At 39.7% G+C, this 109,169-nt stretch overlaps 1 protein-coding gene across 1 annotated transcript; it reads right to left on the bottom strand.

Annotated features, from left to right (window-relative positions):
* Positions 1-618: 618 nt before the first annotated feature.
* Positions 619-61,203, bottom strand: LOC112321978 (antigen WC1.1-like). Its single transcript, XM_071220796.1, is given in 15 exon segments — positions 619-737; positions 2,442-2,588; positions 11,795-11,938; positions 12,456-12,542; positions 12,792-12,887; positions 13,299-13,436; positions 14,013-14,038; positions 14,297-14,618; positions 14,710-14,751; positions 34,199-34,513; positions 35,986-36,075; positions 50,639-50,956; positions 51,050-51,358; positions 56,391-56,705; positions 61,125-61,203. Coding segments are annotated over 15 exon segments (2,547 nt in total).
* Positions 61,204-109,169: the final 47,966 nt, after the last annotated feature.

Genomic DNA, 109,169 nt, shown 5'->3' with positions numbered 1-109,169 from the left:
TTTAGGATGTTGAGGAAAAACTAGAAAAGAGAAAAGGCAGTAAGAGTAAAATACATTGTTATATACTTGTTATTATCTACATTGTAGATACTTGTTATTAATATTCCATAAAAATTTGAGCTGAATAAGATGAGCTGCCACCATTTCCCTTCTACCTACCAACCTTCACTTGAACCTCCCTTTTAGGTTTTAGAGAGGTGAAATGTTTTGGAATATTCAGTTATGTGTTTCTGAGTTTATGTTCCTAAGAGTGAGCGCCTAGTTCAGGGCTAGGTTTCTGAGTTTTATGCTGGCTGAGGAAGCTGTGACCTTCTCTGATCATAGAGGAAGGTGAGAGTGCAGTCTGAGGGGAGGTGACAACACTGACTGTTCAACAGATTTCACTTGGGGAAAGAAGGATGTTTCTAGACCACATTTTCCATGATGAGATGGGTGAAAATATCTACATACTTAAAGAATAGCATTCATCTATGAAGCTCAGAGTATTTATTATGAGAAATTTCCTTTCATCATAGGTACAGGTAAAAACTCTGCAGTAAGGAAGAAGACAGGACTCTCATGTATTGAAAACAATGTTACAGAGGATTCTTTGAAGAGATACTTGCTTCCAGAATGGCGCTACATGGCGCTAAGCTCAACATCATCATACCCAGGGTCTTCTTGTCTCAGGACCAAAGAGGATCCTTTCTCTTCCACCCTAGCATTGACAGCTTTGCTAGGAGACTGTAGAGAGATGCCTGAAACAGTAAGAGAATTCTGATTTCAGTGGTGACAAAAAGACAAGGCAGAGTCCTCAGAAGGAAGGAGACTAGTACAAAGTGGATACCGAATATCTGGGGGGGCCCAGCACTTGTGTGAAAGGCTAGACGGGGCTGCTTTAGACTGATTCCACTTCTCTGTGTAGTATTGTCTTGCTCTCCACAGTTTGGAAGTGAAGCAGGGTGCAGCCAAGAGGAGGGCCCCAAGAAGGGATTTGTGATGGGGTCCAGGACTCGGGGTGTCCAGGAAATATTAGAAAAATGTATGTAGGATGTCCTCACCCCCACAAGCCTGAGCCAGGGGGGAAAGGGAGAGGGCCACGTGGTTCTGAAATGGGGAAAAGGACCACATGGTTCTGAAGGAGAGTAGAGAGGACCACGAGGTTTTGGAGTGCTTCTTTTTGCCACGTGGCTTAGGCAGCAGGAGAGACTTTGACGGGAAGAAAAGGGGAGAAAGGACTCTTGCTGGTGAGCCATGAGAAGGTGCTGCATGGTTTTGGATTAACTGGAGATTGCAGCAGCCACATAGCTGATGGTGCCAGGAGCCTGAATCACGGACTTCTACTTCTTTTCCTGAGACACGGTACCCCGGACTGGGCACAGGGAGAGGGAAGGACTGTGCATCTGTGGGTATTCTAGAGGACTTCAATATCTTATTGAAGACATTAAGCCATTACTCTAAGTCTGTGTAACTTTTAAATAAACAATTCCTTTCCTTTTCACCAGTCTCTGGCATTGAGAGACGTCTTTCCTCTGGCGGCGGGCATTTTGAACCTAGCAGGTGGGCGTGGGGGGAAGGAACCCCCAGAGACAGAAAGGGGGAATCCTTTCTGTAATAATTTATCGTGAACCACCCCCTGCCCTGCTCTGTAACAGAAGGAGGTGGATGAATAATGACAAGGAGAGGAAAAAAGACATGAATGCTCTCTTCCATACCAGTGACCTGATTCCTCAAGAAATGGAGGCAGGAAATGACCTCTCTAGAGCACCTCAGATGAGCTTACCTCAACACCTCAATAACAGATCACACCTGCCTAAAAGTTTCACGAGAACAGTCTGGGTCTTCTGTTGGATGCTGAAAGGGAACAGCTCAACCAGATCCCCCTGCTACCTAGGCCCACATGCTCACATATAAATGGAAAGCCTAGTCCTAGGGAGTAAAGGTTTTTGTCCATTGAAACATTGAGAGAAAATTGTATCTTAGTTTCCTTTTAGTGCTGAGATGTTATGACTCTAATTTAGGCCACTGCATATTCTGCATTAATAGTGGGCCATGTCAACTTAAAACATTTGGTTACATGGTTCTCCCAAAACAATTTTTTTATAGCTCACAAGTTTAATTTACATTAATATTAAAAAACTTTCCAGATTCCTTCTCACAATCTGAAAGAGCCCCCAAATGCACTGTCAGGACATATATTTCAGCTTGAGGTATAAGATGGGAGCAAAGCCTCTGCAACTCATAGACGTGTGTACGTCAATTGATGGTGGACCTGAACACAGAGGATACAGTATGCTTCTCCTCTCAGAAGAGATGAAATGGCTACAATACACCTGGAATAAAGAAGAGCAAATCTTATCTAAGTATCCAAAAGACGAAAAACGGACTATCGATAGGTCCATACTCATCTTCTCCATCACAAGGAAGTGAGGCTACTGAGGGAGACCAAGCTGTCCACTCACCTCTTCGGGAATACCAGACGTCACTGCCCTCTTTTGGGGAAAAAAAATTCTCCCTCATGCCAGGGGAAGAAAGAATTTCAGGAACAGGTAACTCTTCAACATCATCATAACCGTTTCCTATGGCATTGACATGTTGTCCTGGAGGCTCTGAAAACAGACAAGGATGTAGGTGAAATATCAAAATATGGTTGGACAAGGTGATGCCCTAAGTCCCTTCTAATGAGGAGATTCTAATAGCTAATAAATATAGATACCACATTCCATGATTGTCTCAAAGGTATATATTTGAATTCAATATTCTCAAACATTATTTAAGTCTTCTCAATACTCCAATGTATCAAGGTCAATAATATTCTTCTGACATGGTCACTTATACCATAAAACGTAAACAAAATTTATTTTGCTATGAGAATCAGGTCCTATTTTGAAGCATATGGTATAGAGTTGTAATATATAGTACACACATATCAGTGACCGAGGGAGGATGCATTTGGACCAAGAGAACCCAGGCTGTCCACGTGCCTTCTGAAGCTGTGGAAGAAACAGAACTGGCTGGGCAAGGAAGGCCTGGATACAGGTCCCTCAGAGACGGGAGAGCCCACTAGTCCCAGGCACAGGAGGTCTGGATTTTACTCCCCTCTACAACTCTGTTGACCCCAGAATTTATTTCCCAGGAACTCTTCTGAGCATGCTTCATCCCAAAAGCTGTTCATTGTGATTATCTGGAGAAGATCCAGGAGAATACTCTTTTTGCAGAGGGTTTTTTTTTTTTTTTTTTTTTTTTTGCAGTTTTATTGTGAAACATCAAGTCACCCAGGTGACTCAGCTCCCCTACAGTCTTTATGTGGCACCCTGTGACTTCTGGCTTTTCCCAAAACTAAAATCACCTGTGAAAGGGAAGCGAGTTCAGATCGTTGCTGAGATTCAGGAAAATATGACGGGGCAGCTGATGACGATTAGGAGAACTGGTGAAGTCCCAATGTGCCTACTTTGAAGGGACTGAGATGTCATTGTTTAATGTACAGTGTTTCTTGTATCTTCTTCAATAGATTTCTCTTTTTCTTATTACACGGCTGGATACTTACTGGACAGACCTCACATATTACTACCAAACATATCTATAAAATAATAGAAATTTCCCTGAAGTTCACAAACTATACGTACATTTATTTTTTCAAAAACTTCCCATGTACTACCTGAAATCAAAATTTGGGAACTAGTACACTACTAGAAAGCTCAAAATCCATAGCCTGTGAAGCTCTCCACACTTTGAACTCCCTTTCTTTAGCATCATTAGCCAGTTTCTTACAGTTATTTTAGGTACAAGAAATACTTCATTGTTCAGCATTTCCTAAACCATCAGGTTCTTTTTAAACTCTGTGTTTTACACATGTTTCTCCTCTCTGAAATGGCCCTTTTTACTCACCAGCCCTTACCTTTTTCTACCTCATCTCTCCCAATTTTGAATAAGTAGTTATTTTTAGTCATACCAGTTGAATAAGTTAAACTGGTTTAGTGAAATCACTGAATACTAAATGAGATAGAGTCCTGCTGGAGAATATTTATATACTACTTGCTTTACACTCCTAAAATAACTTATTTAAAAAGTGAATAAATTTCTTATTTCAGAGATTATATTTCTCTGTTTTTACTACCACTTTTAATAGGTGCATGTCTTGAATGAATGTTATCTGACTGTTGTTATCATAATTCCTTTTTCCAGAAATGGCAAATCTAGAGTTGATTCTGTCCCTGTGTGCCACATTATTAAGACACAAGGGACAAACAGAAGCAACATTCACTCTAGCTAACCAACAATAAGCTTTTAGGATTTCTGACTTCATTCAACAATCAAATGAGCACAATGACAAATTCATTAATTGATGATCCCAGTTTTTTTGCACATCCCTTTTCACCTTTTTGTATATCCTGCTAGAAAAGTTCGACTGGATCTCTCTAAGTGGTAATAATTGCCTCGAAACAATCTGAGTTTTAATCCCTCAATAATTGTCCTAACTACATTATATTGAATAAATTTCCCAGTTAAAGAACACACAGCTCCCATTGAGAGGAAATAAGATTGAAAGAGAATTAAAACCTGTTTACTGGGTCAGAATGAGACTCCGACTTGCAGCATAAAGCAAAGAGAAGCCATGTCTTTGAGATCCTGAAGATCCTCTTGCTCTAAAGAGATTTTGAGAGAAAGACTGCACCAACGGTTGTGTGAGGACAACTTTCCTGCACTATCTCCTCTGATCTAGGTGTATATCAACCCATTATTCCCAGGGTCAGCTCTGGGCCAGAGTCAGGTTGATGGATCTGGAAGAGTTGGGGAATGTATTTATTCTGTTTAGATATAAACCCAGGAATATAACTTACAAATCAAAGTCAATATCCAAATTAGCACAAAGGAGATAAAAAGTGAAGATTTGCAGGATAACATTCTTGCACTTCCACCCTCTATCAGTGAAGAAAAGAACCACATGGAAAAAAATGTCTAGCACCTTTCACGAGACGCTGTGAAGATTATGTGATGTGACCAGAGTAAAAAGAGCAGAGGGACTACAGAGAAACAAGCATGTTAAGTACAGAGTTAATTTTGGTTTCTGAATGACTGACTACAAAGGAGGTGGTTATCTGTGGGTGTCCAAAAGTTAAGATTAAAAGCTCATATCCATTGGAAGATGTTAAAGTATATGTAAATAAAATAGGAAACCTACTCACCACCCTGGAATCAGTAAGTGGTGGAAGAAACAAGCAAAAGTAAAAAAAAAAAGTGATTATGTACATTTGTAGATATGAACAACAGGGAAGTTTAGTATTACACTTTACTACCCAGCAATCTCCTCTATTACTAAGGACAAAGCACTGAGTTTATTTATACTTACAAGGAAGTAGTAAAAATTAAACTTGAAAAATTATACAAAATATGATAAAAGGCTAACATGACCAAAATCAAGATATAATACTAGTCAATCACCACAAAAGAACTCCTTTATGCTACCTCTTTGTACTCACATTCCTTCCCACCCCACCTCACCCGTCTCCCTATTACCTGGCAATTGCGAATCTGTTCTCCATCTGTATAGTTTTGTCATTTTGATAATGTTATGTAAGTAGAATCATATAACCTTTGGATGTAATGTTCTGCAACTTTTTTTCACTAAGCATAACATTCTTTAAGCCCATTCGAGTTGTTGTATGTGTCAATAGTCCATTCCTTTTTATTGCAGAAATGTGTTCCATTGTACAGATGTAGCAGTTTGTTTAACAATTGACACATTGGAGGAGAACCAAGATGGCGGCGTAGGTAGACACACTGCGCCTCCTCGCACAACCAGAACTGACAGAGAATCGAACAGCAAGGGGGACCGACACCAAGGAAATAGAAAATAAACATTCATCCAGACTGGTAGGAGGGGCAGAGACGGGCACCGGGGTGGAGAGGACTCGCGTGGCTGTGGCGGGACTGAGACTGGCGGAATGTGGGACAAATGGCGCAGGCAGTCTGAGCACTAGCAGACCCTGCGGCCCCACATCTGCACAGATAAACCCAGAGGGCCAGACTCAGAGTGGCGGAGAACGGGGCAGGCAGAGCAGCGGGTAGCACCCCGCGGCACCACATTCGCCCACAGATAAACCGGACGAATGGCGGGCAGCGAAGCAGACCGCGTAACCCAGGGCTCCAGCTCAGGGAAATAAAGCCTCAAATCTCTGATTGAAAGCGCCCGTGGGGGTTGGGGCGGCAGCGGGAGAGACTCCCAGCCTCACAGGAGAGGTTGTTGGAGAGACCCACAGGGGCCTAGAGTGTGCACAGGCCCACCCACTCAGGAACCAGCACCAGAGTGGCACAGTTTGATTGTGGGTATCTGAGTGAAAGATTGAAATCCGGAGGACAGTGAGGCGGGCGCCATTGCTCCCACTCGGCCCCTCCCCCACATACAGCGTCACAGCATAGCGACCAGCGTTACCCCGCCCCGGTGAACACCTAAGGCTCCGCCCCTTAAAGTAACAGACGTGCCAAGACAAACAAAAAAAAAATGGCCCAAATGACAGAACACTTCAAAGCTCCAGAAAAAATAGAACTAAGTGAGAAAGAGATAGCCAACCTATCGGATGCACAGTTCAAAGCACTGGTTATCAATATGCTCACAGACTTGGTTGAATCTATTCGAAAAACAGATGAAAAAATGAAGCCTATGCTAAGAGAAACAAAGGAAAATGTACAGGGAACCAATAGTGATGAGAAGGAAACTGGGACTCACATCAACGGTGTGGACCAGAAGGAAGAAACAAACATCCAACCAGAAAAGAATGAAGAAACAAGAACTTGGAAAAATGAGGAGAGGCTTAGGAACCTCCCGGACGCCTTGAAACGTTCCAACATCCGAATTATAGGGGTGCCAGAAGGAGAAGAGGAAGAACAAAAAATTGAAAACTTATTTGAACAAATAATGAAGGAGAACTTCCCTACTCTGGCAAAGGAAATAGACTTCCGGGAAGTCCAGGAAGCTCAGAGAGTCCCAAAGAAGCTGGACCCAAGGAGGAACACGCCAAGGCACATCATAATTACATTACCCAAGATTAAACGCAAGGACCTACATCCAAGATTACTGTATCCAGCAAAGCTATCACTTAGAATGGAAGGGAAGATAAAGTGCTTCTCAGATAAGGTCAAGTTAAAGAAGTTCATCATCACCAAGCCCTTATTATATGAAATGTTAAAGGGAGTTACCTAAGAAAAAGAAGATCAAAAATAGGAACAGTAAAAATGACAGCAAACTCACAGTTATTAACGGCCACACATAAAACAAAAACGAGAGCAAACTAGGCAAACAACTAGAACATGAGGGTTGTCATTAAGGGAGTGGGAGGGGGAGAGGGGGGGAAAGGTACAGAGAATAAGTAGCATAGATGATAGGTGGAAAATAGACAGGGGGAGGGTAAAAATAGTGTAGGAAATGTAGAAGCCAAAGAACTTATAAGTATGACCTATGGACATGAACTATAGGGGGGGAATGTGGGAGGGAGGGGGGTGGGCAGGATGGAGTGGAGTGGGGGGGGAAATGGGACAACTGTAATAGCATAATCAATAAATATATTAAAAAAAAACAAAAAACAAAAAACAAACAATTGACACATTGAAGACATTTGGATTGTTTCCAGTATTTTGTTAATACAAATAAAACCGCTAAGAGCATTTTTGTACAGGTTTTGTGTGAACATAATTTACTTTCTCTGATATCAATGTCCAAGAATGTAATGGCTGGATCGTAAGCAAGTGCATGTTTAGTTTGAAGACACTGCCAAGTGACTACATCCCCACCAGCAATGTACGAGAGAACCAGTGTTTCTGCATCTTCATCAGCATTTAATATGATCACTATGGCTCATTTTATCTACTCTAGTTGATATGCAGTAGTCAATGTATGCCTTTCAATTGGACTATTTGGTCTACTTACATCTAATATAATTATAATATGGTTGGGTTTAGCACTACAATATTGCTCTATATTTTCTATTTACTCTCTCTTTTGTTCATCTTTTCATGCCTTCTTTCTAGTTAATTGAACATATGTAATATTCTGGCTTAATTCCTCTACTGACTTTTTAGCTATATAACTTAACATAAATTTTTAGTGGTTCCTCTAGACATTAGAACATGCACCATTATCTTATCACAGTCTCGTTAGAGGATAAACTGTACTGCATCAGGTAAAGTGTAACCTGCCTGGTTTCAGCTGTAACTGAAGCTGTAACTCCCCCATGGCTAAGGCTGAGTGAGAGACTTTGGGACCATAAACCACTAAGGAGACAAAGCTTATCTCCTTGGCAGGGGTGCTGCCTCTGTCCCCTTTACTTTACCCTGCTTGGCCCCAAGCCTGACTGGTTAGCCAATGATGGGTAAGATTCCTCAAGGGAGGAATCACCTAAGACAGGCATGGTCAGGAAGAGGCCCTCAGGGAGGGACTTGGGGGCTATAGAAAAAGGAGGTGATGGACCCTCGCCCCTCGGCTTTGACATAGCCTGAGTCCTCATTCTGTCTTCAAGAAGTCTCCTAATCTCTTGGCTGCCTTATTTCCCCTGCCTGATTTAAACCTGAAACAATGCCGGAGGGTGGTGCAGCCCTGTGCTGAAAAGGGCGGATTCCTGGGGGCAATCAGGTCTAAGACAGAATACATAAAATGAATTTTTTATGCTAACCTGTGAAACCTGCTTTGCTAAGAATGCCCTCAGTTTTCTAATAAGGGTCCAAGCATGAAATGAGTTTGTTTCCCAAAGTTTTATAGCCTTTTAGCTAACTGACCCTGACTCAGAATAAGCCCTCAGAGTTCTTTGTATGTTATCTATTGTTTGATCCTTACTGCCTGACAATGACTGATGAGCTTTACCTGTATTCCTGTGCAAATTGAACCCAATAAAAGCCCATTGAGGAAAAGGTTCTTGGCCTTTCTCCTTTGAGAGATAGGCCACCTTTTTTCCCCAAGCAGATCATGTCTTGGTAGACTTATTCTCATCCATGGTGGATGGGCGGGGCCCTGTGGGCAGAGACCCCCCTCCCACAGTATATTTCTATTACTCCCATGCTTAGTGCTATTGCTGTCATATGTATCATACCTCACACAGATTTTGATGACTATACTGTATCTTTATGAGTTTTACCTCAAGTCATCATATATGTTTTGTAGAAATTAAATTTTTGTAGAAGAAAATGCCATCTTTCATAGTTTCTCCTCTGTTTGCCATTTACAGTTCCAATTATTACTTCCTATAGAACTATTTACATCTACTGTCATTTACTTCCAGCCTGAAAAATTTCCTTTAGCATTATTGTAGTAAAAGTCTGTTAACAATACATCTTCTCAGTTTTCATTCATCATGACAGTCTGGCTGCTTTGTCATAATTACTAATGAGCAGAGAAGTTTTCTGGCCTTTGTTGCAGAGCCTGCAATGGTATATCCTCCAAAATCACCCCTACACAAATGGCTCATTCTTAAGTAACATAGATAATTTGAAATGATTGCTGCTATTCTGCCTAAGTCCAAACACTTTGAAAGTCTGTTCACTAACTCCTGGCTGCTTTTTGGGCACACAGTCCATAGAAAGGCTCGTTCTGGAACTCTCCCAAATCTGGGTGGTGAAGCTTGTCCTAACTCTCCCTTCCTTAAATTTTCCCGATTTTTATGTCCAAAATTTATAGTAGCCAGCTCTCCTTTGTGAATTCATTAATACCATGCTTCAGAAATAAAAATATAATAATTTTTGTGAGTAAACTTTACTTCTTATTGCTTTTATTACTTTCATATGACCAATGACCAGGTATATTATACTGGGAGAAGCCCTGGCCATATTCCAATACCCGTGCCCTGCCGAAACTTATGAAGATGACAAGAGTGAGTATAGTTTAGGTCCCAGACTGCACCTAGAGCCATCAGTTAAGTAATAAGTTGGGCTCAGCTCATAACCGGGCCATTACTCTCAGTTCTTATATTAGTTCAACAACTCCTCCACATATTTACACTGTGGGGGAGTGTTTGGAGATGAAATCTTTATTTGGTCACTGCTACATGATGTCTCTCCACTCTGAAGAATCACAGCAAAATCACATTTGTATTTTAAATAGTAACCAGATCAAAGCAATCTTGAAGCAAAATATTTTCAGAGAAGTAGCCCACTCATCTGAAATTCTTTTGCTGGTAGTTTATTCACGTCAGAACCCTTCATCCAATCTATAAAACTCATAAACAAAATTTCTTGATTCTTCTGTCTATATTCCTTCTGGATCTCCTATGCCTAGGTCTCCTATTTTTTGCTGTCTTGTCCACTTAGGTGCAGGTCTGTGGGCTAGTGTGAATTTGTCCTCCATCGACTGCTGGTAAAGAGAGATGAGTTGATAGAATTTGCTTAGAAGGCTTTAAAATTAGACAGACAAGAAATGACAATGTCTTGAAAAATTAAGAAGAAGTGATGGAGAGGAAAATCTGAATTAAAAATGATTTTGTAACTCTCCTGGCCAGTGTGGCTCAGTTGGTTGGGCATCATCCCGCTAACCAAAAGGTCACTTGTTTTCTTTCTGGTCAGGGCATAAGCCTGGGCTGTTAGTTCAGACCCTGGTTGAGGCTCATGCAAGAGGTCCATTTACACAATGGAATACTATGCAGCAGTAAAAAGAAGAAATTCTTACCTTTTGCAATGGCATGGATGGACCTGGAGATGATTATGTTAAGTGAAATAAGAAGCCAATCAATGAAAGACAAATGCCATATGATCTCATTTATGAGCAGAATCTAATGAAAAACAGAAACTAGTGAGCAAAATAGAGGCAGATGCATAGAAAACATGCAGCAGACTGACAGCTATAATAGAGGAGGGAGGAGAAAGGGACTGGTTAAGAAGGTAAAGGGATTAGTCAATGAACATATATGAATGACCCATGGGCATAGACAACAGGGTGGGGATTGACTGTGGGAGTGTGTGGTAGGCTGGGTGGAGAAGGGCAAAGGGGGAAAGCTGGGACAAAATTAATAGCATAAACAATAAATATTTAAAAGTAACAAAAGGATAACGTTATTGAAAAACAGCTACCAAGACAACAGAGTGCTTCCTCCTTTCCAAGGAATCTGAAAGCATTAGAGAAAGGCATATGGCCTAAGTGATGTGATCAAATATAGGGGACTGTTCTGCGTGGCGTGGGGAATGTACCCCAGCCACTGAGTTGGAAAACCGATGGGGAGTGAGGTCAGCACATAGGACCCACGCCCATGGATAGGTTCTCCCATGGAGAATCAGGCCTGTATTGTACCTGGGCTTCTATGAGCCTTGCTTTTGCTAAAACTCCCTCACCCTGAATTGAAGCAGCAATGTTTACTGCATATCTCTAACGTAACTTCCTAAAATCTGTGCTAAACCTCCCAAGTATGGAGTATAACCAGTTCAACCACTTTTCCTCTTGATCTGCAACATCCTTCTCTTTGAAGTAATTAGCAACATTCTTCCCTTGGTTATCTGTAAAAGGTAATCACCTACAGCAAACCTGTGCATAGTAAATGAGGACCATCCTCCATGTAGTGTACCCAAAAAAACAATAAAAGCCTGTCCAGGCAGGGGTCAGGCCCTCTCTCTTACTTAGGGAATGGCCATGCTGTCCCTTTTTCTCCACAGGACTTTTGTAGTCCATGTGAATTTGTTCATTGCAGCCACGACACATGGACCCTGCAGGCCAGGGTCTGCATCAATCAAACATATGAGGTCATCCAAATTTTGAATCTACAAGAATGGGCATTGAGAAGTTCAAATTAATCCTGTTCAGGCCAGAGACAAAATATGACAGGGATCTACTAATCCCACTCACCTGTCTGAAAAGCTGTCACATCATTCTCCTCTGTGGGCATTTCTTGCTCACCCATCTGAGAGACAGAAGGAGCCTTGGGTACTGGTACCTCTTCTGCATCATCATAACCCTCACTAAAGGCATCAGTCCTCTGAGCTGGAGCTTCTATGGGCAGACAAGGGGATCAGGTGAAACCACAGTAAATAGGTTGTTTTAGTTAATACCTATAGTCCTTTCTGACCCAGAGATTCTGATGGCTGCTAAACAGAGGCACCACTCACACCATGCTTTAATGGATTTTTCCAAGGCCATGTATTTCATTTCTATGTGCCAATAAACTGGAAAATGATCCAAGTATCTCAGTATTTCTTGATTAAAACTAAATATTTTTTCAAAGCAACTTATACCAGGACCATACTAAAATATTTTATCAGGTTATACTTTCTAGATGGTATTTTTAAGATAATTTGCACTGTTGTGACTGAATGACGGTGGTTCTGGACACTGAGAGCCTAGCCCCAACAAGGGGCATTGCAGAGCCACCAGAGAAGAGGGAGAGTGGAGTACAGAGAGACAAGGGAACATTCTCATCTCAGTCAAAGGGAGACTATTCCTCCTGGCTCTCATCTCTGGGAGAAGTTCCCTTGCCCCCAATGCCCAACCAGGTCAGATCCACCTCTACTACCTAGAACAGATTTATAGTCACTGTTCTCCTCACCATCCCTGGCGTATTATGTCAGTTTTGTCACTGAGTCATGTGACAGGGACCCTAATGTAGAGAAACACATCACAAACACAAACAGAACAACACTTTCCACACCAGAGGCTCCAAAGTAATACTGAGAAGAAATGGTGGGTTAGCATGGCTCTCGTGGTGTCAACGGAAGGCTCAGAGCTCACAGGGGCTGTGGAGAGCCAGGGGTATATGTGTGGTCTGCAGATGCTGAGAAGACCTGGCTCACAGCCAGTGGATGGCTGAGTAGTAGAAGCCCCAGGAGGGCAAGGCAGGGACACTTACCGGGGCTGCTCAGTAGATTCTCTTTCTTTGGTGTTACAAGATAATCAATCTCCTCATACATAGCCTCATCAAGAGCATCTTCAAAGCTGGATAAGGCTGAGCAAACCACCAGCAGGTAAGACAGTACCCCCTGACACAGACCTGCACCAACAGGCTGATCCTTCATTGTCCCCTATGCTTACATGGAAAAACCCTCACAGTTACCAGGGCCCCCTATAGTTTTATACCCATGCACCATGTCTGCATCTTATACCTTTGTCTGACCCTGTATCCAAAGCTCAGCCCCTCCTCTTTTACTGTCTCACATATAAAACCATGACTTATGAGTGCTCATACCCCACCCTCCAGAATGTCTGTATATTCAGCCCCTAGCTGCTAAGGAGGGACAGATGGATTTCAAACTAATGGAGTAAGAACAGATACCTTGCTCAGTTTCCCCTTGGCACCCCTGACCCATTTCCTGCCTCCATACATGTTACATGTTACCCAGCACCCCCTGCAGCCCACCTCTGCGCCCCACTCTCCATCTGTGCAGCTGAATCACCAGGATGATGAGGACCAGGAAGAGAAGGGCCCCCAGGATGAGGCAAAGGATCCCAGGCAGGGAGAAGATGCCAGGGACAGAACTTGGGCCAGATCTGGTCCCTAAAAAGAACAAAGCCAAGAGGATTTGGATAAGGACATATGCACAGTTAATCTCACTCACAACAACATTTCCAGAGAGCTCAGGACAGTGTAGTACCAGCTTCCAACATAATGGGATTGACTGTGACCTTGGCGGGCACTCTCCTACACCATGTCCTACGATAAATTCAACTCCACTCCAGTTTGTTTCATGGGAGTGCCGGGGTTATCAGAGATCCCCAGAACTACAACAGTCTCTGAGGGCCAGGGCACAGCCTCAGCCCCTTCCCTCGGGCTTCACCAGACTAGAGCATCAAACAATCTTGGTACAGGTGTTTGGCTGCTGAGGAGCAACAATCTTGGGCATGTGAAGAAATACTTAGAGCCAGCCTCCCATGGCCTGAAGGCATGAGAAATTTCTGGCAGTGAACCAAGCAAGAGAAATTTCTCCAAGGAAAATTACCTAGTAACTCCCCACCACCCAGTTGCTACTTGGGATCTTTCCTTTCCTGAGTTGGCTAATTCTGTCAGAAACTCTAAAGAACAGGTCCTAAGAATTTGAACATTCCTTCCAAAGAATGGACGGTAGCACTGTACCTGCTGTAGTGGTTGGCAATGTTGATCTTTTCCCCAGAGAGAAAAACAGGAGTTGGGAGCACAGGAATTAGCCAGAATGCAGGGTAGCCCACTTTTCCCATCTGAGCCCTGAAATCTCCCTTTGGTTAGCACAGTATCACTATTGAGTCCTCCTAGCTCCCCCTTTCCCAATCCAGGGCTGAAGCTCCTAGATACTTCGTTAATACCAACTGCCCATTTTACCCTAGCCCACTCCATTGCCACACCCCAGATCCAGCTCAACCAGAGCCCAACCCACTCTCCACCACTCACCAGAGCACCTCACTCCAGCATCCTCCTTGTGATTGCAGTCACTCTTCCCCCAGGACTGTGCAGCACAGGCCCACAGGGAGGACTCCCTGCCCCTGCACTGCACCTCATCCAGCCAGATGCGCCCTTTTCCTGGGCCAAATGCAGATTCTTGAAGGGCTTCCAGGGCAGAGCCACAGCCCAGCTGCTGACATACCACTTCTGCCTCTGCCAGGCTCCAGCAGTCGTCACACACCGTACCCCAGGAGCCACTGTGCCAAACCTCCACTCGTCCTGAGCACTCAGTATCTCCATCCCTGAGTTGGAGCTTGTCTCTATCTGACAAAGCAGCAGCAGTTCCTGTTACCTCCCCTGGTGGAAAGAAATGAGCCCTGGGAGCCCCCAGGGGAGGTGGGAGGGGTTGATATACCTGTACAGGGGGCAGCAGTGGGACAGCTCTTGGGTCTCATTCCTGTAGAAGCAGACAATGGGGAAGCACTGGATCAGGGAAAGCTGGGTGTGCTCTTGTCCTACAACAAGACTGTTTAGGGTCCTTGGCTCAGTCCAATGACAAGTGGAAACACAGACCTCATAATTAACCTTATGGCCTGAGTTACTGAGACATACATTTGATCCTAGCCTCTATCACTAGCTGAAATTACTTTACCTGTTTACTCATTTATCACTCTCTACATTCCACTACAAATACAAATACAAACACACACACATACCCCTGAATGAAAGCATCCCTAAAGGAAGGGCCTTGAATATCTTTTCACCTCTGGGTTTCTGCTACTAAGACAGTGTCTGGCACATTGTATTCATTCATTCAACAAGTATACATTGAGAATCTCCTATAAATGCTATGTATAAGGAGCTTGGTCAGTTTTGTTAAATGTATGAATCAATCAATAAAATCCAGTGAAATGTTATTCTTTTAAATCTTGCTGAACAGTAAGATAGTAAAGAAAATATAAATTAATAGTAATGATATGTGGTAATAAATAGTGGATATTAAAAACAAGTCCAGAATAATAGAAGTAATTCATATTCAATATTGCACTTATAATTTCTAAAGGGAAATTTTAGAACTGATTGTATACTTTCCTTATATATTTTTCCAGTATGAAATATGAACAAGCAAAAAAGATTACCATAGGGACAGGACACTTTTTAAAAAGCACTAGACCAATTAGAATTTAGAGAAAGATAGATTGCTAGCTAGTTAGTGAGAGAGAAATGTTTCTATGGGAGACTCAAATAAATCTACTAAGAAAAACAACATTAAGAAGACACAGGATCAAAACAAAGCACCTGTAAGAACTGAAAACCAAGAAAATAAGACATAAATTCAAAACAACACAAGAAAACAGAAGTATACACAATATTTGACATAAAATGTCAGAGTTGGTCTTATCTTGTCATATCATCCTATCAAACCTCCTGCCCTATGCAGAGAACATCTCTGAAAATGATGGCAGGAACTCTCTCAGGTGGTTGTGACTTTAGAATTGAAAACATCACTACCCTTCATTCATTGTGTTTGATTGTAGAAAATTGTCATCAATATAAGGACTTATAGTTTAATATTTCTTTAGTCTTTCATAAGAGTAAGAACATAAAGATGAAGAGAGGCAAGGAAGGGAGTGAGCCTCTGCCTGTAAAATATCTGTTTTTCACTGTTGTGGATTTCAGACAACCCCCACCACATAGTTCAAAGTATATCTGAATGGGGGATAGCGCAGTGAAGGGGAACAAACCAGGAGGCAAGACAAAATGTTGAGGGTAGAGAAAATACCATGAACAGGCAAAAGAAAGAAGAAAGGAGGGACAGAAGAGAGGGAAGTAAAGAGGGAGAAGGGAAGTAGGAAAAACAAATAGAAGCAAAGCAACTGTTACCCTTATTCAAACTTCAAATAGAATGAAATCTGTGGGCTTTGTAAGCTTATTAATTTTGGAGCATCTATGTGATTTGGCTTTAGTTTAAGAGTGAAGTTCTTGACATATCTCAGCATCTTCTATCTAGATATGAAGAAGACAATTGAAAATAATTAACCTGAGAAAATAATTTGACCATATCTTAACATTTGTGTGTATGTGCACCTGCTTATCTTTTGATCTAATAATATAAACAATGGGAGTAATCCTACAGCAATAAACTTATTAGTATGTAGAGATACATGACAAAAATATTTATCACAAAGTTACTTGTATAGGGAGAAATTGAAAATAATTGGATTATCAATAAGTAAGCAGATTGTTATATGAACTGTAGTACCAGCTTCTCATGAAGGAAATATTCCCTGTTATTTAAATGGGTTATCCAGGATTCGCACCACTTGCCCGGGACTGACTGGTGCTGCTTGTCTGGTAGCAGGCTCAGGCCGTGGTGGGCTCGCAAAGAGCAAGGAGGAGGGGCACCACATGGACTGCGGCACAACTGGTGGATTGAAGGCACCAGCCTGGCACAGATAGACAGTGGGGGCCTGGCAGCTCATGGAAGACCTGGACTGGAGGTTGGGCAACTGTGAATATTGCGGCCCAGACCTGGCCTCCACCTTAGCAAAACCATAAGAAGGGAGAAAAGTGAAGCCCAGCCCCCCTCTGCCTGTAGCATCCAGGAAGACCAGCAGAACTCGCTTGGTGGGTTTAACATCAGCAGGAGGCTTTCCTCCCCACACCCGCATCTTTTTTTCTTCCCCCAAGTGAGACTATAAGACATGGAGCTGTGAAAAGTCTAGAGACAGATCCAAAGAGAGAGCACAAGGCTAACCTCAACAACTGAGAAACTGAGACAAATTTCACTTTGCTATCCTATAGAACTTGCATTTTATTGTTTATTTGTATTATTATTATTTTTCATAATTTTTATTTCTTATATTTTATTAGCATTTTTTTCTCTTCTTTCTGCTTTGTTTTCTCCATTTTATTTATTTATTGCATTATTTGAGTGGTTTTCCTTATTCTCTCTTTCATATTGTATTTTAATCTTCCTTCTTTCACTTCACTCATGTTCCTATAACACACTACTCTTGACCATGTACTTTCTATTTTGTTATCCAAATCATATACTTGTCATATTATTGCTGTTCCAGTACTATTGTAAATAATTGTTGTTCCATACAATTGTGAGCACTACACAGTAACCCTCCCTAATCTTAGCCCATTTTGTTACCTCCCTGAGCTTTATTACTGTTGTGGTTAACTCTATTCTCTCACACACTGTGTCTACATTCTATCCTTTACTCTCACTATAACTTATCATCTAACCTTGCACAAGCACTCTGTTTTCTGGATTCAGCTCACAATCCTTCTCCCCTCTTAGCTCTTTTCACCTCTTATAAAAAGTGGCTAGTTAGGCGAAATACTTATCCAAAGGATCTCCTATCTCTTCTCTACTTGTTGGTACTTTAATTCCCATAGAATACTCTCCCACTGTCATAATCCATTTTGCCTTCCACTTGCCACTGATCACATACAAGATTAGGTGGGAGCTATGAACATCAGTATACATGCTGGAAGAGAGAACCCACCAACAAAGGAACTACCAACAGGTAAAAATCCAAGTACAACAAGAGAGCCCACACAAACAGAAAAAAGGGCAAACCTAGAGCATCCAGACTAGAGATCAAAGAGACCACACCACTGAATCCTATAGAATTCCTACCATAGAAGTTCACCCTACAAAGACAGCTAGTGAAGTGGAACATCAGGAAGCACAGAAACAAACAAAAAGTCACCTAAAATGGGAAGACAAAAAAAGAACATGCAATCAAAAGGAATGGAAGACTCCCCACTAAAAGAGCTAAATTAAATGGAAGCAAGCAAACTATCAGATATAGAATTCAAAATAATGATTAAAAGGATGCTCAAGGAACTCACAGACAACTACGAGGAACTGAGTGAGAACTACAACAGTATGAAAAAAGAAATGGAAACTATAAGCAAAAACCAGGAAGAAATGAAAAATAAAATTTCAGAAATAAAGAACACACTAGAAGAAATTACAAGCAGGCTGGATGAAGCAGATGACCAATTTAGTGAGCTAGAAGACAAGGTGGAAAGAAACACCCAGGTAGAGCAGCTGCATGAAAAAGACTAAAAAAATATGAAGATAGCTTAAGGGAACTCCAAGATAACATGTAATGCAACAACATTTGAATCATAGGAATACCAGAAGGAGGAGAAAAGGAACAAGGGATAAAAATCTTGTTTGAAAAAATAATGACAGAAAATTTTCCAAACCCGGAGAGGGAAAAAACCATGCAAATTCAGGAAGCACAGAGAGTCCCAATCAAGATGAACCCAAAGAAGCCTATTCCAAGACATATCATAATTAAAATGCCAAGTTTTAAAGACAATGAGAGAATCTTAAAAGCAGCAAGGGAGAAACAAGGAGTAACATACAAAGGGGCTCCAATAATGCTAGCAGCTGATTTCTCAACATAAACACTCCAATCCAGGAGAGAACTGCAATAGATATTCCAAGTAATGAAAAACAAAGGCCTGCAACCAAGGCTATTCTACCCAGGGAGGCTCTCAATTAAAATGGAAGATGAAATAAGGAGTTTCCCAGAAAAAAGAAAGCTAAAAGAATACACCTCCACCAAACCAGTACTACAAGATATGCTAAAGGGACTGCTATAAGAAGAGAGAAGAAAAGAGTGAGAGAGAGAGAAACACAGGTACAAAGGGGGAAAATGAAAAGTACCTGTCAATAATAACCTTAAATATTAATGGATTAAATACTCCAATGAAAAGACATAAAGTAGCTGAATGGATAAGAAAACATGACTCACACATATGCTGCCTACAAGAGACCCACCTCAGAACAAAAGACCTACACAGACTGAAAGTGAAGGGTTGGAAAAAAATATTCCAAGCAAATGGACAGGAAAAAAAAAAAGCCAGGGTAGCAATACTTATATCAGACAAAATGGACTTAAACAAGGGCCATAAAAAGAGACCCAGAAGGACACTTCATAATACTCAAGGGAAGAATCCATCAAGAAGACATGAACATTTAAAACATATATGCACCCAATATAGGAGCACCCAAATAACATAAGGAAAATCTTGGAGGACTTCAGGAAAAATATTGACAGCAACACAACTACACTAGGGGATTCTAACACCCCACTGTCAAAAAATGGATAGATCTTCCACACAAAATATCAACAAAGATATTGTGTCATTGAATAGTGTCCTAGATCAAATGGACTTAGCTGATATGTATATATAGAACCTTTCATCCCAGAGAAGCAAAATACACATCTTTTCAAATGCACAAGGAGCATTTTCTTTTTCTTTTTTTTATTTTTTGATATATTTATTGATTATGCTATTACAGCTGTCCCATTTCCGCCCCTTCACTCAACTCCATCCTGCCCACCCCCTCCCTCCCACATTCCCCCCCTATAGTTCATGTCCATGGGTCATACTTATAAGTTCTTTGGCTTCTACATTTCCTACACTATTCTTACCCTCCCCCTGTCTATTTTCCACCTATCATTTATGCTATTTATTCTCTGTACCTTTCCTCCCTCTCTCCCCCTCCCAATCCCCTATTGATAACCCTCCATGTTATCTCCATTTCTGTGGTTCTGTTTCTGTTCTAGTTGTTTGCTTAGTTTTCTTTTGTTTTGGTTTTAGGTGTGGTTGTTAATAACTGTGAGTTTGCTGTCATTTTTACTGTTCATATTTTTTATCTTCTTTTTCTTAGGTAACTCCCTTTAACATTTCATATAATAATGGCTTGGTGATGATGAACTCCTTTAACTTGACCTTATCTGAGAAGCACTTTATCTGCCCTTTCATTCTAAATGATAGCTTTGCTGGATACAGTAATCTTGGATGTAGGTCCTTGCCTTTCATGACTTGGAATACTTCTTTCCAGTCCCTTCTTGCCTGTAAGGTCTCTTTTGAGAAATCAGCTGACAGTCTTATGGGAACCTCTTTGTAGGTAACTGTGTCCTTTTCTCTTGCTGCTTCTAAGATTCTCTCCTTCTGTTTCATCTTGGGTAATGTAATTATGATGTGCCTTGGTGTGTTCCTCCTTGGGTCCAGCTTCTTTGGGACTCTCTGAGCTTCCTGGACTTCCCGGAAGTCTATTTCCTTTGCCAAATTAGGGAAGTTCTCCTTCATTATTTGTTCAAGTAAGTTTTCAATTTTTTGCTCTTCCTCTTCTCCTTCTGGCACCCCTATAATTCGGATGTTGGGACGTTTCAAGATGTCCTGGAGGTTCCTAAGCCTCTCCTCATTTTTTTGAATTCTTGTTTCTTCATTCTTTTCTGGTTAGATATTTCTTTCTTCCTTCTGGTCCACAGTGTTGATTTGAGTCCCAGTTTCCTTCGCATCACTATTGGTTCCCTGTACATTTTCCTTTGTTTCTCTTGGCATAGCCTTCATTTTTTTCATCTAGTTTTCGACCAAATTCAACCAATTCTGTGAGCGTCTTAATAACCAGTGTTTTGAACTGTGCATCCGATAGGTTGGCTATCTCTTCCTTGCTTAGTTGTATTTTTTTCTGGAGCTTTGAAGTGTTCTGTCATTTGGGCCATTTTTTTTTTTTGTCTTGGCGTCTGTTACTTAAAGGGGCGGAGCCTTAGGTGTTCACCAGGGCAGGGTAACACTGGTCGCTGCGCTGTGATGCTGTACGTGGGGGAGGGGCCGAGAGGAAGCAATGGTGCCTGCTCCACTCTCCACCAGATTTCAGCCACTCCCTCCACTACCCACACTCAAATTGGGCCCCTCTGGTGCTGGTTCCCAAGTGGGTGGGCTTGTGCACGCTCTAGGCCCCTGTGGGTCTCTCCAACGACCTCTCCTGTGAGGCTGGGAGTCTCTCCTGCTGCCGCCCCAACCCCCACGGGCGTTTTCAATCAGAGGTCTGAGGCTTTATTTCCCTGCGCTGGAGCCCTGGGTTATGCCGTCTGCTTCGCTCTCCCCCGTTCATCCGGTTTATCTGTGCACGAGTGTGGGGCTGTGGGGTGCTACCCGCTGCTCTGCCTGCCCTGTTCTCCGCCACTCTGAGTCCGGCCCTCTCGGTTTATCTGTGCGCGAATGTAGGTCCGTAGGGTCTGCTACTGGTCAGAGTGACTGCCCCTTTCGTCCCACACTCCGCCAGTCTCAGTCCTGCCACGGCCACGCGAGTCCTCTCCGCCCTCCTCCACCCCTCCTACCGGTCTGGATGAATGTTTATTTTTTATCTCCTTGGTGTCAGACTTCCTTGCCGTTCGATTTTCTGTCAGTTCTGGTTGTGCAAGGACGCGCAGTGTGTCTACCTACGCCGCCATCTTGGTTCCCACATGGAGCATTTTCAAAGATAGATCACTTGATAGGACACAAAACAAGCATTCAATAAAATTGAAATCATATTAAGTATTTTTGTAACCACAAGGGACTGAAACTAGAAACCAAACTCAAAGAAAAAACTCAAAACACTCAAATTCAAGGAGATTGAATAGTATACTATTAAACAATGAGTGGGTTAAGAATGGGATCAAGGAAGAAATCAAAGTTTCTGGAAACAAATGAAAATGAACTCACAACAGTCCAAAACTTATGGGACACAGCGAAGGCAGTCCTGAGAGGGAAGTTCATAATGATACAGGCCTACCTAAAAGAGGTAGAAACATTTCAAGTAAACAACCTAACCCTAAACCTACAAGAACTGGAGGAACAACAACAAAGACAGTACAGAGCAAGTACAAGGAAGGAAATAACCAAGATCAGAATTTAAATAACATAGAGACTAAAAGAACAATTCTAAGGATCAATAAAGCCAGGAGCTAGTTCTTCGAAAAGATAAATAAAATCGACAAGCCTTTAAGCAGACTCATCAAGGATAAAAGAGAGAGGACCCAAATAAATAAAATCAGAAATAAAAGAGGTGAGATTACAACTGATACTACAGAAATTCAAAGGATTGTAAGAAATAACTATAAAGAACTATATGACAAAAAATTTGAAAACCTAGGTGAAATGGACAAATTTCTAGAAAAATATAATCTTCCAAGCCTGAGTGAAGAAGAAGCAGAAACCCCAAATGGAGCAATAACAGCTGATGAAATTGAAGCAGTAATCAAAAAACGCCTGGCACACAAAAGCCTGGAATGGATGGTTTCACAGGAGAATATTACAAAACATTTAAGGAAGAGCTAACCCCTATCCTTCACAGACTATTTGAAAAAATCCAAGAATACAGAAGACTCCCAAACTCCTTTTATGAAGCCAGCATCATCCTAATCCCCAAGTCAGATAAAGACACAACAAAGAAAGAAAACTTCAGGCCAATATCACTGATGAACATAGACGCTAAAATTCTCAACAAAATATTGGCAAACTGCATCCAGCAATACATTAAGAAGATCATACACCATGACCAAGTGGGATACATCCCATGGATGCAAGGATGGTACAATATTTGCAAATCAATAAATATAATACATCACATAAACAAAAGGGAAGACAAAAATCACATGATCATATCAATAGATGCAGAAAAAGCATAAGATAAGGTACAGCACCCATTTATGATAAAAAACACTTAGTAAAGTGGGAATAGAGGGAGCATTCCTCAACATAATAAAGGTCATATACGAGAGACCTACAGCCAACATCATACTCAATGGGCAAAAACTAAAAGCTTTCCCAATAAGATCAGGAACAAGACAAGGATATCCTCTTTCACCACTGCTATTCAACATAGTATTAGATGTCCTAGCCACAGCAATCAGACAAGAAAAAGAAATAAAAGGCATTCAAATTGAAAAGGGGGAAGCAAAACTGTCATTGCTTGCAGGTGACATGATAATGTACATAGAAAATCCTATAGATTCCACCAAAAAACTACTTGACCTAATAAATGAATTTGGCAAAACAGTGGGATAGAAAGTTAATACTCAGAAATCAAAGGCATTTTTGTACACCAACAAAGAAATATCAGAAACAGAAATTGGGAAAAAAATTTCATTTGCTATAGCAACAAGAAAAATAAAATACCTAGGAATAAACCTAAACAAGGATGTAAAAGACCTGTACTCAGAAAACTACACAACACTGAAGAAATAAATCAAGGAAGATACAAACAAATGGAAGTATATACCACGTTCATGGATTGGAAGAATTGACATTATCAAAATGTCCATATTACACAAAGCGATTTATAGATTCAACGCAATCCTTATTAAAGTAACAATGGCATATTTCACAGACACAGAACAAACATTTCAGAAGTGTATATGGAACCATAAATGACCCCAAGTAGCTGCAGCAATTTTGAGAAACAAGAACAAAGTGGGAAGGATCACAATACCTGATATCAAACTGTATTAAAAGGCCACAGTAATCAAAAGAGTGTGGTACTGGCATAAGAACAAACACATAGACCAATGAAACAGAATAGAGAGCCCAGAAATAAACCCAAGTCTCTACGGTCAATTAGTATTCAACAAAGGGGAAAGAAGCATAAAATGGAGTAAAAATAGCCTCTTCAACAAATGGTGTTGGGAGATCTGGACAACTAAATGCAAAAAAATGAAACTTGATCACCAACTTACACCTTACACAAAAATAAATTCAAGGTGGATAAAAGACTTAAATATAAGTCATGATACTATAAAGTGCTATGGGAGAACACAGGCAGGAAAATCTCAGATATTTCATGCAGCAATATTTTCACCGATATGTTGCCTAAGGGACATAAAGGAAAGAATAAGCAAATGGGATTTCGTCAAAATAAAAAGCTTCTGCATGGCTAAAGAAAACAGCATTAAAATGAAAAGAGAACCAACAGTATGGGGAAACATATTTGCCACTGATAACTCAGAGAAAGGTTTGATCTCCAAAATATATAAAGAACTCACATGACTCCCCTCCAGGAAGACAAAAAACCCAATTAAAAAATGGGCAAAGGACTTGAACAGACACTTCTCCAGGGAGGACATAAAAAGCGTTCAGAGACATATGAAAAGATGCTCAGCATCACTAGCCATCAGAGAGATGCAAATTAAAACCACAATGAGATACCACTTCAAATTGGTCAGAATGGCCATCATAAATCAACAAACAACAAGTGTTGAGAGGATGTGGAAAGAAGGGAACCCTAGTGCACTGTTGGTGGGAATGCAGACTGGTGCAGCCACTATGGAAAACAGTATGGAATCTCCTCAGAAAAGTAAAAATGGAACTGCCTCTTGACCTGGCAATTCCACTGCTGGGATTATACCCTAAGAACACTGAAACTCCAATCCAAAAGAACCTATGCACCCCAATGCTCATAGCAGCACAATTTACAATAGCCAAGTGCTGGAAGCAACCTAAGTGCCCATCAGTAAAGGAATGGATCAAAACACTATGGTATATTTACACAATGGAATTCTACCCAGCAGAAAGAATGAAAGAGCTCCTACCCTTTGCAACAGCATGGATGGAACTGGAGAGCATTATGCTAAGTGAAATAAGCCAGGTGGTGAAAGACAAATACCATACGATCTCACCTGTAAGTGGAACTTAATCAACAAAACAAACAAGCAAGCAAAATATAACCAGAGACATTGAAATTAAGAAGAAACAGACAGTAACCAGATGGGAGGTGGGAGGGAATAGTGGGTGGGAAAAGGGGGAAGGGTTTTCAGGAACATCTATAAAGGACACATGGACAAAACCAAAGGGGGTAGGATCAGGGTGGAAAGTGGGGATGGCTAGGGTGGGGGGTAGTGGGAGGGGTAAAATGGAGACAACTGTACTTGAACAAGAATTAAATAAAAACAAATTAAAAAAAAAGAAATTCCAGTGACAATCTGTGAAACATCAAATTAAAAACCAATCAATAGTTAAATAAATAAATAAATAAATAAATGAGCTATCCTCCTGGAGGACAGGGTGGTGATTGTGGGTTTGGGGAGGGTGGGTGAAGGAAGAAGTTATAAGGGGATTAAACGGTAATGGAAAAAGTACCATCAAAATACATTATTTCAAAAAACAATTTAACAGTAATAAGTATGATTGAATGATTTATAATTGATTCTCAATTTTGTAAAAACCAATAATAAGACACCATCCACGTAAATTCTTTTATGAGTACAAGTTTGGATATGCTTTAGTGAAAATGGATGAATTTAGAAAGTGGTACTTACTAGTCCATTAATCTTGTTTATGTCAGGAGGATATGAGTGAATATAGAATTATAAGATATGGTTCTCCTTTTATATTTTATAAAGTATATTTTATTGATTATGCTATTACAGTTGTCTCATTTTTTCTCCTCTTTATCCTCCTCCACCCTGCAACCCCCTTCTGCCAGCATTCCCCCCAACCCTCCCCACCACCCATAGTTCAGGTCCATGGGTCATACATGTAAGTTCTTTGACTTCTCCATTTCTTATACTATTCTTAACCACTCCCTGTCTATTTTGTACCTACCAATGATTCTTCTTATTCCCTATACCTTTTCCCCTATTTCCTCCCCTCTCCCTCTATAGGGAACCGTGCCAAGTGTAGGAAATGTGGCCCAGGCCCCACTCGGCAAAGCCACTGGGGAGCGAGGTTAGGCAGGCAGGACCCACGCCCACAGATAGGTTCTCCCGTGGGGAATCAGGCCTGCGTCGTACCTAGACTGCTATGAGGCTTACTCTTGCTAAAACTCCCTCACCCTGAATTGTAGCAGCAAATGTTTATTGAAGTGTCTTTAACTTCCTAAAATCTGAGCTAAACCTCCCAATTATGGAGTATAACTGGTCTGACCACTTTTCCCTTTACATTTGCAAATATCCTTCTTTGATGTATTTAGCAACATCCTCTCCTTTGTCTGTAAAAGGTAATCACCCAGAACAAACCTATGCATAGTAAATGAGGACCATCCTTGATGTAATGTGCCTAGAAAAACAATAAAAGCCTGTCCAGGCGGGGGTCTCAGGGCCTCTCTCTGACTTAGAGAGCAGCCACGCAGTCCCTTTTTCCCCACAGGATTTCTGTAGTCCGCGTGTATTTGTCTATTGATGCCACAACACAGGATCTTGCTGGCCAGGATCCGCATCATCCCTCCTTGCTGATACCCCTCTATGTGATCTCCATTTCTGTGACTCTGTTACTGTTCTAGTTGTTTGCTTAGTTTCTTTTTCTTTTTGTTTTTTAGGTTCAGTTGTTGATAGTTGTGAGTTTGTTGTCATTTCAATGTTCATAATTTTGATGCTTTTTTTTTTAGATAAGTCCCTTTAATATTTCATATAATAAGGGCTTGATGATGATGAACTCCTCTAGTTTTACCTTATCTGGGAAACACTTTATCTGCCCTTCCATTCTAAATGTTAGCTTTGCTGGATAGAGTAATCATGGATGTAGGTCCTTGCCTTTCATGACTTTGAATACTTCTTTCCAGCCTCTTCTTGCTTATAAGGGTTCTTTTTGAGAAGTCAGAAAATAGTCTCATGGGTACTCCTTTGTAGATAGTCTCCTTTGTAGGTTTGTCTCCTTTTCTCTTGCTGCTTTTAAGATTCTCTCCTTATCTTTAATCTTGGGTAATGTAATTATGATGTGCCTTGGTGTGTTACTCCTTGGGTCTAATTTCTTTGGGACTCTGAGCTTCCTGGACTTCCTGGAGGTCTATTTCCTTTGCCATATTGGGGGAGTTTTCCTTCATTATTTTTTCAAATAAGTTTTCAATTTCTTGATTTTCCTGTTCTCCTTCTGGCACTCCTATGATTCTGATGTTGGAATGTTTAAAGTTGTCCCAGGGGTTCCTAAGCGTCTCTTCATTTTTTTTTTTTTTTATTCTTCTTTCTTCATTCTGTTCCTGTTGAATGTTTTTCTTCTTCCTTCTGTTCTAAATCGCTGATTTGTGTCCCATTTTCCTCCTTTTCACTGTTGGTTCCCTATACATTTTGCTTTATTTCAGTTTGCATAGCCTTCACTTTTTCATTTATTTTGCATCTGCACACAATCATTTCTGTGAGCAGCCCGATCACCAGTATTTTGAACTCTGCATCTTATAGTTTGGCTATTTCCTTGTTGCTTAGTTCTTTTTCTGGGGTTTTGATCTGTTCTTTCATTTGGGCCATATTTATTTGTCTCAGTGCACTAGTTACATTGTAAGGGGCAGAGCCTTAGGTATTTGCCAGGGCGGGGCAACCCACTTTGCTGTGTTGTGGTGTTGTATGTGGGGGAGGGGTCAGAGAAGGAACAATGCTCTTTGCTCAGTTCTTGGCCTGCCTTTAATCACTTCTCCCACTACCCACAAGTAAATTGGGCCCTTCTGGTGCTCATTCCTGGGTGGGTGGGCTTGTGTATGTTTTAGGACCCATGAGTTCCTCCAACAAACTCTCCTGTGAGGCTGGGAGTTTATCCTGTTGCAGTTCCCCCACAGGTTTTTACAGCCAGAGGTTTTGAGGCTTTAGTTTCCTGTGTTGGAACCCTGGGTTGCATGGTTTCACTCTCAAGTTGTTATGGTTTATCCATAACTGAATGTTGGACTGCCCAGTTCAACAGCTGCTACCTTGCTCGCCTGGTCTGCTGCTTTGCTGCGCATTCTCTCTGCCCTGGCTGCCAGTCTCCTCTCCTCCTACCAATCTGGATGAATGTTTCTTCTTTAACTCCTTGGTTGTCAGACTTTCATACAGTTCAATTTTCTGGCAATTCTGGTGGTTTTTTGTTTTTAAATTTGTTGTTGTCCTTCTTTTGGTTGTGCAAGGAAGAAAAGCATAACTACCTACACTTCCATCTTTCCCAGAAGTTCCTATTCTCTTTTTATATTTTATGTCTTCCCTGCTTACAGTAAGTGAGCAATGCTTTTGTAATTTAAATGAAAGAGAAAGGAATTGGCCTTTTTCTAATCTTAAAACAAACTAATGGAAAGAACACAAATTCCATTGTGCCAAGCGTGGTGAAAGCCCAGCAGGAGCAAGTGTGGCTGATTCAGTGAAGAGACAAAGACAAGCAAAAGGGGATATAAGGAAAACCTGGCAGGCCATCTTACTTGCCTCCAGTGTTCTGTTATGTATAACAGTGTTCATTCCCTGGGGCACCATCAGAGTGGCCACAGTCCCTTATGACACTTGTACTTAGAATAAACCAAAACCTGCCTCTTGGTAACCTCCATCCATCTTTTCAGGGCCCTGCCCCTTGGAGCACATCATGATGAGTCCCCTTCCTCTTCCATGGGACTTCCTCCAGAGTCTGAGGCCAACAACCAGGCTACATCTATTCTGGCATTTCTGCTAATTAGCCTAATTACAGACTCCCTGTGATGTGGTTTCCAGTTGCTTTTGCAAGTGGCACACATGAACCTAGACAGGGAAATGTGCTAGCATCACTTATAAAGGTAGCTCATCCTACTATATGCCAACAAATTAATCACCTCGGTAATTAAAAGGAATATATTTCAATCATCAGATAGAACGTTCCAGCACCTTACTTCCAACTCTCTGCCCTTTAGTTTCTCAAATGTGTTGTGTACATTTTTGCCATCACCTTATTGTTTGATATTTTTATTTCTGGTTTCCACTGTCTGCCAAACATTGCACCCTAAAAAGTGTTGTAGTTAAGACAGTCAATGACATACAATGACTTTAATGGGTGCATTTCAGTTCTCATTTACTTGATGTCTTAATAATATTAACTCATATGACTATTCCTGTTTCCTTGAAACTTTATTTTTAAATCTGATTTCCAAACACAATATTTTCTGTGTTCTTATTTCTCCGTCAGCTCTGCTTTAGGCTTCATGTCAGTTTATAGAATGCTCTACCCAGTTTTTAAATGTTAACATTCCTTGGATTCTGTCCTAGGAATATCTATTTTTATAGTGATATCATCCACTCTGATCTAAGCATCTCTATGACAATGTTCAAATTTGTATCTTCCACTCAGATTTCCTTCAGAAACTCAAATTGCCTAATGACACCTCTACCTGAGTGTTTTATTCACTTTGAATGTAACACATCCAAACTGAGCCCATAGATTTCCTCCCATAAACTTCTGTATTTTCCGTATTAACAAAAGGCACAGCCATATCTCTAGCAGTCAGCTTTGACTCTTCCAAGCTATTTTAAGTTACCATTATGCATGTACATTTCCCCTTCAACAATCCTTTGTTTATCTTGTACTCAAAGGATGTTTTCTTTTTATTTATTTATTTTCATTTATTTATGAGAGAAAGAGAAAGAGAGAAACATCAGTTTGTTGTTCCACTTATTTATGCATTGGTTGATTCTCAGATGTATCCTAATCAGGGATTGAACCTTCAACCATGGTGTATCAGGATTATGCTCTAAAGAAGTGAACTACCTCTCTAGGGTCAAAGGCTGTTTTCATAATGCAAAATTGATTAATTTACTTCCCAGCTTAAAAACCTTTCAATTAATTTTGATTATACCTTCATGAAAGTATCTTTAATTTTGACTACACAAATAAACAGGTTATTAATTTATTCAAGAACTCTTTTTGAGTGTCAATTGTCTGCTAGGTACTATTATAGCACTGTATATACACTGGTGAATACAAAAGCCAGTCAAAGTCCTTGGTCCTATTGAATTATCAAATTAATAGGGTAGATGCATAATAAACATGAAAATGAATAAATGATGATTTCACATAGTAAAAAGTACTATGAGCACCATAAAGTATGCTATAAAATGTAAAATCAGTTGGACAAAGGAATTGGAACCCTGAAGGAGAGATATTAAAAAAAGCAATCAGTGTGTTTAGGGATAAGCACTGAATGTCATGAGTATATACTAAAGAATTTTGGGAACCCTGGCTGATGTGGCTCAGTGGATTGAGCACAAGCCTGTGAACCAAAGGGTCACCAGTTTGATCCTTGGTTGGGGCACATGACTGGGTTGTGGGCCAAGTCCCCGGTGGGGTGTGTGTGAGAGGCAACCACATACTGATGTTTCACTCCCTCTCTTTCTCCCTCCCTTGTCCTTTGTCTCAAAATAAATAAATAAAATATTAAAAAAAAGAATTTGGGGGGAGGTAATATCATTTAAATTGATGTGAGGGCCCTCACCAAGGAAATAATATTTAAAGTGAGAACTGAGTGATAAGAAGTTGACAAGCAAGTAAAGCAGATAGAACAGCTAGTGCAAGGTCATAAGATGGATAATACCATCGGTCTGGTAAAATAATAATAAGGCATTAAAGGATGGCCAGCCTGCCTTCCCTTACTTCCCCCATTCTGCCTATTTCATGAATACAAAGAGAGTCAACATACATAACTGCTGAGTAGAAGAGTGATACGAGAGAAGGACTGAGTAGTGGGTAGGGGAAAGAACATGTATAGCTTTGTCAACCAGTGTAAGAAATCTGAGTTTCATTTAAAGCTCAATAGAAAGCCATTGGTGACTTATAAGAAAAACAAACAAACAAACAAAAATCCACCCCCACAAAACCCCCCAAAACACAAAGAAACTTTTTCTGGCTGACAGAGAAAAACATATTATGGAAAAGAAAGAGTGAACCTAGGTGACCACTAGCAACTGTTGGTTAATCCAGGCAAGAGGTTCTTTCCTAGACTAAGATAGTAATGAAAATAGAAAGAGCGGAAGGATTGAAGAGAGCACCAACAGAACTTGCTGTTATATTGGAATAGAGGAGTAAGGGAGTGAAAGAAATGGAGATTAATCTTACCTGTTGTACTTAAGTAATGGCAGTGACATTAACTAAAATGAGAAATATATTAGGGAGGAAAATTTAGGTACAGGGATCTAGCAGGTGGAATAAAACATTCTGCTTTGTGACAGCTAAGAGGGAGGAGGTAGAGGGTGGAGGATTGATCAAACAAGAGAAGGGACTCATGGACATGAATAACAGTGTGGTGATTGATGGGGGAGTTGAGGTATAAAGGGAGTAGATGGTAATGGAAAAATACAATAAAGATTAATTGAAAAAAATTCTGCTTTGGGCTAAATTTGAATGTACATTAATATTCAAGTGGAGATGTCAGGTAGCAATGGAAAATATGAGTTTGGAGTTAATGGCAAAGAATAGCTGTGGAGTTAGCTGTCAGTGTATAGAAGTCATTTAGACCATGGGCCCTAGGAAGGGAGTATAGCTAAGGAAGAGGAAAGAGTACGATAATGAGCCCTAAGATTGTCCAAAATCTAGAGGCTGAGCACAGGAGTGGCAACCCTGTAAAAATAAGAGCAACAATCAATGAGGTAAAATAAGGAGGCCAATCAATGAGATAGAGGGGTCGGCAGAAGGTAAAAAGAAAAATTGAGAAGGAAAGGGAAGTCATCATGTTGAAAGTTGCTGAAAGGTCAAGAATAATGAAGACAAAAAGGTTTGTTATATTATATTTTCTTATTGATTCTGAGGATTGGTGGAGCCTAAAATTTAAATGGATAAGTTCAGAATAGTATGAGACACAAAAGTGTGGATACAGTGAATTATTAATGACCATACTTTTGAAAACATGGCTGTGGAGGACAGAAAAGAGGGATGGGGTAGTAGCTAGGGAGAGAATCTAGGTTGAGGAAGAATGTTGTTTGTTCAGGTATTTTTTTCAGATGTGAGACGCTCGAGGCCATACTAAGAGACAGGGAGAAGTTGATGCTGATGAGGAAGAGGGCGTAATTGAAAATCTGAAGACTTTGACAAGTTGAGAGGATTAGAATCTAAGATCAGAGAAGAAGAGTTGGCCTAAGATAAAGACTAAGTCCACTGATGTTGGGGCAAGTAAAGAGCCTGTGCACAGACCAGAAGTTGGTAGATGTGTTGAAAGGAAGATGAGGAGTTTTGTCTGTTTTAATTTCCCAGTGACATAAGATGCAAGATCGTGATTTTGAGAATGGATAGTAGGAGTCAGGTTTTGACAGTGTGACAGGAACACATCATATGTAAAATATAATTTTAAAGATAGGGGAAGCACACATATTAGAGAAGTACAGTAGAACTTCAGGGCAGTGTGGAATGCCCATTAAAAGTGTTCATGAATTCAAAAATAAACTAGCAACATGCTATGTATGCCTTCCTTGACTTATCAGTCTAGAACAGGAAAAGAGTACTTAGGTAGTTGACTTTAGCCATCCTTGTGTGTTTGTCTGTTAAGACTGACAAAGAAGAGGCAAGGGAATTGAATGTAGTTAAAGGAAAATGACTATAATGTTGGATCATATTATCTCACCTGGCTAACAAAAATTGAAGACATGAGGGAAGAAGAAAAGTAACACTAATCAACAGTGGAGAGATTGGTTATTTCTAAGAGGATGAAAAATTATTGGAAACAAATCATTGAAGTTTATGAGTCATAGGATAAGAAGAAATGATCAGAGAATTGAATAAAGAAATCAAGATTTCAAGGTGTGCAGATGCTGGTGGTCAGTAGTGTATGCATAGCCAAAGATTGAATGGAGGGAAGGTGCTTAGAAATGAGGAATTTAACAAACCAAGAGGCTAGGATTGTTGCCTATGTTGCATTTAATATGTTGAAGTAACTACTAATGGAATCCAGTGGTAAGACATAGATGAAAAACCTTGTGAGCCTGGTGCTGCAGTCTTCACTGGCCAAGTCAGGGGTGAGGGGGTGAGCAGAAGGTTGGATGATGACAGCAACAGACAGAAGCATTGGGTGGTATTGTCTTATGGTGTAATGTGACATTGAGAAGAAACACAGAAGGGGAATTGTTAAAGAAGACAACTGAGAGCAAGGAGCATACCTAATCCAAGTCTCAGCCCAGGGGAAAGTATATTGAAGGAGAAACACATAGCCTCTGATTGATAGGAAAATCAGTGTTTTCAGGAGAAGTCAGGTTTTGATTTGAACATAGAAGTGAAGGGAGGGAGCTTTGAGGGTATAAGAGAATTTGCAGATGATAGGCTCCAAATTCCAGGAGGTTCTGCAGGAGATTTTGGGAGAATGGAAAGAGGGAATAGAGAGTACACAATAGTAGAGGAGAAAGGCCCAGATGAAGGATCAACCAATAAGACTAATATGCTGAGGGCCTCTTAGAATAGACAAATTGAAGCAGAAAAATATGGGGAATGAGGCCGCTGATCTCCCAGCAGTTCTCCATGATGTGGCAGCCAAGAAGTAAAAAAGAAAAGAAAGGGGAAAAAAATCCTCTCTAACAGGATTATTTCCCTAGGTCCTGCCAATCAGAGGTCTTTGCTTTGCTCAGGATTCCAGGTTATCCTTTGCTAATCCTATATCCTTTTCCTTCACCCTGTTTCTGCCCTGGCCACGATGGAATTTTTTCAGTACCTCAAATATATCATGTCCTATCCCAACTCAGTATTTACAATGACCAAAATGACCTGTCCACTTTCTTCCCTTGGAAATTCGTACTCATTCTGTAGGTCTCCATCCAAATATGCTTCTTTTTTGCCCATATGACACACTTCTAAGCACTTTCTTATGCTTCATGACACTTGAAATTTCTGCCTCATGAGAATTTTCAGCACTGGATAGTAAGCTCTATGAGCAGTGACTATAATTTTTCTTTTTTCTGTCCTCTTGTCTAAAGTAGAAATTAGTACCTATGGGCACTCATTACTATCAACCAATAGACAGACTTGAGAAGTAATCTAAGTGGTATAGATGCATTTCATAGTAAAATATCATAAGTTCAGAGATGGAGCAATCATGGTTGAGTCTCTGGTCTGCCCCTTACTTACTGCAAGGTGCTGGACATGTCTTTTAACTACTCCTAATTAGTTGTCATTCCTTAGAAAGTTTATCAGAGTATTATTGGTGCTCCCATATGTTTTTTCTAATCTCTCTGATATTTTTCAAATAAATCGCTATGAGTACAAGTTTTCTCATTTTTTCCTTTGAAACCAAGTTGCAATCGTGGATTAAATCATCTTCATCCATTTTCATTTGTACACTCATCTTAAAGTCATCCCTTAAGTTTGAAAATATCAATACCACTAACAGCATCCTACCTGGGTGGGATAGCTACATAGAAACAGACTGTAAATACCTGCACACGTGATGTAAGCTTCTTCCTTTGGACCGCATGAACTGTATTTCCAAGGGTCAGAAGGGCACTGCCAGAGAGACATATCAGTGTTCCGACACTGGATTCCATCCACCCACCGGGCTCTAGAACCTTCTCTATAATCAACAAAAGTGTTAAGGGTCCCACTGTCCCCACAGCCAAGGTGTCTGCAGATTATGGACAAGGTCATGGCTTCCATGGGGCTGCGGCAGACACTGCCCCAGGTCCCATTGTAGAAAACTTCCAGCCACCCGGCACACTCCTGGTCCTCGCTCACCATCCTCAGGGCCAGGAACTCTAAAAGCAAAAAGTGGAAATAGGACACAGTTAATGGTCCACTCAAAGCTCTATGTTCTTTCTCTCTCCCAGAGGAAGTGAACACTCATCACTGACTCTGCTGACTCTGTTGAGGAGACTGCCACTAAGTGGCAAGACTGAAATTTGTGTACCTTTTCCCTGAGTTTGTCCTTTTGTGTCTGTCTATCTCTACCACAATGATGTAGTGGCATATAAACAGAGAGGAACACAACCCTGGGTCCTGTGCTGGGAAAGCCAAATCCTGCTTCCGACAAAACTTCTGACAGAGTACGTGGAAGGGAGTGCGGACGATGGGTGGAATAATGAACCCCTCCAAAATTTCTGCATCCTGCCCCATGGAGCCTGTGAAATCTTATCTTTTATGGGAAAAGGGACTTTATAGTTAACATTAAGATAAGGACCTTGAGATGGTGAGATTAACCTGAGATATTGTAGATCAAACAGGTGAAGGTGAGTTCAGTCTAATCACATCCTTGGACCCACTGTCCTTAAACACAAATAAACTTTCTCACTTCAGTTTAGAGGGAAACGTGACTAAGAAAAAATGGTAGAGGGAGGCAAAGCTGTTTGTCTGAAGGAGAAAAGGGAGCATACAGGAATGAATGCACAACAGCTTTGGAAAGTAGAAAAGTGAGGGAGAGGAAGTCTTCCCTGGAGTCTCCAGAAGGAATGTAGCCCTGAGGACACCTTGATGTCAGCTCGGTGAGACCCTTGTCAGACTTATCATGTACAGCACTATAAATTTGTGTTGTTTTAAACCATGTGGTAATTAATTACAGCATTAGTATGATCTCAAGATTTTACTACCATAAGCTACTAAAGAGTGAGCCCTGTTTTCAATGGATACTCTAAAAAATGGTGTTATTAGGAGATATTACTGAGAAGGAAGGACCAGAGCCCCAGCTGCTGCAGGAGGAAAGGAAAGCACCAATCACCATACCTGCTAGACAGGCCCTGTGGAAGGCCCTTCTCCTCCACCCTTTTGAGCAACAGTTCCTCAGGGCTCAGACTCCCATCCTGGAGGGTCCCCACCTCCTCCCCAGCCCTTGGACAATGTGCAGTGCAGACCTGAGCAGATGACCCCCGCATCCTTCTTGTGGGAGCAGTCGTGCTGTCCCCAGCGCTGGGAAGGGCACTTCCACAGGTGGGACTCCTTTCCCGTGCAGTTAACATCATCCAGCCAGATCTGGCCTGATCCTGGTCCGAAGTGGGCAGAGACTGTGGCATCGAGGGCTTCTCCACAGCCCAGCTGTCTGCATACCACCTGGGCATCATTCAGGTCCCAGTTGTAATGGCAGATGGTGCCCCAGGAGCCCTCTTGGAGGACCTCCACTCTGCCGGCACAGCGACTACCCCCGTCCACCAGGCGGAGCTGTCTTGTGTCTGAGGAGAGAGAGGCCATTTACACAGGGAAGGAGAGGAGGGTTTTATGGTCCTGTGGGAGCCCTCACCTGAGCCGTTGGCAATGCCGACCTCTGAGACTGCAGAGTCTGCTGGTTCAGACATGAAGTCACACTGGGGCAGCATCTCGGTCTGGTTTCCTACAGAAACAGTCAGAGGGTGAGTAGGGTTGAAGAGCAGGAAATTGAATTTCACAGTAACTTAATTATGGGACCTGAGATGAAAGCTGTAAGTTAAGACCAATGTTACAATATTAGAGTTGACCTTCTTTATGAAGACTTCTGATTCTGACAATGTCAAAGTTTTTTTTAAGCCAAACATTGCATGAAAAATGAGTTTAGAAAAAACTGGAATGTATCAGTACTCTTTGGAAGCATTGCAGAACTTCAAAGGCAGTGAGAATTTTAGGATCCAAGGTGTCAGAAAGAAGTAAAGGGCAGAGGGTGAGCTATTTACCCCTGAGGACTTTGTCAATTCAAGGGTTATGCCAAGAACATGAACAGCTCAGCAGAGATTTTGACAGACACAAGGTTTGGGGAACAGAAAATATAATTCAGGGTAAGCCACGGAGGACCATCCCTGTTAACCAGAATCCTTGTACCATAGAAAGGAAAGTAAACTAAAAATATTCCTCACAGGAATGGATGTTCAGCTTCTAATCACTGCACTCCCTTTTAAATAAGGGAATCCACCCTTAAATCAGGTACCTGGAGGAAGCAAAATAAAATGCTTTCTGAAGGATTTCTACAATATTTGCCTACAATGTCTGTCATTAAAAAAAATTCCCATGTAAAAGATATCTCATGGAAAACTGAGTGGAAAAGAGGACATTACAAAGATTTTCACAAGGCATATATATAGCTTGGAGTTATCTGGCAAGGAGTTTAAGTAACCATGATTAAAATGCTCATAGAATTAAATGACAAAATGCATATCTTGGCAGAGTAGTTATTACAGAAAGCAAATAAAAGTCCTAAAGCTTAGAAAGTTGGCATGACTCAAAAAAGGAGTTAAGGGCACATTAGATCAGCACATAGTAGAAATAGTGAAACAGAAGATCAGTGGCAAATACATAGAATAAAGCACAGAGAGAGATCTGAAGATGGCAGCTGAGTAGGCGGAAGCCAAGTCCAGTTTTGCTCTTGCACCCAGCTCGGACACTTAGCTGACCTTCCAAAAAATAAAGTGAACAATCAACAGAATATTAGCTGATATGAAGTTTGGAAGCCAAAGAATACAGAAGATGCTTCAAAACAGGCAGTAAGGAGTTTTTATAGGTGGATGGGCAAAATCCCTGGGAGTGGTGACTGCATCCATGCAGATCCTGGTCAGAGATAGAAGCTTAGTGGCTCCCTCTCCTACCAGGGCAGGGAATCCCTAGATCCTGACGTGGAGCAACTTGGATACACAAAGTTTTGGGGGAGAACCAGGCTACACACACACACACACACACACACACACACACACAGAGCTATTGGCACAACCATAGCTTCAGTGGCAAATGCCAGCTGGGAGAATGTCAGAGAGTAAGAGAGATATTATATACACCTGGATCTGGGGGAGGAAGAGGGACACGGCTAGCTATGACTGATAGATTCTTGACTTTTTGGTGACGTTGCATGAACGGAAAGCTGGACAGTTACTCAGCACTACAGTGGGAGTGCCCAGAGAGACTTTAAAAAGGGGAGCTGAGGTGTGCTGGACAGGGACCCTGCATGTGCAGCTGCCCTGCCAACAAGGATTGAGGGCACGATTTGCTCCCACTAAGTGAAGATGGACAGATTGATCAAAAGGTTCAAAGCAAGGTGATTTCTCAGCCCCTGCCTGGTGCAGCTGTGCAGAGTGGAGAGGGCAGGAACTGTATACTGTGAAGGCAGTGGGCTGGGAACTCTGCACCTGAGATTATTTAAAGCCAGACTGAGCCCCTTTCCTTGATGGAACCTCCAGGAAGGGAAGGTTATGCCTAGTCCCCACCTCCTGCTGGAGTAGGGAAAGATCTGCAAAACCAGCTGGGCACACTTAACAACCCTGCAGGGGGCATTTCAGGAAGACAGCAAGAGGAAAGCCTAAAAGGGCCCATTTGGAACTCTTCACAGGGAGACAAAACACACTGGGTCCTAGGGCCCTATTTCACTTTGGCCATCAAAGCAGAGAGTTCAGAAAGTTGTGCAGGAAGGAGGATTCAGGGCTCCGCCCAGCCTCAGCTTGCACACAGAGCTGCCATCCATACCAAGCAGGAGAGAGCTGACACTCTTACAGATTGCCATTCCACCTCCTGAAATGGACAGCTATGTAATCAGAAGCTATTCATTATTGGAAATAAGCTAGGACAGACTAAGAAGGGAGGTGCAGGGGCAGGGGGAATAGACCCACAATTTTCCCAGAAGACTGAACAGTGCCCCCTAGGGGATACACAGAGACCCCATCTTCTCAATCACAACAGAAGCTCCTGTAGAAGCAGGTGAAGGAGATACAGGTGTTATTGCCAAAAGTTGGACGACCCACCCAGGACCCTGAGGTGATAAAAAACCAGAGACATTAATCAAAGAAGATATCAAAAAGTTTCTGGAAACAAATGAAAATGAACACACAACAGTCCACAACTTATCCGACAGAGCAAAGGCAGTACTGAGAGGGAAGTTCATAGTGATATAGGCCTACTTTAAAAAGATAGAAACATTTCAAATAAACAACCTAACCCTACACCTACAAGAACAGGAAGAATAACAACAAACAAAGCCCAGAGCGAGTTTCCTTCCAGAAGGAAGGAAATAAACAAGATCAGAGCAGAATTAAATGAAATAGAGACAAAGAGAACAATTCAAAGGATCAATAAATTCAGGAGCTGGTTCTTTGAAAAAATAAACAAAATGGACTAGCTTTTAACCAGATTCATCAAGAAAAAAAGAGAGAGGCCCAAATAAATAAAATCATAAATGAAAGAAGAGAGTACAACAGATACCACAGAAATACAAAGGTTTGTAAGAAAATACTATGAACAATTATATGATAAGAAATTTGAAAATCTGGGTGAAATGGGCAAATTTCTAGAAAAATATAATCTTCCAAACTGAATGAAGAAGAAGCAGAAAGCCTGAACAGACAGATGACAGCTAGTGAAATGAAGCAGTAATCAAAATAATCCTGGCACACAGAAGCCCTGGACCAGATGGTTTCACAGGAGAATTTTACAAAATATTTGAGAAAGGCCTAACCCCTATTCTTCACAGACTGTTCCAAAAGATCCAAGAAGATGGAACACTCCCAAACTCTTTTTTGAAGTTGGCATCATCTGAAACTCAAAACCAGATAAAGACACAACAAAGAAAGAAAACTACAGGCCAATATTGCTGATGAACATAGACACAAAAAATCCTTAACAAAATATTGTCAAACCTTACCCAGAAATACATTAAAAAGATCATACACCATAACCAAGTGGGATTCATCCCAGGGATGCAAGGATGGTACAATATTCACAAATCAATAAATGTAATACGTCACATAAACAAGAGGGAGGACAAAAATCACATGATCATATTAATGATGTGGAAAAAGCATTTGATAAGGTACAGCATCCATTTATGATACAAACATTCAACAAAGTGGGAGTAGAAGGAGCATTCCTCAACATAATAAAGGTCATATACAAGAAACCTACACCTAATGTCATACTCAACAGGCAAAAGCTAAAGTCTTTCCCACTAAAATCAGAAACAAGACAAGGATATCCACTTTCACCATTGCCATTCAACATAGTATTGAAAGTCCTAAGAACCAAGATGGCGGCGTAGGTAGACACACTGCGCCTCCTCGCACAACCAGAACTGACAGAGAATCGAACGGCAAGGGGGACCAACACCAAGAAAATAGAAAATAACCATTCATCCAGACTGGTAGGAGGGGCGGAGACGGGCACCGGGGTGGAGAGGACTCGCGTGGCTGTGGCGGGACTGAGACTGGCGGAGTGTGGGACAAATGGCGCAGGCAGTCCGAGCACTAGCAGACCCTGCGGCCCCACATCTGCGCAGATAAACCAAGAGGGCCGGACTCAGAGTGGCGGAGAGCGGGGCAGGCAGAGCAGCGGGTAGCACCCCGCGGCACCAAATTCGCCCACAGATAAACCTGACAAACGGCGGGCAAACGAAGCAGACCATGCAACCCAGGGCTCCAGCTCCGGGAAATAAAGCCTCAAACCTCTGATTGAAAGCGCCCCTGGGGGTTGGGGCGGCAGCAGAAGAGACTCCCAGCCTCACGGAAGAGGTTGTTGGAGAGACCCACAGGGGCCTAGAGTGTGCACAGGCCCACTTACTCGGGAACCAGCACCAGAGTGGCCCAGTTTGATTGTGGGTATCGGAGTGAAGGATTGAAATCCGGAGGAGAGTGAGGCGGGCGCCATTGCTCCTTCTCAGCCCCTCCCCCACATACAGCGTCACAGCATAGCGACCAGCGTTACCCCGCCCTGGTGAACACCTAAGGCTCCGCCCCTTAAAGTAACAGACGCGCCAAGACAAAAAAAAAAAAAAAAAATGGCCCAAATGACAGAACACTTCAAAGCTCCAGAAAAAATACAACTAAGCGATGAAGAGATAGCCAACCTTCGGATGCACAGTTCAAAGCACTGGTTATCAATATGCTCACAGACTTGGTTGAATCTATTCGAAAAACAGATGAAAAAATGAAGCCTATGCTAAGAGAAACAAAGGAAAATGTACAGGGAACCAATAGTGATGAGAAGGAAACTGGGACTCAAATCAATGGTGTGGACCAGAAGGAAGAAACAAACATCCAAACAGAAAAGAATGAAGAAACAAGAACTTGGAAAAATGAGGAGAGGCTTAGGAACCTCCCGGACGCCTTGAAACGTTCCCACATCCGAATTATAGGGGTGCCAGAAGGAGAAGAGGAAGAACAAAAAATTGAAAACTTATTTGAACAAATAATGAAGGAGAACTTCCCTAATCTGGCAAAGGAAATAGACTTCCGGGAAGTCCAGGAAGCTCAGAGAGTCCCAAAGAAGCTGGACCCAAGGAGGAACACACCAAGGCACATCATAATTACATTACCCAAGATTAAACGCAAGGACCTACATCCAAGATTACTGTATCCAGCAAAGCTATCACTTAGAATGGAAGGGAAGATAAAGTGCTTCTCAGATAAGGTCAAGTTAAAGAAGCTCATCGTCACCAAGCCCTTATTATATGAAATGTTAAAGGGAGTTACCTAAGAAAAAGAAGATCAAAAATAGGAACAGTAAAAATGACAGCAAACTCACAGTTATTAACGGCCACACAAAAAACAAAAACGAGAGCAAATTAGGCAAACAACTAGAACATGAGGGTTGTCATTAAGGGAGTGGGAGGGGGAGAGAGGGGGAAAGGTACAGAGAATAAGTAGCATAGATGATAGGTGGAAAATAGACAGGGGGAGGGTAAAAATAGTGTAGGAAATGTAGAAGCCAAAGAACTTATAAGTATGACCTATGGACATGAACTATAGGGGGGAAATGTGGGAGGGAGGGGGGTGGGCAGGATGGAGTGGAGTGGGGGGGGAAATGGGACAACTGTAATAGCATAATCAATAAATATATATATAAAAAAAAAAAAAGAAAGTCCTAGCCACAGCAGTCAGACAAGAAAAAGAAATAAAAGGCATCCAAATTGGAAAGGAGGAAGTAAAACTATCATTGTTTGTAGATGACATGATAGTGTACATAGAAAACCCTATAGACTCCACCAAAAAACTACTTGACCTAATAAATGAATTTGGCAAAATAGCAGGATACAATGTCAATATGCAGAAATTGAAGGCATTTTTATACATCACCAACAAAATATTAGAAACAGAAATCAGGAAAAAACTTCATTTGCTCTAGCAACAAGAAAAATAGAGTACCTAGAAATAAACCTAACTGAGGATAAAAGACCTGTACTCATAAAACTACACAACACTGAAGAAAGAAATTAAAGAAGACAGAAATAAATGGAAGTATATACCACGTTCATGGATTGGAATAATTAACAACATAAAAATGTCCATACTACCCCAAACAATTTATAGATTCCATGCAATTCATCTTAAAATATCAATGACATATTTCACAGATATAGAACAAACACTTCAAAAATGTATATGGAACCCTAAATGACTCTGAATAGCCTCAGCAATTTTGAGAAAGAAGAACAAAGTAGGAGGGATCACATTACCTGATATCAAACTATATTATAAGGCCATGGTAATCAAAATAGTGTGGTACTGGCCCATGACATATTTCAAAGATACAGAACAAACATTTCAGAAATTTATATTGAACTATAAACAACCCTGAATAGGTGCAGCAATTTTGAGAAGGAAGAACAAAGTAGGAGGGATCACAATACCTGATATCAAACTGTATTACAAGGCCACTGTAATCAAAACAGCCTGGTACTGGCATAAAAACAGGCCCCCCAAATTCCCATTTGCCTTGGCAGCCAATACATCCCCCACCCCATAGCTTCGTTCTTAGGCAAACATTGATCTTCCTCCTGTCACATAGTTTAGGTTATATCTTGTAGAATGTAGTGGAATCATATAATATATATTCCTTTTGTTTATGGCTTCTTTGTCTCAGCATGTTTTTGAGTATTACTTGTGTAGATACATTTATCAGTTGTTTGTCCTTTTTATGGCTTAAAAGTCTTCCATTGCCTGAATGTACTATATTTTGTTTATTCTTTCTTCTGTTAATGAAATTTAAGTTGTTTATACCTTTTTGTTATTGTTAATAAAGATACTAGGAAATTTAATGCTCAAATCTGTTGGTGGACCTAGGTTTTTATTTCTGTCAACGAAAGGTCTTGTAGCAGAATTGTTGGGGAAGGTTTAAATGCATGTTTAATTAATTTTTTTCTGTTTTCAAAGTGTTTGTATCCTCTTACATTACCACCAGCAATATATGGAGCTCAAGTTGCTCCACATGCTTGCCAAATGGATTTGTAAATCTTTTAATTTTAGTCATTCTAGTTAGTGAAGTGATAGTTCTCTTCATATTTTAATTTCAATTTCCTTAATTATTAATGATGAAGTCTAGTTCTCATTTTTTAAATGCTTAATGCCTTAAGAAGTGTTTGCCTACCCCAAGATCCTCCAAATTTTCTCCTATGTTTTCTTTTAGAAGTTTAATTAACTTCTATTAAACTTATTATTAAACTTATTAAACTTATACGTTGGTAGGTAGTCATTTTGAGTTCTTCTTCTTCTTCTTCCTTTTTTTTTGGTGTGGAGTAAAGTAAGGGATGTGGTTCATTTTTTAACCATACAGATATTTTTTATTCCAACATCATTTTTGAAAATATATACTTCCTCCAATATTTGGTATCTGTATTAGTTAGGCTGCCATAACAAAAGCACCACTAACAGGTGGCTTAAACAATAAAAGTTTATTTTCTTACAAGTCTGGAGGCTAGACGTCCAAGATCTAGGTGTTGACAAGGTTCATTTCTTATGAGTACCATGAAGGAAAGATCTGTTGCAGACTGGCCTCTCTCCTTGGCTTGCAGATAGCTGTCTTCTCCCTGTGTCTTCACAAAATCTTTCCTTGATATGTCTCTGCATTTTAATCTCCTCTTCTTACAGGATTACCAGTCATATTACATTAAGGCCAATCCACATGACCTTATTTACCTTAATTACTTCTTTAAAAGCCCTATTCCCAAATACATATTCTGAGATGCTGGAGGGTGATGTCAACATATGAATTTTGTGCATTGGGGCACAATTAATCCATAATAGCATCTCTGTACATAATAAACTCATACATATATTTGAGTACATTTCTGAACTCTTTATTTTGTTCCACTGATCTCTATGTATCTATCCTTACTCTGAGACAATATGATCTTGGTTATTGCAGCTTAATAGTAAGTCTTAAAATCAGGAGCTTCCATATTTGTCCTTATTTTTTCAAAATTGTTTTGCCCTTTTTATTCTACATAGATTTTAGAATTGGCTTATAAATTTCTGCAGAGACACCTTGTCCAAATGAGTGAATATGGTACCTTGGCTGCTTTTGTCTGTATTAGTGAAGATAAAAATATGAGAAGCATTCTGAAACTGCCAGAACCTCAAAGTTAGGGCTGATGATTTATTTTGTAGACGGGGAGGCCATAACACCATAAAGGAGTTGGGTGGAGATCTTCTGAGATCACAATAGGGTCCCCATCCCACTGGTGATCACTAAAGTGATCTTACATGGTGCAGGGAAAAATAGTCAAGAAGTCCTAAAACATGGGGATATTAAGTCAAAGAGTTAAGCCACATTGTGGGACAGTATAAACAATTATCCCCAAACCTCTTTTGATAGATTTTATGCATGGGAGATTAAAATGTATTTCTTTTGTTCTAGATTCTGCTGAATACATGGGCATGTCCAGTCTTACTCAGGGCACTCCATTTGTTGCAGCTTATGTTAAAATGTGGATAGAGAGACAAACTCTTTTCTAAAACTTTTTTCTTTTATACTCTTTTTTAATTGTATTTTTCTATTAGCATTTATTTGAGACAAACTCTTAATAGAGTGAGTTATATAAAGGCAGGCATGCATAACTTATACCTTAAATGAGAGAATTGTCCAGGTCCATCCTTAAATGAAATCCTCCCTCTAAGGGTGCTAAAAATTTGAGAATACAAGTATCTTTCAGTTGGTTGTATGATGATACTATAGCTTTCCTAATTCTGTGCCTTTGACCCAGGTGATGGTTACTGCTGTGATAAGAGTGGCTTTAGCTGCTTGAACTCCCTATCTGCCTGTTATTGGGAGACAAGATGATATCAGGGTAACTGTTATGGATCTTCTTGCTCAACTACTATAAATGGTGCTGAATGATGGAAAATGATTAGAATTTTTCAGAAGAAAGAAAATAATAAGGTTATAAAAACACCTTGGGACAATTAAACTGGATGAAAATGTTCAAATGGTTGATTAAAAATTAAACAATGTAGGACAGAAAGGTGGAGTAGCTGCTAGTTTTACTGAATCAACATAAGAGATCAGGTGGTCTGGCTGTCCAAAAAACTCCCCAGACTGTAAAAAGACTATGATGAATTCATTTGATTATTCCTGGGCCAATGAATTTAAAATAGTCACTGATTTCAAAAAAGATGACTCTATAGGTCTATAAGAATCAGTGCCAATTAAAATTGTGCAAGGTAAGGAAAGGATTATAATCCCTGTGACAGGTGGGTTCAAGCACAACTGCCACCAGAGGACAGAAAGTTATTTAAATTGGTAGGGGCAAAATAGCTTGGAAGTGGTGAGGAATAATTTTGGGATTACTGGTGCTCAATGTACTGTTATAACTATATCTGGAAATGATAAGTGAGAGAGGAATATAATTAAATTTGGAGGATATGATGATGTAATTTTTGAAGGCTTGCAGCTAAAACTATGGCTGAAAGTAGGAATTTTTAAACAAACATAGTGTATGTTTTTGCCTCACCCCTACCAGAATGTGTTATAGGAATGTCTGTGATGTCTCAATGGAGGAATCTTCCCTTATTCAAACCTTTGGGAAAAGAGATGTGCAAATCTGTTCTTGATTCTGTTTTAATTGGCCTGCTATGGGGGAATCTTAGAATTACCTAAATCCACTCAAGTGACTAATTTAAAATAGCATACCTGGGGGACATCAAGAATTTAGGACTTACTTAAGGATCTGTCTAGCATGACCTGTGAGAAAAACATGGATTCTGCAGACTAATTGTGTATCACAGAAATCTTAAGATAGTATTCACTATAGCATCAGCTGTATCAGTAGTATATTAACAGCTCAAGCTGTACAACAAGTTAGGGAAGAATGGTGTTTTCTGATTGATCTGGCTAATGCTTTCTTTTCTATTTCTACTCAGGAAAAAAAGTCCATTTACATTTATGTGGGATGGACTCCGGTATCAATTTATTATGCTCTTACTATATTTAATTCTCCTGTGTATTGTTCCAGCTGAAACTGAGGAACATTCTGCATAGAAATTGTCCTGTATTCTTTAAAAAGATCAGTGTCATGAAATATAAAGATTCAGAAAGTGTTCCACATTAAAGGAGACTAAATGGACATCAGAACTCAATGCAGCACATTACTCAAATTTCCTTTTAGCTGTGAACAACATCTTTGGATCACTCAGTAAAATCTGTATAAAGTTTATGGACTATATAATAGTATTATAACAATGTTCCTTTCTGGAATTTGATCATTGTGCTGTGGATATGTAAGGGAGTTCTTTGAAGTATTTTAAGGGTAAAGGGATACCATGTCTGCAACCTACAAATTTTACCTACTAATTCAGAAAGATTTTATATATTCAGAGAGGGATGGTGCAGGAGAGAAAGAGAGAGAGGGAGAGAGAGATATTATAGCAAGACACTAACATTGGTGGAATAGGGGTAAAGGGCTATCTGGAAGTTTTTATTTTTGCAACTTTTCAGTAAGTCTCAATTTAGTAAGGATAAAAATATAGAAATCTAAAGGGTGGAAACAATTCAGAGAGAATCCATTCTTAGGACACTTTCACTAAAAGAAATACTAAAAATATCAGAAACATAAAATGCCTAAGAGAAAACCTAGAGAAATTCATTAAAGAGAAATTAAAGACCTAAATGAATGGAGACGTATACCATGTAAATGAATGGGAAGATTCAATATTTTCAAGGTTAATTATCCTCAAATTCATGTGTAGAATAAATCTAATCTCAATCAAAATACCATTATACTTTTTTGGGTGATAACAAGCTGTTCTAAAATTTACATGCTAATGCAAAAAGCCAAGAATGACTAACACAGTAGCCAAGAAAAGCCACAAAGTTAGAGGAGTTAGAGAAGTTATATAAAGTAACTTCTTTAAAGATTTCTAGACTTACTATGAAGTTACAATAACTAAGAAAGTGTGGTAGTGGTACAGGGGTAGACAAATGATACAGTGGAGCAGAACAGAATCTAGAGAAAGACTCAGACACACATGTGCTCTATGACAAAGGTACCACTGCAGTACAGAAAATCTTTTCAGACTTCAGGCCAAGATGGATGCATAGGTAGACACACTGTGCCTCCTTGCACAACCAAAAGAAGAAGAATAACAATTAAAAACAAAAAACAACCAGAACTGACAGAAAATCGAACTGTATGGAAGTCCGACAACCAAGGAGTTAAAGAAGAAATATTCATCCAGACCAGTAGGAGGGGCAGAGAGAACTCTCAAGCAAGGCAGCGGCTGCTGGAGCAGGGCAGGTAAGGCTGCACCTGGCCGGCAAGGTGGCAGTTGGTGGACCTGGTGAGGCATTGGCTGATGGAGCAGGGGGTTCCACATTCGTATGCAGAGAAACCGGGAGGAACAACTGGGGAGTGAGACAGACTGCACAACCCAGTGTTCCAGTGTAGGGAAATAAAGCCACAAACCTCTGATTGAAAACACCAGTGGGGCTTGAGGTGGCAATGGGAGAAACTGCCCGGCTCACAGGAGAGTCCATTGGAGAGACCCATAGGGTCCTAGAATGAACACAAACCCACACACTCAGGAAGCAGCACCAGAAGGGCCCAATTTGATTGTGGGTAGCAGGGGAAGTGACAGAAAACTGGCAGAGAGTGGAATAAGTGCCATTGTTCCCTCCTGGGCCCCTTCCCCAGATAAAGCGTCACAACACAGCAATGTGGGTTGCCCTGCCCTGGTGAACACCTAAGGCTCTACCCCTTACTACGAACAGCTGCACTGAGGAAAAAAAAAAAAAAGGCCCAAATGAAAAAACAGATCAAAGCTCCAGAAATAATACAACTAAGCAATGAAGAGATAGCCAACCTATCGGATGCACAGTTCAAAACACTGGTAATCACGAGGCTCACAGAATTGGCTGAATATGGTCACAAATTAGATGAAAAAATGAAGGTTATGCTAAGAGAAACAAAGGAAGATGTACAGGGAACCAATAGTGATGCGAAGGAAACTGGGATTCAAATCAATGGTATGGACCAGAAGGAAGAAAGAAACATTCAACCAGAAAAGAATGAAAAAACAAGAATTCAAAAAAATGAGGAGAGGCTTAGGAACCTCCAGGACATCTTGAAACGTTCCAACATCCGAATCATAAGGGTACCAGAAGGAGAAGAGGAAGAGCAACAAATTGAAAACTTATTTGAACAAACGATGAAGGAGAACTTCCCCAATTTGGCAAAGGAAATAGACTTCCAGGAAGTCCTGGAAGCTCAGAGAGTCCCAAAGAAGCTGGACCCAAGGAGGAACACACAAAGGCACATCACAATTACATTACCCAAGATTAAACGGAGAGACTCTTAGAAGCAGCAAGAGAAAAGAACACAGTTACCTACAAAGGAGTTCCCATAAGACCTGTCAGCTGATTTCTCAAAAGGGATCTTACAGGCAAGAAGGGGCTGGCAAGAAGTATTCCAAGTCATGAAAGGCAAGGACCTACCTCCAAGATTACTCTATCTAGCAAAGCTACCATTTAGAATGGAAGGGCAGATAAAGTGCTTCTCAGGTCAAGTTAAAGGAGTTCATCATCACCAAGCCCTTATTATATGAAATGTTAAAGGGATTTATCTAAGAAAAAGAAGACAAAAAATATGAACAGTAAAAATGACAGCAAACTCACAGCTGTTAACAAGCACACCTAAAACAAAAACAAAAACAAACTAAGCAAACAACTAGAACAGGAACAGAATCACAGAAATGGAGATCACATGGAGGGTTATCAATAGGGGAGTGGGAGGGGGAGAGGGGGGGCAAGGTACAGAGAATAAGCAGCATAAATGGTAGGTAGAAAATAGATAGGGGGAGGTTAAGAATAGTATAAGAAATGTAGAAGCCAAATAACGTATATGCATGACCCATGGACATGAACTATAGGGGGGGGAATGTGGGAGGGAGGGGGTATGCAGGGTGGAGGGGAGTGAAGGGGGGGAAATGGGACAACTGTAATAGCATAATCAATAAAATATATTAAAAAAAAAGAAAAGTCTTTTCAGGAAAGGATTCTGAGTCAATTGTATATCCATTAAAAAATATGAACTTGACCCTTGTCTCACACCATACATAGATATTGATCCCCCAGAAGGATTGTACAATTATATGCAAAATAAAGATAATTAATCTTCTATAAGATACTCTTGGAGAATATTTTGTGATCTTCAGGCAGGCAAAGTTCTCTTTAAAATTATGTAAGAAACCCTAAGTGTACAGAAAAAAGTTTATAAGTTATACTTCATTAAAATTAAGAACTTGGATCAACAAAGAACACCATACCATTAAGAGAGTAAAAATAAAAGCCCAAGGATTAAATGTACAACATAATATGCTAAGTGAAATAAGCCAGGCTGTGAAAGACAAATACCATATGATCTCACCTGTAAGTGGAACGTAATCAACAAAACAAACAAGCAAGCAAAATATAACCAGAGACATTGAAATTAAGAACAAATGGACAGTTACCAGAGGGGAGATGGGAGGGAATAATGGGGGGAAAAGGGTGAAGGGTTTTCAGGAACAACTATAAAGGACACATGGAAAAAATCAAGGAGGGGTGGCAGACAACTGTACTTGAACAACAATAAAGTAAAATAAATGAAAAAAAATTTTTTTCCATTAAAAAATGGATACATATCTACACCAAAAATTATTGTCATGGTAATTTGTAGCATTATATTTGTAATAGTCAAGAACTGGAAACAACTCAAATCTACTATCAGTCAAATTGATCAATTCATGGTCATGTGATCATTCAATGGAATACTCTGCAGGAGCATCTAACCCATGGCCTGTGGGACACATGTGGCCCAAGATGGCTATGAATGCGTCTAAACACAAAATTGTAAATTTACTAAAAATCTTTTTTTGCTCATCAGTTTTCATTAGTATTTGTGTATTTAATGTGTGGCCCAAGACAATTCTTCTTCTTCCAGTGTGGCCCAGAGATGCCAAAAGGTTGGTAACCCCTGCATAGCAATAAAAATGAATAAAGTACTGCTTAAAAGCTGTGATAGCTTACAGGAACTACTATAAAGGACACATGGACAAAATCAAGGGGGAGGGTGGAGGTGGGGGAGGGAGGGGTGTTCAGCTGGGGTGGGGTGGAGGGATGGGGAGAAAAGGCACACAACTGTAATTGAATAACAATAAAAATTAAAATTAAAAAAGAAAATAATAAAAAGTTGTAATAGCAAAATCAATAAAATATATTAAAAATACTATGAATAAATTCCAAACATAATGTAGAGTCAAAGAAGTTAAACATAAAAAAACTTTTCATGGTTTTATATAAAGTTCAAAAATGACAAAAATATTCTATGTGGTAGAAGTTAGAAAATGGTCTTATTTGGAGAGGAGGGAGGGCAGAGTGATTGGCCGGAGGAGAAGGTGACTACCTGGGTGCTTTTAATCCTCTCTTTATTAATCTGGGGTGGGGTACATGACTGAGGTGCACATTAATTCCTTATACATTCCTTATGATCATACTTAACTAAAATGTTTATTTGAAAAATATTATTCCTCTTCACAGTTCTTACCTTGACCAAAAAAATGAATGAACATTGAGAACAACCATATTTCTTATTTCCCTAAAATATCTTACTTTTAAAGGCAGCTTTTCCACACTTTATGCTCTTAGGGACATTTCACTCAAGAAACACCCTCAGTACCAGGTGGCCCTTCCTTTTCTCTTACCTGAGCAGATCACAGAGGCTGTGTTCCCATGGGTGCAGTCAGGAATGCCCAGGGCAGTCATAGGGCAATTCCACAGGCAGTACTCAGCCCCTGAGCAGTGAAATTGGGCTTTCCAGATCTGGTCACCTCCTTCCACAAAGTAGGCTCCTTTTGGAGTAGAGATGGCACCTCCACAGCCGAGCTGACGACAGACAACATTGGCGTTGGCCATGTTCCAGTGAGAGGCACAGAGCATTCTCCATTCTCCAGAAATATTCATCTCCACTTGTCCTTCACACTGAGAGGTGCCATTTTTCATGAGCCGCACTTCTGTATATGCTGGTCAGTGAAAACAGGATTTTATCAAAACCTCATGTTTTTCTTACCCCAACAGAGAATGCAGGGAGGTTAAAGTCCTGCTCTGCATCTCACCTGAACAGACAACTTGAACAGCCCCACTGTGCTGGCAAGCACCTCCTGGACAGGGCGCTCTGGGGCAGAGCTGGAGCGCAGGCTCCTGCCCCTCACACCAGAACTCCTCAGCCCATACCTGTCCACCTGACTCTCTGGAGGGCACATCCACCAGGACAGACGCAGCTGTGCCGCACCCCAGCTCTGCACAGATGACCTGGGCAGTGGGCCGTGTAAGGTTCTTGTCAGACACTGGAGTCCATTTATTTCCAGAATGCACTTCTACTTGCCCTGAGCAGGGTCCACCTCCTCCAGCCAGACGCACAAATCCTGAGAGAAAAAAACAAACAAACCCCGTGAAGTGTCCATGATCCTGGCTTGGCAACTGGAAGCATGTCATAGGCAATGATGTGAAAGTTTTACTTTTCTGGTGGTGGGTCAAGGAAATGGATTGTGACAATTATTGTCAGAATTGCATTTTCATAAACAAATTTCTGAAGAGAAATGCACACTTTGAAGTTGGTTAGAAATGTGAATTCCTTACCTAGTGGACTAGCAGTTACAGAGCCTAAGGAAATTACACTGTAGTGGGCCTTCAAACTTGGGTGTACAGGTATGAATAACTGAATTAACCCACAGTAAAAAAAAGTCCATGGGTTTCCAGCAGTTTGAAGCCTATCAGGCAGACAAGGTTAGAAGGATATCCTGAGATTTCTGGGGCTAGAATTCTAAGCAGCTTTATCTCAAAAACCAATCTTTAAAAAAAAAGATTTTATTTACTTTATTTTTATACAGAGGGGAAAGGAGGGAGAAAGAGGGAGAGAAACATCAATGTGTGGTTGCCTCTAGTGGGGGACCTGGCCTGCAACCCAGGAATGTGTCCTGACTGGGAATTGAATCAGTGAACCTTTGGTTTGCAGGCTGGTGCCCAATCCACTGAGCCACACCAACCAAGGCCAAAAGCCAATCTTGAAGTGACTGAGGATGGGAAAATTATGAGGGTTGGCATAAGTGCATGCCAAATTGTAGACAGATTTATAGCTTAAGGGAGGAAATATAGATATAGCCAGTCCACTTTTATGATTTTATATTTTTTTCCATAATTTTTCATGGCAAAAATTCCAAGAATTTCTTAGGTGTCCTGGTTGTGAAAGAAGTTGTCTAAAGGTGAGTTTGGATGTTAAGGAAGCTCTGAGAGTCACAAGAATAGGAGTGACTGGTCCTAGGTATCTTTCTTAAGCTCTAGGATTTGCCAATGAACTTGGGAGAGAGTGAGTTCTCAGGGGCACTATGTAAGGCAGCTAAGTTTGTTTATCACTTCATACTGGGTTTTCTTCCCGGACAGGGGAATCTTAGCAAAGGCTAAGGAGTAAGAGTAATTGAGGTATGTTAATCCTATCTATATGTTAACTGTATATACCTCTCATACTTGGATTCTTGAGATAAGAAGCCAGGATGCTGTGAAGGAGAGGGGGAGGATGGAAGCAGAGAGCAAACAAGCTATAATTTGGAGACTTCCAAATTGCAAAAACTTTAGTGTAGTCAGAAGGTAAAAATATTTGGGAAAAATACTTGTGGACCAAGTTTTTAACACATTTTATCATCCTGTGTTCCTTCCATCTACCACTTATGGTTATAAGGCACAGAGAAAAAACACATATATAATAAAATATAATAATATAATATAACATATATAATAAATATAATATAATACAATATAAAATACATATATTATATATATCCTTTGAAAAAGTTGATTCTAACAAAGACTCATTTGGGGGCTCCCATGCTACCATACATTTCTTCAGCACGTCACCTAACATGACCCCACATTTTCATACTGATTAAAGTTGTTCACTTCTGTGATGTGACAAATCCTCTCATTGGTCTGTGATTGGGAAGGAGAATTTAATATCTGTGCAAGGCTGGTATTGCTAGTGAGAAGTGAAGTTTTAATAATTCAGTACTTGCATAGATGTTATCATCTGAAATAAAATAATATTGGGGCTCACCACAGATAATCCCCCCTTGTTTTGTGTTATATATATGTTTATGGGAAGGTAAGTGAAGCTTCTGCTCAAATGAGGGCGAAGGAAGAATCTGACTGACACGGAGATTCTCACTGACCTTCTGACTGGCTTACCTGAGAAGAAAAGAGTGACATTTTCAGGGTAGGCCCTAGGCTTACCTGAGAGCTCCTGTCTAGCTCTTCACCCTTTTATTGAAAATTAGTCTTCCTGACATGACCTTAAAAATGCCTGGACACATTTCAAAAAATCTGCTTAAGCAGAAGAAATGGCAGAGGACAAGTAGTTTCATCAAGAAATACTGAATTTAGAATTAATATGTTTAACTAATACTATAGAAACCCCCAGGGTACCAACATAACAAAAATTGAAAGTAACAAAAAACCCTAAAATCTGAAATCTGTGTCTTGCGCTGTAGTGAACTATGCTCACGGTTGAGTCATAAATAAGAACAGATACAGACACAACTTTACTTCGATTAAAAAGGAGGAAGACCTGCAGGCCCACACCAAGCAAAATACTGACTCTTTCAGGGCTAAGATTAAAGATCAACAAAATTTAAGAGCTGTAAATAATACTGGGGATCCTCAAGCACTATGTTCTTATTTTAAGCCAGTGAAGACACAATCTGGGGAGGCTTTATTGTAAGAGGGACTTGTTCAAAGTTGCAGAATTAGGGAATACTGTTGGCTCCAGACTTCTTCACCTCTTCTGTGCCTGTTTTATGCTCTCTACGCCAGCTCCACGTACCAGGTTAGTACAACATCTCATCTCCCTTCAGGCCCACTGCTAAGTATATATCATGGCCCATTCTCCTTGGTGGTTCACCTCTACTCTTCTCTCCATTTTCCAAATTTAGCTCATTTGCTAGAGAGATGTCAACCTGAGTTACAGGAGAGATCTCAGGGGGCCAGGTCTATAGGAAAGGACTCTTTCTGCACCCATGCCTGAGCCTGGAAGATCCCCAATTTTCTACATCTCAGCTTGTGCTTAGGGTTCCTTTGGCCAGAGGAAATATTCCCTCTCATTGTTACAGCTTTATTTTGCCATGATTTTTATCTAGAGAAGGAAGAGAGCAAGGATGACCAGGTTGGGTATCATCACCTTTCATCTAGGTTCCATTTTTATTACTTCACCTCTGGCCAGCAGTGTCTTCTCTATCTTGCCTGTAGCTGTGACTCATCTGCATCCACACCAACAACTCTGAAGTCTTTTGATGGTCAGCCTCACCTGCATCTGTACCCTTCTAGCTCCTCATCCATCAGCCCAGGATCCTACTATTCTGATGAAACAGAGCACCTTGTTTTCTGAGATGTGGGAAACGTCTCCATTGGTTGTGGTATTTGGCCAGAGATCCACAAAGATCCAAGTGTCTTCTTAAGACCAAACTTGCCCTGTGCCCTTGGGCTGTGCATTCATTCCCCTATAAAGCCAGAGGTGGTCAGCATGAACTTTCCATCAGGACGCAGCAAAGAGCAAGGAGAGGGCAACACTGGAGGCCCAGAAAAAGGTAAATGACAGAGACAGAGGGAGGCTTCAAATGAGGCATCTCTAAACTCTGTACAAGTCTGATATTTAGATAGGAAAAATGTATTTGCAAACAATATCAAAAGTCTATTTCATGTTGTTTTATTCAGAATACAAACATCTTTGTAGAGTTTGCCATGTTTCAGGAGCTTTGATAGGTAAATCACAATAAAAGAATGTTCTTATCTTTGCAGGGCTTTATTTCTAGTGGAGGATAAACAGGTTTACACAGTACACAGGTACATGAGTACACAGGTTTAAGACCCCTGCTAAGTGTGTGAGAGACCTGGATAGCACAAAGAAAATGAAACTGCATCTTCAGAGGGATATTTGTATTAATCAACCTCACCAAAAGCTAAATGAAAATCATGGTCAGATCTCTCCTTGCCTGGTGTCCTGCTATATAGATATCCTGTGTCCTTAGGGAAGTTACTTAAATGTTCATCACTGGGGTCCTGTGTCTGTCACTCTGACCTTTTCCTTATCTCACCCTTGAGTCAACCTTTCAACTCATTCTTCTCAATCCCTACAACCAGCCACACAGAATTCACATAAATGCACGCATAGCCTTCTCTACACCACCCCTGGATTCTTCGTGCTGCTCAGAGAACCCAATATGTGTCCTCTGGAAGATCCCATTGTCATTCTTGCCACCCACAGCTACTGTAAACCTCTTCTACCTTCTTCAAAATTGTTTGTTCCCTTACTGCCATTCTTATCAAATAAACCCCCAAATGCACTGAGCTGTCAGGTAAAAACTATATAATTCTCACATAAAATACACAAATTAATATTTTGTTACCTTCACCATTGACTTGCCAGTGTTAGTGTCCTTCCAAATCTGCATTTATACAGATGTTTTGAACGAAAAAATGAAGAATCTTTTCACATAACGATGAAAGGAGAACTTATGACCCAAAGCATTTCATCCAATGATCTCTGGTTCTACTAGAGAAAACTGCAAACCCTTAGGCTTGAATTTGCAGAGGAGAATTGCAGTTTGGTACAAATCCTTAAATTCCTCTCTGATTTGTTTAATGATATCCCTTGCACCTCTATTCCTACTAATCTAGTGCAAAACAGTGTTTCAAATTATATATACAGAAACAATTCAACCAAAGTACATCCTTATTCTTGACTTTCTCTCTGATTGGATGCCTCACTATCCAAAATGAACGTGTGTAGTGATTTGCAAAATCTCCTACAAAATCATTCTTACAAAAGTACAATTTTAAGAAATCACGAAGATTGATTTCAATTGAGATAATACTAGAATAAACTATTTTGTCACTGAAGGAAAGAGTGGCAATTGAGACAAAAAGAAGAAAGTAAATGAAGCCCATTGTTCACAGGTGTTTTGTGCGCTTGGAGATGATGGGTAGATGTCTCAGATTCTCTAGCCCATCCATCTTCTATATTGCTCCAGTGATCAGACACCAGCTTCCTTGGGACTTGCCATTCTCTCACCTGGTGGACACTGCCCATACCTGAGCAATGACTCCTGCATGCTCCCCATAATTGCAGTATAATGGCCCCCAGCCCTGGGAAGGGCACTTCCACACATGGGACTCCTTTTCTGTGCACTTCACACTGTCCAGCCAGATCTGCCCTAATCCTGCCCTGAAGTAAGTGGCCGTGAAGGCTTCTCCGAGGCCAAGCTGTTTGTACAGGCACTGTGGAAGGAAGCTTCCCTCTCCTCTGCTCCTTTCCTCAATACCGGCCCCTCCCCCTGACTCCAGGGTTCAGACTCTCTTCCTCCAATGCCCCCCCATCTCCTCCCCAGGCAATGGACATTGTGCAGAGCAGACCTGAGCAGATGACCCCCGCGTCATCCGTGTGCTGGCAGAACTCCAGTATCCAGCTCTCAGAAGGGCACTTCCACAGGTTGGACTCCTTTCCACTGCAGTCTATATCACCCAGCCAGATCTGGCCTGATCCTGGTCCGAAGTGGGCAGAAACCGTGGCTTCGAGGGCTTCTCCACAGCCCAGCTGTCTGCATACCACCTGGGCATCATTCAGGTCCCAGTTGTAATGGCAGATGGTGCCCCAGGAGCCCTCTTGGAGGACCTCCACTCTGCCGGCACAGCGACTGCCCCCGTCCACCAGGCGGAGCTGTCTTGTGTCTGAGGAGAGAGAGGCCAAAAGGACATTTACACAGGGAAAGAAGGGTTTTCTGGTCCTCTGGGACAACCTCACTTGGTTAGGTGGGCTGTGGTAGGTCACACCTGGGTCTGGTTTCCTACAGGAGTGATCAGAGACTAATAGGGGTGAAAAATAGAAAAAAAAAAAACCCAGGAAAAATTAAGCAAAAATATCTGGTGAGTAGCCTCAGAAAACTGTTACATGGGTCTTGACAGAGTTAAGCTTCTGATTTGTACAGTTCTGCATAGCACCTATGAAAGACATGTAGGAAATGTGAGAATATCTCTACGCTGAGCAGGTAAATGTGTTCAGAGTCACTGTAATGGGCTACCAGCTGGATGCGTCTTTTATAAACCACACGGGCTTTGGTGCCACTGACCTGAGAACTAGAAGAATTAGATTAAAGAGAATGGAGTGAGGAACTGGAGCAAGCTCATCAGATGTCTCAGGTAGCAGTCATCAATGAGATCTCATTCAGAATTGCTCTTCTTGGTATACAGTGTTCAAGAGCTGAAAAATGGACCATGACAGAGGCCATGGTTTATCCCAGCATACTTCCCTTACGATTCTATGCTTCAGACTCCAGATCTGGATACTTAGTTTCAAAAAAATGTACTTTTCTTTGAGTAGATTGAGCAACCTTACAGGAGAGATGTCAGATGATATTGATTGACATTGGCCAGATATTCCACTGGCAATTGAACAAAGTTGCATCTTCCTCTAAACAAATCTAATCTTCATGTCAGGAGTTGCTATTATTCAAAATATGGAGTTATTTTTTCTCTGGCTGGGGGAACATATCATGTATTTCTGACTTGACCACAGAACAGAAACAGGTTAAGTTCTTGCTCTGAAAGTACTTGAACAGGCAATTTTGACAGATCCACTGTATTAATATTCTCTAATTTTTAAACATGAAAAAGGGATATTAAGAGAAGTTAAATAATGTCTATCAATTTACTTTAAGTAAGTGAAGAGTAGACACTGAAATCTAGAACTTTTGTTTCCATTAAGAATGGTCCTACCTAATAACAAAACAAGCAAGAAAAATATAGCCAGATACATTGAAATAAAGAACAGACAGTAGCCAGGGGAGTGGGGATGGGGATAATGGGGGAAAAAAGGGGGAAGGGTCGTCAAGGAACATGTTTAAAGGACCCATGGACAAAGCCAAAGGGGGTAGGATTGAGAGTGGGAGGTGGGGGTGGGTGTAGTGGGGGAGTGTGGTGGGGGAGAAGGGGGCATCTGTAGTTGAACAACAATGAAAAAATAAAATTAAAAAAATAAAAAAAAAGAATGGTTCTACTGATATGACTAAAAAAGCTGAAATATGTAAAAAAGTAAAGGTATTAGATATTTGTGGATACCATATGGAGTATATATGCTAAAATTCCAAAGAGTGGATATTATATCAGTGTTACCAAGGATCTATAGCTTTTCTTTTCTCTATGAGAATTTTTCAATTCACTTCATGGGTTAATAGCACAGAATCTGGGCTTAGGCAAGGCAGAGGACTCCTGTTGGGGCAAAGAAGCCAGCATACCTTTGGGGGTTACCTGGTGCTGGAGTGACAAAATTGGAGGCTTGCAGGCCTCTCTCATGCAACAGGTTTCCTCCTCAAATATTTGCCCAGTATAAAAGCTGTGAAGGGCAGGAGGCCAAAGAGCTACATCGAAAATTTTAGAAAGCAGAGTGGATAGTCCCTCATTCTCTTGGGTGCTAAGCTACCAAAACATCCAGGCTCTCACCTGAAATCCCCGCAAGCCTATGCCTTAGAAACGGAAAAATCAGAGGTAGACTGTTACCAAAACTGCAACCCAGACTTGTTCCAGCTCAGTTCTAGGTTGTATTTACACATTTGGGCGATCAGCACCCCTCCCCCACCTGCTTAGCAGAGGACAAGATGAATCCTTTCAGGTGTTAGACAGTATAAGTGGATATCTTATATTTTTCGTATACAATTTCTAGCATTCAATCAAAACTTGCATGGCATGTAAAGAGAGGAGATCATGTGACAAATTAACAATGTGGAAAAAAGAGACAGAAACACACACGATAAAGATGGTGATGTTAGCAATTAAGGATTTTTAACTATGATGTATGTATTTAAGAAAAAGAGGGAAGAAGGAAAGAAGAGGTAAAAAAGATGAAAAAATAAAACAAAAAATTGTAAATATATAAAAAATCAAACTAACAATGCCAACTGGAAATAAAATGTCTAGAATTAAGAATTAAATGAATAGGTTAAAAGAATTTTAAACAGTACTTAAGACAGAATTAGTGACTTAGAGGAGAGGAGAGAAGGAGGATGAGGATGAGGAATGGAGAGACACAGAGAGAGAAAGAGAGAGAGACGGAGACAAAGTGCTGCAGAAGTAATACTTTAAGAGATGACAGTTGAGAATTTAAAAAATGGATGAAAAGTATAACACACATTCCAGAAGCTCAAAGAACCCTAAGATATAAAAAGCCCCACACCTAGTAAAGTGGTTGAAAATCAAAGAAAAAGAGAAAAATCTGGAATAATAACAAATGTGTCCAATATACAGAAGGCAAAAAAGGAGAGAAAAAGGAATATAAAGCAGGTGGGTCAATTAAAAGCAAATGGAACACACTAACTCAACAATATCAGTACTTGTATTTAATGTAAATGGATTAGATACTTCAAGCAAAAGCCAATCTAGATAAAACAACAAAATTCAGGTAAATGCTATATGCAAGATACCTTATATAGGAGGGCAAAAGAAAAAGGTTGAAAGTAAAATAGTGAAAAAGTATATTTATATATTATGTAAACACTAACCACAAGTCAAATGGTTATATCAATATCACAAAAAAGTAGACTTCAAGCAAGACACACTAATTGAGTCAAAGAGAGAATTTTCATGACTATAATGGGATAAGCCCTTAATACAGATAAAAATATCAAATTAACCATTATTAGCATATGGCCAAAACCCAAGGAATGGGAATTTTCAAGAAATATAATAAAGGAGTAAGAAACAGAACTTCTTGCTCTTGTTGGGAGGAGTAGAATTTCCCAGAGAAGAGAGACAAAGACTTCTGCCTGGAGGGGCTTGAAATAAAGAGGACACATGAGTTAAGGGGAGGAATAGAGAGGTGAGGCGGATTGCAAAAGCAGCCAGAGACCAAGGCCCGCACCTACAAGAGCCGGCTCTCCAGGCATGTGGTTAGATTATTTACATTTTAGGAGCTCGCACACTAATACCTTGAGTCAGGTGCCCAACGGGGACCAGTTTTCATGGAGAATCTGCGAGAACTATAAGAGAGAAAATTCACCATAAGACATTGATAAGTACAGGATTCTTCTTAATTAGCAGATGCTTTAGGATGTCACAGAACAAGCTCAAGTACCCCAGTGGGACAGGGCAAAACTGACCAAGAGAGGCACATCCTGAAGTCTCTGAGGCTCCATTCCCCTTCTGCCTTCAATGCTAATATTAATTAACCCACGAGCACCTATATTTGGGATCATTTTTCTCTGTCGCACAATGGGATTTGAGGACCATCAAGAGTTAAGAAGGGAAAACATCTCAGACCAGAAGACAAAATTCTGCCAAGAACCCAATGCTTTGGAAAAACTACAGTAAAGCAGAAAAACATCAGAACTGTGGGGTTGTGTGGAAGATAAAGAAACTTCAAGTCAGGCTTAGACTGCAGGTGCAGGGTTATTAGGGGGTGTAATTATAGTTCATATGGGAAGGGCTTTCTTTATTAGCAGGAAGGTTTCCATCTCTGCTCTCATATACACATGCATATCTGTCATCACCACCACTACCACTTCCACCACCAAGTCCAACAGTCTGGCTTAGAGAGTGTGAGTTCTGTGGACTCCTATCTAAAATGTTGATTTCCCTGGGCAGACATATTCTTGCCTTCATATTGAACCTTCACATACTCTTCAAACTTTCCCTCACCCATTTCTCTCTCTCACTCTCCCTCCCACAAACACATGTACACATATGTACACACACACACAATCTATTGGCTGAAAGAGCAGAAATACCAAAATACTGGTTGGGAGAGACATAATGTAGAATAGAGGAAGGATAGATCAGAGATGCAGCCTGGGGTAGACCCTCAGCCATAATCCATTGCAGAAGGTGATTTGAGCTTTAGGTGTTGGAGAGGCATGAAACACAGATTTAGGTCAATCTGAGAACAAGGTTTACATCTCTGCAACATCTCACTTTTAAACTTGAAAAACGGAGTCCGTACAGGAGAAAAAATCTACATCGACTGTCACTGAAGATTACATTTGGTGAAAACCGCATGGCTAATAAGGAGGCATTTTTTCTACAATCCCAGGAATCATCTCCCCAGATGTTTAGAGCTAATCCAGTATCACTGGTGATATTAAGAATTGAGGCTATGCTTACCTTGAGCATGTGCTAGGACACTGAAGATGAAAAAAGCAAGTCCTTGGAGGAAGCAGTGCTCATTTGTTTTGACCCTCATGTCTACAGGTAACAGTTTCAACTTCCTCAAACCGTACAAGGCTCCTCCTGATCCTTAATGGGGGCTCCTACAGCAGGAAGGGGGTTATATAGTCCCATCGCCTGACATCGCCATCTTCCAGCAGCCAATAGAAACCCTGCTTAACATCTTCCCTGCCATCAGAGACTATATAAAAGGAAACTTTCTGAAATTCAAACACCAATTAGATGCTGAATCTTTAAATATCTCCTTATATGAACTACAAGGTTTTCTAATGTCAGGTGTTACTCTGCTCACTCTCCCCACTCCCACAAAGCTGGTACAGTAAACCTATAGTTAAAAAAATATGTGTGGCTTTCTTTTCTCCACCCCAAAGCTCTGGCTCGATGGCTGGTACAGTGAAGCTGGTGAGACCACTCAGATACACTGTTTCTGGGACAGTTCTATCACCCCATGAACCAAACAAAAATGATTTTTGTTTAATTACATCTTCAATGTGAGATCTTCAATGTCCCATGTTGTGGGTGCAAAGAAACAAGAAGCATCTAACCGTAAGAACGAAAAGTCAAGTGAAAAGAAAATTAGGATTATAAAGGTAAAAATCTCAGATATTACAGGTTTCTTTGGATATAGGTGGAAGTGGGCAAAGGGAGTGGGGAATGGGGATGGAAAGAGACTTTTCTTAGGGTGATGGGCCTGCAATGCAGTGTGCAGATGATGTTTTGTTGAGTTGTACACTTGAAACCTGTATGATTTTGTGAGACAATGTCACCTAGTTATCAGGTGAATGAAAAACAAAACAAAACAGAACAGTGAAACAGACATAAAGGGGACATGATTATTGGCTTCATAGCGGGGGCTTTCCTCTCGTTTTATTTTTGGTTTGTAAGTAAAAGCTAAGATACAAATACAGAGCTTTTGATGGCAATAAGTATAAAGTCTGTGTTTCCTTTCCTTCTCTCACTCCAGAGAATTTATTGCCCCCAAGACAAACATAATGAGAACAGACACTTCTCCTAGGAATAATTATAGTTTCCTGGGACATGGCAGTACTACAGATTACAAATGGGTTACAAAATTAATCCCCATTTTACAATATGGCAATTTGTACTGGACAATCTATTCTTCAGTGGTTAGAAAGTGCATGCCCTTCTGACGCTGGGTCCTCTTTTCAACATTTCTGTTCCTCTTCTTCACTTTACATTCATTTTCACATAAACCAGTTAGTCCACTCTCACATTCTTTTCATACTTCTGAATAAATAAGTAAGGTGGCTCTCATGACAATGTTTGAAAATGGAATAAATTTTACACAAATTTCTTATCCTTGGTATCAACAAAATAAGTACTAATATTATCATTTAAAAATAGTATTAGTAGTGTTAGCTTATACCTCTATCATGCCACATACTTATTATTATCTTTTTTTTGTGGTGGGAAAATGAAGATCTAGGCTCTTAGCAACTTTGAGGTTTATAATACGTTATTGTCTATAATCACTATGCTGTGCATTAGATCTCCAGGGTTTATTTACGTACTGGTTGCAAGTTTGTACCTTTAACACCTCCCCAACTCACCCACCTAGCTGCTGGTAACTTCTATTCTACTTGCTGTTTTGATTTTTTTATTTGACATATAAATGATACCATACAGTCTTTGTCTTTCTCTGTCTGAGTCATCTCACTTAACACAATGCCCAGTTAGCATAAAGTCATAACTCTTGTTGAGTTTTGCTTTTCTTCCTTGTGCTCTTGGTGTCATCTCCAAAAAATTATTTGTTGCCAACATCAATGTCAAGGAGGTTTCCCTACATTTTCTTCTGGGGGTTTTATGGTGTCAGGTCTTATGTTAAAGTTTATTATTCATTTTGAGTTTATTTAAAATAGAGATCCAAATTCTTTTTTTTGTATGTGGTTATCCAATAATGCCAACATTTGTGGAAGTGACTATCCTTTCCCCCTTAAATGTTCTTGGCTTCCTTGTCAAATATTAGTTGACTGTAAACATGAGGGTTTATTTCAGGCTCTCTATTCTGTTCCATTGGTCCGTGTCCATTTTTTATGACAGTACCATACTGTTTTAATTATTATACCACTGTTATATATAATAGTTTGAAATTAGGAAGTGTAATGCATCGGCTTTGTTCTTTCTTATAATTGCTTTCTCTATTCTGCCTCTTTTGTGGTGCTGTATGAATTTCAGGATTGGTTATTTTTTCTATTTTTAGAAAAAATGCCATTGGGATTTTGATAGGGATTGTGTTGATTCTATAGATGGCTTGGGGTAGTATGGACATTTTAAGGATATTAATTATTTTAATACATAAACATTGGATATTTTTGCACTGGTTTGTATTTAAAATTTTTTTTACAAAATTCTTGTAGTTTTCATTGTATAGATATTTATTTCCTTGGTAAATTTATTCCTATTTGATTGCTTTTTGATGCCATTCTGAATGTGATAGTTTTATTTCTTTTTTAGATGTTAGTATGTAGAAATGCAACTGATATCTGTATGTTGATTTTTATATCCTGCACTTGTTGATTAGTTCCAATAGTTTTTTTTGTTGATTCTTTAGGTCTTTTGTATATAAGATTGCATCATCTGCAAGTAATTACAATTTTACTTTTTCCTTTCTGATTTAGATGCCTTTTGTCTTATGTCTTGCCTAACTGCTCTACTTAGGATTTCCAGTACTGTGTTGAATAAAAGTGGTGAAAATGAGTATATTTGTCTTGTTCTTGATCATAGAAGAAAAGCTTTCAATTTTTCATCATTGAGTATAATGTTAGCTGTGGGTTTCTTGTATATAACCTTTATTTCACCGAAGTATGTTATTCAACACCCATTTTGTTGAGGGTTTTAATCATGAAAATTTGTTGTGTTTTGTCAAATGGTTTTTCTGCATGTATTGAGATGATCATAGGGTTTTTATCTTTTGTTCTATTAATGTGATGTATCATATTTGTTTATGCATATGTTGAACCATACTTGCATCCAGGTTAGGGTGCATAACCATTTTAAAAGTATTTTTAAATTCAGTTTACTAAGGTTTTGTTGAGAAGTTTAGCATCTATATTCACCAGGAATATTGGTCTATAGTTCTTTTTTGTTTGTTTATTTTGTTGTTTTTTTTTTTCATGCAGTGTCTTTATCTGGCTTTGGTATTAGGGCAATACTGGGCTTATAAAATGAGTTTGGTAGGGTTCCTTCCTCTTCAAGGTTTTGGAAGAGTTTGAGAAGGATTGGCATTTATTCTTTAAATGTTTAGTAGAATTTGTCAGTGAATCTATCTAGTCCTGTGCTGGGAGGGTTTTTTTTCCTGTCCTGTATTTCTTTATTTTTTATATAGATTTTTGTTATTATTTTATTATTTTTTATTGTATTTTTTCCATTACCATTTAGCCCTTTTATACCCTCCTCACCCCAGCAATCACTGCACTGTTGTTCATGGTCATGAGTTTTTGGATTATGGATTCAATCTCTTCAGATTTTCTATTCCTTTTTCTATTCAATAACTGTAGGTTGTATGTTTCTAGAAAATTATTCATTTCTTCTATATTTCCCAATGTGTTGGCATGTAAGTTTTCATAGTAGCCTCTTATGATCCTATATATTTCTGTAGTATCAGTTATAATGTTTGTTCTTTCATTTCTGATTTTAAGTCTTTTTTTTTCTTGGTAAATCTTGCTAAGGTTTTGTTAATTTTGTTTCTATTTTTTAAAAACAAGAGAGGAGGGGGAAGGAGGGTAACAGAGAAAGGAAGGGGAAGGGTTGTCAAGGAACATGTATAAAGGACCCATTGATGAAACAAATGGAGGGTAGGATTGAGGGTGGGAGGTGGGGATCAGGAGGGTGGAGGAGAGTGCTGGGGGAAAATGGAGACAACTGTACTTCAACAACAATAAAAAAGGAAAAATTAGCTCCTTGTCTATTGACTTTTCTATTGTTTTTCTGGTCTCTGTATCATTTTTTTATACTCTGATTTTTTATTTCCTTATTTCTGCTAACTTTGGGCATGGTTCATACTTTCTTTTCTAGTTCTCTGAGATTTCAACCTGGGTTGTTTACTTGTGATTTTTCTGTTTCATTAATGCATACATTTATTGCTATAAACTTTCCTATCAGAGCTGCTTTTACAGCACCCTGTAGGTTTTGGTATGTGGTATTTTTATTTACATTTGTTTCAAGATTGTTTTAAATTTCCCTCTTTATTTATTTCTGACTCATTTGTTGTTCAAGAGTGTTTTGTTTCATTTCTATATATTTGTAGATTTCCCACCTTTACTCTTGTTGACTTCTAGTTTTATACCACTATGATTGAAAAAGATTCATGGTATAATTTCAATTTTCTTTAAATTTGCCAAGAATTTTTTTGTGTCCTATCATATGATCTTTCTTGGAGAATGTTCTGTGTATAGTTTAGAAGAATGGACATTCTGCTGCTCTTGGTAGAATGTTCTGTCTGTTAGGTCTGTGGGGTCTAATGCCACAATTTTCAACCTTTTTCATCTCATGGTACACATAAACTAATTACTAAAATTCTGCTGCATACCAAAAATATATTATATTTTTGCCAACCTGACAAAAAGTAGATATAAAAAGAGCAAAAAGGATAATGACATTTTATCAAAATTGTGAACAAAGCTGAACACAATAACACAAAGTTCTATGTCAGATCTCAGTTGTAGAAATTCTTCCTCTTCAAGGTAAAGTGACTAACTTGAACTTTCTCTGGCAACACGTTTCAGTTATATAAGGGAATGAGTCTTTATGTCTCTCTGTATGTTTATTTATGTAATGTATAAATTGCAAATATGGTGAATATGGTTAAAAACCTTATATAATTTTTTTCTGGTCATCTTGTTTACTTCTTGTCTAGTGGGTTTTGAATATTCCTTATTAGTTCTTCATGTGATTCATGGTACTTATTTAGAAATTCAAGGTTTGGAGGATTCTTTTTTTCCTCTGGGATTCTTAAATTTAGCATAAGATGACAATAAAACAGTTCAAAAATTAAAAAAAGGTATAATTTTTATTCATTCACAGCACATGGCTATGGTGTTGGCTATTGTCATTTTTAACTTTGACAATCTAAGGGAAAAGAGGTCAGTGCCCATGGCTAAATGGTCAGGTATTCCATGTTTTAAAAATTCTTGTAGCACACCCATTCTTGTAGCCTCTTGTGACAGACTGGTTGAAAATCTCTGGTCTAATGTATGGTTTAAGTCCAACGTTTCTTTGTTGATTTTCAGTCTAGATAATCTTTCCATTGCTGAAAGAGAATTAAATTCTCCTACTATTATTGTCTATTACCCCTTCAAGTCTGTTAGTATTTGCTTAAAACATTTAGTTGCTCTAATGTGAGGTGTGTATATGTTTATGATTGTTATATTTTCTTAATGAACTGAGCTCTTTAGTATTATATAATGATGTTTTTGATCTCTTTTCACTGCTTTTGGCTTTAAAGGTTGCCATGCTTTGCCATGTATAATGTGCACCTTTTTGCCCAAATTTTTGCAGGGAAAATAAGGATACACCTTATACATGGGTATACTGATCACATATTATGTATATAATAAAAGGTATAATAATCCTGTGTATAATGTGCAGAAGAGTGGGTGTGCATTAAACATGGCAAAATATGGTATTTGTGTGTGTAAGTATAGCTACACTGTCTTTTGATGTGCCCGTGAACGAATATCTTTTCCCACTCCTTCACTTAAGTCTATGGTATGTCTTTAAAATTAAGTGAGTCTTTGTAGGCAGCATAATTGGGCCTCTTTTTTTTAGCTACTCAGTGCTTTTTGATTGGTGAATTCAATTTATTTAGAGTAATAATTGATATGTAAAGACAGTAATTCTATCTTATTAATTCTTTTGTATCTTTTTTTAATTTACATTTTTATGGTTTATTTCCTCTCTGTTTCTGCCTACCTATTAAAATAATTGATTTTCTGTGTTGGCATGCTCTCTTCTCCTTTCTTTATCTTTTGTGCATCTACTCTAGGATTGCACTTTCGGTTACCATTAGACCTACATAAAACATGTCAGTCATTTTAAGTCTTTAACAACTTACTTTGATTGTCTATTAGAGCTCCACCATTTCATCTTTTATGTATATTTTTGATGTCACAATTTACTTCTTTTTATGTTGTATTTTTGTTAAAAATTATAGTAGCTATACTTATTTTTAGTAATAATTTTCTTTAATCTGTATCTATAGTTAAGTTGTTAACACACATCCTGTTACAGAATTAGAATATTCTAAATTGAACCTTTACCAGTGTGTTATATACTGTCATATGTTTTCATGTTGCTGATTAGCATTATTTTTTTCATTTCAATTTGAAGAATTCCTTTCAGGATTTCTTTCAAGGCAGGTTTAGTGGTGAGGACCTCCCTCAGCTTTGTTTTCCTGGGAAATACTTTATTTCCCTTCATGTGCGAAGGGTAATTTCTCTGTAATCTTGGCTGGAAACTTTTTTCTTTCAACCATCAGGATACATCATTCCACTCTCTCCTGGTCTTTAGAGGGTTTCTTACATGTTCAATCCTTTTTCTTCCTGACTACTTCTAGTATTCTCTTTATATTTGGTTTTGACAGTCTTATCATCCTATATTTTGAAGATGTTCTTTTTTTCCCAAGTATCTTCTAAGGTTTGGGAAATTTTTGCTATTACTTTTTTAAGTAAAATTTCTGCCTCCTTCTCCCTTTCTTCTCCTTCTGGAATCCAAATTATACCAATATTTGTTCTTTTGACGGAATCTCATACATCACATAAGCTTTTTCATTTTATAAATTCTTTAATGTTTGTTCTCCTTTGACTTTGTATTTAGAAATTCCTGGCCTGTAGGTCAATTTTTTGGTCTCATTTGCAGAGCACTGTTGCAGATGCTCTCTTTTTCATTTCATTTATTGAATCCTTCAGTTAAATTGCTTATCAACTAGATGACAAAACTTCATGTCTTTGAGCTTGGGTATTGAAGAATTATTGTTATCTTTTGCTGATGACATGTCCTTGATTTTTCATGTTTATTGTTTTTTTTACATTGCTACTTTTGCTTTTTTAAAATCACATTTGCCTTTTCAAAGCATATGTTATTGATTATGCTTACAGTTGTCCCATTTTTCTCCCTTTGTCACCCTCCACCTGGTACCCTTCTTCCCTCCAGCAATCACCTCCTTAGTTCATGGCCATGGGTTGTGCATGTAAGTTCTTTGGCTTCTCCATTTCCTATCTTATTCTTAACGTCCCCCTATCAATTTTGTTCCTATCAGTTATGCTTCTTAATCCCTGCACCACTTCCCCCATTCTCCCTCCTCCTCCTTGTTGATAACCCTCCAAATGATTTCCATACCTATGATTCTGTTCCTATCTGCTTGTTTGCTTAGTTTGTTTTGTCTTTTAGATTCAGTTGTTGATAGTTGTGAATTGGTGGCTTTTAATGTTCATGGTTTTGATCTTCTTTTTCTTAAATAAGTCCCTCTAACATTCCATTTAATAACGACTTGGTGATGATGAACTCCTTTACCATTACCTTGTCTGGGAAGCACTTTATCTGCCTTTCCATCCTAAATGATAGCTTGTTAGATAGAGTGATCTAGGTTGTAGGTCCTTGCTTTTCACCACTTTGAATGCTTCTTGCCAGTCCTTTCTTGCTTGTAAGGTTTCTTTTGAGAAATCAGCTGATAGTCTTATGGGAACTCCTTTGTAAATAATTATCTGCTTTTCTCTTGCTGCTTTTATGATTCTCTCTTTATCTTTAATATTTTGAATTTTAATTATGATGTGTCTTGGTGTGGTCCTCTTTGGGTCTACTTGTTTGGGACTGTGTTTGCTGGACTTGTATATCTATATCTTTCCCCAAATTAGGGAAATTTTCTTTCATTATTTTTTCAAATAAGTTTTCAATTTCTTGTTTTTCCTCTTCTCCTCTGGCATCCCTGTGATCTGGATGTTGGCATATTTGGAAATGTCCCAGATGTTCCTAAGTCTATCCTCATTTTTTTAAATTTCTTTTTTCTTCTTTCTGTTCTGGTTGAATGTTTATTTTTTCCTTTTGTTCCAAATTGTTGATTTGAATCCTGGTTTCCCTCCCTTTAGTGTTGGTTCCCTGTGGATTTTTCTTTATTTCACCTAGTATAACCTCCATTCTTCCTTTATGTTTTTGCTGTATTCAATGAGTTCTCTGAGCATCCTGATCACCAGCATTTTGAACTCTGCATCTGTGAGGTTGGCCATCTCCATTTTGCTTATATCTTTTACTGGAGTTTTTTTTTTTTCTTTTTCTTTTTTTTTTTTTTTTTTAAATTTATTTATTGTTATTTAATTACAGTTGTATGCCTTTTCCCCCATCCCTTCACCCCACCCCAGGTGAACCCACTTCCCTCCCCCCTCTCCACCCTCCCCCTTGGATTTGTTCATGTGTCCTTTATAGTAGTTCCTGTAATCCCCTCTACCCACTGTCCCCGCCCCCACCCCCCACCCCCGCCCTTGCTATTGTTACATTGTTCTTAACTTCAATGTCTCTGGTTATATTTTGTTTGCTTTTTCCTTCTATTGCTTATGTTCCAGTTAAAGGTGAGATCATATGGTATTTGTCCCTCACTTCCTGGCTTATTTCACTTAGCATAATGCTCTCCAGTTTCATCCATGCTGTTGCAAAGGGTATAAGCTCCTTCTTTCTCTCTGCTGCGTAGAATTCCATTGTGTAAATATACCATAGTTTTTGGATCCACTCGTTTGCTGATGGGCACTTCGGTTGCTTCCAGTATTTGGCTATTGTAAATTGTGCTGCTATGAACATTGGGGTGCACAGATTCTTTTGGATTGGTGTTTCAGTGTTCTTAGGGTATAATCCCAGCAGTGGAATTACTGGGTCAAAGGGCAGTTCCATTTTTAGTTTTCTGAGGAAATTCCATATTGTTTTCCACAGTGGCCTCACCAGTCTGCATTCCCACCAACAGTGCACTAGGGTTCCCTTTTCTCCGCATCCTCTCCAACATTTGTTTGTGGATTTGTTTATGTTGGCCATTCTGACTGGTGTGAGATGATACCTCATTGTGGTTTTAATTTGCATCTCTCTGATGGCTAGTGATGCTGAGCATCTTTTCATATGTCTCTGGGCCTTCTGTATGTCTTCCTTGGAGAAGTGTCTGTTCAAGTCCTTTGCCCATTTTTTAATTGGGTTGTTTGTCTTCCTGGAGTGGAGTCGTGTGAGTTCTTTATATATTTTGGATATCAGGCCCTTGTCTGAGGTATCATTGGCAAATATGCTTTCCCATATTGTTGGTTCTCTTTGTAATTTGGTGCTGTTTTCTTTAGCCATGCAGAAGCTTTTTATTTTGATGAGGTCCCATTTGTTTATTCTTTCCTTTATGTCCCTTGCTTTAGGGGATGTGTCTGTGAGGATGTTGCTGCGTGGAATGTCTGAGATTTTCCTGCCAATGTTTTCCTCAAGGACTTTTATGGTGTTACGGCTTATATTTAAGTCTTTTATCCATCTTGAGTTTATTTTCGTGTATGGCGTAAGTTGGTGATCGAGTTTCATTTTTTTGCACGTAGCTGTCCAGATCTCCCAACACCATCTGTTGAAGAGACTGTTTTTGCTCCATTTTATGCTCCTGCCTCCTTTGTCAAATATTAATTGATCGTATAGATTTGAGTTTATTTCTGGGCTCTCTATTCTGTTCCATTGGTCTATGAGCCTGTTTTTATGCCAGTACCAGGCTGTTTTGATTACCGTTGCCTTGTAATACAGTTTGATATCAGGTATTGTGATACCTCCTGCTTTGTCCTTCTTTCTCAAAATTGCTGCTGCTATTCGAGGTCGTTTATGGTTCCATATGAATTTCTGCAATGTTTGTTCTATATCTGTGAAATATGTCATGGGTACTCTAATAGGGATTGCATTGAATCTATAAATTGCTTTGGGTAGTATGGCCATTTTGATGATGTTAATTCTTCCAATCCATGAACATGGTACATGCTTCCATTTGTTTGTATCTTCCTTAATTTCTTTCTTCAGTGTTGTGTAGTTTTCTGAGTACAGGTCTTTTACCTCCTTGGTTAGGTTTATTCCTAGGTACTTTATTTTTCTTGTTGCTATATCGAATGGGATTTTTTTCCTGATTTGTGTTTCTGCAGTTTCGTTGTTGGTGTACAGGAATGCCTTTGATTTCTGGGTATTGACTCTGTATCCAGCTATTTTGCCAAATTCATTTATTAGGTCGAGTAGTTTTTGAGTGGAGTCTATAGGGTTTTCCATGTACACTATCATGTCGTCTGCAAACAGTGACAGTTTCATTTCCTCCTTTCCAATTTGGATGCCTTTTATTGCTTTTTCTTGTCTGATTGCTGTGGCTAGGACTTCCAATACTATGTTGAATAGGAGTGGTGAGAGAGGGCATCCTTGTCTTGTTCCTGATCTTAGTGGGAAAGCTCTAAGTTTTTGTCCATTGAATGTGATGCTGGCTGTAGGTCTCTCATATATGGCCTTAATTATGTTGAGGACTGCTCCCTTTATTCCCACTTGGCTGAGTGTTTTTATCAGAAATGGGTGCTGTATCTTATCGAATGCTTTTTCCGCATCTATTGATATGATCATGTGATTTTTGTCTTTGCTGTTGTTGATGTGATGTATTATGTTTATTGATTTGCGAATATTGTACCATCCTTGCATCCCTGGGATGAATCCCACTTGGTCATGGTGGATGATCTTTTTAATATATTGCTGGATGCGGTTTGCTAATATTTTGTTGAGAATTTTAGCGTCTATGTTCATCAGCGATATTGGCCTGAAGTTTTCTTTCTTCGTTGTGTCTTTATCTGGTTTTGGGATTAGGATGATGTTGGCTTCATAAAAAGAGTTTGGGAGTCTTCCATCAGTTTGGATTTTTTCGAATAGTCTGTGAAGGATAGGGGTTAGTTCTTCCTTAAATGCTTTGTAGAAATCTCCTGTGAAACCATCTGGTCCAGGGCTTTTGTGTGATGGGAGTTTCTTGATGACTGCTTCAATTTCCTTTGCTGATATTGGTCTGTTCAGGTTTTCTGCTTCTTCTTCAGTCAGTTTTGGAAGATTATATTTTTCTAGAAATGTGTCCATTTCATCTAGGTTTTCAAATTTCTTAGCATATAGGTCTTCATAGTAATTTCTTACGATCCTTTGTATTTCTGTGGTATCAGTTGTAATCTCTCCTCTTTCATTTCTAATTCTGTTTATTTGGATCCTCTCTCTTTTCTTCTTGATAAGCCTACTTAAAGGCTTGTCGATTTTGTTTATCTTTTCAAAGAACCAGCTTCTGGATTCATTAATCCTTACAATTGTGCTTTTAGTCTCTATGTCATTTAGTTCTGCTCTGATCTTGGTTATTTCCTTCCTTCTGCTTGCTCTGGGCTGTCTTTGTTGTTGTTCCTCCAGTTCTTGTAGGCGTAGGGTTAGGTTGTTTGTGTGAACTGTTTCTAACTTCTTAAGGTAGGCCTGTATTGCTATGAACTTCCCTCTCAGGACTGCCTTAGCTGTGTCCCATAGGTTTTGGGTTGTTGTGAGTTCGTTTTCATTTGTTTCCAGGAAGTTTTTGATTTCTTCCCTAATCTCGTTCTTGACCCATTCATTGTTTAATAGCATGCTATTCAGTCTCCATGATTTTGAGTGTTTTGGGTTTTTACCCTTGGGGTTGGTTTCTAGTTTCAGACCCTTGTGGTCAGAGAAGATGCTTGATATGATTTCAATTTTCTTGAATTTGTTGAGGGTTGCTTTGTGTCCTATCATGTGGTCTATCTTTGAAAAAGATCCATGGACACTTGAAAAGAATGTGTATTTTGCTTCTTTGGGATGAAAAGCTCTGTATATATCAGTTAAGTCCATTTCCTCTAGGGTATTGTTAAGTGACACAATATCTTTGTTAATCTTTTGTTTGGAAGACCTGTCCATTTTTGATAGTGGGGTGTTAAAATCCCCTACTATAATTGTGTTGCTGTCAATATCTTTCTTGAAATCCTCCAAGATTTTCTTTATGTATTTGGGTGCTCCTATGTTGGGTGCATATATATTTATAATGTTTATGTCTTCTTGGTGGATTCTTCCTTTGAGTATTATGAAGTGACCTTCTGGGTCTCTCTTTATGGCCCTTCTTTGGAAGTCTATTTTGTCTGATATGAGTATTGCTACCCCTGCTTTTTTTTCCTGTCCGTTTGCTTGGAAAATTTGTTTCCAGCCCTTCACTTTCAGTCTGTGTAAGTCTTTTGTCCTGAGATGGGTTTCTTGTAGGCAGCATATGTGTGGGTCATGTTTTCTTATCCATTCAGCTGTTCTATGTCTTTTGATTGGAGCATTTAATCCATTTACATTTAAGGTTATTATCGATAGGTAGTTATTCATTGCCATTATTTCCTACCTGTGTTCCTCTGTCTTTCTCTTTTCCTTCCTTTCCTTAAAGCAGTCCCTTTAGCATCTCTTGCAGAGCTGGTTTGGTGGAGCTGTATTCTTTTAGACTTCTTTTGTCTGGGAAGCTCTTTATTTGGTCTTCTATCTTGATTGAGAGCCTTGCTGGGTAAAGTAGTCTTGGTTGGAGGCCTCTGGTTCTCATTACTTGGAATATTTTTTGCCATTCTCTTCTGGCTTGGAGCGTTTCCATTGAGAAGTCAGTTGCTAACCTTATTGGGGCTCCCTTGTATGTTACTTCCTTTTTCTCCCTTGCTGCCTTTAAGATCCTCTCTTTGTCTTGGAAATTTGCCATTTTAATTATGATGTGTCTTGCAGTGGGTCTCTTTGGGTTCCTCTTGTTTGGGACTCTCTGTGATTCCTGGATTTGGGTGACTTTTTCTCTCCTCAGATTAGGGAAATTTTCCATCATTACTTTTTCAAACAGGTTTTCTATCCCTTGCTCTTCTTCTTCTCCTTCTGGTATTCCTATTATACGGATATTGTTACGTTTCATGTTGTCCTGCATTTCCCTTATTGCCTCTTCATTCTTTCTGAGCCTCTTTTCCTTTTCTTGCTCCTTCTGGGTGTTTTTTTCTACTTTATCCTCCAGCTCGCTGATCCGATCCTCTGCTTCATCAAGTCTGCTTTTAATTCCTTCTACTGTGTTCTTCAATTCAGAAATTGTATTCTTCATTTCCTCTTGGCTCTTGTTGATATTTTCTATTTCCTTTTTCATGTTGATATAGTTTGCAGTGAGTTCATTGTAGTTTCCTTGTAGTTTCTGGTAGTTCTCTTTGAGCTCAGAGAGCTCAGTGAGCTTCCTGATGACCATTGCTTTGAACTCAGTATCTGATAGTTGACTTGCCTCTTTTTCGGTTAGCATTCTTTCTGAGACTTCCTCCTTTCCTTTCATTTGGGAATTGTTTCTTTGTCTTCCCATTGTTTGTGAGGCTCTTCTTGTTGGCCTCTGCTTCTTAAATTGCTTTGTTCTGAATCCCTGGGTTTATGATATGAACTTCTATGGTAGAATGCCAATGGGATTCGGTGGTGCTGTCTCCTTACTCTCCTGTGCTCACTGGTCTTGAGCTGACGTTTATGTGTTTAACACGGTCTAACTCTAGTCTTTTCAGCACTCCAGGTTTTGTTGTCGCACCTGTGGGAAAAATAGAAAGGGGGGGAGAAAGAAAAGGAAAAAACAAACAAACAAACAAACAAACAAAAAAAACCAAAGATGGGAAGGAGGGAAAAAGGAAATAGGAAAGGAGGAAAGGGAGGAAGGAGGGAAGAAGGATTAAAGAAAGATCGGAGGCAAGATAAGAAGGAATTTTAACAAAAATTAAAACATAGAAATAGATAAAAGAAGGCAGGAAGAAGACATAAAAATGGTAAAGGATGGGAGGAAGAAGGAATGAAAGAAAAAAAAGAGAGAGAGAGGAAGAAGGAGTTCAGGTGGAAAGGAAAAGGGAAAAAAAGAAAAAAAAAAAAAAAAAAGGGGAAAAAAAAAATCTTCTGTTGGCTTTAAACCGTTCAGGTTATTTCTGCTGTTGTCCTGTCTGTGCAACGGGAGGGGGTGGTTGGAAGGATTGGTTTTACTTTTCTTCCTTCCTGGGTCACACTCTTCACTGTTTTGTAGGTGTGGTCCCTGGCAGGCAATCAGGCCGTTGATCAGCCAATCCAGCAGCTTTGTTCTTGGGACTCTCGAGTGGCCGCTCCAGCCGCTTTGGCTCCGGACGCGTGCGCGCGCAGCAGGGGAATCCAGCCGCTTCGGGTTTGTGACGTTATTTGGGCTCTGAGCGCGCAGCCGGCCGACCAATCGAGCCCAATCGAGCCGCCCAGGCTAGGGAGGCTGGCGCGCTGCAAGCTGCTGGTTCAGCCGCCTTGGTGTTACGACTCTCGCCAGCCCCTTTGTGCTTGGGAAGTGCGCATCCAGCCGGCCCTACGCTTGGTGAGCGCGCAGCCCGCCGCCGAGCCAGAGGCTCTACGCTTGGGAGCCCGATCCAGCCGCCCGGGGCTTGAGACTCTCGGGTGGGCGGGGCCGCCCTGGGACCGAATCACGCGGTCCTCGGTTCCGAGGTTTTGGGTCTGTGGGTGGAGCAGCTAGTCTCTGCTCCAAAAGATCTCGGAGGTTTCAGGTGTGGGCGCCCCTCCGGGGTTTCACGTATGGGCCCCGTTCGCTAATCTCTTTACTGGAGTTTTATTCTGTTTTTTCATGTGGGTCATATTTCTTTGTGTCCTTAATTTTGCAACCTCTTTGTGTTTGTTTCTGTGTATTAGGTAGAGCTTCTTTTACTCCCTGTCTTAGTAGCATGGCCTATGTAGATAAGGCACCCATAAACTGTGTGGGGCACAGCCTTAGGTAATTGCCAAAGCAGAGTAACCCACTTCATGGCTGTGGCTCTGTGAGGGGGGAGGGCTTGGAGAGGGGACAATGCCATTGCCTGGATTCTGAAGGTTTGCCCAACTATCACTCCTTTTCCACTTACTTTACCCACTTCCCATGTGCAACTGGTGCCCTTCAAGCTTCTGCCCTGGTAATGAAACCCAGAGTGGGTGGGTTTACATTTGTTCTAAGTCTGTGCAGGCCTTTTAAGCAATGAAAATCCAGCACTTTCTTTCATTGCCCCAAACTCAACTGGTTTTTGTAGCTACAGGCAATTTATCTTCCCAGTGCTGGAACCCTGGGCTCTCCATACTGGCCTGGACTGGGATCCCTCACTCCCCAGATATCCCTCCCAATTTTTATCCACAATGCATGAATGTGGGACCGGCTGTTCCACTGCCACTACTGCTTCTCCATGCCACACCACCTCTCTTACTGTCTCAGTGACTCTGCCCCTCATGCCCACCTGGATGAATGTGGCTCCTTAAATCTAGCAGTTGTTGGACTTTCATATAGCTCAATTTTCTGAAGGTTCTGGGTGTTTTTTGTTTTGAGGTCTAGTTGTAATTCTTTCTATGGTTATGCAAGGAAGTGAAGGACTTCTATCCACACATCCATCTTAACTGGAAATGTTTTCCACATTGCTGCTTTTTCATTTGAAGTAACAGATACCTCCTTAAATCATGGGGCTGCTTTTATGGTTCAATGTATCCTTCTCTTCAATCTGCCTTTTGTTAGTCCCTGAAGAGAGTATTTCTCAGTAAACTTTCTATTCTCAAACCTTTATGTCAGAAACCAAACCTGTAACAGTTTGTGATAAATAGCCAACCACTCTAATGGTGACTACTTAAAATGATAGTTCATGGTCCTTATTTTGGCACAACATAGGAAGCATTGGAAGGTTCAGCTCAGAGTTCACTACTCTGCATTTCTATATCTCTAATGAGTGATATGGTACCTGGAAGTGTGGGTCACTGCTATCGCAGACACCTAGTACCAGTTCTATTGGGAATCCAGAAAAGGATGGAACACAACTTATTTTGATTTTACAACTCATTATGCCTTCCAGGATGTTCTGATACAAATTTGTGACTACCTGAAAGTATGGTTTCTATCTTTTCTACTTTCCATCACAATGTGCATGTCTCTGCCCTGGCTGCCTGGGGAAGTAGTGTTTGGTCTGGGGAGTGAGAGCAACTGGCTGGTCAAGGTGCAGTGTTGGGGCAGGGAATCCTCCCACAGACCAGCACTTCTAGTCACTGTGAGAAGACTACAAGGGTGAAGAGGATGCTGGCCTGAGGTGATCTGGTATGTGGACAGGCTGAGGCTTTGGATTGAAACTCTGTAAAGGAGAATCAGTTTTTACAGCTTGGAAGATGAGGTACGTATTGAGTTGAATAGTGCCCCTCCAAAATTCATGTCCACCCACAACTTCAGAATGTGACCTTATTTGGAGAAAATGTCTTTTTAGATGTAATGATGTAAAGATGAGATTTTGCTGGATTAGAATGGTCACTAATCCAATATTTACAGTTTTGATAAGAAAAGGGACATTTAGACACAGACACAGAGAGAAGAATACTATGTGAAAATGAGACATCCAAGGAGAATGACATGTGATGATGGAGGCAGAGATTACAGTGACAGGTTTATAAGTTAATGAACACCAAGGATTGCCAGCAAGCACCAGAAGCTAGGAAGAGGCAACAGAGGATTCTCCCCTAAAACCTTCAGTGAGAACATGGCTCTACTGACCCCTTCATTTTGGACTTCTAGCCTCCAGAGCTGTGAGAGATACATTTGTCTTTTGAGTCACCCAGTTTGTGGCAATTTGTTGTGGCAGCCATGGGAAACAAGGTAAGAATGTAAACATGTTCTTTCAAAAAGTGTTCCATGAACTGTAAGTGTTCTTACACTAGGTGAGCCTATGGCCTGAGTTGATGGAGTTCTCCAGGCCCTTTTGGAGGAGGCAGACCTAGGGCCTTCTAAGAATACAGACCATGTCCTGGTGATGGTTTGAAAATTTTGTTTTTCTTTGGTGTCTAGGCAGTGGGGAACATTTGCTTACATCTTAAATAGATACAGTGTTCCCTCCCTTCCTCCTCATGTGACAGAAGTGATAGTCTATGATTCTTTGTGGTGCTCACATTTCAGACAGGACCTGATGTACCCTGAGGTACCCTTGGTCCTTCGGAAAAGGGTAAAGTGTCCTTCCTCATATTTTTTTGTTTTCCTGGGTTGAGTTGGGGCAGAAAAGTTGGGGAAAGAGATCACTTGCTGTGCACATGGGTGCTGTTCCCTTTGGGAATATTCTCATCCTGAATAGGAATCCTCTGAGCTTTTTCCCTGTTCTGATGTGGATGAGCGCTGTCCCTGGGAAGGGGGCTGGTTATGATGCTTCTGAACCTCCAGTCTGTGACAGTTGTGAAACTTCCTATTAGTTTCAATATTAGTTACAATTCTGTTATGTAAATTTTGGGGTATTATAAGATGGGGCTGAGGACCACAAAGGACAGGGGTTGGGTCAGGACTTGTAGACTCTCAAAATTGTCCACTGCGTCTGAAGTTGTGACTTCACCATCCTGAGCACCAACAGGTGATCATAAGGAACATGATTCCCTTATGTCCTTTCCTATCCTGAGGCTATGTTTTCTTCAGGGACCCATTCAGGCTCAATTCCTGGTGCTGGGATCTTATTTGAGAAAACTATCTTCAGGTTTATCTTGGGGCCCTGCCTGTTTCTCTTTCTCATTTGCCTGTTAGTTCAGCAGCATAGAAAGAAAAGAAGTGTCAAGGTACTCTCTAAGAAGGAGATGAGGGTGAAGAGAGCTTGTGGGTAGTGGATGAGAAGTGGCCTATTGTGATATGGGATGCAGAATCTGCATCTTGTCCTTATTACATTTCTGGAAAATGATACCTATACTTCTGTGGATTCTAAGTCTAGGTGACTTTGGATCAGGAAGGCCAAGGAAAGATAGTATCATGTAAGAGAGCAGTAACTTCAGCACTGGTGTAGGGCAGGACTAGGTCAGAAGTTCTGGGTCTATTCTTGAAGGGGTAGGGGTTCTGATGAGTTGAGAACAGCCCCCAGAGACTTCAAAGGTGGTTCTACATAAAGGTGTCTCCGGATATTGAGTTTCTGATTCAGAACCTTTGTATCTGTGTTGCCTCCATGTAAATATCTCTGTGAGGCTGCATGTGAAGACATCGATATGACCATGAGACAGGAGGAGAAATAGCTGGAGATGGGTGGATGTCCCTCACCCTCTCTTGCATGTTCTCTTGACCATCAGCCATCATCTGAGGTGATTTGTAGCATCTGCAGGCATAGCATCTGCACATGGCATCCTGTGTCCCATTTCAGAATCATAGATATCAGCATATCTCTTTGATTCTCCAGGAAAAACCAAGTCTTCTCTCTAGAAAGCAAATATTTCAAGTCTGCAGTTCTGTTCTGAAGGCTTATCTAGTTTTCTCAAGTGCAGATTTCTCTTTTCATGTCTATTCTTAGAATGTTTCTTCCTCGTCAGATGATTCGGTGGCCAAGTTGCCACTGTGTGCCAATAAATGTAAAGACAAAGTTGGTTTTGGACATAGACATGTCCCAGCAAGGCAGGCCAATCTGCTCTTGGGAATGGGTGTGAGGTCAAGTCCTGTGTGGAGAAGATAATGAAGGGAATAGAGCTTTGGGAAATTGCAACCTCAGACCACTAGTACCCATCTGACACCATACATACTTATTATGATATTACTGACCATATTCCCTTTGCTATACTTTACATCTCCATGACTGTTTTTATAACTGGCAATTTGTATATCTTAATGCCTTCCTCTAAAAATTGTAAAACTTTAGGGTGGGTGACAACGGAGAAATATCATCTTATTGAAATATATTGCGATATTGTGAAGATTTTTGTGTTTTATGGTGATAATATTATACAATTTTGAAGCTGATGTATCTATCAACTATCCAGAATGCCTTTAATTATAGACTCTGGAATTCAGTTTTGAAGGGATCATAGGAATTATATAGTCAAACACTGCTTCATAAGTAAAGTAACTGAAAGTAGATAACGTGCGATATTCTCGAGGTCACACACACAAAAGTCACTGTTAGATCCAGAATGATCTTGTCCTCATCTCTAGGGATAGGTCCACTCTACCTACATGTTTTCTATCAGAGAAAGATATTGTTATTAGAGGACAGAGGCAGGTGATCTAGAACGCAAGTACAAATATGAAGGGTTTTCTATGCCTGAAATTCTTTCTGAAGTTGATTTATGTGAAATGGATGACATGAACATGCTCAGGGACACCTTCATGAGAACGAGACCCATGCCATTGCAACACACACCGCACTAAGGGGCACCCGACATCACACTTGCTTTATTGCTCTCCTGTCACATCTTGAACTTACTGATAGTTTTTGAAGAAGAGACTCTGCATTTTATTTTGCACCGAGCTCCACAAATTGTGTAGCCCAGAGAAGAGTCCCTCAGAGACAAGTAAAAGGGAAGTTCAATATCTTATTTCCTGGGAAGATGTCTTTGAGTCCTTTGTCAATCCTTCCTGCAAAGACAATTTTTGAGTGGGCCCATATTAATTACACCAGTTACTTTCCCAAGTCATTTCTGTTATTAGTAGCTATCTTTAGGGAAAATGGGAATAACTAGACTTCATGATAGTTACAACCACACATATACTTTTGATGCTGAGACCTTATTTTCCCAATCACAACAATCACGTACTATCAAAAGATTTTTTGGGTTATTTTGAGGTGTGGCAAATTGAGAGATTTAGTTAAAATGACAAAACATTGATATTAGGTTATATTTTGATACCCTGTAGTTACTAATATATCCAAATTCATCTGATAAGTGTATGTTTTCATCGGGGACAGGTATGGTGTAAAGGGTGAGAATTACTCCATATTTCCTTAAGACTCATGGTGGGACTAGTTTCATAATTTTAAAGGCCCGATGTAAAATGAAAATGTGGGATTCTGTGTTCAAAAATTACTAAGATTGGGAGATGGTGACAGCATAAGGTCCTGCACTACTGCATAGGTTGTGTGTCCATGAAGCTGGCCCTGCTCCACAGAATTTCAGAGCTGGAAAACCAAATAAAAGTACTGCCGCCATAGCCCGTGTGAGGGTGGTGGGTCCCTTAGGAGGAGAAAAACAGTAGACTCTGAAGCTGCCGTATCCATTTTAGGGCTTTCAGCAAAGGCTAGGATTACCCTTGTGAACATCTGGGAAGTCAGGATCCGGTCCATAAGTGTCCTCATGGAATAGATAGTAATGGAATTGTACCTTTCTGTCACCAAATTCCTGTGATTTAGCCCAAACTTATTGGGAAAGGGAGGATATTCACAATAATCTCTTCCTCCAATTTCATGTCCCTGCTGTTTGTGTCACTGAAAAATAGCTATTCACAGAGATATTAAGTCTCTATTATAAATATTTCCTAGGCAATGATCTGAAAACAACAGTTTGTATCAAAAATGCTTTTCCTGATGTTTTATGTTGTGTAGATATGATGTCATCTGGGGCCTCAGAAATGTTGTTTTCACCATGCCCATGATTCTGATGCCTCCAAAAGGCTCTGTTTAGGCTCCCAGTTATAACCAGACCCTGAATTTTCTATTGCAGTTGTTTTTCATATTTCTAAGGAAAGATCTTGGAGAGGAGAAACTCCTGAAAGAAGATGACGAGGTTGGAAGTGAGGATGCTGAACTTGGAGACAGTGGAATGTCCTCTGAACAAATATGCTTGTGCTGAAACTCCTGTTACATTTTGGGTCCCTACTGGAGGATCAGAAAATATCAGTCTAGGTCCTGATCCAGATAATGCTGACTTGTGTTCCATTTCCATACACATTATCCAATAATAAATACTTTGGTCCTTTAAGACCAGTTTGTGTTATTGAGACATCTTTGCAACTATACAGAGACAAAATGATTGCTTTTATGGTATTCATATGCCAGCCACTGTAACTCAAGTATATATTTGTTTCTCCTGGCTGAAACCCTGGGCGAGTCATCTATGGTCAGACTGAGGGAGATGCTGAGTGCAGATCCAGATTTGAGGCGTCTCTCCTCCCAAGATGACCTCACAGTAAAGACACTTGAACATTCTAGGAATGTTCTATCCTACTTACATCATGCTTTCTTATATAATTTAGTTCCTTCTCCTATAGACTGTGAATATTGATTTCATGGAGGTAGATGTAAATGTGACAGAATTTTCTCTTTTTTTTCTTTTTTTTTTAGAATTTTCTTAATAAAAATAAATCTTAACACTTTTCAGAGGCATAATTGGACAGGGAAGTACAGAGTCAGATGGAAGCAGAATGATTTTCTGTAACTTTGGCTGTGAAGATTCTTAGTCCTCAACTTACTTCCATACCCAATTCTATCTTATCCTTGTTGAGTTACTATGTGTAGCACATAGTATGTGCTTTATGGTTAATTAAAATGAAGATAATGTCTTATATCCTTGAGTACAGTGATCTTTTAAAATGTAAATCAAGCTACCCCATAGTATGGTTAGGTTTTAGTTGGGAAAATAATTTTGGTTCCTTGTTCTCACTTCCTTTGGCTATAGCAAAACATCAGAAACAACATGTTTCTTGGTGGGTAAGAGGACTGATGGAAGCCAGATTAGGGTCAGGGTTAGCGATCACTCTTTAGGAGTGGGGCCATGTTGTTCCCTCAGTATGGCCACGGTGAATGTGGATAGTCTTCTCAAACTATATCGTAGAAGATACCGGTGAATGACATCTTGGAAAGTAGCTCTCTTATAAGCAGTTATATTGTCTCTGTAAACTTGCTCTCTATTCCACTATCTCTGAGTAAGTGTTTGCTTATGGTGAAGAAATGAAGTAGCTCCCTAGATCTGAGCTAGGAGTACACAAATTCAAATGACAAACACTTACAGGCAAAAAATACCTCCATTTATCCCCAAATTCCATCCTACTGTGTGACTATCAATGGTAGGGGAAAGGAACGAGGTCCTTTGTTTCTGAGCTACTGTGTTAGGATAAATAGGATCACATATTATACATATAGAGAGTACCGTCAGACTCGCTAACCTTTAGAACGTCCTGGGAAAATTATTGGAGTTCACACATCTATTGGGAACAAATATACCATCTATATATAACATGTCCAAGTTCTCAGTTCTTTGAATAATAAAAAAATAAAAGTTACTTGAGTCATTAGCTCTATGTACTGTCCCTAGTATTTCTAATGGTTCTTGAGTGTGTTTGGGTTCTTATACTTCTACTATTTCCTGAAATTGTGTTTGTGTTGAATCCTCTGTTTTCTTCCTTTGTTTCTATCCTTTATATCTTTTCTCTGCCCCATTTTACCATTTAATGTGTGGACATTTTGCTGCTTCTTACTCTTCCAAAACATTGCTATCAAAGCTTATTTTATGTAGCCAACATTTACTGAAGTTTATGTTAAAGGGGGATGGGGAAGGACTATAGCCTGGTACAAGATGTAAACAGAAAATGTGACCTAATTTTAATACCCCACTACTGTTGTCTCCCACCCTTCTGCTTGAGGGAATTGCTCTTTCCATGTGAACCCAGCTGTCACTGTTACTTTGTACCCAGTCTTTCCTCTCTCCATTCACTTTTCCCAATTTCTCCTCTTCACAAGTTTTGAAATGCTTCCCGTAAGTCTCTTGAAATTGACCTTTTTGCCTCAGATATAGGGAAGTAAGGGGAGAGTAAGCCAATAAAAGATTATTCCTTCAACTAAGACAAAGTAGAAGAATTTTGTTCACTTGAGACTGCATGCTTGACTCATGGGCAGGAATCAGAGAAAAGGTTGATTCTTCTAGCCTGGCCATCTTTTGGTTTGCTGGTTCTCATATTTGAGGTATTTTTGTGCACAAGCTGACCCAACTAATCAGAATTTGCTCATTTTTCCCATTTGTAGTTTGGTTCACCTTTGTGCTTTGGTTTAGCGGGGACAGTTAAATGGCGTATAAGGACATGACAGAGTTTCAGCATATAAACAGATTAGTCTAGTTAGTAGGTACTGACGAGAACCTTTTCCACATAGTAAGCTTACTGTGAATAATATGAGTCCAATTATAATCTTTGGGCACTGGCAGTCTGCTAAAATAAAATACACACATAGAATATTAACTTTTACTACTATTACCCATAAGCCACTCCCTTTCCCTGAATGCAAATGCATCTGCTGTTATTATTATTTTTTTTTAGAGAGAGCAATTTCCCTTCCTGTTATACATCACAACGGTTATAATTGCAAATGGGCCTAATGATGAACAGGAAAACATCCTGCATCTTTGGTAATATCTGATTAACAGTAACGTCAGAGGCCTTGCTGATCTCTACTTGGCAGAAATTTGTGGTATACTTTGTACATCTTAGATTGCTGTAAAAGATCTACGGTTATGTGTAGAATTTTTAAAACTAGCAGTCTCACCATTGATCAGTCATACAGATAAATGGATAATTAATTTTAGAAATTTGAATTTAGTATACTAATTGATAATATTTTTGTAGTTTGGCTCAAACGTGATAAACATTTATATTATGTTTTCAAAATATTTACTCTTTAATGGCTAATTTGTTTTATATATTATGACAACATATATTTGGCAAAATGGGGAACCAACAAGGGCTGCCATTGCCAAAACCAAACCTGGAGATATATTAGAAATAAAATGGAAAGAAGTATCCAAAGAATGAACCATATCAGAGTGAGACCCTTCCCTGAGTAGACTGAAACAGAGATGTAGCTGGTGAGTGGAGGGTGCTGGGCTGGGCAGAGGTTGGTGAAGGGCCTCAACCTGGGAAGAGAGCTGGAAGGGGAGAAAATGGGGGAAATGGGGTAATGGGGGAAAGTTCTGATCTTGCATTTCCCTCAATTTATTTTATTACATGTTTTATAGCCGCAGAAATCTGTAGTAGCAATCTAAGCTATTCACTCTGCCTGTGATTAATATGAGGCAAGTTCAAAAGTGCTACAAAGCTGAGAAGTTAAAGACAACAATTAAGAATCAAAGGGTATAAATGTAGATGAAGAACAAATTGGTGAGATGGAATATCAATTTGAATAATTTTCTGAGAAGACAAGAGAAAAGAATAGAGATGTAGAAAATATTCGATGCTAAGAAATGTAGAAGATGGAAACGAAGCCCCAGCCTGCACTTAGCTAGGATCCCTGAAGTAAGAAACAAAAATGTTGAGAGAAAGAAAGAGCTAAAGAATCAGTAGATAGAAACTGCACAGAATTTGCAAAAGAGTATGTAAGATCTAATTTTGGAAGGATTTACGGATTGACACTTAGGTAATAAGGAAAAATGTTCATACGGAGACAAACTGTAGAGAAATTAACAAAAACACCAAGTATCCAGTAAAGGGGCATATCCTCTGCTGAAAAAGAAGAACCAGACTGACTCTAAACTTCTCAGTAACGATGTTTCCTTTTTTAAATTAAATTTATTGGGGTGACATGGGTTAATAACATTATACAGGTTTCAAGTGAACAAGTCTGTAATACATCATTTGTATAGTGTGTTGTGTGTTCATTTTTTATTAAACAAAGTAATATCTTAAAATAAACAAGACCATTGTACATGGAATTGTATGTAGAGAAAATTAGCATTCTTAAGTCAGAGGGAAATATGTCACATAAACTACAATTTTATAAAAATATATACAATGTTGGTGTTAACATAAGGAGAAACAGTGAAATTGAATTCAAGAAAGAGTGTAATGGAATTTAAGTGTTATCAAAGACCAGTCTTCTCATTAAAACAAAGGCCAAGGTGGTTTCATTGGTAAGCTTCATCAAACTCTCAAGCTATGATTACTATTTTGTACAAAAAAAAAAAAATAGAAGCCTCTAAAAATAGGAGGAAGAAGTCTTGGCTCACTTAGTTAAGTTAGAGTTATAAACTTACATAGAGTACATTTCTCAATATTAAGTGTGTAAGTCAAGCAGTGTTACATAGATAGTAGACAAAGATCATTTTCTGCACTGAAGGCTCTCTCATGCCTGCCTCTCCTATCACTACATTGGCCTCTTATTATCCTAGAGTAGTTCTGCCTATTTTTGAGTGGTTTAGACAATGAGAATCCTTCCTTGCCTGGCTTCTTTTACAATATGTTATGTCTGTCAGATTCCAGTATGTTGCTACATGTCAGTATTTCTTTTAAATTGCTATCTAATACTCTAATGCAAGACTACAACAATTTATTTATTTGTTCTATTTGTATTAGACATTGAATTTTTGTAGTTTTTGACTATTATAAGTAGAGCTGATGTTAGAAATAATAGGGAAGCAAAACAATGATTTTCTCTACCAGAACACATATATTCATATCGGCCAAATATTACCCAAAATTGATGAAAACTTTTCTTAGGAATACATTCAGAAGATGAATTGTTGGGTTATGGATTATAAGTATAGTATGTACACATTTTGCAGACCTCGACAAGCCACTTTTAAAGTGGCTTACAAATTCCTACACCTACTGGCATGCCACTTTTGGGCCTTTTATGTTCATTCTGCTGGAGGTATGTTCTTTTACAACCAAGTGTCCAAAGGAGTTTTTGGGAGGATACATGATGTGTGAGGTCATAAAGGACTGAATGGAGAAGAAGATATGAGAATTTAGCTGTCCTTTATTAGATCAGGCAATAAAGAAATTTGTCAAAAGGTAAAACAATGTCATTCATAATTTTTGTTTTAAAAAGTATAGTTTTTTAAAAATTAAAATATGCCATTTATGTCAACATGTTATTGGGACTACTATTATTTCTAAATGAACTGATAATTAAATTTTTAAGTTTATTTTAATTTAATATAAACATTTAATTTAATATAAAAATTTTAATATAAATATTGAAGATATAACCTACACAAATAAAGCTTTTGGGTTATTCTCCATAATTTCTAAGCATGTAAAGGGATCCAGAAACCAAACATTTGAGAATGCTTTTTAGGTAGCACTGGAATCTCAATTTGCTCATTTTTTTTTGAAAAAAATTTTTAATAGACTTTATTTTGTAGAGCAGTTTTAGGTTTACAGCAAAATCGAGTGAGAGGTAGAGACATGGTAGAGACATGATTTTCCAATGTTAAATCACCCTTGCATTCCTGGAATAAAAATTTGCTTGGTCATGACGTATTACCCTCATGAATATTACTGGACTACTGGATTCAGTCAGAGAATATTTTGCTTAGCCTTTTACAACTATCCTCATGAGAAGGTTTTCTTTTCTCATAAAAGTTTCCTCAGTCTTTGTATCAAGGCTATGATGGCTTCATAAAACATGGTTCTATACCATGCAAGTGTTTGTTTAAAGGTATTTTTATTCCTTATTTAAGTACTTAGGATAAATAGTCAGTGAAGCCACATGAGCCTGGAGCTTACTTTGTGGGGATGTTTTTAAAGTCCATATAAAACAATTCAGCTCTTCTAATTCTTCCTGTGACAATTTCTGTGATTTTTTAAAGGAATTTCCCACTTCATCTAAACTGATACAATTTTTATTATATCTTCATCATTTTAACGTCTGTGAAACTTGTAGTTGTGTAACTTCTTCACTCCTGATATTAGCAACTGGTGCTTTCTTGTATCCTGTAGCGGTCTCGCTGGAGGCTTTTCAGTTTCCTTAATGTTTTCAAAGAACCAGTTTTTGACTTCAGTGATTTTCTCTATCATAGGTATGTTTTCTGTTTTAACTTCACTAATTTTACTCCATTATCTTTTCCATTCTTTAACTTTCTTTAGGTCCAATTTGTTGTGAGGTAAGACAATGTTGTTTTGTATATACATTTCCTTCTATAGTTTACGTTATTCAGTCTTCCCACAAATTTTATATATATTTATATTATTTTTCTTCAGTTTAAAGATTTTATAGTACTCATTGTAATTTCTCCACTTTGATCAGATAATATATCTGAATTAATTCAGCCATTTGAAATGACTGAGGCTTGTTTTGTGATTCAAAAAAATTAAATGTACATTTACCATATTACCCAACTACTCCTGGACATTTATGGTTGAGAAATGATAACTTATGCCTACACAGAAATCTGTATATGGTTGCTCATACCAGTTTTATTTGTACTAGCCAAAAACTGTAAGCAACCAAAACATGTCATCTGTGTGACTTGTTGTAAAGCTATAATTTTTCCAAAATAAAAAATATTCAAAAAAGACAATTTCTATGTAATGATATACTGTATAATAATATATACTGAAGAACACAAATTTTGTAGCCCATTTTCGGGAACCTAAATTCCTACTCAAGAAAGTGTAAGAATTTTCTATATGAAAAATGTGTGGTTTATACTTCTGAGAAAGATGATAATATACAAGTTTCTAGTGTTGGTCCCCTGCCAGTAATATTAATTTGAACAACGATCTGCAAACAAAAATACACTCAAAAGAGCGAAGGGTTACAGCACCTGATTGGAGAACAGAAATATGAAAAGACATACTGAAGAGGACAGGAAACATTTCCCATTTCTGCTGTCACCTCTCCCCCATTCTGTGAAGCCAATTATGGAATGAGACCTCTCCATGGAGGACAGAAGAGTAAAGTGTACTCTTGGGGATGATATGCAACAAATACTGGGAACCGACAAGGACCATGGTTGTGCATTAACATCTTGTCATTGGTCTGCTCTAGTCACCTCAGAGAAGGTTGAATTCAGACCTGGAATTGGTGGAGGGACAGAGTGTTTCCTGTGGCAGTGGGCTGGGGGTCTCTAGTGAAAGTGACTTGGAGCATTAGACAACTTCTGCTGTCAGTTGCTCTTCTGAATGGGGGAGAATCTATTGATCTCAATACTTTGAAAATTGTTAGATCGGTGTGTGGTAGGTTAAAAATAAGGTGTTATTCAGACAATGGTGTTATTCAGAAAATAGTGTTATCCAGAGCAACTTCACTGCCTAAAGGTCTGTTTACTCAGAAGACAACATAACCCCCACCTTAGAGAAGCTGTTCCCTTCTGATTGACACGTGACTGGGAAGATATTCTGCGATCCACGATACACATTCCTGACATGAATAAGCACCCAAAGACAAAGTTTTACAGATCATCTAGGAAAGGATCTGAAATCTTTCTTCAGGAAAATCTGTCCTTTTTTCGTCCTTCAACTTAGATATCTTGTTTAATAAGACTGGCTCTAGAACTGTGAACTCTAGGGAAATAGTTCTTTCATTAGGTGAATGGATATAATTCTGATGCAGTGAGATGCACATTCTAACTTACTGTGTGGCAATCCCCTCCCAGACCATCATCACTCCTATTGTGCCTGAAGCTGTGACTTCATCACTCTGATCACCTAGGTGGTGAAAGAGCTGGGGCAGAGAATTCCACATTCTGTCTTAGGTCTCGATGGCGGAGGTTGAACCAGGGGCCACTTTATTCCCAAATGGTGTGCCTTGGTCTTCTGCCTTCTTTGCTATGCTCTTTGTATTTTTTTTTTTTGTCATGATCTCTCCCCTTTTACTTGAGATAGACCAACATATAAAGAAATGTAAGTGCCATAGTGGGCTTTAGGGCATAGGGAACCTACAATGAGAGAATGGGTACATGGAGGGAGGAGATAGTAGTATACATTATAATGTGGAGAACATGAAAGCAATATCTGCTCTTTTCTGATCTCTAAGGCCTTGACTGAAGCCTAAGTGATCTTAGAAATTAAAATCTTATATATGATAAAAATACCTGGGGGACACAGGTCAGAAATGGGTTAAGAAGTTCATTCCTGGTTTACCTGTAGAGCATGAGGAAGTATCTGGGATCCTGCCTGAGCTGACATAATGCCCAGGTAGAAGGATAAAGGCAACCCTGTAGAATCTGGGAATATATGAAGGAATTTTCAGATGACTGTCTCTGACTCAGTATGCTTTGTCTTAGTCTTGATCAGATGCAGGTATTTTCTGCGTAATGCTGTGCATAAGAATAAAGAAAATGAGGTACAAATGGACCATCTGGGAAGGCCAGGTGAGTATTTTTTTTTTGCCCTTTACCTGTGGTTCATATGGCCATAAGCTGGCTGCTTTACTTACTCCAATGGTCCATGTGCGAAATAGCTAAGAGCCCCATACTCAAATCTGGTCTCAGTGAGACAGCCTCCTCATGTTCTGTTTGGCCTAAGACCGCTGAGTCTGCCAAGGAGAACAGTTTTCAAGCAGAAGTTTATGGAGTCCTCATTAACTCCATAATAAACAGAGGGTTATAATCTAGGGCCTCTTGTAGCTGGAAAAGTTTCTCTTTTTGCATCTATACTGTCAATGTTTCTCTTCCAATCAAGGTTCCCTCTCAAGTGACTCAATGACTAAACTACCAGTTTTTCATGCTGGACAATGACAAATACAGTGACTCTTCTCCAGGCACTTGTTGAACTGTTGGCTTTTCGAAGGGATAAGTGCAGATATTGTATTGCTCTGAGGCAGATAAAATGAAGTGTATGTGGTTTTATTGCAAACAACCAGAAAGTCTAGCTCAGCAGTGCCATTATAGAAATAAGAATATGTAATTTAAAATGAGAATACTCTATTATTGTGGTTGGAAAAGTTAAGTGAATTGCCCCAAATTTTACATGAAGTCACTGTAACTCTCAGTCATTTGTAAATATGTCTCCACTTCCCCAATTCATGCTACACTTCACCTCTGACACTGCTCTTGAGACCCCTGTTTGCCCTTAAAACCTAAGTATACAACACAGTGGCTAGACATCCAAGTAATTTAAGGAGTGATTTCCCCTGATAAATCTAGCACCCACCTGGCACTATACATAGTTATTACAATATTATTGTAAACTCAATTGCGTTTAGTCAATTCAGATCTCAAGTTTCTTACTTGCAGGTGAAATCCTAGGGGAATGAGTTACGATAGCTCATTCTACCAAAGCAACATGTGTAGTCACTTTTACAAGGAAGGAAAAAAGCTCATGGCCCCTATGTGTCTAAAAAAATGACTTAACCCAGGACCACAGGTGAGCCTTTCCTGTTTCCATCCAAATTGTTCACACAACAAATCATCTGAACATTCTAAAACCTTCTGTACAGTGACTCTTCATTTTTTAAAATTTGTATTGCATTTTTTCATTACCATTTAACCCCCTTATACTCCTCTTTCCCCTGCAATCACCACACTGTTGTCCGTGTCCATGAATCTTTTTTCTTGCATAGGTACTTTGGGAATTAAGACAAAGTCACAAATAAAAGATTGATCTGTCACTGCAAAATGAATATTTTGGAGCTTAAAACATTTCTTGCCTATTCATCTTAAGAAATAGTAATCTCTTATGACAAGTATTTCCAAAACTATAAGTCAAGGGTCATATAGTTCTGTTCTGACAGAATTGTTCTGAGTTTTTAATGATGTACAGAAATTTTTACTATTTGTTTCTCTTCCATTGTTTCTGCTGTCTAAAATGACTGTTATCATTCTGCTACATCACAAGTATAATCAAACAGTTCTCTTCTTATTTCAGGCTGTCCCCTGGAGTCACCACAGAGAGAAGTTTTGGGAGGGAAGGAAGAGGGAAAGGGGAAAGATGCCTCACTATTTGTGAGGGTAGCGAGGGAGCCCAGGGATTCTGAGACCTGTACCCCTGGACCATCAGTTTGAGAGTGGCTGTGGCTGTAAACAATCACCTGTGACATCACAACCCAGATAGGAAAGGGCTTTGAGACCCTCGTTATCCATGTTTATACTGAAAATAAAGATAATAAAAATCTTGACTCTCAGAAAAGTTGTGTTACCAGAAATTTTTTAACTTATAGCTTCTTACACACAATCATATTTATTTATTTACTTTGCAATTCTGGTTGACATTTAATATCATATCACATTATTTTCAGGTATATAGCACAGTGGCTAGACATCCATATTATTTAAGGAATGATTTCCTTCAATAAATCTAGCACCCACCAGGTACCATACACAGTTACCACAATATTACTATAAACTCAGATGCTTTTCGTAAATTTAGACTTCAAGTTTCTTACTTCCAGGTGAAATCCTAGGGGAATGAGTTATGATATCTCATGCTACTAAAGCATCATGTGTAGTCGCTTTTACAAGGGAGGAAAAACCTCATGGTCCCTACGTGTCTAAAAAATGACTTAACCCAGGACCACAGGTGAGTCTTTCCTGTCTCCATCCAAGGTGTTCACACACAAATCATCCGAACATTCTAAAAGCTTCTGTCCAGATGGCACTGTTTTCCTTTCTTTTTTCTTTAGATTTTCATTGCATTTTTCCATTACCATTTAACCCCCTTACACCCCTCTTCCCCCTGCAATCAGCACACTGTTGTCCATGTCCATGAGTCCTTTTTCATTTTTGCTCAATCCCTCCACTCCCTAACTTCTGCAATGTTTTCTGATATAAGTGCCATGCTCCTCTCCTATTTTAGGGTGAAATGTGGTTTCATGGAGATAGATGCATACAGAAGGAATTACCATCGATTTTCTTTTCTACCCAAAGCTTATGGACCCTCGTCAATATTGCTTCTTTACTATCAAGTGAAACTAATTTTTTATATCTCCTCTCTTACATCAGGTTTTCTTTTCATGTAAGTTCCTGCACATAATTCTCCCTTATCTTTACCTATCAAGTACACCTGTTTACTTGGTCTTTCTTGCAGTTTGCCTCTCTTAACAAAGTGCAATGTATTTGTCATATTGAGTCATAATGCATTCAAGGGGATATCTCTAGTTGGAAAGATAGGATGGTTGGTGGAAGGAAAGAGGAGGAGGAGAAAAAGGAGACAGAAAAGGAGATGGGAGGATAAGGGGAGGAAAGGTAAAGGGAGGAAAAAGGAAGGGATATATAATCTGGATTGGAGACATAGAACAGGCTGTTTTGAAATGAAAGCAACTCCTTCAGTAGAAATGTTAAGGAAAATTCTCTATCAGAGCAGTTGTGTGAGGGTTTTCTGTGTTGAATGGGAAATTGAAATAGTCTGGAAAAGTTCCTTCATTGTCTAATATAATTTGTGATAAAAACTGTTGACAAAATGGACTTAAAATGTAAGACTTGAAACTATAAAACTCCTAGAAGAAAACATAGGCAATAAAATGTCAGACATTTTTCTTTTTTTTTAGTAGCTATCTGAATTTCATTTTTTTACATTTTTTATTGTTATTCAGCTACAGTTGTCTCCATTTTCTCCCCCCATCACAGCCATCTTCACTTACCACCCTTGATCCTACCCCCTTTGGTTTTGCCCATGTGTTCTTTATACACATTCCTTGACAACTCTTTCCCCCTTTCCCTTCCATCATCTCCTCCCACCTCCCCTCTGGTTACTGTCAGTTTGTTCTTAATTTCAATTCAGACATTTTTCTTAGCAATGTTTTTTCTGATATATCCCCTCCATCAAGGGAACCAAAAGGAAAAATAAGCAAATGGGACTACATCAAAATAAAAAGTTTTTTCACAGTGAAAGAAACCATCCACAAAATGAAAAGAGAAGCCTAGAGTGGTGAACACAAAATAAATATACAGATGATATTTTGTATTATAGAATTGTACACTTGAAGCCTATATAATTTTATTAACCAATGTCATCCAAATAAATTCAATAAGTATTAAAAAACAAAAAATGAAAGAGAGTCTACTGAATGGAAGAAATTATTTATCATTGATACAGCCAATAGGAGGTCAATATACAAAATACATAAGGAACTCATGAAACTTAACACCAAAAAGACAAACAATCTGATTTTAAAATGGACAGAGGAGGCTTTCGGCCAAGATGGAGGCGTAGGTAGACACACTGCACCTTCTCGCACAACCGAAAGAAGGAAAACAATTTAAAAACAAAAAACAACCAGAACGTACAGAAAATCAAACTGTATGGAAGTCTAACAACCAAGGAGATAAAGAAGAAACATTTATCCAGACCGGTAGGAGGGGTGGAGATGGGCAGCCGGGGTGGCTGGCGGATCCTGTGGCCCCAGAGTCGTGCACAGATAAACCAGGAGGAACGGTGGGGGAGCAAAGCAGACCACACAACCCAGTGCTCCAGTGCGGGGAAATAAAGCCTCAAACCTCTGATTGAAAACACCCGTGGGGGTTGAGGCAGCAGCAGGAGAAACTCCAGCCTCACAGGAGAGGTCGTTGGAGAGACCCACAGGGGCCTAGAGTGTGCACAAACCCACCCACCTGGGAAGCAGCACCAGAGGGTCCCAAATTGATTGTGGGTAGCAGAGGGAGTGAGTGAAATCTGGCAGAGAGTGGAGCAAATGCCATTGCTCCCTCTCAGTCCCTCCCCCACGTACAGCATCATAGCGAAGTGACCAGCATTACCCCACCCCAGTGAACACTAAGGCTTCGCCCATTTATGTAACAGGTCCGCCAAGACAAAAAAAATGGCCCAAATGAAAGGACAGATCAAGGCTCCAGAAAAAATACAACTAAGTGACGAAGAAATAGCCAACTTATCAGATGCACAGTTCAAAACACTGGTAATCAGGATGCTCACAGAATTGGTTGAATTTGGTCGCAAATTAGATGAAAAAATGAAGGCTATTCTAAGAGAAACAAAGGAAAATGTACAGGGAAGCAATAATGGTGGGAAGGAAACTGGGACTCAAATCAATGGTGTGGACCAGAAGGAAGAAAGAAATATCCAGCTAGAAAAGAATGAAGAAACAAGAATCTGGAAAAATGAGGAGAGGCTTAGGAACCTCCAGGACATCTTGAAACGTTCCAACATCTGAATTATAGGGGTGCCAGAAGGAGAAGAGGAAGAACAAAAAATTGAAAACTTATTTGAACAAATAATGAAGGAGAACTTCCCCAGTCTGGCAAAGGAAATAGACTTCCAGGAAGTCCAGGAAGCTCAGAGAGTCCCAAAGAAGCTGGACCCAAGGAGGAACACACCAAGGCACATCATAATTACATTAGACAAGATGAAACAGAAGGAGAGAATCTTAGAAGCAGCAAGAGAAAAGGACACAGTTACCTACAAAGGAGTTCCCATAAGACTGTCAGCTGACTTCTCAAAAGAGACCTTACAGGCAAGAAGGCGCTGGCAAGAAGTATTCCAAGTCATGAAAGGCAAGGACCTACATCCAAGATTACTGTATCCAGCAAAGCTATCATTTAGAGTGGAAGGGCAGATAAAGTGCTTCTCAGATAAGGTCAAGTTAAAGGAGTTCATCATCACCAAGCCCTTATTATATGAAATGTTAAAGAGAATTATCTAAGAAAAAGAAGATAAAAAATATGAACAGTAAAAATGACAGCAAACTCACACTTATTAACAACCATACCGAAAACAAAAACAAAAGCAAACTAAGCAAACAACTAGAACAGGAACAGAATCACAGAAATGGAGATCGCATGAAGGGTTATCAACAGGGGAGTGGGAGGGGGAAAGAGGGGGGCAAGGTACAGAGAATAAGTAGCATAAATGGTAGTTAGAAAATAGACAGGGGGAGGGTAAAAATAGTGTAGGAAATGTAGAAGCCAAAGAACTTTTAAGTATGACCCATGGACATGACCTATTGGGGGGGAATGTGGGAGGGAGGGGGCAGGATGGAGTGGAGTGAAGGGGGGGAAATGGGACAACTGTAATAGCATAATCAATAAATATATTTAAAAAATGAATAAAGTTTTATAGTTTATTTGAAAAAAAATGGACAGAGGACCCAAATAGACATTCCTCCCAAGAGGACATACAGATGGCCAATAGGCCTATGAAAAGATAACATCACTGATCATCAGGGAAATACAAATTAAAACCACAATAAGATATCACCTCACACTTGTAAAAATGGCTATCATCAATAAATCCACAAACTACAAGTGCTGGTGAGGATGTGGAGAAAAGGGAACTTCCCTGCACTGTTGGTGCAACTACTATAGAAAACAGTATGGAAGGTCTTCAAAAATGTAATAATGGAGATGCCTTATGACCCAGTGATTCCTCTTCTGGGGATTTATTCAAAGAAACCCAAAACTTTAATTTGAAAGAATATATGTGCATTGCAGAGTGATTTACAATAGCCAAGATATGGATGTAACTTAAGTACTCAGCAAGAGGTGAGTGCATAAAGAAGGCACGTGTATAGAATGGTACACTACTCCGTCATAGAAAGGCATGAAATTTTCCCATTTGTGGCAGCATGGATGGACCTATGGTATTATGCTAAGTGAAATAAGCCTCTCAGAGAAAGACAAATGCATTTGATTTAACTTATAGGTAGAATTTAAAGAACAAAACAAACAAACAAAATAAACTCATAAGTACAGAGAACAGACTTATGGTTGCTGGAGGGGCGAGGGTTTGGGGGTTTGGATGGAAAAGATAAAGGGATTAAGAAGTACAAATCGGTAGTTATAAAATAGTCACAGAGATGTAAAGTACAGCATCGGGAATATAGCCAATAATATTGTAATAACCATGTATGGTGCCAGGTGGGTACTGGAATATTGGGGGACACTTTGCAAAGTATATGATTGCCTAACCACTATGCTGTGCACCTGTAACTAATATAAAATAATATTGAATATAAACTGTAATTGAACAATAAAGTATAAAAAACCTGTTAAAATCCCAATTCACCTTGATTTCTGTAAAACTATAAGGATGTCTGTTAAGATGATACTCAAGTTGGCCATGTGATACTGGTCTTCTGTGCCTGCGTGTGTTTCTTTGGGATGCGTGTTGCTCTGTGTGTTTGTATGTCTTTTCTCCTGCTGTTTCTGGATGCACATTTCTTCTTTTTTATTTTATATTTTATTTTTATTGTTCTCTTTTATATGTTATTAAATTGTATTAATTCTTTTTAATATCCTGATTGTTTTAAAAAGTTTTAAGTAATTTTTGTTTCCTTTATCTCTGGGTTCGTGTGTATCTTTTTTATTTGTTTCCTAAGTCTGTGATCATTTCTGACTGAATGCAATTTCTTTTACTTTCTCCCTTTTTTCTACCTACTTGCTCAGCCAATTTCTCGTAAATGTTTCATTCTTCACGTTTCACTACTTTGGAAGAAAAACACAACTGTAAGGTTTTGTTGTCCCACTCCCCCAACTGTCCTTCTACCCAGGATTAAATGAATTTAAGGAGATGGAGGGTTTAAAATCAGATATCAAACAGAAAGCCCTCTGGGTACTTAAAGCAGGAAGTGGCTTATTACAGGAAATTTTATCTTACTAAATCCTCATCATGAAGTTTCAAAAACCACAGGAAACCACCGCTAAAGGTCACAACGCTGCAACACGAAGGCTAGTATTTTCAGGGTAAGTGCAAAGGCCCCTCCAAAACTAAATCTGTGAATAGAAGAACATATTTTGGCAGAGCTTAGCCCATGTTCCTTTTGAAGGGATTGTGGGAAATGTAGTCCTCAGTTTCCCAGTCCCAGCCTTTCAGGAAGACCATAAAGGAAGCTGGAGAGTTGAAGAATTGATGAGGGAATTCAGCTCAGTTGCCTATTCAGTGCGAAGCAAAGCTAACTCTCTGCTTAGCTTCAGCGGAACACTTGGTGATCACACCACAGGGCTCTTCTCGTTACTTTTGTTTCTGTTCTGAACAGAGATTCTTCAGGGTTCTAGGTCAGGAAGGCTTAACATTGCCCACATATTACGCTGGGATCGCATTTGTTTAGAAATTAATCCTAAGTATGGAAGCCATCCTCTCCCTTATCTTTCTAAAAGCACACTACAAGCTTTCCATCCGTGACCCCCCAATCTTATTTGACTTATTTGATATATAACTTATATATTGTGTGGAGGGCACTGGCATTCTAGTCTTGATTTCCTTCCCAGGAAATCATTGCTCTCGAAAGATGTTCCCTGGCTAGTGATATGCCTGAAGAACTTATTTAAAAATTTGCATTGTTAACCAATCTCTATGACCTAATAGTTTTCTTCATAGACGATGGGTGGTTACTTCTGTTATATTTGTATAAGCAAACAGTTTGTCATGGTTAATTTCTGAACTCAAAATCAGTTATCGCTTATGCTAATGATGCCATGGGAACAAGCTTCCAGAAAGACTTCAACTGCCACCACCTTGATAAAATAATGCTAAATATCAAATAAAAAGTGGTTCCATTGAACAATTAGTATCTTTCCATATAATCCTCATATAATATTTAAATGTCAACAACCCTTCACATTTTTCTCCTTTAACTAAATAGTAACACTTTGGGTCATTAAATCTTAAAGTTTCAAACATTGTTTTTATTTATTTGTTTTTCTTTTTATTGATTTTATTGGGGTGACATTGGTTAATAAAATTATATAGATCTCAGTTGCACAATTCTATCATCCATCATCTGTATATTGTGTGTTCACCATCCCGAGTGAAACCTTGTTTTTAAATGGAAAGGCAAATATTCACATTGTTTTTAAAATGTCTCACTCATGATGATTAAAATGGTGTTCTTCCCCTGATTTTTGTGTATATAGAGGGCCCAAACAGACTTTATATGAAAAAGAATAAAAGTATTGAGCAAAGTTCTTCATAAGCAGGAAAGGGCTTTTTTGGAGGGAAATGATGTGCAGGAGTCACTGAGTATCTTTAGGCCCAAAACACTCGCCATGAGCAATCGAGGCCTCTCTGTGGAAAGAATTCAAAGTAACACACAGCGGATATTGTTCTTCTTGTGATTATTAGTGACAATAAGGAAAGTGTCAACAATTATTTTTCATTTCAGTGTCTAAACATAGAATTTTATCTCAATAATTACTTTTAAAATTAGGTTGAGAAATTTTCAGTTTCTGAGAGTGTGCTCAACACGAAGCCCACAAATGCACGTGAGTGTCTTGGTTCCTGTTTTCATCCCCTGCAACCAGAAAGTAACCACAACTCTCACGAGATCATTTCCTTTTCATTTCATTTGTTTAATTGCTATTTTTTCTCTCTAATGTTCCATAAATAATCCCCCAATTACTCCAGCCCACAGTCACACTTGGCTTTTCTGCCTGGGATTTTATCTCGTCAGTTGGATGAGAAACTCTCACAGGACCGTGTTTAGGCTGCATGCTTCCTGTCCACTCCTGCACTGGGCACAATTCTTTTCTTAGGCTGCGCCATGGTGTCAGTGATTTCTCTCTTGTTTTAGGTGAGAAATGGGGAAACTTGTGGACCCTGAGGGGAAACACTTTCTCACAGCAGAGAGGGGTTGGCATAAAAGCTCCTGGAGATGGCATCCAACAAGTCTTGGGAGCTGGCAAAACTATGAGTGCGCATTAGCCTCTTGTCATTGGGTCTGCGCTGATCACCTTAGAGAAAGCTGAGTTCAGACCAGGAACTGGGGTCGTTGTGTGCACAAGGGAGTGATGGTGGCACAGAGTATTCTCTGTGGTGGTGGGGTGGGCATCCCTGGGGAATGTGACTTGAAGCATTAGACAACCTCTGCTGTCAGGTGCTCCTTTGAAACATGTCAGATGGGTTTGTGTGGTATGTTAGAAATGCGGAGATACTGCTTCAAAGGGAATTCCATATTCAGTGCCAGAACACGCCAGGCCCGTGTTCTGGCACTGAATATGCTATGACCTGATTGACCCCTTGGCTCTTTCCCCAGTGTTTCCGAAGCTGCTGCTTAGGACCAAGGGGCCACATTCTGGTGACAGTAGGAGCAATCCCAGTGCCTGATAATGTTTAGTTCAGAAGACAGCATCATTTTTATCTCAGAAAATAAGCCATTCCCTCCTGTGACACATGCAACTGGGATACACAGTCAGCGGAACACATATGTTCCTGACATGAATAAACACAGCAAGACAGAGAATTCAGGACCTTCTAGGGAATGATCTGGGCTTTTTCTTCAGGAATGTTTGACCTTTCTTTGCCCTTTAACTTAGGTGTCTTTATCTCCACATAAAGCTGGCCCTAAAGCTAAGGAGTCTGATGAAACAGGCCATTTCCTTTGTATGTAGGTGTGATTCCAGTGCAGCAACACTTATTCTGAATATTTGAGTATGAGTCTCTCTTCTTCTTGGTCAAGTTTAGATATGCTAGTAATTGGGGGCCACTGAGGCTTTTGTAGAAGTTATCTGATTTTACTCAATGTTTCCTATATGGTATATATAGAAAAAGGCTTGGTTAATCCCCCACTGAGACATTCATCACTTCCACTGTTTCTGAAACTGTGACTTTATCATCCTGATCACTTAGGAGGTGACAGAGCTTGAACAGAATTCTTTTACCCCTATTTTCATCTTCATGTGTGAGCTCGAGTGAGACACCTGTTTACTCCTAAATGTGGTCTTTTGGTTATACATTCTACGTGCAATGACCACCTTTTCCATTGCCTTCTCACTCCTCCCCTCCTTCAGTGAGGTTGATAAACACATCAAGACATATAAGTCTCAGTGTGGTCTGGAGGATATGCATATATGCAAGAAGGGCAAGGGATCCACTGAAATGTAATGTACTTGAAAATATGCTCCTTAGTACATGATCTGGGAAAATAATTCCTTTTCTTTGGAAGTTAAGGCCTTTCAATGACCCTGGGCTAAGAGTTCTTGAAAGTCATTGTTTCATATATGATAGAATAACTGAGTGACGGAATCTAGGAATAGGCTAGGAAGTCTATTCTTTACCTATGGAGTGTGAAGAAGTTATTTGGGGCCTTGACTGAGCTGAGGCTGTGAGAGAGCCTGTAGGGACTGTAAGAGGGTTTCCAGATATTGTCTCTGACCCAGGAATTTTGTATTAGTCTTGCTCAGGTACAGCTATTCTCTGCGTTATGTTTTGTGTAAGGATAAAGATGACAATATTGCAAAGAAGAGCCAACTGGGAAGGCCAAGTGAGAGTATTCTTTGCCCTTCACCTCTGGGTTTCTCTGCCCATAAGATGGCAGCTCTAGTCAGTCCCACAGTCAATGCATTGGATGGTTTGAGACAGCATGCACACATCTGGTCTCAGTGAGACAGCCACTTCACGCTCTGCACAGGACCTTGCCTTCCTCTCAGCTAAACCTAAGACCTCCAAGCCTTCTCTTTAGGTAGAACATTTACCAAGCTGAGTTTTCGTTCTGAGCTTTTATTAGCTCCTGTGTTTGGGAATGTTTCCCTTTCTGTCTATTTCCTTGGTGTTATTCCTCCTATTGAAACTTCCTTTCAATGAACTCAGTGACGAAGTTGACGTATTACATGCCAGACAGTGAAAGAAAAGGTGGTTCTGAAACTTTTATAGGTAGAGGTTATAAGTTTGATTTTGAAGTAAGGGTAAGGACAGAAGGATGTTGGCATCAGTAGAGATGAAAACTTCAGAGAAAAATTGAAAGTCCAGTTTCTTGGCGAAAATTCTATCTGTTGATTACAAGTCTTATAGACTGTGTATACGAGGCAAACTCTCCAGGTAAGGTCAGATATTCCCTCCTTCGTGCTGTCCTATGACCTCTTACAACATTACAGGGAGGGAACACACCAGGCTCTTGGGTTGTGTGTGTTCACCCTGTCATTCTCTCCATATGAGTGTTAATTTAGCATTGTTCTACAGTCACACTGACCAGGTTTCCCACACAAAACTGAAATGCCTGGTCCATATAAAGTTCTACTGTGTTGCTTTGAGGTAGGTAAAACAGAGGGAAAATAAATTTTTGGCTGAATAAATATTTGGATTTGAGAGTTTCTTTGTTTACTAACTTAAGGGAAGAGTGATGGCACTGTGTATTTGCATTTGTCACATCCCCAACATAACAAAAGTATGTGGTGGTTTTAATCACAAAGAAACACAATGTCCAGCCCATCACTGTCATTAGAGAAATAAAAATATGTAATTTTAAATAAGAATAATTAATTATTATATTTAGAAAAGTTAAGTGAATCGCCGCAAATTTCACATGAAGTCACTGTAATTCCCAGTCACTCGCACAAATGTGTTCACTTCTCTAATTCATGCCACATTTCACCTCTGCTCCTGCTTTTGAGACCCTTGTTTGCTCTTAGAAACCAAAGTCCCAACAACAACATAGCAAGTGATGACTTCAAAGGGGTCACGTGGGTGACTTGTGTGAAATTTTCCCTACTACAGCAGTGAGAGGGATTCTTCCCTCGTGGAGGGGTAGAGAGACACAGGCTTGTCATCCAGGGCCTTGTGCAGGTGGCCAAGAAAATGGATCTTCACTGAGAGTTCAGTGAAGAGTGGGCTCAGTGGAATCTGAGTGGGCTCCAATCTCCTTCACACATCACTTTTGCCCTTTTCAAGGCATTTCTGTCATGTCTCTGTATCTTCCCAGAGGCTGGGTACATATCAGGTTCTGTGGTTATTCGCTCTTCCTCCTCTCCTTTCAGTCACTGATGCACAGATGTGGTGCTACTACGACCATATTTCCTAAATCCAAATGTTAGTTTCTTGGAGTGCCATGATTTTTTGGGTGGTAACTCTAAGTGTGATGAATTGTGGGAATGAGCTTAGGTGGTAAAAAATTGGTGCATTTGTGATGTATTGGACTGATGGTGACCATTGACATTATTAATTTAGATTAAGATTTTCCTGATATATCGTTTTAGTCAGTTACAAATGTGAGAACTATTGCAAATTTTCTTGTAGACTTATAGAAACTTAGAGCTGGAAATAAACACAGGAAATATAAGCTCTAATCATTCCAATCGCAGATTAGAAAACTCTCTTTTCCTCTTAGTTGTGTGTGTATAACCTTAAAACTTAACTAGCTCATGTTGGCATGTCCATGGGTGGGGCAGACCCTCAGGCTGACCAGCTGTGAGGACTTGTGTGTCTCTTGTGGAGTATATTGGTTGGTACCCTGATGTGACTTATTGATGTTCAGTGGGCGTGTTCATTCTGGAGCTTCTTGTGAGAAGCTCAGGTGCAGAAAAGATCAGCTTGTGCAAGGGTTGGAGCCTCTTGATGAAACTACAAAGTGATCTGAGGCTGGTTGCCGCTCGTGCTGTCTTGGAGGTGCTTGGGAGAGGCCATGCTGTTTACTGAGGTCACTTGCTGTTTGTGTCAGGCCTGGGACTCTTTAGTGGGAACTATATTCCAGGCCAAGACTGGCTGCCACTTATGCCAGGCTTGTGGCCACCTGATGGGAGTTACAATGCAAGTTGAATCTGGTTGCCACTTTTGCTGGGCTTGGGTCACTTAGCAGAGCTAAAGGTTACACTGAGGCCAGTTGCTGCTTCCTTAGGATTTGTGGACCTTTGAGATGTTTTAGAAAAGTCTGCAGCACAAACTAGGTAGGCTGCTTTTGTGGAGGAGTTGTTGGAAGAGGCCTGGTCCCAGAAGGTGAGGTGGGTGGGGCGGTGTCTCAGGAAATCACTTGGGAGAGCTGTCCAGTGTTAGCCAGGTCAATAGAGAGCAGCTATTTGGCGTCTGCCTGTGCCCTGCCAGCTGCGTGGGAGGAGGATTCAACACTGCCAGTACTTCCACCCCTGGAGAGACTTCTCTCAACCCCTCCCCCACCAGCCTTTATCCTGAAATCAGTCAATTCAGCTCCTCCTCCTGTCTGTCCATTCTGCTTTTCAAGCTGCCTTCCCTGCACTGGAGCTGAGAGGAGTGAGTTCGTGAGAAGCTGTTTGTGTGCAGGACTTTTAACAGGAGCACGTTGTCCTTCTCAGATGCAATCCTTTCTGGTTTTCACAGGCAGTCGTTGTGGGCACTTATCTTCCTAACATTGATGCCCCAGATTGGAGAGTTCAGTATGGGTCTAGGACCCCTCAGGGAGACCTCTGCAACTTAGGTATCCACCCGAATTCTTAATCGCGTCCATGTGAGCGTGGGATGCCCATTCCACGTCTCTGACACTCCTACCAGTTTCAGCATAGCTGCTTCTTTATATCCGTTTTTATAGTTCTGCTCAGTTAGTTTTCAGGAGGTTCTCAGTGACGGTTGTTCTCTAATCTAGTTGTAATTTTGATTTTATTATGTGAGGGGGTGAGCACAGAATTTACCTACTCTGCCATTTGACCGGAAGGCTGGACCTAATTGTGACACAAATTTAAGAAGTGTTCAAAGAACAATGAAAATGTGTCTAGTGGACTTAGGACCTACCATAAAGAGGCTCCTACTGGTCAAATGTGAGACAATTTGTTCACCAGTGTTAATAATAATAGTAATAGACTATAACCCTTCAATAAAATAAAACTCCTTTATTCATATTGAATAAATGGATTTCTAAATAATGGGGAAGAAGGAAAATCTCTTTACTGTAGCATTTCAACAAATAAAATATAAATTATAGATTTAAAAGTCACTGTTCAGCAATCATACTAGTAATTGATTCAGGCAAGACCATAAAGGGATGCTAATGCTAGTGTGGCACGATGGAGTAAGCAGGTTGGCAAAAGAAACTATAACCAAGTACAATAGTTTAAAACCACTAGAACTCTGGAAACTGACCAAAGGCAAAAACTAGTTTGAGGATCGTCCTCTCATGACCTTCGGGTAAGAACAGTGGGCATCTGCCTCCAATCTTTCTACTACTCTAAGCTCCACAAAACTTTTTATATTTTTTATATTTCTCATTTCTTTCCATTTTTGTCCTTGCTGCCTAATATTTACATCTCTCTAGCGACATGTCTGCCCCTACCACACCTGCCGTCTCCAAGATGGCGGAGCAAAATAAAACCAAACCCTACCAATATGCCAAGAGTTTTGAGGTAGCATCATTATGAGACTACCTCTTCCTGAGTCTTAAAACATAATTCCTGGATTCTCTTAGATATACCCTCATAAGTGTACTCATCACGTGAAAACAGATTTGTCACTGGAAATAAGGAGACCATAAAATTGAGTTCCTGGTACTTGAAAGGAGAAGTTATTATAAAAGCTGAGGTTGTTTTTTTTCTTGTTACTTCCTTATCATGTTTGGGTATGGGACACCGATGGCCGGGACACTGCCACAGAATCTGGGGAACTGTAACATGTCACCCTAACTTTCAAAGAGAGTCATATTTTGCATTAAAACATTTATGTGGATTTTATTTAAAAGATAAAATATGTCATTAGGTTTGTTTACTTTGGCATACACATTACAACACCTATGTTAAAGGGAACAGAGGGAAATTACATTGCCCAAAGGTGGATTTTTCTATGTGACTTTTGCTGACATCAACATGGACCTGAATAAATACATGTTTTAAAACAGTTTATGCTCCATGAATATATAAAAAGTGAAGTCCTTGGAAAATGAGGTTTTTAGTGTTAATGGCAATGTGAAAAAAAGTTTAGTTCTCAAATGAGTTTGAAAAGCATTGATTTGAACGATTTAAAACATTTGGTGGAAAACCAGAAATGACTTCTCAGCTCACAGTGATTGTTCTATGTTCTAATGGGCCTGCATGTCTTACCTAGCTTATTTGGGAATTTTTTTTCTTCCTGATGTTTGTATATTAATAATTAGAGCTCTCATCTCACAAGCTCATGTCTCCCTAATTATAACAATAGGTTTAAAGAAAAGCCAACAAGTTCATCGGGGTGCTTGTCAGGATTTTTCATACCACACTTCTATACGGAGTAGGCTGATGAATAAAAATGAAGCTATCATTCAGAAATTAAAATGAGATGTAAGAAAAGACTTTATTTTATTTATTTATTTATTCATTTTTATTATTGATTATACTATTACAGTTTTCCCAATTTTCTCCCCTTTATCCATCCTCCACCCTTCCCCCCCAACCCTCCAGCATTCCTCCCTCCTTAGTTCACGTCCATGGGTTGTACATATAAGTTCTTTGAGTCCTCTGTTTCCTAAACCATTTTTTATCTCTCCCTATTTTATGCCTACTAATTATGCTTCTTCTTCCCTGAATCTTCCCCCACTATTCCTTTCCCACTCTCCACTAAACACCTTTCGTATGATGTCCATTTCTCTGATTCTATTCCTGTTCTTGTTGTTTGCTTAGTGTTTGTTTTCATGGGTTTTCTTTTCTTTTAGGTTCATTTGTTGATAGTCATGAGTTTGTTGTCATTTTACTGTTCATATTTTTGATCTTCTTTTTTTTAGATAAGTCCCTTTAACATTTCACATAATAATGGCTTGGTGATGATGAACTCCTTTAACTTGACCTTATCTGGGAAGCACTTTATCTGCCCTTCCGTTCTAAATGAAGCTTTGCTGGATAGATTAATCTTGGATGTAGGTCCGTGCCTTTCATGATTTCAAATACTTCTTTCCAGCCCATTCTTGCCTGCAAGGTTTGTTTTTGAGAAATTACCTTATAATCTGATGGGAACTCCTTTGTAAGTAACTGTCCCCTTTCCTCTCGCTGCTTTTAGGATTTTCTCTTTGTCTTTAATCTTTGGTAACTTAATGATGATGTGCCTTGGTGTGTTCCTCTTTGCATCCAACTTCTTTGGGACTCTCTGGGCTTCCTGGGCTTCCTGGAAGTCTATTTCCTTTGCCAGACTGGGGAAGTTTTCCTTCATTATTTGTTCAAATAAGTTTTCAATTTCTTGCTGTTCTTCTCCTTCTGGCACTCCTAAAATTCAGATATTGGAAGATTTCAGGTTGTCCCAGAGAATCCTCAGCCTCTTCATTTCTTGGATTCTTGTGTCTTTGTTGTGATCCCGTTGGATGTTTATTTCTTCCTTTTGTTCTAGATCGTTGCTTTGAATCCTGGTTTCCTTCCTGTCTCTGTTGGTTCCCTGAATATTTTGCTTTCTTTCATTTTGGGTATCTTTCATTTGTTCTTTCATTTTGTGACCAAGCTCAATCAGTTCTGTGAGCATTTTGATTACCAGGGCTTTAAATTCTCCATCAGATAGGCTAGCAATCTCCTCATTGCTTAGTTCTGAGGTTTTGCTCTGTTCTTTCATTTGGGCCGTATTTCTTTGTCTTGGTGCAGCTGATAGGTTCTAAGGAGGTGGGGCCTTAGGTAACCCCCCCCCCTGCCGCCACAGGGCAGGGCAACCCTCTTTGCTGCCCTTGTGGGGCTGTCTGTGGGGGAGGGGCCAGAGAGGGAACAGTGCAGCTCCACTGTAGTCTCTAGCGCACTTTTCAACTCTTGTGTGAGACTGGGAGAAGCTCCCACTGTGGCAACCCCAGCCGTAGCCCACAGTCAGCTCTGAGTCTCAGTTTCCCCCCTAAGTCAGTCCCTCCCACACAGCCCTCTGAACTCAGCAGCCAGCCCTGACCCTCAGCCACCTGTCTGCTGTTTTTCTGAGTCAGCCCTTTCTGCCCGCCCCCTTATAGGTCTGGTTGTTCTGGCTGATTTTTTCTTTAATTCCTTGGTTGTCAGAGTTCCATGCAGTTTGATTTTTTTGCACTTTTGGTTGTTTATTGATTTTAGATTGGTTGTTTTCCTCCTTTTGGTTGTGAGAGGAAGCGAAGGGTTTCTACCTATGCTTCCATCTTGGATGGAACTGAAAAGAAAGACTTTAGATAAATAACTTAGCCCTAATAAATGTCCAATGCTACATCCAAGACCATGTTTTTCCTTCTCCCTACCTTGTCCACCTGAATACATGGCAGACCACATAACAAAGGTTAAATAAAATTATGCTGCTATTAACATCAAATGTATGAAGAAATGTAATTACACCTCAGGGCTTGCTAAAGATGAGCTAGCTGTGCCTTTTACCCAGTCCCTTTCTCTTTCATCAGAGCAGAGGTACATACCCAAATTAGAAACAATCAGAAGAACAGGGAAAGCTTTTCTCAGGAAAGCTATATACAGATCATGTATCATAGGAATATATACTTGAAACCTATATAATCTCATTGACCAATGTCACCCCAATAAATTTAATAAAAATTAAATACAGGCCAGGGGAGAGATTTAATTTATTATGCAGAACAAGGTCATGTGACTGAGAGAAGAAAGGGTACTAAAGGAGGACATACAAAACTTGTTCTAGGGCCTCGTTTCTCAGCTACAACTTCCTGAAATTTTCAAAATGCAGGATGACAGAAAATATTTTCACTTCTCTGACATTTTCGCACCGACACAATCCAAATCAAACCATTGCTAATAAATGTTTAAACTTTGATTTCACAGAAGTGAGAATTAAAAACATAAAACACAAAAACCTGGTTATTGATATTCTTTAACAAAATGTTTGTATCAACACCTGTCTTTACAATAAATCTGCATCTGTTTTGGGATTCTTCCAGTTATAATCTCCAAAATTCTCTCTCTCAGACACTTGGCAGCAGATCCTAATCTAAAAGTTTGAGCCCCTTTCCTGCCTTTATAATGGGCAAGGACAATGAATGTGATAACTTTAGATTTTGGGAAGTAGCTGGGTAGTCTGCTTCAAGGTCTCTCATAAAGGCTGGAATCAAGTTGTCACTGTGGCTTTGGTTTTACCTGAAGACTAGTCCTAGGAAGGCTGTGCTTCCTGATTACTTTTATGGAATGATTGTGTCTCCCCAAATTCCAATATTTTAAGGTTGAAGCTCTAACTCCCAATGAGACCTACTTGGAGATACAACACCTAAGGAAGTTATTGAGGTTAAATGACATTTTAAGAGTGGGGCCCAATCCAATAGGATTAGTGTCCTTCTAAGGAGAGGAGGAGATACCAGTGAGCTCTCTCTCTTTCCTCATGTATACAGAGAAAAGACCATATGAGAACAGGTGGCCTTTAAGTCAGGATTAAAGTTCTTGCTGCACAGCAAATTTATCATCACCTTTATCAAAAACCTTAGTCTCCTGGACTGTGATAAAATTAATTTCAGTTGTTTAAGTCACCCAATCTGTGGTATTTTGCTATGGTAGTCCAAGCAGACTAATAGAGCTACTCACCAAATTGTTGGCAGGATTCAGTTACTAATGGGATAATGTACTAAGGGACTCAATTTCTAGATGAGTTAGACAGAGGCTGTGTTAAATTCCTTGCCATATTGACCTCTACACAGGGCAGAGAGAATGTGAGCTTTTGCAGCAAGAGAGAAAATACTAGAAATATGAAATCATAGCAATTTATAACATAATCTTGAAAGTGACATCTTGACACTATTGCCATATTCTATCCATTAGAAGCAAGTCACTACTTCCAGTCCACAACAGGGGGAGGGGATTATACGAGGTATACACACTTGTAGATATAGTGCTTGAAGAAATACTTGAAGACATTGGTAATCATTTCAAGAAGAATCTAAAACAAAGAGTGAACAAAAATTGAACAGGACATCCAAAGCTATACGGTATAATGTGCAACAGTGGGATATGCTTGTATTTGGGATACCAAGAGGAAAGTGATGACAGAATGGGGCAGAAAAAATGTGTGAA

Source organism: Desmodus rotundus, chromosome 3 (genome assembly GCF_022682495.2).
Source record: "Desmodus rotundus isolate HL8 chromosome 3, HLdesRot8A.1, whole genome shotgun sequence".
In the NCBI taxonomy this organism is placed as follows: Eukaryota; Metazoa; Chordata; class Mammalia; order Chiroptera; family Phyllostomidae; genus Desmodus; species Desmodus rotundus.
Note: the sequence above shows the minus strand (reverse complement) of the source record. Positions and strands in the feature narration are given on the sequence as shown.